Here is a 144,179-nt window from a genome sequence, read left to right as displayed (position 1 = left end):
AATGCTGCTGTTGGTGAAGATATGGTGTCATGTTAAGAAGAGGATCATCATATGGACTGACACAACAGTTAAAAGAGTAGGGAAAGAAAGTACAGATGTGTTCCTCAAAGGAAGAATTGAGCATTCCTGCCATACTGAACAGTGTCTAGATTTGCATTCATTTATGCAGGTGGAAAAGTGCAAGTATCTGAGCCCTGCTTGTCAATGAGAAGGCCTAAGCCTGACACAGCTGGAGAACTATCAAACAAATCTTCACTGTATGCTAAGGTTCCCTGAGAGAGCCAAAGGAAGGTCAGATATTGAGGCACCAGATCCAATCACCTGTTTCCAAATTGCCAGACAGCAGCACATGAGGGATTTTAATGTTTTTGTAGTCATAATATAATTTTTGAGACTCCAGATAATCATCCACCTTTAGCAGAAAAATCTGAGAGACTGATTCTTCATACTATAAGTAAATCTTGGCCATCTGCTTTGATATAAATCAAATCATGGCACAAAATCTTTTGAAAACAAGCCCAAATGGAGCTAATGATGATTTTATCTATCTATTTTATGGTAGATGCTATTGTGCTCAGAGGATTTGTATTCCCCATTTATCTGAGCTGGATTCTTTCCAGTTCAGTAGAAGTTATATGGAAAAGGGGTTGAGCAGGCTTAGCAGAGGAATGCAGGTTCTCACAGTACCAAAAATTTGGGACTGGAAATGTTCTGATTGCAGTTAAAGTGTGCTCATGGTGCACACTAAAGCTGCATAATGTTTACCTTTGGTTTTTGTGGAAGTCGAAAGTATTCTGGAGTTCAGGGAGCAATTACAAAAACCTGGGGAGGAGGGCAGGAGGGAGAATCACTGGGATATATTAAAGACGATGATATAGATATCTTATACCCCTCAAAAGATTGCAAATTGCAGCATGTGAAAAGTTGAGTATGTGGGAGACCTTAGAGGCCAGTTCCTTTTTTCATTGCTTTCCACCATGAGACAAGGCCTGGGGGGCTTAGATGGACCTTTGATCTGATGCAATACAACAGTTCTTGCTTACTTATGTTTTCATAAATATTGATTATTGCAAATATTACTAAACATTTTCATAAATGAAGCACAAGAGGCAAGGATACCTTCTAAAGCTTTCTGTTTCTCTCTTTTTTTTTTTTTCTTTAATTCAGGTTAGAAAAGAAGTTGGGGATGTTACTATTCTAATCAACAATGTTGGCATAATGATTGGGAAAAAGTTCTGTGAGCTTACGGATGAAGATTTTGAAAAGACCCTCAGAATCAACTTCTTTTCTCAAGTCTGGGTAAAGTTTTTGTGGGTTTTTTTACTCCTGAGTGACCAAAAGGTACAGACAAGTATTTCGGTGTGAAAACCACAATGGTGGCATTTACCTTAAAAACCCAGCTTGGAATAGGGATGTGAAGGACCTGGACTGGGAGAATATATGTTTTCATTATCATCCTGTGATTGGAGACAGTCTCCCCAGTATGTCTCAATAGTGTTAACATGAAACTGCCTGGGCACTCTGGTAAATTGAAGTTTGTGCAGCTGTATCAGGAAATCTGCCCTCCCTGTAACAGCTGTGGTTGAAGGGAGTGCTGATATGATGGCATGTGACTTCCCTGCTCCTGATGTTTCCTGGCATCTGAAGCCTTTGCCTAAGAGATTTGAAGTATTCAGGGAGACACAACCATGGTTAACTGGAAGACTAAGAAGTGTTACATTTAGAGTTGGACTCAATGATTTTAAAGGTCTCTTCCAGCCTAAATGATTGCGTGATTTTATGCTGCACATGTTGGTCTTCAGGCTGTGCTTTCATTCCTGGTCACCATCTGATTGAAGTACATAGAAAACTAATCTAGCTAGTAAGAATTTATTTTGCTTTTTTTTCTACCTCTGAAGGAATGTGCAGTTATTTGAGGTCTCAGTAGATTTAGTAGGGGTTATTTTTGTGAGAGAGTGTTACTATTGCTTCCTCTTTGCACTTTTTGTTTATATGCCTGAGTGAACAGCCTGCATCGGGGAAAAATAGAGCACTGCAACTCCTTTGTTAAAAGGCAGTTCTCAATGGAAAATCACTGAAGAATAGAAGTTCTCATAGTATTCCCTAGCCACACTACAGCATTCTTCCACACACTTGAGGAAAACAGACTGGGAGAGGTGTTCCCCCTGACAGGTCTGAAGAAACCCAGGGCAGGAGGATAGTGATGCACTAGGCACTCACATCTGGAGTGTAATAGGATTCCTCAGCTACTGAAAAAGAATTTTTACTGTTCTTGTCTCTTTTTCTTATCTCCCCCTTTGTAAAACACTAGTATTCTTCCCAGTTAGTATAACCCACAGTGGGGTCCTGGAGTGCTGGAATTGTCAGGCAGTTTGGCTTGTAACAAAAAGGGCCCACAGACAGCTGAACTCTCTTTAATGTGTTGACTTCTAGCTCCCTCTTGTGTACCAAACCTTTGGCAATAGACAAATTGTGAGGAACCAGGAAAGAAAAAAAAAATACAAACTTTGCTGTTTTTAATAACATGGTTTTAATGCTGTTAGATCTTCAGACAAAGGATTCTGTCTGAATGATCCTTCTTCATTCAAGGAAATATTGTCTCTCATTTAAAAATTGTGACAGAGATTAAATATCATTTGGGCTTCTTGTATGTTGAAGAACGATAAAGCAAGTCAGGTTGTATTGCCAAATTTTGGAATGAAACAATTTTGTTATGCTATTTATAAAGAGGATTTTTAAATAAATATATTTCTATCCTTTTAGACTTGCAAGGCCTTTCTTCCAGCCATGGTGGCCTGTAACCGTGGGCATCTGGTTAGCACATCCAGTGCAGCTGGATTAATGGGATTCTACAGGTTGTCAGGTAATTATTGTCAACTGCCATTACAAATCAGATCTACCCATTAACCACTTTTCTTGGACACCTCAAAAATGCTTGGCTTCAGCAGCCTGTACTGACAAGAACCCAAAGGTGACAGTGTGCCAGAGGGTGACAGTGTCCCTGAGAGGCACAGGGAGCTCCCTGCAGATTTTACTGTCTGGTTACAGACTCTCTTTTCTCTACATCAGAAGGACAATTCAGCTCATACACGTGCAGTGGGAGGGAGCCCTGTATACAGGTTGTCAAATGCTTTCTCATGACAGCTTTTTCTGCTTCCTGAGACACACAAGGGTTATAACTGGAGCTACACATTCAGTTGGAATATAGTTTTTCAAGTGCAGAAGGTATTTTGGCAGAATTTTTAATAAAATCGAATGAAGTGTGATTTAAGCTATTTAAAGCTCAGTATTCTCAGCTGTTTCCCTCAGAAGAGCAATCTGCTTGTCTAGCCTATTTCATCAGTCTGGGTCTGCTGCCCTGTCTCTCCTCAAGCCTCTCTTACATGTTGATTGTATCTCTGAGGTCACCTGTGAGAACTTGAACTTCAGTGTAATAAGGATTTCCTGTTTCTTCTGCTGATTGATGGTGTTACAGTAGTGTTTATTTGACACCTGTTACCTGGGGTTACCTTGATATATTATCAATATTTGGTATTGATAAGTCACATTCAGCCTTCATTATATACTGTAAGGCTTATGGGAGTGGGCCTTCCCAATCCATGCTTTATAACCTCTTACACCCTAGATATATATTTTTAGGCTGCATGGTTCCATCATTCACTAAGAGTGAACTCCTGAAGAGTAGCAAACTACTTCTGATGCCTATTGTCTTTGGAGTGTTTTAGCAAAATTTGGTTTCATTGTATCTAACAACTATTTTCACACACATTCGAAAAAGTTTTAGGAAATTACATGTAAGGCACTGTATTAAATTAGCTTCTAACAACTGGAAAACTGTAGAATAATTTGTGTGGGAAGCAATCTCTGAAGGTCCCTTGCTCCATATCCCCAGATTAAAACAGGCCCAGTTTTGATTATCTCCAAGGATGGTGTTCCATACATTCATCAGACAATAATTGTATCTGGAAATGTACAGAAAATGCTGAATAAGCTCATTTGCCTATATAGTGCACAGAAAAAAATAACCTCCTCTGAAAAGGATTCATTTTCTCCTTAGGCAACTGTGCATCATTCACGGGAAGAGCCATTAATCTCCAGAGTTAGGATCACCAATATGCTTTAAATACTAATTACAAGACTGCCAATGATAGAACTAAAAAATATTGTGGTTTAAATTGTATTACAAAGAATTCAGTTTTGTACATAGATTTTACTGTGCTTTTAAAATTTTGGATATTTTTTTTTTCTCCACTTTCTAGATTATTGTGCAAGTAAGAGTGCAGTCATTGGAATGATGGAAGCCATAAATTCAGAACTGTATCATGGAGGAAAACGTGGCATTAAAACCACAATCATTTGTCCTTATTTTATTAGTACTAAGTTAAGCAAAGGCTTCAAAAGCGCGTAAGTAAAGCTTAGATTTGTACTATTCCATATATAAAAAATAATTGCCACTCACCTGGTATATCATATTCAGTTTTTTGTTGATTGATCTGATTTTCAATTCAGTGTTTTTGCCCTATTGGCACAGAGAAGAGTCTTTTGACATAAAGAAATCCAAGTCTTGCATACAGTCAATAACAAGAACTGTGTAATAACCTCACAGTCAAGGAACAGTTGGGGATACTCAGCAGTATTTAAGGGTTAAGGGAACCTTATTTGTCAGGAGAGTGCTGATGTTCTCCACCCCAAGTAATTTTGACAGTATAATTACAGTTATGGCTGTCAGGATACCCATGACCTGTGCCCCACTGTCTGTCCTGTAATTAACTGTGCCCCACTGTCTGTACTGTAATTAACTGTGCCCCACTGTCTGTACTGGCAGGTGCTGTACCTCTGAGTGAGAACAGCTGTGGTGATGGTATCTGCTGGGTGGCCCTGGGGCTGCAGTGATGGGAGAGGCTGCAAGCACTGAATGAGCCATTGCAGGAGCGCAGTCCCAGTGATCTTGGGTTTTTCAGTGCTCTGCTCCTGCTTGCACCATTCATCACTGTGCAGCAGTGCATGTATGCAGAGCAGAGCCCTTCTCCTGGCTGGTGACAAACCTGGTCCTGGTCTATTTAGCTGTCACCTCAGCATTTACAGCAGAAAAGGACTGCTGGAGAGCAATGATGCATAGAACAGCACACAGTATGGCTAAGCTTGGAAGTTTCCAAAGCTGCCATCAGTGTGGGCATCAACTTCATTGTGGTCAGCTTACAAAAAAGTCATTCAATTCACAACATCATCAAAGTGTTTTCAATTCATTTTGATGATAGCTGGAACTAAAAGATTTGGAGATTCCTCTTCAAGACTACTTGAAGGGAAGGGAGAAAATGCATAAATTATCTCATTATGTATGTGTGTGTATTTATCTCAAAAGTAAAGTTTTATAATTCCATAACCCTTTTTTTCTTATTTTACAGAAAACCCTGTTTTCTTCCTGTTTATGATCCAGAGTATGCAGCCAGCAGGATTGTGAATGCAATTAAAAAGGAAAAATTTTACCTGATCATGCCTCCAGCTGTATACTTACTTGGTCTCAGAATGTAAGCATGTGATTTGTCTTTTAGCATTACCTTCTTTCCTTTGCCATATGTAAAAGCAGCAGGAAAGTTTAGTTGAAATAGTCCTTAAGTTAATATTCCTGCAGTAAATCCAGTTATATGTATCAAATTTTAAAGAAACATTGGGTTTGGTTTTTTAATAATCTAGATGAAAAACTAGGTGGACTAGATGAAAAACTCTGGCCTCTTCTGTCTCTAAGAAATATTTTAAGATGCAGTTGGGTATAGAAAGTTCAAAAATTTTCCTGAGATGGTACACTGGGAGCAATGCCTGGTCTAGCACTGTCTGCGACATTCCAGTCCCTGCCACCACTGCAGACTGGGATTTTGCAAAATGTCTTGGTCTGTCATTTGTTTTCCTGATTTATAACACTGAAGTGCCAAATGTGTTACTGCCAGATATTAAAAGTATTGAGCACATATAATGTTTTTTTTCATATCTTTATTTATAGAGTACCTTTTTCTAAAAAACAAGAAAAATAGACTAATTCAATGTTTGTCTCATCAGTTTCATTCCTAGAAAAATAGCGTTATTCCTCGAGTCTTACGTTAAGTTCCCTGAGAGCATGGAAGAAGCCTTCGGTCAGAAAAAAAAGGATTGAAACAAAAAGTATTCTGAAGACCTCAAGTGCCATCTAATTGAACATTTTCAGTAAAAAATCATTTTAAATCATATTCATTCCTTGACAAATAAATTACTTCTTTTATGCTATTTTACATTGGTTGGCATGCCATTGAATTCTTCATAACTGTCTTTTAAGTCTTTATTGGCAATTTTTTGAGAAACTTTTTAAAAATCACTAAAATTTAATATTAATTAGGTATTATATTGAGTGACCAAGTAACAACTTTGCATGGACTGTACTGTTTTCAGACTGAAACTTCAGTGAGGTATCCTGTTAGTGTGGAACACAATTCTGTTGTAAAGCATGGGATAATGAAGACAGGAGGAATACCTCATGTATTTTTGGAAATTACAATGAAATTCTCTTTGTATTTGAAGAGAAGTCACACACATGTTCTTCAACTGTCTTCAAATGAAATTACAACCTAAATGTCCTAAAGAACAAAAAATGACCCCAATAGCAGAAGTTTGAAGATTAGTTACACAAAATATATGCTAGTACTTAATTGATAAAAATCAATCCTCATGTAAATTTTCAGAAAATACTAAAATAAAATGCTCATAATTGGCTTAATTTAAAAACAAATCAACTACACAGAAAAATAGTGAATCTACAAAGCCTAGTTTATAAAACCCTAAGGAATTACAGAGAACATTTAACAGTCATCTACTGACCACGTTTGCCATCATAATTCAATTGTACTTAACTAAACCCATACTTACAAGCTCCCAGATATAGATAGTTATGAGAGTACACACGACTGAAAACCCTGTTTCCAAATTATGCATTCAATAAATTATTTCATGCACCAGTAGATATTACAGGGAAACTTTTCTCTGAGAGAAGGAAAAAGCTATCTGAAGTTTGGCTCTTTGGAAAGTAAGGTTTATTGATTTACATTGTTTAAAACTCTCTGGGTGATGAGTAATCAAATATTATTTTCTTCTTATTAATAAGACAGCAAAGTCTAAATTTCTTCCTGCAAATACCAATCATCTTCTCAATTGCAGGCAAATATGCTGAGTATTGGGACTCCCTTGTTCTGCATGAATGTTACAATTTGGCTCTAGATCTATGATCATTTTTAAATATGATTACAAGAGTCAATGTAAATTGACATGACATTATGTTTGTTACTATATTGTGGGCCTGAACATCTTAATCCATAATTGCTGGTGCTGCAGAGCTTAAGAACACGCTCATGAAGTGAGATAAATGTATTTAAGAATGATTTGTGAAACGAGACTCACACTTGAAGTAGTGTCACATGCTAGTGATATTAATATATGGTGGACTGTCCCTCATTTAAATGTTAAAGGTTTCAGGATGAAATATTTGCAGGCAAGGAACTCAGTGTAACGGTTCACTTTTCAGGATGCCTTTCTTGTTTTCACTTTTTTTAACTAAAATATATCAACCTTACCACATACATCTGCAGTTGTAAGTTCACCGACCATATAGGCAGGACATGCTTAGGTTAAGAACAGTGTAAAGGAAATAATACCCTATTTTCTAAACTATATTTCACCAGTTTTGCACAACCACCCTGCAAAACCTTATTCTGTATTGCTGCAACCTCAGCCAAGGGTGCTTTTGGCTCCATGTTCTTTTCAGGCTAATCTGCTTGTCTCAAGAAGGAATTTGTAAAGCTTATACTTTCTAAGTCTCACAGTGATCTACTAGATCTTCTTATCAATCCTAAAAATCAGGATTACTGATAACTCACTCTTTTCCATGAAAATACCAGGAAAATAGCTTCAGGGTTTGGGGCTGGTTGTTCCTGGTGGTGTTTGGCGGGGATTAGTTTCTCTGTCTTGTACAGAAATGTGATAGATCCAGTAATACAATTCTAAAACTGTAAGCCAAAGCCTTCCTATTAAAGCTCAGAAGATGCATTTGGATGTTCCCGTTTTTTAATAGAAAATTATCTTCATATTTTGAAATGTAGTGTGCCACTTAAGAAGTACCTCAGAGTTATCAACAACTCCTGAGAATCGTGTCCCATCTTTCTTTGAGGCTTTCATCTTATTTGTAATTCCTCCATGACAAAAACATTTTTACAGGAGAAATTCTGTTAATACAGAAGCTGCAAATGTGACTGGAATACAGTTTATCTTAATTTTTTCTCTTTTTTTCTCACTCCTTGTTCTCTGCAAAACTGATGAAGAAAGGCCTGTGTTGCTGTACCAATAGTGAGATAACCTATGATGTCAGTTTCTTGCTCTTCCTTTATGCCCACTGGTACAGGATAGCTCTTCAGAGCACATTTTTCATATAAAGGAAGTTGTAGTACTGAGTATCTTATGAAGAACATTAATCATATTCAAATTATAAGCATTTTGAGAAAGAAACATTTGAATTATTCTGGGTCACTTTATAATAAGGCAATGATATGTAACTTTGACTTCTCATTAATTTAATTTTTCTACATTACTTAGTACCTCTTTTACTTCAGAGTTCAATGTTTCCATCCAAACTCACTATGTGTTCCCTATAAGTCATTATTAGAGTTTTTCATAGATGCTCAAGTTCTTCATTTACATAACTAAGCATGTAAAAAAATCCCAGAGACACTGAGATGCAACTTGCAGCAAATCATAGCAACAACTGGACTTTCCCAGAAATTGATAGCCTTTTCTGCTTTATCACCTGAACTGGCATTGCTCCATTAAATTTGAAAACAGTCCCATTAAAATCTCTGTCTTTCTAATAGCCTGATCACCCTCTATTATTTTAGAAGGATGGTTATTATAGAAGACACTCTAAGAATACTCAAAGCTAATTTGAGGCTAGTTTCATACATTAAAATGAAAAATGTATTTCCAAATCCTGCAATATTTGAAGTCTTTTTCATTAGTAACTTGTATTTTCTCAGCCTGTCTCTGGAAAGATGTTTAGTTCACAGTTCCCACAGGTTATGGGACAACTGTAAAGGGATAGATTTGGAGCTGGAAGTCAGGAAATTCCCTTTTTCTCTGTCACTACCTTTGTCTTTCACCTTACTTGTACCCTGAGAAACACAAAAAATAGTGAAAGCTGCATGAACTATGTATAAGTGTACTGTCCCTGTCATTCAGAACTACCTGTCCTGGGAAAAGGAGGCTTCATGTTTATACTATTTTTCATGGTAACTAGAAAAGTAATTTCCATCTCTTTACTTTTAAACCTAGAGAAATGTTATTACTTTCTACATTGCCTCATGATTTTCAGTATTTCATATAATTTTATGAGGAAGAAAGATCTGAATCAATCCAGAGAGCACAGTTATTAACAGATCAAAATTCTACATTGTTTACTGTTACGGATTTTTCTAGTTTCTTTCTGCAATCTATATAATGCCTCTGTTCAACTTCAGATTCTTCAGGATGCTACAGACTGCTAATAAAGAATGTGCATAAATAAAGAATAAATAAATTAATTTAAAATAAAGTGTATTTTAAAAAATAATTAATACAACTCTAATTGCCTTCTACCATTGCACAGAACTGTTGCTGAAGCCAAATTAAAGGTCAGGTGGCCTTCCCCTTCATTAACTAATCTCAGCTGGCAGCAGTGCCTGAGGCAGCAGTGATTTAAAGAGTCACGAGGCATTTCTCTATGCTTTCATAAAGTCCACTCTTCTGCAGTGTTCATTGATCAAGTGCTGTGTGTTGGTGGAAGAGGCATTCTAGCAGTTGCTCTGTTGCTTCCTCCACTGCTTCTTTTTCAGAAATGTAGTTAACAAATGAAATATTAATAGTTACCATTTTTACCGTACAGTAGTTACCATTTTTGAGTGCATTTGCACACTTAAAGATAATTTATTTTGTGCAACTGAATGGGTTTGAGTAGAGCTGGCCTCAAGAGTGTTGCCTGTCTGCCTGAGATGATATGCTAGGAGGTAACAGGAAATAAAGAATTTGATACTCCTACAGAACAGAAAAAGAAGCCAGAGAGTGTGATAGTCCTGAAAAGATCTTTGAAAGCTACTCAGAGTGTGACAGCAAATAAATTAAACATAGGAAATCAGGCTAGACCTGATGTTTACTTTGTTGTCTAAAGCCCTTCATTTTCTATAGGTTGGATTTCCCTGGAAGCTGAAGGACTATCAGTGCCTCGACTGCTAAACTGGCAAATCTGAGAGTCCCCGCAGAAATTAAGAGAAGACCCGTGATTCTAACCATGTCTGAAAAAGCAGGAGATGAGAGACCACATTGTGCGACCATACAGGAATGGAAATTAGAAGGAAATTGTTTCTGTTCAATATTTAAGCCATGTTACATAGGACTCCTCTTGCCTTATACTCATCTGTTTACCACCTGGTAAGCTGGCAGTGTTTATTTAATATACATAATTCTTTAATGTATAACTTCATGGTAGCTGATTTCCTGTTTTGCAAAGGTTTTACAATGACTTTCTAATCAATTATTTCCTTCCATTTGCATTTTTACAATCTGCTTTCCAAGGAAGGAACATACTTCTACACAAAAGTCAGAAGCCACTGCAATAACTAAAGCAAGAATAAGAAAAATAAATGCCACTTCTTTTATATAAGGAACAACTTTGTTATAAACCAGCAGAGGCAACACACAGAATTCCTACATAAGGAACAACCTCCATAATTTGAGAATCATGGTACATATCACAATGGAAAACTTAAATTATTTCAACCACACATAATAGCACTGTTGGGATAAATTTTCGTCACGCGTGCTCTGCAAATGAAAGGTGTTTCATCTTGGAGATGGCATCATTTCTAGAGACATTGATGATGAAAACTAGTTTTAGTGGTTTATATTCTACCACATGCAAAATACCTTTAAAATAACTCCTTCAATACTATTGCAACACAGATGCATTGACATCCTCCTTAACATCATCTGATAAAATATCTGAAAGGGAAGTGCAGAAGGCTGCCATTAGAAGAATTTGATAATGCTACACTTGCAGCATTGTGTTGCTCTTGAATTATTCCTATTAACAGGAAATGTCAACTTTCTGGGAAAATATTTAAAAGAAGCATTTAACATTAGGTGGTACTGCATGCAAGAGGTTGTACATGTTTAATTCTTATGTGCACGAGCCTTCTTTTTGTCCTATGTTTCCAGCTTTTTGCTTCTGGTTTCTTTGCTTTCTTGTTAGAAAATTATCCTTAGTATTTTTCATGTGCACCTTTAAAATTGTCTCAGAGGCAGTTTAGTCACTGGTAATCTTCTTTGAAGCTTTTGTGTAACTCTTGTCATAGAATCACGAGATTGGAAAAGACCTTCAAGATCAAGTCCAACCTAGTTCTAACATCTCAACTAAGCCATGGCACTGAGTGCCACATCCAGTCTTCGTTTCAACATATCCAGGGATGGTGACTCCACCACCTCCCTGGGCAGACAATTCCAGTACTTTATCACTCTTTCCATAAAAAACTTTTTCCTAACATCCAACCCATATTTCCCTTGGTGCAGCTTCAGACTGTGTCCTCTCATTCTGTCAGTTCCTGCCTGGAGAAAGAGACCAACCCCCACCTGACTACACCCACCTTTCAGGGAGTTTCAGAGTGATGTCACCTCTGAGTTTCCTTTTCTCCAGGCTCAACTCCAGCTCCCCCAGTCATTCCTCACAGGGTTTGTGTTCCCAGCCCCTCACCAGCCTTGTTGCCTCTTCTGGATGCGCTCAAGTGTCTCAACGTCCTTCCCAAACTGAGGGCCCAGAACTGGACACAGCACTCAAGGTGTGGCCTCACCAGTGCCCAGTACAGGGAAAGAATGACCTCTCTGCTCCTGCTGGCCACACTACTCCTGATACGAGCCAGGGGCACAGAGCTGGCTCATGTTCAGTTGACTGTCAGCAGTACCCCCAGGTCCCTTTCTGCCTGGGCACTTGTGGCAGAGGCCTCAGGGAGACAAAGAGTTAACATGGTCCCACCCCAAACCCCTTGTGAAGGGCGGCCCAGGAGTTCTGATTGGGTTTGAGTCCCTCGGGGTTTCTCCCTTGGTGTGTTTCTAATGGTCCCTGACCCTGAACTCCACCCTCAAAGGTGGAGACCCTCAGGGGTTCTGTCCCTCAAAAACCCCTGCTGTGCCTCTGTTCGGAGCTCTCTGTTCTGGACCTGAGTTTGTTCCCATGCTGAATAAATGGTTTCATGAACGGGAGCCCGTCTCGTTGGTGTTTCATCTGGTCCCCAGAATCCTGCTGCTTCCCTGGACGAGATCCTGGGGTTGCGGATTGCAGCAGGCACTGTCCAGCCACACTGTCCCCAGCCTGTAACATTGCAGGGGGTTATTGTGGCCAAAATGTAGCCATTCCACTCAAGCTAAAACTGTTCCCAGAAGCCTAATAAATGTCTAGCTGACTGCTGGTCCACAGCTTAACTTTTCCCATCCTGAAAAAAGGAACCAAGTAAAGACTAGGTGACCCAGAAAAAGGAAAAGTGTGTACAAAGTTGGCTGTCACCATTCTTAGCACAAATGGGACAGGCTTGTGCTTGGAAGCAAGGACAATTTCTCTGAAAAATACTGCTTCACAATACTAAGAAAGGCAGAAAAGCCATCTTTCCCAGCAATAAAATTCTCTGACAGAACTAAAAATACAGAGGGAATTTTTTCTTTTTTTTTTTAACCAATCATTGTGAAACAGATTTGATTAATAAATTTTGAACGTACTTACAGCATTTTTCTAGATTTCCTCTTTTTTCCTCACAGAAAAACCACAGAATAAGCAATGCCAATGAAGTCTATTTGAATCTTTCCTAATTTTCACTTCTTAATAACATGATGGCATTTATTTTGCTTACACATTAACACTTTCCTTTTAATCACCAACTATCATATAATGTCCCTCCAGAGCCTAAACAGCACAATGACTGCTCCTGATGGTGTTAGTTTGAATTCAAAGTACATTCCATAGAATCACAGCACACTTTAAAGTGAAGATTGAACTGTCCAGCACTTGCTTATTTAAGCTAAAATGTATTTGCTTGCCTGAATGATCCTGCAGCAGTAAGTAAATGACCTGCCTCATTTAATTTGAGTTATCTGGAAGTGACGTGGCAGACCCAAGCTACTTATTTCACTGCCTGATTGCTTTCTGAGAGCAGCAATTTATTTTCACCAGCAGATGAGGAAGTTTGGATGGATTTCCTATCCTGACATGTCCACTTAATTGTCTAAAAATGGGGTAAAAGAACTTCAACATATATTCTTAGTGATATCAGCTCAAATATCCTTGGACATTTAATACGTATCACAAAACAGACAGGATGGATATAGCTGATTTATATCCAAGTTTAAACATATTAAAAATACTGTATATACAATAATTACATTTAATGCCAAAACATCACCATACTGTTGATATGTTGAATTATTCCTTCTTTCTTCACTTCATAGATTTGTAATTACTTATTACTAATAAACTTTTCCTGATTGGGCAGGCTGGAAATAATGGATTCTGAGTTGAGTGCAGCAGACAATTGAAACACCAGATGTCTTCCCTATGGCTATTGAATTAGCAATAGGTGTTCAAACTGGTATTTCAGGTAAAAAAAACTTCTGGTAAAATCTGGCTCACATCACTCATTCCCCATGGAGATCAGTGTGGTTTTTCACTTTAGAGGATATTATCCTCAAAAATGCTGCTGAGGTTAGGAATGAGTACTTCCCATTTCTAAAACAGCTTTGGTGAATGTGGTCTTGGCTAAAAGGTTTGCCTGCCCTTTCTTATTCACAGCTTCAGAAAGGAAACCATGTCCTGAAGTGCACTGATGTAGACTTTTTTTTTAATCTCTTTATTATCATGCAAATTTCCAGGGTGCCTTAAGATTTTATGTTAGTTAGAAATGTTAGTTTTCACTTATGAAAACTAAGCTGCTATAAACCAGAAAATTAAGGCCCTTGTACAGGTAAATAAGGTGGGCTTAATATGAAAGGACAACTAGGAAGAGTGAAGAGTTGATTTCCAGAGTACAGGTGGACTGTTTGGGAAACTCCAGAGAAACCTGTGCTGTCTGCTTTGCTCATTTCATATGTTTGTTACTGATCTGGAAGAGAGGATGAAGTAGCGAAATCTTTATATTAAGAACACTTGAATTATTTATTTCAAGTTTCACTTCTTCATTTGGCACCTTTGTGTCCCAGGCATCCCTAGAGCAGGTGTAATTGCTGGCTACCAGCTAAACTAAGGCAAACCTTGGTTTCACATTATCCCCAAATGAAAACTGGTCAACATCTTCAGGTCAGCTCACGGAAGGCATGACTCTGTGGGGATGGTGAAATGCACAATGGCAGTAATATAGGATAAAAGAGAAATCAAATTACCCATTATAAGTCTGAAAGAGAGTTACATGAGCAAGGGTGAAAGGTGCCATAGTCCCTGTGACCCTGGCACTTGAACATAGATGTAACTCAGTTTTACATACCAACAGGTACACTAAACTTCAGATAATATCTTGTCACGATGGCATTCCATCACACACATATAGACTCCTTTATGTTGGAAAAGATCTATGAGATCGTTGAGTCCAACTGTTAACCCAGCACTGCCAAGTCCACCATTAAACCATGTCCCCAAGGGCCACATGTACATGTCTTTAAATAACGCCAGGGATGGTGATTCTACCCCTTCTCTGGGATGCCTGATCCAGTGCTTGACTACTTATTCAGAGAAAATTTGTTTCTTAATATCCAGTCTAAACCTCCGCTGGTACAATTTGTGGCCCTCTTCCAAATTCCTCTTGTCCCTGGTTTATCTCCCCATACAGCACAGTTCCCACTGAATTTTCCTTCAGCTCATCAGCTGCTCCCGAAATCACGGAGGGCAGGAGAGACCACGGAGTCCTGCACGGAAATAAACCTGCCCTGAACCTTCTCCATCCTCCCCTTCCTTGCGGGGACGGAACGCCCCAGCCCGGGTGTCCGCCCATATCCCACTCCTCACCGGGCCGGCAGCGGATCGCAGGCGGCACCGGGCACCCCCTGGCATCCCCGGCACCCCCGGCACCCCCGGCACCCCCCGGCATCCCCCGGCATCCCCCGGCATCCCCCGGCACCCCCGGCACCCCCGGCACCCCCCGGCACCCCCGGCACCCCCGGCACCCCCCGGCATCCCTGGCAGCCCCCGGCACCCCCCAGTCCCCGCCTGCTGCTGGAGCCGACCTGCCCTGTGCGACTCAGCGCCCGGGCTGCCGCGCCAGCCCTCCCTGCTTTCAGCATCGGGGGTCGCTTTCTATTACCGTAATAATATTTATAATATTAATTATTAATAATTATTTCTATTACTCGTGGTATATTCATGGCTATTTAATTCTCTTCAGCTGGCATTTTCCACAGCAGGAATTTCACCTATTGATGAAACATCATATAAGCACTTCATTTTTAGTTAGTTAGTTAGTTAGTTAGTTAGTTAGTTAGTTAGTTTGTTTGTTTGTTTGTTTGGTTGGTTGGTTTTCTCCCCGAACATATAACTTTTAATACACATCAATTATTTGAGAAGAAGAGGAAAAACCTTCGAGGGTCACCAAACCACAGGTGCACAGCCCTGGGCGGCAGCACTGATGCCCTGGGGGAAGGAGAGGGCTCCCGTGAGAGCAGAGAGGGGCAGGCGGGACAAAGGCTCGGCTGCCGCGGTCGCCGCCCCGATAGGAACCCGATGGCGAGGGAGGAGCACCGGCAGCTCCGCCCTGCATCTCCAAGAGGCAATTTCACAGTCTTCACTTGCTCCTCGAATCCTGTCTGCAAAACTTGAAAGGCAGAAGGGTACTTGTGCTTAATTCTTTACCTTTTTCTAGATGGTGGCGATTTATATTTCCAGCTCACACTGGGGTGTGTGATTTACTGCGGGAGCATTCAGCATTCACCACTGCAGAAGACTGAGGGGTGAGTCCCTCTTTTCACTCCCTTCCTCTATCCCCGGCCTTCACAAACCCCAGAATGAGAAGTTCGCCTTTCAAGTCAATAGAATTATACATCAAGAAAGACACATGAAGGAAACAGGCTCACATAACACTGTTATAAAAGCGCAAGATCCTAAATCCAGCTGATGTTGCTGGACTGTACTGTGCCATATAAGCTTTGTGCCCTCTGAATAACAATATCTGTATATTGAAAGCAATATTCTGCCGTGAACATTTCAAAGTTAAGAGAAATTGTCATAATTTTGAACCCCAAATAGTTTTTTGCCTTTCCTTTATAGAACTGCCCCATGTTTGAGAAAATCCATATACACCTTCTAAAACATCTTGTCGTCATTCATATGCCAGGGGCACTTCTTTATGGTTTTTGACAACAGCATCTGTAATACCTTAATAATTGAAAGCCCGGAAATTAGAAAAGACAGGGCATTAGAGTGAAATTCATGCACCAAATTTTTATGGAAGTACAGCAAGGTATTTAAAAAGAGATGTGCCGAAGACTGCTGTATCAAAAGACTAGACATGAGACAAAGCCAAATTTGGTAACCAAATTTGGTAACATGAAATAACAGAAGCCAATGATGTTGCCCAATGTTTGTGGGGAAAGACAAGGATGAACACTGAAAAATGGCTAAGAGTTGGGAATAGAGAGCCATAGCTCCCAGCACATGGGGTATGCTAAGAATAGTGAAGATACAGTTATGAGCATGGAATAGCAATACTGTCCTCCAGGCCCTGATAAAGAGGCAAGTAAATCACTGGTCTAATTTTACAATAAAAAGTCATGTATTTGCAGGTTACTGAAGGAGACACTTGCCCTCATTCACATTCCAGTGAAGATTTCCTTTGGCATTACAAGGCCGAGATGTCATGGAATGATGTCCTTAATGGAGGTTTTTCACTTGCTGTAAACATGAGAACATCCAGGATGAAGAACAATGTCAAAAAAGAGTGATGTCCCTGTTACATAGGTCTGGCACTCAGGGAGACCTAGTCCTCCTTCTCATGAAGCAGATGAAGTTCCCTGTGGAGAACAGGTACTCAGCAAGTATCCTCAGAAACAGACAAAAAAAATTGTCCTTGTGCAGACAAACAGTGTAAAAAACTTTGTAAAACCCACAAGATCTCTCACTTGCTGGCTCTGCAAAACCTGCACATCATGTGGATATATTTTACTGGCACATCCAAACCAGAGTGACCATGCAGATAATCTATAGCTCTCTGAGGCACACACACCCACTGCATGGCTACACACACTTGGGATAAAATCTTCCTATGCTCCCAATATGCTTCTCTTTTGAAAAATAAATGTTTTCTCCCCATCAAGTTTAGATTTGGTTTGAACACCCCATAAAATAACATTGCAATTCTACATGCTTTTCCTGCAGTTTCCATTGGAAAGCACAAGTATTTCACAGTGTGTTATGGCTCCTGAAGTGCAACAGAGCACAAGAAAGAAAAAATTACTTTCCCAGAAATGCTGGCATCCCTTTTAGTTACCTAGACAGATTATATCCCAAAAAATGTTGATAAGGTTTGTCCCAGCAGTACAGCTCATCAGCCATAAGCTTCAGCTTTCAACACATTATATTTAATGAATTTGCTGAGAATTGTAACCAGAATTGCTGGCACATGAAAAGACCAAGGGAAAGAGACTTTGAGAAGGCAGGTAAGAAGTCTGAAGTACGGAGATTCTGAGCCCACTTTGTGCATGTGAGTGTGCGAATTAGGTCTGCCTTCCCAAAAAAGGGTCCATATCGCTGCAGGAAACTGCAGTCGCCTTCAGCTGGCCCGGATTAGGCATGCATTTACAGGCACAGAACCCTGAATATTTATACATATCATGAGTTAGTAAACATTTGAACAAGTCAGTTACTGTGGGAAAAAGTCCTATAAATTTCACCAGGCTCTGGAAGAAGTGTTATTTATTCATTGTTAAAATCTCACAATGTCTGCAGCTGTTCTTACAGATTTTATTGAGAGGTAACTCTGTGAGACTGGAGAATTGATACTGAAATAATTTGCTTTAAAATAAGAAAAGCCGAAAGAGAAACTTTATACTTTTTTTTTAATCCCTATTCCTTATTTTATCAGGTGCACATTTTCATTTTCTACTTAGACACAAGGTACACTCTAAGAAAGATCAGGCTTGAAGTTCAAGTGGAAAAACTCAAGCACATTATTACTTAAGCACTTCAGGATGTGTCTTTCCTCTTTATGATCTCTTTCTTCTCTTTGCCAAATATCGATTAGCAAATATCCATTACTACAAACCTGGTAAAACCGTGCAATAAAATAGACTGCCATGATCACTGTCATTTCAATCTGAGTCACAAAGAAAATGTGTTTTCAAATTTTATGCCTTAGATGAATTAAATTCCTATAGACACGCATGCTTCAGATATATTTTTCCAGTCCTATGCATGCATATATTTAGTCCAAGAATTTCCATTAGTCTAAAGCAGAATGCTCAGGTAAAATGCTCTCTGTAGGAGAAATCAACAATTCCCAGTTTCTGAAGCCTCTATTACTGATTGTTCTCTCAACTACAGAGGACAATTTAAGTAAGGGTCCCTCTTCATCTTCAGCCTGAGCAGGTCAGCCAAATCATGAAGAACAGTGTTAGAAATATAAATGCAAAATGGTATTCCCATAATAGTTAAAGTGTTGCAATAACTATATATAAACATAAATTTTGTGAATTTAATGGGGGCAGGGTTGTAGCTATAATGAGGTGTTTTCAGATATCATTATTGGGAGAAACATAGAATATTTTCAGGCTAACTAAAGCCTGAATATATTTCTCACTAGAAATGTCTCCTTAGTTTGGCATCTTCAAAACTCCAATGTGATGCTCACATTGTTCATTTACCTCATAATCTTTCACTAAATGAGATTACTCAGTTTATTGACGGCTTCTGTGATAAAAAAGAAATTATGAAAAAAATGGCTCTGAAGATCTAAAATGCCTGCAATTTATCAATTTCTATTACTGCATTTAGCCCGTTTTCTTGGCCATATGGGTTCTTCTACTTTTGTTGCCTCTTGAGCAACCTTGCAAATACAACATTAATAAAAAAAACCCAGAGACTTAAATAAATACCATGGGCCATGACTTAACCACATTCATTTTAGATTGATTTATTGGGGATGAGGAAGAAGAAGGTGACTTTTACAATATCTTGGGCTAAAAGGAAGTCTGTATTTGCCACCTCGCTTTTGCACCAAGGAAAATAACATTTCTTTCTAATTACTCTGCGATCTTCAACTGGCTAAATAATATCATTGTGCAGAAAAGGAAACTAGGCAGCCTTAAAATATTGCTACTAGTGAATAAAACTTCTTCTTTAGTCACTTGCAGAATTAATAAATTATATATGTTTAATCTTTCTTTAGGTCATATTTTCTGTATGACACTGAAGACTTTTCAGGATGTTTTCCTTAATATCTGTTTAAACAAAAAGATGCTGTGAAAATTTCTCTTTATTCTTTCACACATATAGTTCTGTTCATTATTTTTTAAAAAGCATGTAACACATTGAGTTTCAAAATAAATCTATCTAGACAATCATCTCTTTCTTATAAAGTGGTAAAAGAAAATAAGTTATTTTAGTATATATTTACACATTGCAGGTAAAGCAGGAAAGGAAGTACTTTCATACAAGATTACTTTTCATTAATATCTGCACAAACTCTATAAACTGCTTTATTCATCAGGAAATAATTGAGAATTTGATGTTTGCAATTTCTAACTTTCAACTTGGTGACATATGAGGCTGTGAAGAGCATTAGATAACTGCCTTCAAACAATAGGCCATGAAAATATTTGAGTACATACAAGATTATAATTAAAAAAGGAATTAATCAATTTTTTTTAAAGGAGCAGGTTTTTTATTATGGAGCAGGTCTAATTTCTTTCCTCTCTAAAGACTAGTTTTCTCAGTAGATTTAAGTAATAAATCAATTTTTTAAAAAATGCATCCTCAAAAATACCTTATTACCTTGAAGTTTCCTGGCCTTTTTGGCCATATTTTTTTTATTTTGGATGAGTATTCTAAAAATGTCTCTTTTTTTCTTAATTACTCGAAATTTCTTGAATTACACTATGGTACAAATAATCACAAAAATAATTCCTCGGATTATGGCATTCAGCTGCAAATACATTGTGTGCAGATATGTACAAGTTTAAGCACACAGTCAAATAACAAACACACTGAATTCACATTTAAATCCAGAGAATGATAATTCCTCTCACAGAGTATTCTGGATGCATAAAAGTAACTGAACAGAATCCCAATGCAAGGCACTGTTCACCCCAGAATAAAGAATCAGTGTCCCATATAACTTCTGAAATATATTGCAGTTTCTTGGTATTTTATTGATCTCTGAAAACAGTAGCAGTGGATGTCTGGAGAAAATGGTCTTTATAAAGGCAAAATCTTGTCTCTGTGAAGGGCAGCAGGCACCCTTTCAGCTGTACCAGCCTTTTGCTAACATGTCTCTTAGCTTCTCCATCCCAAATTTAGCCCCAGACCTGAAGAGGCTGGAAAGACAAGACAGCATGCAAACACAGGGGATTGGGTCACTATGGGATAGTAGCTCCAAGCACATCAGGTAACTGTGGGCTTCAAAATAATTCCTGCTGAGAAAGGACAAGAACATGCAAAGTATAAAAAAGATTCAGTGATGGCTTTGGAAGTTATGAGGAGTCTGAGCGAAAATAAGCTTTAATTAAGAGTGGGTAGACTTAAATATGTATATTTTTTTTAGAGAAAATGTGGTGTCATTTATAATTGGAGTTTTCATCAGCACTGTCTGCAGTGGCTAAAATTACCTATGACCTCTAGAAAAAGCATCCCTGTAGAAGTAAAGTTCATACTTATTAATGTATTATGGAAAATGAGACATGGAAATTAATTTACTCTCATGTCTTCCATGAAACTTTGACATGAACATCTACAGAGTTTCCAAGATGCTGGTTCCACTGCAAGTATTTCTTTTGAGTGCATATAACTCTATTTGTCACTAAAATGTCTTATAATTGAAGTGTTACATATTTTTAGGTTTCTGCTGAATTCTCAAGAGGTAGAAGACGAAGGAATGAGATGAATTCTCATTAAGGCAGAACACAAATACATGGGCATTACTTTCATTTAGTTTCATTGCTCTGTTAGTATTTGGGTTTGCACTTTCCTATCAGTATGATAATTGCTTTTTTAGCTTGTGTGTTTATGTGTTTGTTAAGTCAGCGTAAGAGCTCTTGTCATGGATAGGAAAGCTGTAAGCTTAACAGAATTTTGCAGCTGGCAGAGAGAGTAAAAGGTGGAATTCAGAGGGATATGAGACTGGGGCTGAGCACAGAGAACTCAGGGTGTTTTTGTAGGGTCTGGGCCTCAATCACCAAAACTTAAACAAGATAAAAATGCCAACTTTGCATGTCACATCACATGACAGTATTGCATATGTCCAAGTTACAGAACCAAAGGCATTTGAAGAAAAGGGTGTGCTTACTTCCTCAAAGATATTTACATGTTGCCCAAAAAAGCAGGTATCAAGGTTGCACAAAAAAAAAAAAAAAAGCTTACAACATGAGAACAAGGCTGTGAGCAATTTTCTGCTCAGTTTTGCAGGAGTTCTTTATGCCTCACTAATAGGACATTGGAAAGTCATTCCAAAATACATTAAGCAGCATGATTTCCTGCTTGCTGCATGCTGTTTGTTCTCTCCTCTTCTTCCCAAGGGAAGATGCTTGGGCAGTGAAGTCTCGTCTATTTGGTAGAGTTGGTTTGATTATAAACAATTATGTTGCCTCAGTGTTTTTACTAGAAGTCAAATAAATATGCCTTGAACTTTGAATGGAAGGTCAGGTTTGTGACTGTCCTTATATCCCAAGATACTGATTTCACTGTCTCAGAGTGGTCTCCAAGAACATTCTGTCTCTTAGACAGACAACTTTTATGACAGCATTTACCCCTACTGAGGTGGAGATAGGGAGCAAAGGGAATGGTCTGCATGGACAGATGAATGCAGTTGTCAACACTAAGCTCTAGACACTTTTTGGCCATTGTGGAAAAAGCTCACTGCTATGAGAAGAACCATCTTCTTGTGGAGAGAGATTGTAGACAGCTGAGGACAGGTCTGATGATACACTCAAAGTAAACAGAATGGCTGAGGGCTTTTTATTGTAGGTGAATTGTTCTAAGTGCTGAAAGCCTGGTGACCAAACACATCAGACTCTTGTAGACCAGCCAGGAAGCAAGTGAAGCATGAATAACTGAGTAACGTGTCATCGTCTGCCAGCATGGGACGGGGTCTTCTAGCCAATCAAAGCTTATAGAAAGCATTACTCATGGGTAATGCTAAGTCCAAACTTAGCACAATCAAGGAATGCAAAAGGACTTCTAAATTATAGATTCAGCTGATCAATTACAGATGTGGAACAACTAACTCCAAAGTAGACTACACTCTTCAGAACGGCTTTCCTCACATCATGATTCTTGCATGGGTTCAGTTTCACACAGATGTTTTTCATCCTTGGGCTAACTTTGTCCAACTACAGAGCCGACAAGGCAAAAACAGCAGCATGGTTGTATGCAGTAAGTAAAAGAGCAGTCTCATCTACCTTTTTCTAGTACTTGAGTTTGTCACCTGATGAGTTTCACTTGATGACAAAAAAGACCCAAGAGATTTCCTTGAACACCACTTGTGAGCAGCCTGATAATATCTAACAATTATTCATCAGTGCAAACCTGCAAAAAGGACTCAGACAACTAAATACGCTGTCCAGTATCCTTCCCTTTCAGAGGAAACAACTCATTTTCATGGCTGACCATCTCGAGTGCTGTGGATATGGAAAGGATATGAGGGGGTGTGAACATGCAGCTCTCTCTAAGTAGTCCTTTCTCTTCATGTCCGTGACATTTAGCCGCTCAAGTTCATTGGCCCTTCAGGTCAGCATCCAGACATGAAATCAAGTAACCCGACTTCTTCTGTGGAATAAGTACTTGCTTGCAGGAACTCACTGGGGGCTGAGATGTGATCCATGCCTTAGCTCTGTAATGCCTGACATTTCATTTTCTTTAGTTAATTCATCACAATGAAGTCTGAAGGTTTAGTATTTAAATACAATGAGTTTGTCAGTATTTCCTTTTCCTAATTCTTTTCTAGTCATGACAGTCCTTTACTTTCTTATTCCCATCACAGAACAAACTAGTGCTTGATCAAAACAGACTTTCTGTAGTATTGCTTTATATGTTCCACATCTTCACTTCAATGGAGTAGGAAAAAAAAAGTAATAGTATCTCTTTACTAATGGGTAGTTGCCTCTGCATAAGTACTTGGGAAATTTTTGATGGTAAAATATAACTTCCATCAGCAATATTTCTTGACTGAGGAAATTGTGAATGGTAGATATGCAACGTATAAATTGATGCAATTCTATCAGAAGATCATTAAAGCAGTGCAAACAAGCCAAGTTATATATTCCAGAAATATCCTTTTTTCTGCATGGTTTCAGGTGTCCATTTCCATTCATATCATTCACTGTATCTCTATCTATAGAATTAATTATCTGTTTTCTGCAAATGACTGACATAAGAAATACAGAATAAATGTAGAATTGAATATACTTTAGGAAAGCTACTGCATTTGTCTCACAGATCCATCTCTGAAGTAACCAAGAAGCCTACAGACAAGGGAGAAAAATTTAACGTAGTGTATACAGATTCAAAAAGACATTTGACAAGACTTAAAAATTACACTGACAAGGGCGAGCAGGAAAACCCCTTGTGCTATTGCAGCTGTTAAAAAAAAAAACAGGAATAAATGCCAACTGCCACAAACTGCATGGTGTTCTGATCCAAAGTGTTCATCATATCCGAAATGACCACAAAAAGGTGTGACTCAGAAGGAGACATGGTGTGCTGCTGATGCGGTTATTCAGCATCATGAGGCCTGAAAATGAACCACAGAAAAGCCTCAGGAGATTGAGTGACTAAGTACAAAAATACCAGAGGAAATCACTTTTATGTAAACAAGTGTAAAATGACACATGAAAACACAATCCTAACTTCTCAAACAAATCTAATTATGGCCCCAACTTGGCTATTACTAGAGAGTGAGATTTTATAGATATAATACAGGGTTACATAAAAATATCAACACAAACACCAGACACCACTGTTGAATAAAGGTTTTTTAATAAAAACTCAGGAAAATGCTATGAATTATTAGGAAATTAATACTGAGAAAGATAAAAAATGTCATTATGCCACTGGGTAAAATCAATTATGTGCATTATGAAAACCAAGACCATAACTGAAAGGGCACAGCAGAAATGAAAAGGTAGCGAGAAACCAAGCAAGGGTAATTTTGAACCACAAAGTGGCTTTCCTATAAGAAAAAGGTAAAGCAGATTAGGGTTAATAAACCTGGTGATTATACAGTTGAGAATATGAGAGGTCAAGAAATGAAGGGTGGCATGAAAACGGTGAATAGAGAATCTGTTTTAAAACATCTGGGAAACATCAAATGGTACTAGCAACAAAATCCAGTGTAGATATAAATGTGTAAATCATTACAGTTTCTTTTCATCAGAAGAACAGCTGCAAGCTCTTAAACAATCTTAGACACTAGATGAGCAGTTTTTACGGTACTTGAATTTACTAGCAACACTTCAATGTTTGCCACTGACTGAATCTTCTTTATGTCTAGTGAGACACCTGAGAAACCTCATTCTCTTATTTGACTCATCATAGATACATAAAATCTTTGACATTTTATGTTGCAACAAATAATAAGTAGGATGACTAGTCACTGAAGCCTACAAACCTAAATGTTCTTCTCAAAAATGTGTTGGCCTCAGTGAATGATCCCTGGCCTGTACTGTCCTCAAAACCATGACGATGCATTGTTTCGGGGAGGGCTGACTGATAAAGACAAAACCCACTAATAGTGCCACAGCACAGATAAACATGGGAGAGTGGTCAGGCTCTGATGCTATTTCCTTTACTAATACAGATGACAGACACTGATGGATGAAGAAGAAAACCAAGGATAAGATGAATCTTCTCACAGTCCCAAGGGAGCCAGGGAGGTCTGTGGAGACTGATCACTTCTTTCTTGTGACTCATGCGTCATTTGCTGCAGAACCTTTTTAAAAACTCACAGGACAGAGGCACTTTCTGTTCTTACTGAGCACACATTTGCAAATAACCTGGGATGAGGACTGCAGGGGCATCATAGATATTTCTGTTATAAATTTTTCCTGTATAGACATATATCGACAGCCAAAGAATGATAGCAGAGATTCTGTATAACCATTGTACAATCCAGAGCTGTGTGAATGATGTCACTGTGTTTGGAATAATTCCTAAATCACATGAAAAACACTCACGAGCTGTACTAAGCACAGTTGAACTTTGCCAGCTTTCATTTCAGGCAGGCAGAATTTTCTTCTTCATAAGATTTATCACAGAATCATAAGCACATCAACTGGAAGGTGTCCCTAGAGGTTTTTAACCCAACTTTCCACTCAGCACTACTCAGGGCTTTGTCTATTTGAAAACTGGAAAGAGATTTCTCCATCTCCCTGGACTCAGAAAATAAAGAAAATAAAGACGTTTTCTCTAGTGTCCATCCTGAACATCCCAGGCCAAGTCTTGTGGTTATTGCACCTTATCATTAGATGAGCAAAATAACTTCCCACAATTTGGCAATGCTCCTCCCAGTGTAGCCCACTATGTAATTGACGTTACTGTGCGCCAGAACACAGTCCTGGTCCAAATTTGACTCCTATTTGTCCCCTGTAACACCCAGGCAATTTGCAACAGGACTGCTACTCAACCTTTCAGTATTCCTTTGCTGATAGAGGAGCACGTCTTTGTGTCCATAAAAAACGACAGGTTGCTTTTTTCACCACATGTTCAAACAAAGAATAGGATCTAGCAGTAGTCTTCAACAGTGTCACTAAAACCAGAACCTCTGAATTTTATTTTCTTGAGAAAATATGATCAGTCATATGCTATTTTAGGCCACATGCACACATACACACCAGAGTACATGGCAAGATAGAATAACATGAGACATATTTAACAGTTTTATTTCTATTCTAGTATTCCTGTAAGAATTTTAAGATGGTTAATACAAAAATACACATTATTATAATGTGTGTTATAAATCAATTAGAATTTACTTAGGCATGGGATTCTTCTTCAAATTAAGAAAACAATACTTCAACCTCAACATTCATCTTTTAAATGCATAACCTGTTTTGGAATGAGTTTCTGTGGTTTATGCATGAAAGTTGGCCTAATAAATGCCAGTTTTATAAAAAAATATTTATGCCAATGGCATGAGGAAAAAAAACCAATTCTAATTAAATAAAAGTATTTTTGCTAAGCACATTTTGGGAAGTTTATATCAGGGAAAAGCTTTTGATTCCATCAACACTTTTTTTTTTTTTTTAAACTGCATATCTGAGCCAACACGTTACAGGTGAGATCAAAGACTACTAAGCAAAACAAAATCTTATTTCATGAAAAGGCTTCGTATTTGACATGCAAATGCTATATTTCAGGGCTGAAAATTATGTCTCAACTAAAACATGAATAATTTTGAGATACAATGAATCAAATGTAAACACTAAAAATAGAAGAATACTGCCATGAGTGGAGTTCTTACCCACAATAGTAATTCAAGACATTTGAGATGCAAACCTTCCTGCATAAGTGTTTGCATTACTTTTATTCAATACTAGTTGCAGTTTAAAGATGTAGTTTCCAAGTTTCTGAAGATTTTCCATGGAACATATTAATCCAGCTCTACTACTGTCTTTTTAAACAAATAATGAATTTACCACTTAAGTTGTGGGAAGTGGGATATTCCCAAACTGTACAAATTGCTAGTCTCCTCATGAGATATCAGATAGTTGTTCCCTGACATGACAATGTGTGCTTCACCTAATTCAGACAGACAAAAGCCACTCATTGATATTGTGAGTACATCTGATGATGCTGTATGAGGCTGTGACTGTATTATCACACTGATGATTAGTTCCAGAAAATACCAAGTAACACATTTGATGAAAGCTAGACCTGCTCTTTGCAGACCAGTCAAAGACCAGCATATTGTTTTCAGCAGGGAAGAAAACAGAATAAATTAAGTATATAATCCATTCACTAGGAACTGGAAACTTTTCTGAAGAAAAAATAGTGCACAAAAGATCAGCAACATACTGAAGCCAGGAAAAAAATTGAATACATCCCTGCCGTTCAGAAGCCAAGCTTACTGACCATAAATCTGCAGTGAAATGCCTGGAAAACCACACAGCAGACTTTTAGCCTTGACAGTGCTTTTCCCTGATTCTGATATTTCAGCATCAGCAAGCACAGGACACTGCTCTGATACTCTGGGTGGAAAATGGAGTCTCTATCATTTGTCCAGATAGTATGTGTTTTATTCAGACTTCTCTCCCCATCAATACAGTCATGTCTGTAACATTCCCGTGTTGTTGTATTTAAGTTGTGAAATAAGTTCTTGAGCGCTGTATTCTTAACTTCTATTTAGTTACAAAACAACCAGAAGCAGAAATCATAACAACTGGGGCCAAAACTGTCCAGTTTCTTACTGGAAAACCAGGTGGTCTCTTGCTCTGTTCTACTGGATGAAAAGCCCTCCTGCTGAATCAAGTTCTTCATGTCTGACTGACCAGAAAGAAAGAAAGAAAAATGGAAGAAAGACACAAGAAATTATCCCATTACAAATTGTTTCATTTTCTTTAACTTATTAGAGAGGAAAATAAAAAAATCAGAGCTTCCAAAATCTTCATGTTATGTATATTTTTCCTCTTTGGGTTTTTGTTTTGTTTTGTTTTGTTTTGTTTTGTTTTCATTCGGGTTTTTTTGATTGGTCTTCCCCTTCTCCCTCCCCCACCCCCCCCCCTTTTTTTTTTGTGTTGGGTTGTTTGTTTATTTTTTGTTTAAGAGCAAGATAGTTTTCCTGTTTTGTTTTGGACTCCTGCCAACCGAATCTGCAGTTTTTCTACCATTTGTTCTGCTAATTCAACAATATCCAGTAGGTGGCCTCAGTGTATAATCTATTTCTTTACTCTTCTTTCAGTGATTCTGTCTTGCTTTTTTCATTGCCACAGTTCTATCTTAGTTGGAATCTCCTGTGTTTATCCTTTATTTTCCTCGGGGATTAGAGAAACATATTCATATTATTTAGAATATTCTTTAGATAATATGAATACTCTCCAGGTCCAGACAAACATATGGGCTGAAAAGTACAGCAATCCTTAGTCTTCAGCCCTGGATCTTTCAAAGAACTATTGCTGAGTCTTGTAGTCCTCCCACATCTCCACCTTCAGAACATAACTGACTTCTGGGAATCAGTTAGCCCCCGACTATGAACAAGGGTATCACCAACATATCTCATCCTATGGAAATACCCTTTCAGATAAAGAGAGGTAAGTTCTTCTGATACAAAAAGTATGAAATGAATTCTTAACCTGACTGAACATCCTAATTATCTTATTTATTGCATTGAAGTATTTAAGACATATTGAAATTCATATATCTACCCATTATCACAAAATAGAAAATACTGAGCTCTGCGAGTTAGTGAGGTCACTTCCATAATATTCTACTTTGACAAGTTTCTGTATTCAGTCTGCCTTGTTAAACATCATGTAATACATCCTGCAGTCAAGACCAGTTGACATTTTCACTGTGACTTTCTACATTGAAAGATGTGCCCATGCCTTTGTGAAAAATATTTATCAATCAAGTATATTTATCTACAATGGAGTCCCCAAGTTTTCTGACCTGATTTTTGTTGATAATTGATGTGTAAACTCAGTCTTTGACAATTGCCAGTAAACTAATAAGACAGACAGTCTTACAGTTTCCCTACCATAATGAAGCCTGAAACCAATTTGGCGGGGATCAAGGAAATATGAAGCCTCCAAATATTTCTGGAATTGTCTCACCATAAACTTTTTCAAAAAGGCAGATTGAAATGTCCTATAATAGCATGTCAGCAGCAAGAAGGAGATATTTTTAGATTTTTTGTGTTAACAAGAGCTTCCTAAGGAGAAGTTGATGTCTAACATCACTTTCAGCTAAGCTTGTGAGCTTTGTTGCCCAACAAGCTGACTCCAGTACTGTCTTCACTTAAGGCTTCATTCATACAGGGCACTAAGGAAAATGTCTTTTCAGTAAAACAAATAACCAGATGATGAATGTAAGCAAGACTCCACTACATTTTCATTTAGAGGAGCAGTTTTAATTTTTTAGTTTTTATATGGTGACTTATTACAATCACTGAGAATATCCACGCAGACGTTTAGTGCAACTTAGCATATGTGCAGTAATTTATTTCATTTAACATTCCAAAGTATCCTAGTGCAGACAAGCCCTGAGAAAACAACATTAGCCAAAATGAAAACTTGGGTTTGCATTTGCTCCTTCCATAGCCTGCTCTGCTACCATGGAGACAGACAGCTCTGTCACATCTAGTAATCTCATCTTCAAAGAAACAAAAACATTCTTGGTGAAAGAGCCTGCAAAGCTGTATTATTGGCCCTAAAAGTGATCTTGCACCCTTCACTGAAATCCCACTTCATCACAAAAGAAAACACAACTATTCTCTGCCACCCTTGTTTTCTTCTCATCTCTTTCTCTCTGTTGTAATCAGATCTCCCATATTATTTCATGGGCAGCGCTACTAATGGGCCAGCACAACACCCTACATGACCCCAGCAACACCATCACAGCACCACTGTCCACTCTCTCATATCCCTTCCTAACCCTTCCAATTCTTCCCCATCAAGACAGAACCCTGCCACACCTTCAGTCAACCCTTGCATGTCCAGCTGAAGCTGTTTGGTTCACCCCCTTGATGTCTCCTGTCCATAGCTCAGTCTCTTCTCCATAGCTCCTGCTGGTTTGCCTGGGGACTAAGAGCACCCTGTTCAGACAGCACTGGAGGACTGGCCAAGCATTGGCTGCCCCTGAGCAGGCAAAGACTCAATTCTTCCTACATTTCTCTCAGCTCAACTCTCTTCTCTCCCACAACTCTTCACAAAAGGTATGGAAATGTAATATGCCATTCTGCCAAATGCTCCTGATGATATCACTGGCAGAGACATCTTGGTTAGTAATGTGTCATTGTGGTCAGAAACCAGGCTCATGAGATGAGAGTCCTGAGGTCTCAACATGTACTAAAAACCAAGTTTCACTGTGCTCCCTACAAACTTGACCTCCTCATTTCTTTGTCTATTCACAGAAATATGAAAGAGCCTATTAAAACTAATATTCAGAAAGGTGTTGGGATTTTAAGACAATGGTTGTACATTGACATACTGCTGTTTTTAGCACTGAAGAAATAATAGAGAAGGTCTTGTAGCTTTCAAGAATACACTGAAATAAAAAAATTAAAACTACCTTCAAGTGTTTGGGGATAATTGTAGTTTGGGGGTATATTCTGAATACCAAACCTAATTTTGAAGGAACTCCAAATATTTTTGAGGAGAGAAGTGACACACATGGAAGTTATTTTCATGTTAGCTGGAGAGACATCGAAGGAAATGCAAATTTAACCCTCAGACTGGGAAGGGCAAAACTGCAGCACATTCCACTTTCATGAGATTTAAATAAATCACTACAGACAAATAAAGCTCTTACAAGCAAATCACAGATCTCAGCTCTGCTCCTCCCAGAAGCTGCTGCCAGAAAATCTTGACCTCTTCTTTCTTTTATCCATGTGGTTATACATGATTTGGGTGACTATAGCAATCACAAGCTCTTTGTTAACATACCAGTGCTGTGCATAAACTACTGAGGAGTCAATGACCTGGGCTCATCTTCCACCCAAAACCTTGAGCTATTGTGATTAACATAGTGATTTAACAGCTGCAATGCATTCACTGTTTCAATCAGATCTCGGTATAAATTCACTAGGCTGAATATAAGAAGAGTCTCACCCTTTCCTTTTCAAAGAAAAATAATGAGGCTAATCACACCACTATAAAGAGGTGCCTCCTGGCACAGCAGATGCCTCAGGTAACCCAGAACTCCTGAACCCTAAATTAAACTGACATTTATGGTGTGTCCAGCCAGAGAAAATGTGAGATGAAAAGCACCAGCTTTTCACATACTTGCATTGCCACCTACAAGATTTTAACAGGAATTAAAGAGGGTGAGCTGGGAATGCTGTCTGGCATAAAGCTGGTGTCTTTGGGGGAAAAGTGAGCAGGTAAGTGGAAAAGAGAAGGATGTCCTCAATATGCTGCAGGAATTTGGCAGTTAAACCAATTTTTTTGTTTCTCTCATTGACCCTAACATATTTTAGCTATTTTGAGGTTTGAGCATTAGCCCTCTTCTCCTGTAGAGTGGTGTACAGAAAGACGAATGCTAAGAATAGGATCATACACCTGTTCTAGAATTGAGGTTTTGATACTGATTCCACCTCATTACTAAACCTAAGCACATGTCTATGAGACATATTAAACCAAGCATCCCACACAGCTGTGTACTCAAACTTTTAGTCTTGTGCCCAGAATTAACCCTGGTAAATTTTATAAACTGTTATTTTGTTCTCAGCCACACCAGTCCTTACACAAAGTTATCCCTTCATATGCCTACCATGGACCCCTACAACACATACAGACCCCTGTACATCAGCAGCCCTGACAAAACACAGAAATTCAACACTGATACATGGTATAAAACTTGGCTCTGGCCATTCTGAATAGATTGGAATCTTGGGAATCTCTTGTCTTCCTTTGATCATATAAATGGGGTGGATTGTAGAATCATAAAATAGGTTGGGTTGGAAGGGGCTTTTAAAAGTCACCTAGTCCAACTCCCCTGTAATAAGCAGGGACATCTTCAACTGGATCAGGTTCTTAGAGCCCCATTCTACCTGAATGTTTCCAGGGAGTGGACATCCACCACCCTGCTGCAGTGTTTCACTGTCCTCACTGTAAAAAATTTCTTCCTTTTATCTACTCTGAATGCACCCTCCTTCAGTTAAAAAGTTTTGCACCTCCTTCTATCATAACAGGCCCTGCTACAAAGTTTGTCCCAATCTATTTTACAAGTGCTATCAAAGTATTCAAAGTCTGCAGTAAGGTCTCCCTGGAACTTTCTCCAGGTTGAACAACTCCAACTCTTTCAGGCTTTCCTCATAGGAAAGGAATCCTTCTAATAAATTTTGTGATCATAGAGAGGGTCAAAGATAAGCTTTGTTTTAACTACTTTTACCCCCAGTGAGGACTAAATAAATCTCTAAAAAAACCTTGAAAAATTATTTAGCTGGATTACTGGTAAAAAATGAAAAATTTTCCTAGTTCCAGAAGAGAGCCTTCATCCTCCATCCTGTACTAAAGGATGAATCATCTAATGTCTAATTAACAGCTTTCTCAAACTATTCCACCTAATCTCCTAGTCCTTCAATTCAGCATCATCTAAAGATGGGGACAGCATCAGGCAACTCCAAGTGATTATCCCCTGTTCAATGAGAAAGAGCTAGTTACATTAGCATGTACCCTGATTCCACACTCTGGTTTTCAGGGATCAGAATGTTATTGAACTGCACATCCTAAAAGAGCATGAGACATTAGAAAACAATTTTGACAATGTGGTAACACATTTTTCTGCAGTGAAACCTGTAGGATTATTAAGCTAATGGCCAAGCTTTTTAAATCACAAGGTCAGCCACTTCTTCCTCACCCTTCTGTATGCAATCCTCTCTTGTGACAAGTGATTATCATGAAAAAAAAAAAAATTAAGACAGCTTATCTCTCATGAGTCTTTGATGCCGTGTTGACCCTGCTTTTCTGGTTTAAGAGCTTATGGATGGTGTTACAGTGAGCTGTAAACTTAGTCATAAGCCTAACAAGCTTGCATTTTACCCATGCAAATTATTTTGTAGAGTACAAACAATGTATATTTTCTTTCCATAAAAAGAAATATGATTATGATTATTTATGATTTAAAAGAGGTGAAACTGACATGGAATAGTGGAAAATAACATCCTGCAAAGATGGTGTTCATTTTAGTTTTGACATGCAACTGTACTTTTAAGTGTTGCAAAATAGACAAAGCAAAACCTGAACATAGACAAATTTGAGAACTTCATGAGGTAAACAAATCTATCTACTGATGATACAGAATCATCTTAACTGTATGAGGCAACATACTGATGGTTTAAAATCTCAGGTGGCCTTTTGACTTCTTCCCATAGTGAGCTCCAGCTCATTCTTCTTTTGAGCCTTCTGATCTCTGATGTCCATTCAACTCCAGATCTTTCAGGCCTTGAGAGATGGTCATCAACAATTGGAACTGTAGTGACACCAGGTAAGACCGAACACAGCAGGATGACAATTGTTCCTGCCCCATTCCACACGTGTGTAATTGGTCAAATATGAAAGTCCAGGACTTCCTATTATAGTTGTCTTATTTTTCTTGGTAATAAATCAAATTAAGGCATCATTTTACTATGTATCAAATATCTTGGTGTGTACCTTTTACTGTGGTTGCTACAGGTCCTAAACAAATGAAAGAATGCATCATTACATCTTCACAGGAGCTGGCAGGACACACAAGAAGAAATTCACAGGATACAGTGATAAAGAAGAAACAGGAGACACAAAATGAAGGTGGAAATTTGCTTCAAGGACTTTCTACAAAGAGACACCAGCAAAAAGAAGATTAGAACACAGAGAAAAATAATGGCTCCACTGGAAGGACTGATTAGTGTGATCATTAGATCTGAAAACCAGGCATCACTGGTTTGAACTCAAACTTTTGGCTCAACTTTTCAAGGAGTCGCATTCCCTCCATTGCATATGTTTTTTGCTTAAGATTTAATGGTCATAGTGATTTAGCAGTAATATTAAAATTAGACACAGAGGAAATTTCTCTGCATGAGCATAAATATACATACTTTAAAATTAGATTGTTTTGAGAATCATACTAACTTATTAAACCTGAAACCTCTGTGCTCCACCAACCTTTGTACACGCAGTAGTCCAGTAAATTCCAGATACATCTAATGGCCATCACCTCTTCAAACATCCACAAAAAAAGTTTTGTTTTTGTTTTTTGGTTTTTTTTTAAATATAGGGCCATCAGGAAATAATGTTGAGTATTATAAAATTTTCTATGGAGCGTGTTAAATAATTCAGAGTAAAAATTAGGAAGATTATGTAGTTTCAAAGTGGTTACTGTTCAATTTTCCACATGCAAAGCAAGTTTGCCAAACATGAAGGAGGCTTACAGGAGTAAGTATATGAAATAAACCCCAGTGGGTTTCATTTTCTGTTACACCTTACTACCATGATGGCAGACAAAGAAACACAGGTCTTTTCCTGTAAAAGAAACAAAACCAACCAACCACCAAAAAAAAAAAAAAAAAAAACCAAAAAAAAAAAACACAACAGCAAGCCGCTGAGTGAATTGTTCTTGAGCACTTTGCCTCCAAACCAAATTTCATTCACAATTCATTACATGCAGAAACAGTTCTATGGTAGTTAGATACAGCTAAAATACAGCTAGATACAATTAAAAACAGAACTAATGAAGAGGTAGGCAACAAACATAAGCAAATTGTGGAGACACACCTAAATATTTGAAAATCCAGCAAGATCTAGAAAGTATTCAAGTCAGACATTATTCGTATGGGTTTGCAAAGAGTTCTGCCTGTGGCCAAGGTACTCCCATAATTTCTTGTGAGAGAAACTTTGCACTTTACAGTAATCTTTTAGTAAGTTACAATGGGTAACCTAGTTCATGGTTGGCATTATTCAGGCCAGCACCTTCCCAGTGCCAAGGAGAAGAAGTCAAGGAGCACAGGTGCCAGTATAACACTGCTGCTCCCCACTAGCTCCAGTTCCGGCCCATGCAGCAGAAACTCTTATACTGCAGTCCTAACCTGTGTAAGCCTGGCTGGCAAAGCATGTTCCCGTGTGCTTCACTATCCCAGCTTTGACTAGTGTTGTTGCACTTTTGTGACAAGGCTTCTTATGTTGGTGTATGCATCAGAGCTTCTCCTGACCCTGCTTTCCAGACCTAACACAGAATTTAGAAAGAAACAGACTCCGTGGGTCATTAACAATGCATTGTCCATTCTTACACTCCTGATGCTTAAGAGGTTCTCTGGCTTTGCTATAGGGGAGACTGATCTGCTAGCAGCCTCTCATAATCTTCTACACATTTCTGTGTCCTGATAGCCAAGTGTCTGGGCAACCCCCTCTGTGGAAAGTCTCTCCTTAGATTTCTGAGGTCAATGGGGAATGACTGAAAGATAGATACTATTTTAATGTTGTAACTTGTAAGTAAAGGATTGATTTTTAAGATTTAACAAGATGAAATAAAAATAAAATTGAAGAGAATAGTTAAGGGTGGAAAGAATAAAACAGTGGTCAGCTGGCTGAGTAGGAAGTACTGTAGAGTTTTAGGAGTGCTGAAGTTAGCAATGCACAAAAAGAGTGGCAAGAAGAGCTAAGAATCTGGCTATAAAAAGGTGTGTGTGACATACATCCAACTGTCAAAGAGATGATGCTTGGGAGACTCGTGGGATTACGGCATGTAGTAAATATGGGATGGCTAAGATCTTCCTCAGTGGAACTAGATAGTATTCTCCTATAAGAGAGACTGTGATCTGTTTGTTATCCCAAATGAGTTGAGAGCACACCACCACCAAAGGAAAGGCCGTGGGGAAGACAGTGCAAGCCAGTAATTGTGGATGACTTGAGCTTTTAGCATCACACACATCCAAAAAATAAATTCCAGACCCGGTGACATGGAGAAGCAGATCTTGTTGGAACACGGCCTGTAACATTGAAACCTGGTACTACTAAAACATGAGCACAGGGTAGAAACCCGCTCGCATGTAAGCACCCAGGTGTGTTTCCCACCCAAGGAAACGTCGTCACACGGGCACACCTAAGCTCGAGGCCCAGAGAAAACATTTCGGGACCCAAGTTGTTGTATTAGGTATTGCTCTATCAGTCCCCGTTGCTCAAGTGCCACCATTGCGGCAACGGGGCCCATGGCCCTGAGGGATGGGGCCGAGCCGTGCACGCCGCCCGCCCGTTTGATCCGGCAGGTGCCATTTTGTGGCACCAGGGGCCCGCACCGCTCCCGCAGCCCCCGCGGAGCTTCCCCGCCGCCGCCCCCCGCCCCCCGCCCCGGGAGGCTGCGAGCGGGGGCACGGCGAGGACCCGCACTCCGCTCCCTGCCCTGGGAAGCTGCGAGCGGGGACCCGGCGGGGAACGGCATCCCACCCCTGCTGCCGCTGCGCCCGGGCCCCGCGGGCCGCCCCTCCCGCCGCCCCGGCCGGACTACATTTCCCGGCAGCGCGGGGCGGGGAGCGGCCGGGCCCAGCTGGGGCTGCTGGGAGCGCCGGTGCCTCGCCTCCTAGCTTTCCGGAGCGCCTGGAAGGGAAGGGAAAGGTTGTTTGAGGGTGGTTTTTAACTGTAGGTGCAAGCCGAAAGGGGAAAGCTCCGCAGCCTAAAAAAAGCATCACCGCTTCCTCAGTTGCCAGTGAGACCGGTAACGGCAGCGGCAGTCACGGGGAGCGGGGAGGGGGCTCCCGCCGCTTCCCAGGTGGTTCTACGGGGAGGGGTTCCTTCCTCTGGAGGGCTGTGGCACTTCAGACGTCTGGTTTTAAAATAATTTATTTAATTTATGGTTTCTATAATCACTTCGCAGACATCCTGGAGACCAACAGCTGTTGAGGGATCGTGAGGGCTCCGGGCTGGGATTGCTTGTGGGTGTTCGTTCCAAATGCAAAGTCAGGCTCTGTGAGGCTGTGGCTTCATACCATGCACACCTTGCTAGGAAAGACCAGGAATGTGAGGTTGGCATCTCGGCCATCTCTTTGGCCGTGCCTTCCTAACCAATGTTTTGTTTCCCAGTGTTATGCCAGATGTAAAAAGGCAGTCTATGAAGTTATACAAACATGCAAAACAAAACTGTACCCACCCGTATTTGGGAGTGCACACAAACAAATGCAGACAACGTGAAAATAAGAAGAGAATATTTAAAGCTCAGGTTTGGTTTTTAGTGGCTTCCAGTTGAAAACTGGTACCCGAGCTGGCCTATGCATTTTCTTTGCTCAGAAAGTTGATAGATCACTTTTTCTTCAAGAACTATGGGTGACGTGACAATTTAAAAAAAAAAATAAAATAAAAAAAATGGAGGTCTCTGTTGAACATGATGGAAAGCTTTTTTCCACCTTCCTTAATGAGCTTTCCTTCCTAATGTATTTTTCAATCTCGGTTTTCAGATGTCTACAAATTTTCCAGTGGAGCTACACGTCCCCCTATGGCAAATTTAAGCCCAGTGAGGTTTACATTTTTAGTTAGTTGTCATATGATCTGCAGATAAAACAATCCACGGATCACAGCTAAAATGCAACAGGTAGGCAGATGTACATTGTTTACCAATTCAGTGGTGCCTTCAATAATTAATAGTTCTTCTAATTGCACAATAAAAATATGATATGCCTATTCACTAATGCCTACAAGGGCAGGTGAGATGAAACCCCAAGACTTCAATTATAGGTACGTGACATAGTAACATGAACAAAACAAAAACGTGCACCTTACATACAAAAGGTCAAAAGGCATAAAAGCAACATTTCCATAATTATTCAGAAGCTGCTGTAATGTACAAGCATCTCCATTTATCTATCAGGAATATTAAATGCAAAATTGTTTTCTGTGGCTTAGGAAGTCCCTGACTGAATGTGTCCATATGCACTGAAAGAGCACATGTTTGCTTTCCCTGTTCTTACATTGTTTGCCTAAGTATGTGCTGCTGGCTGCATAAGGAGTAAAATACAAGGTTAAATAGATGTTTTGACTAACACAGTATGGCTGTTTTTCTGCAATGAACAGTGTCACTGCCAGTGCTGTGTAGCAATCAGTCATGTCATATTAGCTGTGTAATTTAGCCTTCTGAAATTATACAAGTCTTCCTTTAAACTGCTGCTCTGAGCAATAAGACCATTCTCCACAATCACTTTGCAAAGTGTCCAATACTTATTACATACATACATAAAAGTCTGAAATGGGACTTGTAGTAGGCAATCACTAAAAACACTGGATTTTAATACACTATTTCTAGAATGTATTCATTTTATAATCAACCTGGATAAAATAATTACAGTTTTCACCATGAAAATCAGTCTGCTTTCCAGGACTAAGGGTGTAGAGGGAAAGGGCAGTTTCTTTTCTTTCATTTACACCTTGAGGATGACTGTCAGTTGTTATCAACTCCTTGTTTATTGTGAGAAACTGAATAATCATTCAGTTCATCCACACCATTTCAGATGCTATATTCCTCTATCACACCTCTCAATTCTTCTAAGCTGTTGAAATGTCTCTTAGGCAAAAGCTATTGCACAGTGTGACAGCCTGTTCATCCTTTGGCATACTTTCCAAGTTGTTCTAGACCTTTTCTAAGATGGGAATAAAAGCACAGGGGAGTTAGTTTTCACTTAGCATGGAAGATGTGGGTCACAATGGATTCATCATGGTGTGATTATTGCTTTATAGGATTTATGTGGGTGAGGTGCCACACTTAGCAAGTGATGTCTTGGGGAAAAAAAGAAAACCACAAAATCAAAATCTCCCATAACTATTCAAAGTCAGCTGTGGAAAAAAGTTTAAATTTCTCCATTTCTAGTGTAAAATACAGTGAAAGATAAAGGACTACAAAAGAAGTGGTAAGTTTTTTCCTTAGGGTATGCTGAGAGTAGAGATCTCCTGGACAGATTTCCTTTCTTCACAAATTTCCTTGAGACTTTTTTGTCATACCACTTTGTGCTACTGTGGCATCACATGCATCAGCCTTTTGCCACCAATCAATATGATGCTCAGTTTAATCCATCAATAGTCAGCTACAGGCATTACAATCAGAGCTGAAATGGGATAACAGCGAATCTTAAAATTAGAATCTTACATATAATACTCAAAGATACAACAGTTTATTGTATGGAAAATGTATTAACAAATGCATTGGATGCATTTCAAACAAGTGAAGGCAAATGGATGTAATAAAGTCATCAAAGTGTAAATAGAGTAATAAAATACAACAAAATGTAGTACAACTTAAAAAAGGGTTGAGAAGTGTGAAAGAGCTGGACAGGATTTTTCCACCTGCTTTAGGATTTGAAATGTCTTTTTCCTTATACTCTCCAACTTTCTAACCTACAGTGTACAGCACAGGTCACTAGACTCCTAAGTAGTCAAGACTTCAAAGCCCTGAATACAAATAATTTCCCTAGTTTAGATCAGTATTTTACGTGATGAAAAGACCAGTTTGCACTGCCTGTTGTGTCACTTGTACCATGCAGCACAAGCATGTAGCACTGAGGCACATCTAGAACGACTGTGTAGAAATCAAGCCTGTACACTCTTAGCTTCTTTTGGGGAGTTGTTGAACTTAAATACTGGGTGGACTATTAAGTGGACCATAGAAATCCAGATTTGCAGATGAGGGAGAGTGACATTTAAGTTTGAATCAAACCTGGCAAAGCAGAGGTAATTTAATCTCTGGTTCCTCAGAAATAAGCTGGATCACTCCGAAGGTAGCAGTTTTGAGGCTTTTTTGAAGTAACCAGGGCAACACAGTGAAACCTTGTCCAAGCCAGTAAACTCCTGTAAATACTTCATGCTCAATGTTCATGAATTTATATATTCTCTGAGAAAATAGTTTCACCAAAATATTTATGTGTGGATTTCCTCAGTAGCTGAAGACCCTAATAACTTAGAAATTGTAGAGAAAAGGGCAAGTTAAAATGCAAAAGCAAAACAGTGCTGTGGTTTTACATGTAGCAGATTTGAGGAGTAATGTCATTGCAGCTGGCAGCTAAGTATGATATCACAAACATAAAAGCATAAAAATATCAGCCATTTTTCCTTTCATAGCATTTTTTTCCCCATTTGCAGGCCAACAATGCAGAGGAATGTATCAGCCTTTATTTTCTTCACAGACATTAGCAGCATTATCTCAACTTTTGAGAAATACACAGCAAGCCAAAATCAACCATCACAAGACATGCAAGTATATTCTGGCACTCACAAAGTTTTACTGAGGGACAAAGGGTACTTTCTGTCTTATGGAGAGGCACTTAAATGAGAAGAGGCAAAAATCCTGATACTGAATAATCACATCAGCTGATATCCTAAAAAGTATGGTGCAAAGCTGGAAACTCCCATCTCCTTTAGGCCTATAAAAAACCAAAGTAACAGAGGAGCAAAGGAGCAAATTTTTTATTTTCATGGTAGCTTACAGTGATGCTATTATGGAATGAAGCTGAGCACGTAGAGAATTAGTGGACACGTTCCAGAGTGCATTAGAATACACAAGAAACTCTGTACCTCGCTCTCCTCAGGCTGTTTAACATCTAAAACAAGACAAAAAGCAACAGAATTTGAAAAGACGGAAAAGTAGAGAAATGAAGGTTAAGTCTGACACAGAACCATTATTCATTTCCTCCTCCCCCTATCATTTATCTTCACTTCTAGCCCCTACCTGCATGTGAGGCTGCCCTGACTTTCCATCGGGGCACAGATCTGCATGCCCAAGTGAGATGTTCATGATTACCACACTTGGAGTCTTTCCATGGAGGTTTAAATTAGTTCTTTGGTTAGACCCTGCTGCTTTCATTCTGTGTTCTCCTCCTAGCGCTACCATTCCTGTTCTAGAATACACTTTTCAACCCAGTTTTCTTATATAGTCAATTAATAAATTAAAACCTTGCTAACTTTTCTTTCTGTTAACTGAATATCAGCCTTGCTTCCTCATTTCCCAGACCCCCAACCTTTTTTGCTAGTTTTGCTTCCCTGCTGTGTCTCTAATTTTTCCATGTCAGAAACCTTGCTTTATTCTTTATTAGGAAGTATTTTTTCCAAGTCCCAAATGGCAGGAAACTGCCTCACTGTCTTTACTGATCAACAAGAATTATTAATTACCTTTTTAAAAAAAAAAAAAAAAAAAAATCCATCCTGACAGCCTTTACATTGCAATGATATTTTAGCCCAGACTCCTCCAGTAACTATTCACAAATATTTTTGTTTTCATGAAGAAAGGAGAAAAATTATAGCGGCAGTCTCTGCAGCCGATTGTGCCAGACAACTGTTTATCTGTGTTCATTGTGATTCAAAGTTGCAGCTTATACATTGGCAAATAGAATCCTAGTGAGGGATCAGAAAACATACACTGCTAACAAAGCTGATTTGTAACAGGTCTTGGACACTTAATATTTGAGCATATGCTGTAACATTTCTGCATCACACTAGAATGCACCCTTTTTTATTCATTCATCTCGCTGTTCTGAATGAAGTGGGTTAACTCCGGAAGCACAGGGGAGCTCAGCCAATGCTTCCTGATTACCAGACTGATTTAACAGGCATTCCTGTATGGGTAAAGAACATAATTTCACACATACCCCTGTGTATAATACTATCTGTTGCCATGGTTAGAGGCAAGAGCACCCATACCACAGTCTTACGGCATGGGAACCCAAATTAAGTTAGTCTTGTTTTGCAAGCTTTCACTCCTCTTGCCACACTATCCCCTACACTGTGTGAACATACGATAAATTTCATCACAGAGCTGGCCCGTATCAACACATTTTCTTGTTCTGATGAGGTTCACTGCCGAAAATGCTTGGGGAATTAACAGCAATCTATCGGGTCCTGACATTGTAAATACATCTTAACAGGCAGTGAACTGAGTGGGACCTGAGCATCCAGTGGCTATATCATGGTGATACTTAGTGCTAGCATATTCCTCTTGCAGTGAGAATTTGTCCCTCTCCTAATTTAGGAACACCAAAGCTACTGGTTATATTTGCTCTGTAGTTCTTTGAACACTTTGAACAGATGTTAATGCAGCATATCTCACCCCCTCATCCTCACTAAACAGGACCTGGCACTTCTCCCAGATAAATGGACACCAGTGGGTAATAGTTTGTCACTATTACAAATAGTTTGTTACTTTTACACTTTTTTTTCCTGTATTTTCAAATCTGCTAATAAAGGGAACTAGAATTCCATAAACCTCCATTAGATGGTAGATGTCATTCAAAGGAAATGCACATAGTAAATGAAAGTTCAGAATGTCACTTAGTCTTCTGTGTTCAGGATGATAATCCTTCTTGACTGGAATTTTTGCCCCAGCTATTTTTCTTCTGCAGGAATTAAAAAGGAGAAGTCAATTTTGAGGAACTCTGGCTAAGTGGTGTTTGCCCTGTTTCCTTCAGAGGCAACACAGGAGATATTTGAGTTCTCTGATGAAGACATTAGGGTTTATATTAAGACTCACTGTTCTCTTAGAAGTTGCAATGTGTGACTAAGGACAAGTTTGTGTAGGCTGCAATGGCAGTGACATACCTACAATTGCTAAAGCAGCTGATACTGCCAATGAAAACTTACCATAGAATTAAAGAACACACTGAGTTGGAATGGACTAATCAGGATCAACAAGTCCAACTCTTGGCCCTGCACAGGACACTTCAAGAGGTCACACCGTGTACCTGAGAGCACTGCCCAAATGCTTCTTGAGCTTGCTGCTGTGACCCCTGGGGAGCCTGTTCCAGTGTTCAGCCACCGTCTGGGTGAAAAATCTTTTCCTGAGATCCATCCTAAAACTCTCCTGACTCACTCAGATTCATGCTGTTTCCTTGAATCCTGATGAGAGTGAAGAGATCAGTACCTGCCTCTCCACTTCCCTTCATGAAGATGTTGAAGAGCACACAATGAGGTCATTTTAGAATTCTACAGTAAGGATTCAAAGAAAGCAGAAAGATCAGACTATTTACAGGCATATTACACTATTCCACTTCAACAGCTGAGATATATAGGGGATAAATTATGCTTTACTATCAAAATATTTATTGCATTTTGAGTGTTCTGATAGAGAAAAAAGAAATGAGAGCTTTTAAGAGAATATGGCTCCAACAGCATGATAGGATATTCTTGGTTATTTTACTCTAAAGTAAAGATGACTGTGCTAATCACCATGCAATTGCATTTATCCAGCTTGGACCAACCTTAACTCTCTATTTGGTTTATTCATGCTTCTTGTGACATTTATAATCAAGATTAGCGGATGGTGAAGTCAGGTGAATGTAATAAAACATCTACCATAGATTCACATGAAGCATAAACAGCACTCCAGTGTGCTACTGGGTACACTGTTCCAGCTGAGGTGCCAATACCTACCCAACAACAGATGCCAAGTGTTTTCTTGAAGTTAAGGTAGGCCAAAATACAATACAGCCCTCAGTAAAAAAAGGCTACAGACTTCCAGACATACACTTACACAGCATAAGTACTACAGACAAGAAGTGTTAGGACTTAAAAAGTTCATCATACATGTTCTTATTACTTGAATGTTGGGTTCCTTTGAAGACATTCAGTGGGACATTACACAAAACAGTCCAACAACACCAATCTCAATTCTACGTTCCTGGAATTCTGACAATGTAGATGCTAAATGCAAAAAGAAGGGAACAGAGCCTGTGTGAAATTAAGTCACGGGCTTCTTATTCTGGCCTAAGAAAGCATGAGAAAGAATCCAAAGAGTCCTTGGTAAAGGACAACAATCTTTGCAGGTGGTGTTTAAGAAACAGACAAGGGGTGATGTTACACTTAACCAATGATGGTAGATGTGTTACTTTAATGACCAATGAGAGTTTTACCTCTCAGACTTTCTCGAACATGTCCATAAAACAAGATCAAGAATAATAAACTTTGCTCTCCTGTTCAACACACAAGACAGTCTGTGTCGTTCTTCTTGCCGTTCCCAATAGAACAACATGACAGCACTCAAAAATTAGTCCAAAAGTAACATGTGGCAAGAGGGAGGCATCCTCATCTGATACAGATTAGAGTAGTTAAATTTCTAGACTAGAATCAAAAACAATGATTCCACTTCTGTCTTCTCTGACATAAGACTGTGAAAGATGCTAATCTGACAGTCTTAAAAATTGTATCCCTACAAACTACTTTTAGTCTTTCATAATGTAGACTAGTAAAATGAAGCTATCTGGTGAAAAGTTGTTTCAGCAAGTTTTATTCAGCAAGTTTCTTACATGCCCAAAATGTTCATACAAGGTGGGGAAAGGGGATGTGTCTCCCACCTTCTAGCCTCCAACTCCAATCATTAGGTCACTCTCACTGTTAAATGCTATTAATTTCCAAGTATTAGTGCAAAGCACATATTTAAAATCTTTTTAAAATTAAATAAATGGGGTGGGTTTTTTTACACTTTTTTAAGTGACCCACTTTAAACAATACAATCCACAAAAAGAAAGCAGCAGCCAGTTTCACTGTTTGACTATCATTAGCCTCCTGAATGTACTGCTTTAATACAGTAATACTGGAAAGCAGGCATATTAATAATCATTATAATGATTTGCCAAGCGAATGTCTTCAGTCATATTTTTTCTGGTGGTACTAAGCACTCTCAGCATACAAACTTTCCTTTAAGTTGTGAATGCTCAGCAACTTCAGAGTTCTGCTGCCTAAGGATGAGCATATGGTTAAAAACAATGCTGCCCTAAGGGAACTATCTATATATAGCAGTAAATGAAGAGAAACCCCTTCCATGCAGCATAGCTTCACACAGGCCAGGTGACCTCTTTACATCAACCACGCCTTTAGGTGCAGGTCTCACCACGGAGTCACAACCACCTCATGTCTATAAATATTTTTAAACAAACAAAAACACACAAAACAAACAAACAAAAAACCAAAACAAAACAAAACAAAAAAACGCAACCCAAACAAACAACAGCAAAAACCCAGGGAAAGTGCGGGCGAGTTGAGGAGTTGTCCCGATGGCCTCCGCCCAAAAAACTGCTTCGTCCTTTGAGCTTTTGACCTTACTCCGGCCTCAGCGAAGAGCCCACGGAGCTAAGCGTCCTCACGGCCGCCCAGGGCCGCGGCTCTCCTTCCCGGGGAGGACCCGCAGCTCCGTGGCGTCCCGCTCCCCCCGCCCGGTTGAATCCCACCCCGGCGGCCGGCAGCCCCGGGCGGAGCGCGGACAGCTGCAGCCCCCAGCCCGGCGTTCTGCTGCTGCCGAGCGGACACCGGCCATACCCTCCCGTGCCGGGTCCTGCCGTGCCGGGTCCTGGCCTGCCGTGCCGGGTCCTGCCGTGCCGTGCCGTGGCGTCCCGCCCCCGGGCACCCGCTCAGCCCCGCGCCGGGGCGGGCTGCCTGATAAAGGCAGGGCTGCTCCGCTCCGCCCTGCTGTGCTCCCTGCTCCCTCCGTGCCCGCCCGCCCCAGAGCCGCTGCGCTGCGCCGCGCCGGGAGGCGGAGGTGCCCTGGCCGTCCTGCAGGCCGGCAGGCGAAGGTACCCCCGGTGCTGGGGCGCTGTGGGCCGCCGGGACGGGTCACGGTGTGCGGGAGCTCGGGAGGAGAATCGAGGGCCGCGGGCAGCCGGGAGCTGCGGGGCAGCGTCCTGGGAAGGCGGCCTGCAGGGGAGGTGGTGAGCCGGTCACTGCAGCTGAACGCTGCTTGTGGGGTTACTTAGGATGCTGATGGGGTCTGTAGGTGCTCTGTGCCAGGTGACAGTAAGGTTATCCAGCGTCCTCCGGGGGCTGAGGATTCTGCTGCTGCACTTGGGCAGCCTTGGTACAGGACTACTATATTTTTGTGGGATCGTAACTCTCCCGGTACAGTAAGAAAAATTCATCCTTGCCAAACCCTGCTCAGGTGATTGCGAGATCAACCTTTAGTCCTTCGACTAGCAAAGGTGATGTGCCAGTCAGCTGCCAGCCTCAATCCCTGTGATTCGTGAGCAGGGATGGTGGTCTTTAAGACCCTGTCAGGTCTGCAAGAGCCTGTCGGTGGTGAGTGTTGGAACACGTACTGACAAACCTTTGCTGGCCAAGTTATCTGCTCCTGAAATCTTTCTGATAAAACATTGTAGAACGTCTGATACTTCTCTACCCAATAAAAGCCCTCCACACTTAGGTCTGTGTGGACATAGGCATACTAAAAAACAATACAAGGCATGAGAAGTGATCTGAGATTTTATGTACCAAAGGCCCTTTGGTTAATTCACCTGTAAATATATATCCGTGCTCACTTTAGTTGAGAAGCGAAAATCGGCCAAGTGAGTGGCAAATTTGTCTGTATGGATATGTTTGATTACAGTAGCTGGTGTAATTATCAATACTAATGAATTGCGTGAGAATGGAGACCCAGTCAAGTCTGGGTTAGGGGAGAGATGTGTCTGTGGAGATTAAGCATCTCATTGAAGGATGCAGAGTTGGTCTTCTAACAGGAAGTCTCCTGTGGTCTGTATCTATAAACTCTGCTTTGTTAAATGGAAAGTCATACTTTTCTGAAAGATCTAATGTGCTTCTGACCTATACAAGCCTAATATATGAATATTTTACTTAAAGAATTACTGTCATAAATTTTAAACTGAATTTAGGTCAAATTGTGTATTGCCTCTGAAGGCAATTGCCTTGCTTGGTTTTCCATAGGGATTAACTTTAGCATCCTTATCTATGCCAGAGATACCAGTCCCCTTTCATGCAAATGGAGGGTTTTATGTTAAGTGCATTAAATTAGTGCAATAAAGTTAAATGCAGCAACTACATTTATTTTAAAGAATTGCTGTTTCTGTTTTTAGACTCAACAAAAAACTTGTGGTTGCAAAATCTTGCACTTTTTTTGTGTACAGGAAATTTAATAACATTTTTTCCTTTATAACTCCATTTTTGCTTAGAACCATAATAGCTCTATAGATAAGAGAACCTATTACAGGAAATGCCAATATTGGCTCAAGAAAAATGTGCCAGTGCTGTTTTGATATTTGTTTAATTTCTTACTGGTGTTACTGCCTCTGCACACATTTTGTCACATTTTAATGAGAATGAAGAATAGAAAGTACTCAATAGAAAGCATTCACCACATGACTTTTCCAGAAAGAACTTGTCTGCCTACCCACTATGTCTTTGGCAAATATTTTTTCGGTTATCAGAACAGTTTTAAGCTGTCCCAATGTTTCTGCCAGAAGACTTCCTGAAATATCTAGCTCTGCTCTAGCAGAGACCTGTTTCTTTTCAAGACTGGCCTAGTTTCCCATGTAGAAAACCTGAAACTCGTGGTGACACGTGTACGTTCACATGCTAAATTTCATGAACTTTGCTCAGAGTAGCAGGGATCTAAGTGACCTATCTCCTGGCACTTGTCAAACACGATTACCTATACACATAGATAGCAAAGTTAACTGAGAGATGTAATCAGTCTGGGCATGTAGTGCTAAAGGTTGAAGTGTAAGTGCCAGCATGCTCTTAGCTGAGAAAGGTGTTATTGCTTCATAATGTTGTTAGTCAAAGATTAAAACCTGTTTTGAACAAGGATGAATTTCTTGCACAGCTTTTGTACACTGGGAAATAAAATAACATTCCTCCAAGGATTTAAAAGCCTGCTTGGTGTCAGCATTACTGGAATGTGTGCAGATTGTGAGGTTAAGCACATACCTGAGATGGTATGATTCAAGCCTATGACATTTGCTTAATGCAGGGAGGTGAAGAGAAGAAACTCTACAGCTTTGCAGTGCATTCTTAAATGTGTTCAACTGCAAAAGCAGGCTCTCCTCAATAATGGTAGTACAGGTAGCTTAAAAGTCAGTAGTAACAGACAGTTATTTATCTAGTGTACTTTGTGGAGATTTATAAGCACATTATCTTCTGAAGCGCCTTCTGCTCATGGTTTTTCAGCACAATTGGGACTGTGACTAGTTTGCATATGATTTCATGGTGACAAGTAGTGCCTACAAAGTCGTAAAAGCAGAATTTTTCCTGACCTATAGGACTAGTTTGTGGGCACTAATGTGCTTTCATCAAACCATAAGTTTTGAGTTGTAATTGTCATGCATTTCTGTTTAAGATGCTCAATGGGTAGATTTTTTATTAGTAGTAGGGTGTATTTATTTTAGATTTTAGTCCACATTCTGTCAGACCAGAGAATGAAACCGATGACATGAGGGATGGGGAGTCTTTAAATCAGATGAGGGCAGGTGTTTCCACTGCTGCTGAATGGTAAATGAATTGTGTATTGCATCCTGGAGGAAAGTGGAAGCAGCCTGAAATGAGTCAGAAAAAGGACAAATAGATTAGCTATGCAGGTGTAAACCTATATATTTTTTTGAAGCAACACTCAAAAGCAGGCTATAGAAAATATTTAGAATGGATCTGAAAATGTTTTTGCAATGTTGATATTTGCATTTTCTCTATGGTTTACCCTATCTGGTAAATGTTTTGGGTTTTTTATCAGGTATCTGAAGAAATAGTCTGAAGATGAACTTCTTCCTGGAAACATTAAGATGCATTGTACTTTTTGTTTATTATTTACTGGAGTCACTGGTGTTCTTGGTTGTTCCTGGACGGAAGAAGAATGTTAGTGGTGAAATCGTATTAATTACAGGCGCAGGAAGTGGCATTGGAAGAATCTTGGCGATAAAGTTTGCCAGCCTTGGAGCCACAGTGGTCCTCTGGGATATTAATCAAGAGGGGCTCAACTGTGCAGTTAGACTGGCCAGAGAAAATGGAGCAGGAAGAGTACACTCTTACATCTGTGACTGTAGCAAAAGACAGGATATCTACAGAGTAGCTGACCAGGTAAAGTATCTTATTTGTGGCTTTGACATTATTCCAATATAAGTGCAAGCATGGGTGTAAGATGCATTATTAAGTTTTCCAGTGAATTCAAAGTAAGAGATTTAAGTTAATTGATCCTGAATGTATTTTGCTTCATATCTATTTCAGGAATTTTGTTTTTTAGGGTTGACTTGTGTATCTCTATTCCTTAAAAAACAGAAAGAGCCAGTTCTCTTTTTCAGTAGCTCATTTTAACTGGGTAGCTTCTCATTCATTCATTCAATTACTGAGCAGGCGCTTAATCATGAAGTGCGGAAAATCAATTTATTGAAGCTAAAGCAGTATTTCCAGTTCTGGCAGCCTTTTACCAAAAGACCACACATTGTAAAACAGATTAACTGCTTAGGCAATTTTCAAATAATTCCATTGCTGTGAAGAGATTTTTGCAGACTTACTTTATCTGAATTAATAAATGTATATTGATGTCTTAAATATTTCTTTCCTTCATTGCTGCAGAGCTTTGTAAACATAGCATGTTGTTAGTTAATTTGGACAGACTAGCAGTATTGCCGAAAGCTAAAATTGTTAAACAGTTTCAAGTGTAAAAACCCGCTCTCATTTGCTTAAAATTTGCTAAATTTAACTGTTGAACTAAGAGGTTTCCACAGTGAGTCTTGCTTGGGGATGACCACAGTGAGTCTTGCTTGGGGACGAATTTTTTTTTAAAAAGTTCAGCTGTCTTCAGGAACATCTGTTGGCTGAAACAATGTTTTGGTGATCTTTAAGAAGCTCTAGCCTTCTGTCTTTTTCTATCAGTGCAAAAACTACTATGACAAGCTTTCTGATATGTGAAGCTTGCACATGCATTGCAGCTCGTTAGAGGCTGGTGCTTTTGGTTTTGTATTCCAGTAATGCTGATCAGCCTTGGTCCCCTTCGCAGCTCTGTTACACCAGCTGAGCTGGACATCTGCTGTCCTTGCAGAGAAGCTGCACATCTCTCCACAGGCCTTGTAGCTTCCTGCTGAACTGGGAGGACTGGAGGAGGAGGAGTACTGTAGTTTGAAGAATACTGGAATGAAGCAGATTAAAATTAATATTTTGTTTTGAGGACTTGAATTGAGTCCTCATGGGCCCATGGAGAAAAGTAGTGCCTGAGCCATCCTGGCCAAATTTAAAAAAAAAGAGAACAGGGTGTAGATATGTGTGACAGTTCAGGATGATGCAAACAGAGCTAGGCAGGACAAAGAAGTTGTAGTAGGGTCCAGTTAATGGTCCCTCGCTTATAACCTTCTGTCAGCAGTTCAGCAACTGTCAGATTCACTAATAATCCTCATGCTGATGTACATAGAAGAAAACACCCTACTACCATTATTGCAGAAATGGCATGTCCTGCTGATGATGTTGAATCATACAATCTTACCAGTTACAAAAATACTTTAGTATTAGGTGGTGTTCAGTGCCTCTGTTTCCTTCATGCAGTGTAGTAGACTTTGGTTCTTAGTGTTCAGCATCAGCCTTTGCAAGATATGACAGCATGGTTCCAGGTCCTTTTTCCCCTTCTGGTGATTCAGCTTTATGCTTTAGACTTGGAGTTTTGCAAGACTATGGTGAACTAAACTCATGCTGGCAGCTCAGGATATGTTTGAAAACTTTGCTCACAACAAAGCAGTCTTAAAGTCAAAATGAAGTGTATGTGAATCTTTAGTATGTGCTTCATCAGCCACACAGAGACATCATGAAAAAGTTACTTTGGTGGGAAGAAAACCTAAAGGCTCTGCATGTATCAGGTCATTGTTTCTTTCCTGTACCAACAGGATGAGGGACAGCCTTTTCGCTATTAAAACCTATAGCTTAAAATTTATTTCTAATGTCCCTGTTCCAGAAGCATCCAACTTCTAAAGCTTAGTTAAAAAAAAATAGACAAGATTGGAGCAAGTTTAAGGAAGACGGGAAGTTAGAATAAAAGATAGACGATAAATTACTCTTTAATTCTTCACTGTTATACCCATTTCATTTTTCCCAGATAGCTCAGATCAATGACCTGTACTTCAAATTCTATATTAAATATTTTCATTCTCCTTTGGAGAGCTGAAACAATATCTTGCTATCTGCTGGCCTACAGTTGTTCTCTCAAATGAGTCTGTTCATGAATGTTCTCAGTCCAGAGCTAAAATGAAAACTGTATTTCATCTTACTGAATTGAATGTATAGGTATTATTTTTTAGGCAACTTAATTTCTGGGGTAGAGTGTACCAGATTCTAGTCCAGAATTGTTCTTTAGTTTTAAGATGTGTTAACTGTAACAAAATACTTGTTGTATTAGTTAAGCTTTCTACATTAAAGACTTATCTGGAATGTTTGAGCTCGGAAACAGAGGTGCTGAAACCAGCAGCTTGTGTGGAGCTGTTGGGCTCCACAAATCTGAAGAAAATCCATTTAAGAGCTCACCTTTAAAAAGGCATCAGGTGAGACTGTGCAAGCACCTGAGGTGTTTGGATGCATAACAAGCATAAGTTCAACTTATTTAAATGTGTAATATTTCTTTTGTTTTCATATATAATACTTGAAAAGAATGTTTTATGTTTATTGCACACTATCTTCACGCTTTTTGTTTTAGGTTAAAAAAGAAGTTGGTGATGTCAGCATCCTAATCAACAATGCTGGTATTGTAATTGGGAAGAGATTTCTTGATTCTCCAGATTCACTTCTAGAAAAAACCATGGAAGTGAACACAATGGCACACTTCTGGGTAATACCTGTATTTTGCATATACATACCTTTAAGACATACCTTTAACATGTTTTTAATGTTAATTTTGCCTTTTGGAATTAAGGAAAACATGGAAGGATATAGAGCTCTTTGGAAGTTCAGTCAGAAATTATCAAGAAGTCACTTACTTTGCTCTGGAGTCTGTAAAATCTTTAAAAATGGAAGAATGGATCCTTTGTGAATTTCTAGTGTAGGCAGGTGGAAGCAGTTCACATTTAGAAATTCTCTTAAGAACTAAAGTTTACCATCTGATAAATTCTGAGGCTAGTCGTATGTTACAGTCTCATTATTAATTGACAAGAAGCAGTCCCACCCTAATAATTGCTGCCCCTAGTAACAGAGAAGTGTTCAATTCTACGTCAGTTCTTCTGTTCCATTGGTGTGTCTGTTGTTCTGTGGCTGTGATAATTTCAATAAGAAACACCACATGTTCTGATAATCCTCTTAATACTAAGTTGAACTTTTATCCAGAATGAGTAACCTGGTGTGCTTTTTCTTCCTTTCAGTGAAGACAGGTCACCTATATGGTGTTTCTAGAATAAAGAATTGTAAAGAAAATATTCAATCATGTTTCAGTTTATTTAGAAATAAATTTAATCACAAAGATTTAATGAATTTAATAGAAGAATTTAATAGGAGGAAAACATGAAATTAAAATCTTTGCCATTTCACAAAATTTTCAGAGAACACTTAATTCTCATTTGAAAGAAACTTCATGACTAGCTTAAGCTCTATATTTAGCTTTCATCAAGTTACCATCTGTCTTGGGTAGTACTGGTGGGGTGGGAACTCCCCATTTAAATTATTGGAGGTTAGAATTCAAACAACAAGCTCCACATACATACACACACACATCCCTTCCATAATGGAAGGGGGAAAGCTTATTTAAACTGTTGGGAGAATTTCTTTAAAACCAGCAAACACCTTCAAAATGTTACGGCATGTAGCTTACTTAGTGAAATGTTACATTTCAACTCTGATTTACTTTGCAGACTTACAAAGCCTTCCTCCCAGCAATGATTGCCGCTAACCATGGACACTTGGTTAGCATAACAAGCTGTGCAGGACTGTGTGGAGGCAATCAGGTTTCAGGTAGTGTATTAAAGCTGATATTAATTGAGGTAGTTTCATTTTAAACTCTGCAGTCAATATCCATGGGGGAAAACAAAGCCAAACTGATTTCTTTGCAAAGCATTTTCCAGAAGCTTAGCAGTGCTGTGAAACAGGTTTTTCTGTCAAGGCAGAAGGATCTAGATGCCATATAGAACTTTGGATTCTAAGAACCTCAATGCTGTTAAAATTTATTTGTGGGTTTCTGATCAGGAAGAGGCTGCTTTAGATTTAGAGGAAGCTCAGAGGGCATTTCTGGAACATGTATACAAAGAGGAAGTATATGAAATAAGGTGACACAGCAGTAAAAGAAATCTAGCTCCAAGGGAATGATAATAAGTACAAACCAAGTTTCAAGTTAAAACCACATTAGAGAGTCTTGAAAATGTGAGTGTGAGGCCTAATAAGTGAGTGCATGGATTTAAAGAAAAAATGGTATGAAAAAATAATTTCATTTACCATTGTTCGTTAGAGAGTGGAAAAGTGATAGCAGGGATGTCATGAGAAACCCTCTGTCTGCCAGTCTAGAACAACTAGAACATCTAGTTGATTTAGTAGGGGAAAGAAAATTAACAAATCACATCAAAAGCAAATTTTAATCTAATCCTGAAAACCGTTCCTATTCTGATGTGAAGTTTAGTATTGGACAGTAAAGTTATTTGTAAATTTAAATATTTAACTGCAATTAATGTTTTATTTTACAGATTACTGTGCAAGTAAATTTGCAGCAATTGGTTTTGCAGAATCAATTGATATGGAGATGAGAGCTTTGAGAAAAACGGGTGTTAAAACCACAATTGTGTGCCCTTTCGCCATAAACACAGGAATGTTTGATGGTGTTAAATCCAAGTGAGTAAACTCCTGTGAGGTTTTTACGAAAGTTACAATTTTAGCATGTTATAAGCCCCTATTTCCTTTATGAAAATAACGAGCTGGGCTTTTTCCTGTTTGTGTTATTCTTACAGTTCAGATGGGTGTTATCAGTGCTGTCCAGTGACTGGACAACTTAAAAGGCCTAGGTACTTTACTGTTCATTTAAGCTAAAATGTGAAGCATAATTGGTGTCCTTTCCTCTGCAGAAGCCATATTTGTCCATTTGTCCAAAGCTCCATTTGTCCTCTCTGGTTTCTAAACCCCTATTCTCCTCCTGAAATTGACAGCAGAGCTTTGCTTAGCATGCACGTATAATGGCAGAGTTTAGAAGCCAAATAAAAGTCTGGTGTGTCTTAATATGAGGTCTCTGGTTTTGTCTTATGAGAGGTCATGCAGGGGGAAAATAACAATGTCCACTCACTCTAACATAATGAAGATTATGTTGTTTGTAGGACTTGTGGTATTTATTAATTTTTTTAGTTGAATGACTGTAAAATTGAGACTTTTTTTTGAATAAAACATGAATCAAAAGCAATTTGTATTATAGCTGTAAATATTTTCTTTTCCAGATGGCCTCGTCTGGCTCCTGTTCTGGATCCAGAGTATGTGGCTGAGAGGATAATCAGTGCTGTTCGGCAGAACCAAGAAGTATTGTTCATACCACGCATCATTTATGCTGCACATTTTTTGAAAAGGTAGGTTATGTTTCTTTTCCCCTCTCTTTCTGTCCAGGGATGCTTAAAGTACAAAAGAGGCTTCTACTTATTGGTGTGAATTTTCATTAAGCTATGCACATTTTTGAAAGGGTTTTTTTGTTTGTTTCTATGGGTTCAGTCTATCCTTGGGCCACAGAACAATGACAGAAATGTCTAACTGTGCCATGCTGACTCTGTTGGGTGCAGTTTTACTGGGGGTTATAGAGACTGGGCCTTCTTCTCCATTACTGCATGTCAGAGAATTATTAGTTGGAAAAGACCTCTAAGATCATTGAGTCCAACTGTAAACACATCTGGTGTCTTGCTCCAGCATTTGGGCACTTCTGACTTTGTTGCAAGCCAGGCTGGAATACTGATCTAACTAAAAATCAGGCTGCCAAATGAATGTAAAGGATATTTGGAGATGACCACTGGGTCTATATACAGCCTTTGCCAGTATTAGCCAGGTTAAACTAATTCTGTGATAAAAATGTACAACTCTTCTGATGTTTGTTTGTTCCTTTTTATCTTTTTCTTCCTTGTCCCTACCTTACAGCTTCCTACCAGTGAAAGCAACTGTTCTCCTGTTAGACTACATGGGAGCCTTTGATATGATGAATACCTTCAAAGGTCGACCAAAGAACGAGTGAAAAAGCACAAAATTCAGACACCAGCAGCTCTAAAGTGGATGTTGTTAAAGGTGGTGGTAGGAAAAGCTTGCTTCACTAGCAGCTGTGAACTTTGGGTGCCTCATTTCCCAACAGCAACAAGATTTTGAAGAGTTGCTTTTTAACTGCCAATCAACAGCTTTCATCTGAACTATTTTTTTTAGTGCAGTGAATTGTTTTCACCCCATTATGAAAATACATTAATTGAATTTAGTTGCTTTGGTTTATAATGCCTTAAATGTGATCCTGCATCACAAACCAATAATTGGCAACTTTGGGGGGAAGAAAAGACCGAGAAACCACAAATATTTAGCAAGTAGCCAGAAAAGCTTGGAGTGGATCTGACTTCTTGTTGCCATTCAGTGAACCATGAGGATGGGCTGTACTCCTGGTGCCATTACCATTCCCTGGTAAGAGAGAAATTCAAGAATTTCCTCAAACAACAGATTCAAATTCTTACAAATGAAAGTTTTGTGAGATAAAAATATGCACTGTGTTGGTAAAAAAAATAAAATTACACTTATTAACTTTGGAGGTGTGATCTCTCAACATACAGATGACAATGGATGTTGGGGCAGGGACAGGGAAAGATATGTAAATTAAGCATTTGTGTTGCTAGTCAAATTTGTGCCTAATTTATTTTAAAAGATAATACCATGACTGCAACTTTGTAACAGAAGTCTTTGTATCTTGTAAGTACAGTATTTTAAGAACTATTTTTAATTTTCATCTCCTAAGAAGAATAAACTTGTATTTATAAAGCATGAGACTTCCAGTCTAGGTGGGCTATTCAATGTCTTGTCAACAAGACAACAAACTACTATAAGAAAGGGTATTGTCTTGTATAATAGAGGTTTCTCTGGGGATTATTTCAGAAGGCAGTGGTGGTGACAGAGCTGAATGGTATTATTACAGCTGTCCTTTGAGTAACAGCATAGTGTTTAGCTTCTCTGAGTTGGGTGACAGGTTGCCTTGTGTCTACAGAGACTTGTTTTACTTTCCCTTTACTCTTAGGACTCAATTTATTTTGAGTATATGCCGAAGACGCATAGCCCTTTTTGACAATGGATGCTTAGAAAGCTACCTTGACTTTTTGTAATCCAAAGCAAGAAAAAGGAAGCTTATGTGTATGTCACTTCTGTACATGCCAAGTCCACTTCATGTCACAGTTCTCTGCTAGCAATTGGTACAGCAACTGAAACAGTATGGAGAAGAGGAGGACTTCTTTAATGGGGAGTCTTTTCCTTTAAATAATGGCCCAGAAACTACCTTCATTTCCCTTGTCTATACAAATAGTAAATAGCAATTAGCAGAGAAAGGTTTGCATAGCACTGTTTTACTACTGATGAGCAAGAAACACTGAGTAAAACAAGTATGTTAAAAATCACCTTACCTTTATGATGGATTCACGAGAGCTAGAATTCAGACTGATGAAGATGTTTGTTTCAATCTCCTTTCAGATCTTCAGCTTTTCTTCCTCAAAAGTTTTACTCATTTTACAGTACACCTCAGGAAACAGAAGTTAACCAAGTAAAAAAAAGATTCTCAATGTGCAGTCCATACACACATTGCACTGTTCACAAATTCTACCACTAATAACTACGTGGTGTATCTGTCTTCAGCCTCCTCACCTTTTTATACTAACAGAACATACTTTTCCCTCCTGGCTATGAAATACTAGATATGCAGAGTTCTAGAGCAAAGGGGAAAACTGAGCTATGCATATGATCACTAGAAGTATCAAACTCCAGCTCTAGTGAGAGCAAGTAGCTTTTCAGTTTTAGTATCTTTGTGAACACATTCTGCTGAAGAAAATTTTAAGCAGTGAGTCTGGCAGGGGGATGTGGGGATTCTCAGCAGGATCATGTTTGTCACAGACCTAGGAGGATTTTCTCATAATCTGTACCAGATAACTATATCTCCAAGGGATTTTACTACTTCATGGAATCAGTGGAAAGGACCTGTGCTCACTTAAGTTTTGTGTATCTCAAAGGTTGGAAACTCTACAATCTCCCTGGGTAACCTGTTTTAGTGTTTGTTCACACTCTTTTTAAAAACAAATAAATGAAAATTGTGTGTAAATTGAATGTACTTTTTTTCACATCCTTTCAGAGGATACCACTAAGAGTCTAAGTTTGTCTTTTACACCTTCCTTTTAGGTACTTATATACATTGGGGCTGAGCCTTTTTTCAAAACTAAGCAGTGCCAGAAATCTCAACCTCTCCTTGTATGGCAGGTGCTCCAGTGCCTTAATTCTCTCTGCAGCCTTTCACTGGACTCATTGAGTATATGCAAAAACTAGTTATGAGTCTATTCATATCTCTTAGAGACCAATTTCTGTACTAGACTGAGCATGCATAATATGTCATACAGAGCTTCACTAGAAAATCTCTGCTTGCTAGCTGTCCTAGTAGGAGTACACAATGGCTTTTATATAAATGTGCTGCTACCACATTGAATATTGTGGTCACTGGTAAATTACATCATGTGCCTGGAGGATAATAGCCCGTCCTGTGGTGGTTTTTATCTCCCCTATCTCCTATGATGGCATGACAGATGTGGAGTTGTGTCCTGGAGGTCAAACAGCACACATCCTTCCCCTGTGTTCTGGAGGTTGCATGGAGTGAGTGTTTGGATCTTCAATTGAGATATAAATGTCTTGAGATAAAAGGTGGCTTACTTCCAGCATAACAATGATCTTGACTTATTACTTTCCTGATGCCAAGAAAAGGTCTTTCCTTCTGCTCTCGGAAAGAAAACTCATGGAAGGATCACTGTGGCACCCAAACAAGAAGATAAAACTTGAAAAGGAAGAGTATTTCAGTTGTGACAGCATAATGTCTGAGTGCTGGATGGTATATCAGGCAGCTCCCACAAAAGAATTGTTGATTTCATGGCTCCTGCTTGAAATTTTAAATAGTCTCTCCCAAAAAATTGCTGTCCCAAATTTGACTGGGATGGCTGCATTGGCCTAATAATCATGGTTATGGTGATTCAAAGACAATCCGTGGTGTTTTATTGCCTGCTGTATTCCTTTTCTATGTGAAATCATATTCCTGTGGTAGCAGAAATATTGGTGTCTCCTAATGCTTCAAAACATAGAGAACATAGTGCCAAGAAAAATTAACATGATTAAATCCTCTGAACAGGACTGAGAAGAAAAACAAACAAAAAACCAGTAGCTGAGATACAAGCTCCATTATTATTTTAGGAATTTGGAATTCACACCCAGGAGCAATGTGAACCTGCTTGGAATCTGATGTTCATGGTGGTCTGCTTTCATTTTAGGAAGGAGCCAAGCAGGTACCTCTTTTTTGGTAACTTTCCTAGGGCAAGTTGATCTTCCAAAGACACTGGTGTGGACTGCATACTTTGCTAAGCAGCTGTTCAAAGCCATAGGCTTTGTGAAATAAGCATTTTAACAAAATAGCTTCTCTCACTGACTTTTTCTTTGCTGTGACAATCAAGAGAAATGGGTTTGGATCCACAGTTATCAGATATTCTAGAAAAATGCAGGATTACTGTCTCCCAGGTGACATTTAAAAATGCATTATCAATGCTTCAGTAGGTGAGAGAGCACTACAAGCAGGGTCTTTTGTCCACGCACTGTATGACAACTTTCTCTCTAGTCTCAGGTGTCTACAGCTTGATGATATTTTCTCTTTCAAAGAGAGAGGCCTCTTGGTGACCAAGCTCACAGCCTGAAGTTCTGTGAGAACTTCACAGATAGCCCATGGCCTACGGCTGAGGAAAATATAGCTCTGTCTAGGGAAGAGAGGTGGAAAAAATCACACCTTCTTTCTTTGCCCTTGGCAATATCACACTAGGGATATTGCGACAGAGATGTTCAAGACAAAGGTGTGACAAAGGCAGAAGTTCTATGCCAAGGTGCCTTGCGGTGTGGAATCTGCTGGGTAGTTGCTGCTCGATTATAACAAACCTGGTTTCTTGGTACAGCTGTGTTGAGAGATTTCACCCCTTATCCAAAGTCGTGCATAACTACAGCTAAGACATTAAAAGATTCTGCAGGGCTTGTAGTGGAGCAGTCTTCCACAGTCCCTGCCCAGGAGGGAGGGACCCTAAGACATATTGTTACACTTTTGCCTCTCCGTGTCTTGGGGTCCAGAGGCAGCAAACCCAGCTTTGGCACAGAGAGAAGAATCAACAGAGCCAGAGCACGAGCAGCAAGAGCAACACTGTCAGCACACCCAGCCAACAACAATTCAACAGGTTCTTGTTGAGCAAGTTTTGCCTCTTGGCACCATAAATTTCACATCTAGAAGGTGCCATGGTCTCAGCTATGGAACCTGGGTGATGATACCATCGCCCTGGGCAGGTATCTGCATCACCTCTATTAACTGTATTGCTGTAAAGGCAGAGTGCTCAGGGATTAATGCAAGGTGACACATGATAGCTGAGGAATCTGTTGAGCACATGGTCTTTAATGATTGTTCCCCAGAAATGGGAATTCTTGTTGGGAGGTTAACATGGAAGGTCTTCTCTATCTTAATTCTAGAAAACACACTTTGCATTATTTATTTTCTGTGTATTTCTGGCATGATAATGATTAAACCTGAAGCACACACAATGCACACTAACACAATGCACCATGCACAGCTAATAAAGTTACAAAACTGATTCGAATCATGCTACAGTTATTGCAGAATGTCCTACCTGTGTTTTGGAGAGCTTCTAACAAATTAAGAGAGAGCTGTCAGTTCCAAGTAATCACATCTGTCAAGGGTGGTATATCCAGAAGGAGCAAATATCACTAGAATAGCCAGGTGAGGGGCTGGTTTGAAGTGTTTCCTTCAGGAAGTATGTAATTTCTACCCTCTGGTATTTAGTCAGTCTTTAACAGATGATGGGAGTAATTGACAAGGTGCCTAGCTGAAATTTCTGTGTTCACATTTCCTAAAAAAAGGAATACCAAGTTAATTCAACCAAAAATAAAATAAAAATACTTGAAGCAGTTAGAGCCTGCTGTAGCAATTATCTCCACCAGCAGCAAGAGGCAGAAATCTGTTTCCAACCTTGCTTCTGAGCCAAGGACTTGGAAGACAGCTATGATACTAGTTTATTCAACCTTTATTTTTTCCACATTGACAATGAAATGTCTGACTGCCCTCTTTCATGCTTTTAGATTCAGATAATTTTATCTGCAATGACATTTATAACAGCATTTTAGGGATTGTGGATTGGTCCTTAGCACTCAGATAATTGAAAAAGTATCTTTGCTTTTAATTTGTGTGTGACTGTAATTCTGCCCATTTAAATGGGTCAGGTTTTCAGCTCCCATTCAAAGAGGAGAAAGCACTTAAAGAATCACTTCACATTTAAGAAATAATGTCCTGATATCTGCTTTTTCCTAGATTTGGAAAGAGGCAGCTACATTTATTGGAAAAGAACTGCAATATCCAAAGTGGAAAACCCCCTTAGAAAAAAAGACTGGAGAAGGGATAAAAAAAGTGAGGAACTTCAATTCACCTTTTCAAATGGGAGTCCACTAAATATGTGGAGAGAACAAGAAAAGAGGGAAGGGTGATATTGGTGATATTGTTGATGAGTAATTAGTTGGTATGTGGTCTCTTTGTGGGATGTACCAGAAAACTTTGTTTTGGTCCACAGGACTCTTGAAGGCTGGATCAGTTCTACTGTTCTAGAGAATTTCCTGACCTAAAATAGGGGTAGGTTTGCATTGTGTCTCATAAACCAGGTATTTTGCAAAAAGGATAAGCACTTTGGAAGAGTGGAATATAGGTGCAGAACTTAATATGTAACATAAACCAGGCAATTGGGGATACCAGTGTCATAAAGTCACCCCAGAACATTTCTATATAGACATATATACATATACATACATACATACATATATGTGTGTATATATATATATATATTCACATTTCAATTATACATATATGAAGTATAATGTTTAGATTTTGTTTAGATTCTGCATACACAGATGTATAAAGAGGCAGACAGGAAGGTTTCCAAGCCTATCCTCTTTTAAAAGTCTTTTCAACTAGTTTTTGCAATTTACTGTACTGTAGCAGGTTTGAGATGTACATCTGAAGCCAGGTAGTGACTTGTCTGTCAGATTAAATAATCTCTTATAGCAAGCATTGTATGGGGTAGCACCCTGACTGTTAGGAATCTAGACTAAGGAGACAGTAGTATGTTTGCAGCATTTATTTTTATTCAGCCAGTCACAAGCCGAGCCTTTTAAACATTATTTTTCAGAACATGGCACAGAAACAATGGATTTTTCACATCCACAGGAAGAGCTGCTGCATTATTTCCATCATGAAGGCCTGTCCTGTATTATTCTCTTGTATATATATGTTTTTGTGTTTTGTTATATTACAGCAGAAAAAGCCACAAAGACATACCAGGAATATCTATCCATGTTCTCCACCTGAGTTATAGATTGATTCATTTGGTTTCTTGTTCTTTTTCTTTTTGATAGTGTTGTCTTAAAATCCAGAATGTAGCAGTAGAAGTCCAAGGAGATCAAGAGAGCAAGCTAAGGGATAAGTTCACACCAATTCTTTTTCTGAGGGTTTTGAAGAAGACAGCAATAAATTATGTCTTTACAACCAAATACAAATTTTCTAAAAACTGTGTTGAAGCATGTGATCTTGCCCCTTTGAAATCCAGGAAATCACCCCAAGGAAATCTACAATGTCCATTCTAACATTCATGCATGCAAACCATTAGAGCTTCTGGTGTAGCTAATTAAGTTCAGGATTCATTAGGGCTTCACACCTTTGTATATAAACATTAAACCTGTTTTGGGAGACATTCTGCCACAGGACTGGTCTCCAGATTTTATACATCTACTAATATTTTTAAGGATATTTTCACATCAATAGAGGCATTAGTCTTTTAAACAGTATACCAAATATAATCTGAATAAAGAATTACTTGAGTTGAGAAAGGGACTTAGAAAATGTGGTAACTAAAATAGTCTTTTCCAGAGACTGGGGCCAAAGAGTGCTAAAAGATTGTGTTTGTTCCTAAATGGGAAAGTAAGTACCATTTTTCTTTCCCTACTATAAGCAGGCAAGAATTTTTTACTTTTTTTTTTGGTATGCATTGATAATATCTTCTAATTAGGGGCAGAATGGCCCTGCATCTTTCATCAAGCAAATAGTCAGGGCACTGCGTCAGTAGTGACTTAGTAGCACTTCAAGATTTCTGGAAATTCCTTGGCTTCCATCCTATTGCCACTCCCTAGCTGGACTGTAATGAGACTTGGATGGAAAATTTTAAGAACCTTTGTGTTTTGCTTGCATAGAGAAAGGACTGCTATAAATTGACCACTGTTACCTTGGATATTTTTAGAGATTAGCAAAATGGATTGATTGTAACTGGACTATAGTCTTTTAAAGTAATTGTCTCTTAACAAGAGTAATTGTCTTAGAAGAAAAAGATAAATACCTATAAACTTACACAGATGTTGTGCTTAACTTTAGCTTAACATAATGGTAAATAGCTTCAGTGGTATGGAAACTTTCTACACTAAAGTAGTTGATGGTTTGAAAAGAAATTGAGGTAGGAAGACAAAACAAAGGCAAATCACAGTCATACAATGCTGCTAATAATTATATTTAAGATTTGTGTATGCTGTCAAGCAACTAAACACACACATTTTAACAGTGGCTTTCCATTGAGGCTGGAACAGGATTAGAGTAGGCAGCACTTGGAGAGATGTGTGCACCCCTGCATTTACTTTTCTGCAGATATATGGACATTTGCATTCTGCATGAGGTGATGCCTTGGATCACTAGTTCTGTGTGTACCTCAAATAGCACCAAGTCCAATGTCTGCTATTCCAGACAATGGAATATTTTTTAATATTACTAATGTGGAATACTCATGGGAAAATACATGAAGGAATGCCTTTGAGTAAATCCCCTATCTGTTTTTCAAATAATATGCTTATCATAGGACTAGTTTGAAGGCTTATTGAGAGATTATATAAGCAAATCTGGCTTATGCATTGGGATTCTGCCACATCCTTGGATTTTTCCCCACAAAAAAAAAAAGTTAATAATATCAATAATTTCTATTCTAAAAATACGAACTGATAAAAATAGACTTTGTTTACCTTGGTCTTGCCAGGTGATGAACCCTCTGGCTTTGCCACAATGAGAAGTTACACAGATATGAAACTTTAAATAATTATTTTTGGCTGTTTTCTCCACCCTACATGACAGGGAATTTAACCACCATTGTGCAACCATTGGTTTGCAGAAGGGTTTTGGCTCAGAAGATGCTGACAAAGACGATGGTAAGAAATACCTGTTGGGAAAGGGTGACCTGGATAACCAGCTGAACAGGAGCCATGACACTGTTCTCCACATGCTGATTCTTCCTTAGGGCCACAAGAGAGGCTTGGGGATGATCTCCTCACAATGTCTGCTCATCAGCAGGGGAAGTTGGTGCTATGTTGCTGAGAGCAGGCAGATGGTATATACACCATGACTATACGCGGTACACTGCTACTACCTATACAGGCTGGGGCAGAGTGGCTGGAGGAAACCAACCTGGAGGTGCTGGGCAACAGCGTCATGAGCCAGCTGTGCCCAGGTGGCCAAGATGCCAGTGGCATCCTGGCCTGTATCAGCATTAGTGTGGCCAGCAGGAGCAGGGCAGGGATTGTGCCCCTGTACCCAGCACTGGTGGGGCCACACCTTGAGTCCTGTGTTCAGCCCCTTAGATCAGGAGGGGCATTTTGGTTCTGGAGCATTTCCAGAGAAGAGCAACAAAGCTGGTGAAGGGTTTGGAGCACAAGTCTGATGAGGAGTGGCTGAGGGAGCTGAGGTTGTTTAGCCTGAAGAAAAGGAGGCTCAGGTGGGGCCTTATCACTCTCTGCAACGCCCTGAAAAGAACAAGATGGGCCGTTGGCCTCTTCTTCCAGGTAACAAATAACTGAATTAAAGCACACAGCCTTAAGCTGTGCCAGGGGAGGTTCAGGCTGAACATCAGGAGGAACTTTTTCATATTTGTTAAGCATTGTAATGGAAATGTAATGGAATTGTATTGCCCAGGGAGGTCGTGGAGTCACCATTCCTGGCAGTGTTTAAGGAAAGATCAGAAGTGACAGTGCCATGTTCTAATTGATGTGTTGGTGTTTGGTCATAGGTTGGACTCAATAACCCCAGAAGTCTTTTCCAAGCTAAATGATTCTGTGATTTTTTGACTCTTAAGGTGACAATACCAACCCTGAATAAAATAGTGAAAAAGGTGCATTGATCACATAAGCTAAAAATTATTGTAGTAAACTAACATTGTTTTTTATCTCTTGAACAGTCTTTGTTTGTAAAAGACATTTAGACTTGCCACATAGTGACAATAAGTTTCAGATATTTCTCTCCCTAGCTGCTGGCTGGACATGTAGGGATGTAGAGCCTGGCAAAGTTTTCCATGTGGTTTTCAGTTTTCCTTCTGTCTTTCTCCATCACCACCAATCCAGAAAACAGTAATTTGAACTAACAAGATTTCAGAAAGATTTTCTAGACATCATATATTTTTCTAGAACAATCACTCTGATTGGAATATTCCCTTACTTTGTAAGTCACCAACAGGAAAATAGCAAAATATCCCTTACAAGCATTTCTCCAGTTACATTGTCCATGAGCCATTCACCAAGTGGTTTTCTCTTAAAGACAACTTTTGAGCAATTCCTGTGAAAAGCTCTGTTATGAATAAGCAGTTGCACAAGGAAGTTTTTTAGCAAGCATTTTTGAAATCACAGTAGTATCTGTGCAACCTCTAATAGCAGCAAATCAAGATGTGTAAGCATGAAAGTTCTCCCAGATGCAGAAGACTATTCTTTTTCCAGTCTGCCTTGATAGTTCACTGCTGCTTGAGAAATTGCAGCCAAACCAGCACTTTCAGCACTTCAGCAGGTGATTCACCAGCAGCTGAGTCACCCCTGTCCAAAGCTAGCACATGCAAAACCCAAGGAGGGGTGGGCACTGGACAAGGGAAGCACAACAAACCTTCCTCCACTAATTCACGCCATCTGGGAATGACAGTCCGTAGACCTGCAGCTATGTTTGCAAAACATTATTTACAATTTTTACTATGAAGTCCATAGGGAAGGAGACTTAATTTATTTAACAGTTCATCATCATTGCACAAACGGTTGTTCTGGGTTTAGCTTCAGAAAACAGGAAGCAATACTCATGATTAGTTAGTCAGACCTTTTTTGCAGGCTTTTGTTGTTAAACAATTATATGGGAAAATTGGAATTGAACCCACTGACCTGCAACTGGAATCTTTTGGTGTTAGAGGTCTCTCTGGTGAGCCACAGAGGATGTGAGCTGTTGCAGCCTTGACTCATCACTTTGTGGTAACCCAGGCTTACATGGGAGGTCACTAGCCCTCCCATGTCTGTAAGTGAACAGAAGAGCGGCAATCATAAATGGTTATCTGTAAGCAGATGCTGCTTTGTGCCTGAGGCTCACATGTCCCAGTGCTTGCACAATCACTTTGTTTAGGAGTGAAATTATGTAAGACCATCACCACCCACAGGGGAGCTGTTCCCTTTAAGCTGCTTTGGTAGCAAATGTGAGCAGTCCAGTGAAGAACCCAGCGAGTGTAAAAACCGGTGGAAGCTGAAGATGAGCTGTCCCTAGGCAACAGGACAAGGTAAAGGGAGCAGGGTCTCCTCATTTGACAGTGGTGAGCTGTTAGCTCAGCCCTTCAATTTATCTCACCTTACAATGTTTTGTCTACTAATCATAGGCACCACTTTAAAAAAATAAAAATGAAAAACCAAAAAAAACCCACAACAAACACAACCTAGTAACAATTAGTTGCTTTCCGTGTTCTGAAAAGAACAATTAAAACACCAAACTTGGCAACATAAAGGTATACAGTTGGTTATTCATTAATAACCACACAGTGCAGAAAAAACAAATTCACAGACTGTGTAATGCTTTAGAACACTTGGCTATAGTCAAAATAAGTCTCAATTAATCACTTTCATCTGAGTTTCCACAGAGAAGGAGCATCTACTGCATTTCCACCCTGACCATGCAACGTGGATTGAAAACAATTTCTGCCATCAAGGGTAGAGATGAATAAAGTAGACACACTTATCTTCTTGAAGGCAAACTTTGGGTTTACCTCAGGACAAGAAAACTGGACTAGAATTAGGCTCCAGCTTCCCAAAAAAGCTGTTTCTCTAAGGGAACATGAGTAGAGGCAAAATATTTCCATATCTTCTTTTTTTGCACCAACTTCTCCAGATGGGAGGAAGGACTTGAATTTAACATGTGGTGCAACTTCTTGAGGAACGTGGATGGAGATGTAACAGCATGAGGAATGTGATAAAAACAGTTAAAGCTCAGAATTTAAGATGTATCAAGTGGTTTGGCATTTCCATACCACGAGTATAGCCTGAGACATACCTAGAGGGCCAACAGAGCTCTAGGCCAACTTCCCCTAGAGGAAAGAAATGTTGCTTAAAATGACAGATTTCCATTCTGAAAAAGCTTGTCTGAAACTCATGATGTCTGGGCATGGGTCTATGACTACAAGAGTCCTGTGGAGATGCCACAGGTCTACAACAAATAAGGCACAGGCTGTGCTGTGTTCCATCCATGTGCTCCAATAGAACATATAATCACCAGTAACTGATGCTCCAGACTTGGCCATCTGCTGAGTGGGGAACTTCGATACTGCAGGTGCATACGTATTTCTAAAAGTTATTCAAAAGAGTAATGTGTCTATGGCCTAGGTCTCTATTTTGTTAAAAATCCAGATTTCACATTGGCACTAAAATTCCTCTCCTAGAGGAAATTTTTAAAATATATTTTTAAAATGTATTTTTATTTTATTTCATACTAAAACAAGTCTGGAAATACCCTCTAATACTATTTTTTCCATTCTCTTTCTGCTTGCTTGAATTATCCTCACAAACGATATTTAGCTTAGTAACATTCAAATATTTTAAACCGGTTTCAAAGACAGGAAAAATTACATTTGTAGATTTGTAGTTTTGAGAGCTAAAATGTGATGGCTTCAGAAGAGGGCAAACATGCACATGATTACAGACATGCAGCAAAGACTGATCTGTAAATGCTTACTCAGATTTAGGCTGGTTTTCTCTCAGGTTTGGCTTTTTTTTAAAAGAAGGGTTTTTGTTGTGAGGTTCTTTTTGTGTCTTTTTAGTGGAATGAGGCCTAGAAGTTTGAACCATTAAATTATTAGTATAGGTACAAAGTACCTGTCTAGATAATCGGGTTAGAGATGGCCTATTTGAAAATGCCATTAGCTGCCATCACTTGCGTGTTTTTTGTTTGTTTCAGCCCAGCTGGTAGAATATGGTCTTTGTGAAGAATTTAGAAGTTCTTTTTGTGCCTGTGGTAAATTAAATCTTAGCTGTCCTCCACAGCAGGGAAGGATTCAAGGCAGATGCATAAGAAGCACTGAGCTACTACCAAACTTTTTTTTTTTTTTCTACCAAGAATTAGGGATTTTTAGTACCTGAGGAAGAAAGGTAGCAGTAATATGATCTGCATAAACACATTTCCTTAAGAAATGTATAGGAGGAAAACTTTGTTTATATTACCCTTATGTGTAGTACAGGAACTCTTTATTAGGTCCTGCTGCTTCTGGGAAAGTATCATTCTCTCTGTGTCAAACAGAGCTTACTAGATGACCAGAATGACAATTCCATACCTTATTATGAAGGCAGATCCTTATGGCTTTTCTCAGAGTAAGGCATCCAAAAGCCCTGTGTTTCATCACCCACAATACCACTCTATTACTGCTACACTTACTATATTATCCAGCATATGCTGACTACTGTTTTGTTAGGTAGGGTCTCTCACGATGTTACATGAAATAATCTGGCAAACCAATATTAGATGTCACTATTTCAGCTACTGGAATAGGGGGTTGAGGTGGGAAAGGCTATGACCTTCATTTTGTTTCTTTGAGTAAGTCATTTTAAGGTCATTTGGATAAATACTGTGGGAGTCAGCACTATCTGTGAACTACCTGACAGGCTACCTGTTAGGCAAAATTCAAAGCACATGATCCCTAATCCAAGATCCACTGTGAAGAAAAGCATATCCCAAATACCACACGCATCTTCCAGTACAGAAAAAGATATAGGGAGGCAACTTCTGACAAAAAAATTTCTTCTTCCTGCAATCATATCTCTTGGGAAAAATCACAATTATAAAACATGGCAACCTTCTGTGGTACTTGGGGATAGAGAATTTGCTGACCAGAGATGTTGAAATCTGTATTGAATATGGACTTTTGAAAGAACTCTTCATATGCCAACACATGCACTATCCACAAAAGGGTTTATGCATGTGAATGTAATACATTGAATAGCTGCCCTTGTTAGAAACCCCAGAAATTACTGTGAGATTGGAAGCAGAGTCCTAGGATGCCTTCTGGTATTCTGACAATTCCCTACATCAGCCTCTCTCTGGTGCTTATCACTGATGAAATTAAAGCAGCAAACAGGCAACCAAACAGCTCAGCTTTATTTGGGTTTCATGTCAAGTGATTTCTTTGGGATCAGTTGTGGATGAGGATCTCTGTGAGTAGCATCTCTGCAGCAAGCACCGCTGTACTCCCAGCAGAACCACCCTCTTCCAGCAGAAAACCTCCCAATGCCACTGTGCCTTTCCCTCACAAACATTGCCTAAACCAGAGAGCTTTGTAAGCACCAAATTATACTGCACTAATAAACAAAAATTTCTGGCTAAGTACCTGATTTGGCTCCATCTAGTTTGATGAAAAGATATTTATTAAATCAATTTCCTTACCTAAGATTTGCTGAGTCTTTTCCTACAATGCCACATGTCAAATGCCCTTCTAAAGGCTTGTGCAAGAACATCTGTGAACCTTCTGTGTCAGACACATCTCATCAACAGTATTAATCCCTTACTTAACAGCAAATGTTTTTTCTCTTAGGTTAGTGCAGAATCTAGCAATGTGAAAGCTGAACTGGAAATAAATCACAAGGACAAAATTGCCCAAAGAATGGTTTTCTACAAGTAAACAGCAATTCTAGACCCAAGAAATGACATGAACAAAAACAAGTTAATCAATTAACATTTTATGTTAGCAAATTGCTCTGATTTTAGAGACAGTGTCAGCTTCTTGGGGCTTTACAGTAGCAATAACCAGCAACAAATGACCTCACCAGCACAATCAAAAATGACCAGCCTGCATTTCCAGACCTGTACAAAAATGGACCAATCTGTACCCGTTTGGGTCAGAGAATGAGATTTCCTTGACTCGAGGAGCAGCTGCCTGCTTGCTAACATCCAGCTTTATAGCAGCTTTTCTGGCAGGCTGATCTGCAGCTGCCAAACTGGAGGAGGAAGAAATACTGATGCTTTCTACCAACTCCTGACTGGTAGAAAACCACAGAAAACCAAAGCATTTTGTGAATTCTTCTTGTCTCACAGCAATGCCAAAAGAACTGAAATGTTATTTAGCATTGCAATGGATTCTCAAGGTTTTGAAAACTAAAGGGCAGAAACCTCAAAACTGCTTTTGGTGCAGATGAAGGTAAAGACGTACCAGTGAGCCTTTTCAGTGGGTTTCTGCTCCTCATACATGTATGCTGGCAGCACCTAATTGCAGTGTGATCCATTCTATGACAAAATAGATGGGCACACTCTAAAGACTATTTACACTGCCTAGCTGAAGGTGCTAGGACACATGGTTCCATCTAGGTTCTAGCTGCTTGCCACCTCATAAAGCACAGCAGAGAAAAAAGTCCAGGAAATTCCTAGCTTCCTAACACAGCTGATGAGGGAGCCAACTAGGGAAGACACCATAGCTGTTTGTGAACAGAAAAGGACTGTTGGAAACCATCTGGGGCATGAAATCATTAAATGAGTTTTTGATTCTCAGAGAATGGAGCAGGTGGAAGGATAGAAGATGTGTCCAGAATTTGGCAGAACTGCCACATTGGACACTTGGGTGTACAGACTTTGGGCTGTTTAGAAGGCTGGCTGATAGGACTGCTTTGGAAACAAGTCCAGGAAGGCTAGACATTCTTCAAGAAGGGTCTAGAGCACAAGTTTTATGAGAAGCAGCTAAGGGAACTGGGGTTGTTTAGCCTGGGGAAAAGGAGGCTCAGTGGGGCATCTCATTGGTCTCTGCAACAGCCTGAAAGCAGATTGCAATGAGGTGAGAGTCAGTTTGGGTAAGAGGAAAAGGCCTCATTTGCCAGGGGAGCTTTAGATTGGAGACTAGGAAAATTTTCTTCACCAAAAGGGTGGGCAACCATCGGAAGAGGCTGCTCAGGGGTGGGGTGGAGTCACCATTCCTGGAGCTATTGGAAAGCTGTGTAGACACGGTGCTCAGGGACAGGGTTTGGTGGTGGACTGGATAATGCCAGGGTAACAGACTCAACTGACAGCTCTGAGTTTAAGAATCACAGCCCTTGTGTGCTCACAGCTTTGAATAGCTAAGCCCTTTTTCAAGCAAAGAAAGCCTCTTCTGACTTGTGAGAGCAGCTGTGACTTCACCATTTGCTTCCTGTATTTTGCTGCTTACTCAGACACCCTACATTGTCCCTTCTAGCCCAGGAACACAAGCGCGGCTGCAGCTCCAGAGAGGTGCTCAGAGGTCCAGCTGGGCTGGAGAGCAACGGTCGTTCCCTTTTCCCTTTGTTATTTGGCAGCTGGATACACACCCCAGGGTAGAGGTCAGTATTAGCATGGATGCTGGGAATCACTCAGAGGCACCTGCTGGAGGGAGGAAGAAGGGAGGAAGAAGGGACATGGAATGGCAGTTGTTGAAGGGAATGACTGTAAAGATACCCATCCAAGCAACACCTCACAGAAAAATAAATTTCCTTCTGGTCACCTATACCCAAGCAGACTTCACAGTCAATCCCCAAGGCTGATGAAATATTGTTTCCATAAACCCCAGCAGAGCTGAGGTAAGAACAAGCAGTCTGTCAGCACCAAAGTGCAAAGTAGAACATGAAGCACCAGAAACTTCTGGGATCAAAGTTTCTGTCATACACAGGCTTTTGACGGCTAACCAACACAACAGCCAACAGGTGTAGAACCCTCAAGGCCTGTTCATTTTCCACCTGAGAGTCAAAGGGGTTTTTCCAACATCTTCAACAGTCACTTTTAACTTAAGAACCACTTTAGTTTGCCTGTCACATAGATGGATACCAAAACACAGCATTTCTTAGATTATCAGTAACATCCATTCAAAACCATTCACGTTTAGGAAAAATAGAGCCAGAAAGTACTTAAAAACTGATATTGCAGGATCTGGCAAATTCATAGTGTACCCTCTACCTAAGGATTTGTCCTGTTAGCTTCATTTCACCCTTTTGAAACTTATGGATTGAAGCAAGCACTGTATGACTGACATATTCCTATGCAGCAACTTCATTCAATTCCACTATTGAATAAAAATAGGAGAAAGTCACCCTCTACTTGTAATATGCAACCACATTCACTGATCACTTCAACAACTGCAACTCTGCATGCAATACTGCTCAGGGATCCACATTTCAGGGAAACAAAAATTCGAGATCCAAGTGTTACACAGCAACAAAATACTACCAGCAGGCTATTTCCATAAAAACACTGCAAAATCCTTTTTGCCAAAGCAATTGTAATCTTTTACCATCAACTAAAAATGTTTAGATTCTTGCAAGTCAGGCTTGAGCTGATGGCCCCTATTTCTGCTAGTGTAAATTTGTCTTAGAGCTGTGAATTGCTTGTAGAAGTGAGGTATTGACTGAATCTAATATCTTGAGCATAATCTTGTCATTACACATCACCTCGCTATAATTGTTTTCCACTTTGAGAGACACTAGCTCAATTTTGTTCTATGCAGAATTCTGTTGTGTTCTGCCAGTCACTTGCTATCAGGATGTGTTCGCAGTGCATTGCAGTTTATTGAAGTAGAATAGGTAAAGATGTAGCTCAAGGATAGTGGGACTTTTAAGAGGAAGTAATAATTGAGGATTTTCAGAACCATTCTTCCAAAAAAGGATTCTGAGACAGTCATCAAGGTAGAAACCTAAAGGATAGAGAAAAATTACTTATTCACAATCTGATGGTTTGATTTACTACATATGGTATCATATATGTCATAAAACAATTAAGTCTAAATGATTCACTGCATTTAGTTATATAAATGCAGTACTTCCCTTTTCTTCATATCAAATAGGCTGCAACAAAAAATAAAACATTCTGAACTAGTCTGCTTGTTTTACTTTCCTACTACTTTGATACTTACAGAACTACTTCTTCCAGTTGCCTCAGATTCTTCCAAGGAAACAAAAGCCTGCAACAGTGTACTGTTTTTCTACACAATAATTACTTATTTTATGGCTATTTTGGAAGACCATCTTTAAAGATGTAGATACTCTTAACATGAGTTAAGGGCTGTCTCCAAATGCATTAGAGCAGCATAACACTTTGTACTCTAAATTCATCTTATCTGTTCTGCAAAAGTTCCACCAAAAGCTCACCTATGCACATGTTCTTGATCACTTGAGTGCTGAAGTTGTATTACAAGACCATAAAGGAGACTTGAAGCAGCAGCAGATTCAACTACCTGCCTTTAAAAACTTTACCTAAATCCTAAGAAATTTTCAGGGCTCTAGAGCTGGAAAACTTAGACCCAATGATCCTCGTGGGTCCCTTCCAAATCAGCATACTCTTCAATTCTGTGAAACTCCTTTGAACATCTTCAAAGCAAAGACTCATCCCAATTGTGGCAGTAGAAAACTGAGCCAGACAAGGCCTTGCACTGTAGGTAACAGAATGAGATGGCAAAAACATTTAGGTGGGAAATGGGATATTCACCTAGACCTGGAAGAAAACCTACAGCTGCTGCTCAGTGCCTAGTTGTGATCAAATAACAGTGAAAAAAAAAATCTATCAAGGACCATATTCTAAGGCTTCTGAGGCTGCACAGAAGTCTCCTATTTCCCAGCAATGATTTAGACTCCTGTCCTCCTTTTCTGTTTAGAGTGTAGAGACAGGACCAATCTTTCCTTTCTATTGGATGAATTCTGCTACCTCTGTGGGAAGACACCAAAAAAGCTTCAAAGAGCCAGTAGTGGGTGGAGTGCTTCTGTTTTCAGTCTGTTGTACAACAGCACCATCCAGCTGTCAAACAAAAAAATTATCAAACCTTAATGCCACTATACAGACTTAGTCCTTGTATCACAAGCAAAATGAGTAATTACACATATTAAAAAAAAAACTACACATATTAAAAAACAAAACACAACCCTCAGGTCCCCTCCCTGCTTCTTAACTAATTATTGTCCACTGTGTTATGCTTTCTGAGTATGTATACAAGAGTGTGCTTTAGGGAAATTAAGAATTCAGCCCAGATTTTTTTTGTCCAGTAAGAGTGGCAGGATGTCCAGTGAAGCGCGGAATGTAAGCTCTCAGGTATGAGGAAAAGACTATTATCTTTGGCTCACAACCAAATATAGTTAATCACACTACAAAAACTAATGGAAAAATCTCAACTTGTAAGAGCCTATGATTTAGCTATCACACTCTACCACTTGAGCTTCAGTAGTGAAAGCAAGAACCTCAACCTCAAGTGAGGGATAAAAATAATAAAATCGCATACTCAAGTAACAGATCACTCTTGAGAGACATTACAACACGAGGAAGAAAACTCCATGCTCTCCCATGATTTTTCATAAACCTGTGTTATTTAACAGTAAGGCATATGCAATGGAAATAAATGGCATTCCCTACAACAGATAACTGATTACCTGAATTAAATCTACTAAAGGTCACTGCCTAAATTGCTCTCCGTTCTACACTAAACTAATTTTTGTTCTAACATCCACAGGGAGCTACCACATGCACCCGTTGATGATTGGAAGTCTGATGTTAGACTACTGTTCCTGCATTACACACACCTTAGCGCATCCTGTGATCCCATATTATTGCATTGATACCTGAACGCAGTAATGCATCTCCTTTTCTGATTTTTTGAAGACCAGTACTAGTTCTTTACAAACAGTTAAAGCAACACAGGGTACCTATCAATGGCGAAAGATAGGCCAGTCATCCTTCAAAAGAAAACAATGCTAGCAGAAGCTTCTTATATAAATATTGTCAAGAAAAAACCCCAACTTTTAAGTGCAACAGTTAACCTAAGAGAAAGAGCATTTCTACATGCAAAGGGAAGGTGAAAGGAAGTCCCAGGATAAATGAGATAACTTTAAGGAACTTGAGCTTATGCAAAGAAGAATCGGCATAACCACATCAAGAACAAGATGATGTTTTTCTGGCATATATTTAAAATACACTGTAGATTTAAACATAAGCCCAGAATTTAAGAGCACAGCAGCAGAAAAACAGCAAGCACTAGAATTGTAGCTAAAACCGTAGGAGCAAAGAACACATCCAAAGATACAGCAGAGGTGGCAAAAGACAAACCTGTGCCAAGTAGGAGAGAAGGTGCCCTTAGACAAGCAAGGCAGCAAAGCCAGAAGAGTCTGAAGAGACACAGTCCTAAAGAAGAGGACAATAGCTCCCCAAAATCTGCAGATGAACAAGAACATCAAAGTGAGGTATGGTTAATGAGGAAGTATTATGGCTAAGTTTAATGAAAGCAAGTTCTCTCACTATGAGAGAGCAGAGAACATGCAAGCTTCAAAAGGAGCTGTACTAGAAAGTCACTGCAAGACTACATCATTAGATCAGAGACAGAACAAAGGTACTGGAAAAAAAACTGCAGTGAGAAGAGACCAAAATGTTAAAATTAGTCAAAAAAGAACTGGTGTCAAATGGAAAAAAAAAAAAAGAGGAAAGACTGGTATGTGGGAAGGTATTAAAAGGTGACAAGGATGTGGCAGAAAAGAACATGCCCTTGAATCTAGAATGAAAATATCTTCAGCTCCACACACAGGGAAACAAAAACAAACAACCAAAACCAAACAACCAGCCAAAGACAACAACAAACAAACAAATGAAACAACTACAAAAAGAAGAAAATGTCAAAGTTTGTATTTTAAACAAAGAGAAAGTAATTTAAAATAAAGAATATTATGATCTTGATGGAAGAAAGTACATTTTCCTTGCCAGGAACTGACGAGAACTTGTGACATGCTTGAAGGCTGCACAGCTTTGCTTGGAGAATTACATACTCAAAGGCATAGAGTTACACTCTCATTCCAACAGAGAGGGTAGGATAAATTAATTTCAAAACTCAGATGTAGATGGAGAACAGAAAGGAGGAGCTAAAGCAGATTTTCTGGAGTAACCAGACAGTGGAAAGAAACAAGACAAGCCAGACAGGAGAAACAGAAAGCCATGAAGTCTTTCCAACAGTCTAAATAGAGAGACAACACTTTTACACCATCCTTCATGAGGTCAGCCAGAGTTCTGCCAAGTTGATCCCAGTAAGAACTAAAGGATTTCACATGGAACCTGAGCTCATGACAGTAGTTTTTCTGTTTTATCACAGGATACAAGCTTTTAAGCCAGGACACCAGAAGGCAAAAAACACTGTTTCCACTAGACAGCAACCTGTTTACATTTATTAGGTCAATTTAGCTAAAGAATCAACCTTATTTAAGGTTAGAGTACCTGTTTAAATTGAGCTTTGTAATCTGGTATGAGTAAGCATTTCCAAACCCCAGGTTTCAGCTGTCCAGAGTCTTAGATAGATGTACTATAGTTAAACCTGCCATGTCACTCAGAGGATCTGTTTACATGTCTGCAAGTCCCCCCTGCCTGCCCACCACCAAAGTATCTATTTACTATCCACAGAAATTACTATTCAGCTCAGACCTCAGCAGTTCAGTTTTATCTTCACCAGTCTCCCTAACCTTCTAACAAGCAAAACTTGCAGATCTGATTAACTGCAAGCTTCTGCTATCACTGACAAGTACAGCAGCAGACCTAATGATAAGCTTGCTGGATTTAGGATTTTAGTTTAGGAACAGCCTTATTTTAACTGGGGATACAGAATACAACACAAGTGAAAACAGTGATAAAATCACACATGATCAATCCATACTACTGAGCAGAACAGCCGAGTGCAAGAAATATGTTGCACGTACCAGCTTCTCAATGGCCTCCAGTTTTAGAACTTAGAACCACACTGCAATGCTCACCAATCCCATCTTTTCAAACAGACTTTCTGCATGTCCCATTAATTTTAGATTTATAATTTAACAGCAAGGTAGTTTCTACTTCCAAAAGTTTCTACAGAAGTTGCACTATTACCCATATCTTACAATAAAAAGAGGCCAGGTTCCTATGATGGGAAGTATGAACAGCCCAGGAAATTCTATCCTAGAAAGCTCACACATTTCAAAACTTAAGATCTTATTTTAATCCAAGATATATGGCAACTGTAAAACCCAGTTCATAAAATGATAACTAGCTGCTGCTAAGTCTTCTTATGTAGTGACAACAGTCAATGAATTCAGGTTTCTAGTTAGTAGAGCTTCCCCATTGAGTCCAAGATTTTCTTTCTTTCTTCTGCTGGGGGCATCTCAGGTTTCACACCACTTCTCTTCCTTTGCATCATAATTTCATGCTGAAAATAGAACAAAGAGACCATGAGAACAGATTTCACAGAACCTCTGCTCCCGAGCTCTAAACAAACAAGGTTCTTTAACAGAAAGATGCTTTATATATCAAGACCTAGGTACTCTAAGCCTGATTAGCTGATAGCTAAACATACTACTAGTTAGTTCAAGACACCTGATAGCTTACCTTGCTGCTTCAGAATACAGTGCAATCAGTATTCCCATTACTGTGTAGTGTGGCAGACTAATGCACCATCATCTGTAAATAGTTTTTTTTGGAATTTGCATAAGTATTTAAAGGCTAAGCTAAAACCTCTTTACTACAATGATATAAGGAAAGGAAACAGCAGAAAACAGTTTAACAGCACATAGTTCCTTATGATACTCCTCTACCACCAAATAAGCTTTATATTAGGTTAAGGTAAACACAATCCAAACCAGTGGGAGACCACATAACCTTACCTTTCCTCATAACTTTTTCACCGCATCTGTTTAAAAGAGAACCTATTACTAGAAATATGTGACTCAAGTTCAGAGGAAAACATCAGGTACTGCAAGAACACTGACTCACAATATAAGAGAGTAAACTCAGAACAATCAAGTGAAGTACTTTGATGTGCATGTGCTTAAGTCTTCCAGCAATGCATACTGACACTACCTAGGCTGGTAAGTTACTGTAAAAACATCATTAGCCAATAGTGAAGGGTTCAGAAAGCAGCATGTCAGAACTAATACACATAAAGCAAAGCAAGGAGTAAAATTTAGGAAGTTTCCCATGCTTACCCAGAATTTTCTGCAGTTTTTGTACTTCAAAAAATAATCAGTACACAGATCCTTGTTATAGTTGTTGTCATTCATACATTTTGTAGTGGCATCTGTTTCCTTTAATAGGGGAAAATATACTTCAGAGCTGAGGGAAGTTACTGTGCTCAATGTTTAAACATTTTAACAGGTCCCAGAATACCTATAAAGATAGGATTGAGCTCCTCAGAAAGAGCACTATCAAAGAGAGCAAAGGAACACCTACTACAAAGGATCATCAGTACCCAAGCAGTGATTTCATTTGGAGATAACAGAGAATAGTACTCTTCAGACAGTAAGTACAGAGTCCACAGAATAGTTGTTTACAATGATGCTTGGTATAACTAACAAAAGACTTTTAAAAAATAACCAAGCTTGTCTAACCAGGATTTCAGGCTCTGGTTTTAGGGACAGAAAATTTAAGAGACTGCTATCAGTTGAATTACTCCTCCTTATGGGGAATTACTTGCTATTTCATGCTTATTATAGTGGATGATTTTCGGCCCTTCCCATCTTCAGACTCTTAAGAAACTTTTAATGCAAAGTGTGCTATCCACAAAACAGCCCTCCAGAAAGTACATTACTTAACATTGAAATGTACAGACAGAAATCCCAATTTGATCTTCTTACCGCTATACATGGATTTATATCGTGATCTCTAAGCTTTTTCGCATGCCTGGACATTCTAGACAGACACTCGTACCTTGGTTAGAAAGGGAAAATAAACAGGTTAAGCATCTACTTTTAACAGTAACTCAGGATTAAGTCTGAATTTCAGGATGCTATAAAAGCCTTCTAGTAACCCACAGTTTGGTTATCTTTTTTAAAAAACAAACCAAAGAAAACCCCAACTTCTTTTGCAAAGCGTTATTTCAAAAGCAGTAACAGCAAGACAACATTGGCAAGCTTAGTCCATCACCAAGACTGCTCACTCCCTGATGAATTCCTGCAGAGAAAGGAGCCACTGCAGCAGCTCTCTCACTGGTCTGTGTACCATGGAGGAAGTGACCATGTGTAGGAGAAACAGCTCCATAGAAGCTGTTCACAGCCAACACACTGTAGACACTTCAATTAATAGTGTGTGGGAGGAATGTACAAGTAAACTTTTCCAGATTTGTTCCTACTCCTTAGCTAGATCACATCTGCATCTTCACTGAGCTTTCCCAGGTATGACAAGTGCCCAACTATCTCCTGTGTTACTGTATCAAACATTTAACAGAAAAAGAACTGGTTTCACCGCAAGGTGGGACCAGACCCACTTACACTGTGTATGACAGCTTGATTCACATTTTTTACCATTTAGTAGTTTGACGCTGACTTTAGGAACTGTAAGCTTGAGAGACACAGAGTTCAGTGCCAAGAATCTGCACTGATCCAAGATGATGACATCAAGATGAACAACAGACCCTCGTTCCCTTTACAGCTTCCTATCCATTGCCTCCGGCACACACAGGGCGATACAGGTACGTGCTCCAAACAAATACTATACCTAACAAAAAATAAATTAATGTTGACCAGATGACTGCTTGCATCAATGCAATCAGAAACATAGGACAGAGGGAGAAAATTAAAGTACTGCTAATGAAGTACACAGCTTAATCTTGTTTTTTACTTTTTCAAAAAACATTGATGCTAATTCTTAATTAAGACCTATTTCTGTGCACATTAGGGAAGGATAAGTGCAAGTCTGCAGTAAAAAGCCCGTTTTGCTTGATACCAGATTTAAAATTAAAAAAAAAAAATCAAACACTGCTCTTTGTAGCTCATAGAAGACCATGCATGGGGTTTCTTCTTTGAGTAAGAGTAAACTATCCCCAGCAAACAAGCCTTAGGTTTAACAAGCTGTGTATGTATACTTTCCTGGTGCTTGAAGTACTCTTTGCTTTCCATATGATCATCTTCTGCAAAGGGGCCTTTTAATGAACAGCATAGGCGGGGGCAGAAATGCTTTCACTTTCCTTTGAGAACTATCCAGTGCTTAAGTTAATTTCACAAGCTAAGCAAATGTTCTTTTTTGGTGGGTGGAAGTGCTTTTTTGATCAGGCACTTCCAACTCAAATGGAAACATAAGCAGGTATACTAGCATCATCACAGACTTCAAGAACGGAGGAGGGAAGGGAGAAGTACGAAGCAAAAGCAGCATACCACAATGCCTCACCTAACTCACCACAACAGATACAAGATTTTTGTATGTTTGTATGTGTCTGTGTTATAACTCTGCATTTAATTGATATTATCCCCTAAGCAGACATGCCTCAAGGTGTACAGTGTTAGTCTGACTTCAGACTTACCCTCTGAAAGAAAACTTTTGAGTCATAGGACATGCCATCATAATCACACTGTTCTTTATACAAACCGCACTTGACACTTTCAGTTTGATTACACTACCAGAGTCTACAACCTTGCCTAGTCTATGGAACAATGCACACAATCCATTAAGCACCTACTTAACAAATAAGCAGTTCAGGTCCTAATGAAGATGCACAGCTCAGAGCACGCAAATTCTTAAACATTCTTAGCACTACCCAAAAGGTCTGATAGCTCCTGCGCGTGTTCCTCTCTCCCCCTCTCCGAAGTACTTCAGACTTGAAACACTATCAGCTGGAAGGGCAGGCGGGTCACGCCGAAATGCCGCTGTGTGACCGAATGAGCAGTTGGGCAGGAAGCGAGCTTCCTCCTCCTCCCAGGTTTTGCACATGTACGGGCTTCCCTTCCTGCTTTCAGATTACAGGTCGGAGCCCAACCACAACCGAAGGCTTGTCTATTCCACAGTTCTTAATTATGCTTTAACACATTAACAGTTGTAAACTGTACCACAGAGAACCAGGGCTGTTGCTGGCACTCTTTAACCCTAGGGCTTTTTCAGTTCATAAACCATCAGGGCACTTTTTCTACAGGCTCCCGCCCATTGAAAAGCGCTTGGCCTGCTTTAAATGCACACATATAGCTACAAATGCGCTAAATATGCTGCACTATAGACCAGCTCATTAAAACTTTGAGCCCTGGAGCCAAGGCCGTACTAAAAATCCTGCCGCTTTTTGGGCTGTTACGGCGGCGCAGGCGGGAGGAGGCAGCCGGCGGGCCCTGAAGCTCAGCACCGCGGAGCTGCCGCCTTGCCCGACTCAGCTCCCCGGGAGGGCCGGGGGCCGTCCAGGTGCGGAGGCGAGGCCGGCAGCCTCCGCCCGGTCCCTGCCTTCCGCCGGCGGCGGAGCGGCCGGAGGTGCCCGGGGACCCCTTTCCCCACCGCGGGTCGTTCCCCGCGGCCGCTCCCGCCGCCTCCCCTCGGCACCACCTGCCGCCAGGGAGCGGTGCCCGGGCCGCGCCGCCGCCGGGCCCGAGCGGGGCTGCCCCGGCCCGCGGCCGGCGAAGGTCGAGCGAGACTTCCCTCCACCGGCCGGGAAGGGGAAGCGGCGGGCGGGCACAGCGCGGGTCGCCGCCGGCGGCACTCACCTCCGTCCCCGGCCGTGTCCGCGGGAGCCCGGGGCGGGAGGGGGGCAGCCCGTCTCCAATTCGAAAGACGTCAGCGACTCGGGCAGAGCCCTTAAGTACGGGCGCAGCCTACCCCGCTCACGGCCCCGCGGCTCCCCCCGGCCCCGCGCCGCCGCCGCCCACGCCCCGGCAGCTCTGAGTGGCACGGCCGGGCCGCCAATGGCGGCGGCGCCGCGCCCGCCCCGGCCGTGAGCGGCGCCTCCTTCCACCAACGGGGCGGGCGGCGCGGTCCGCAGGCGCCGGCGGCGGGGCGCGGCCGCGGCCCTGACTGACTGGGGGAGGCGTCCAACCCGCGGTGCGTGTGGGCGGCGGGCGGTGTGGGCGCGGCGTGTGCGGCAGGCTGGGCTGCACCGCAGCGCATACACTACAATGGCTGCTGGAAAGACGGGAAAGCAAACAATTTCCAGGCCCGCCGCGTCCAGCCCGAAATATGGGGAAAAAATTACAGAAAAATCGGAGAACACTGTAAAGGGTGGAAACGGGGCGCAGAGGGGATGCTGAGGCTCCCGCGGTGAGTCTGCTGCGGGTTTGGGGGGCAGGCGCCGGGGTTTAGCAGGGAAATATCAGGGTTATTTAAATTATGAAGGGGGAGGAGGAGAAGGAGGGGGGAGAGGAGAGAGGAGCAGCGAGCAGTGAGGAAAAGTTTGTGTTAACCATCCCTCCCTTCCATCCCTCTCCCCCCCATCTCCCGCAGCCCCCCGCCGCCCCGCGTCGGACCCCCCCGGGGGGAAAAGCAGGGGAGGGGAGGCGAGTCGAGCGGTGCCCCCCCCCCACCCCCCTTCCCCTCCCTTGGAGGGAGAAAGAGATGATTTTCAGAAAAACCTCTCTCAGGAGTTTCCTCCACTCCTCCCCTCCCTCCCCGCGGCGCTCTGTTGGTTCGCGAGGAGCGGGCGAGGCGGCGGGGCTGCCCGGGGGACGGCAGGAGGGCGCGGGGTGCCCGCCGCCGACCCCCGCGGCGGGCCGGGCGCGGGGCAGGGGCAGGGGCAGGAGCGGCGCGGCCGCCCCCTCCCCTCCTCGTCTCTCCGGAGCCTGTGCTGTGAATGCAGTGACAGCGGCGAGAGCGGCGAGAGAGGGAGCGGAAGACATTAGAGACCGCGGTGCCGAAAAATGAGGGAAAAAATTAATATAAATTCGCCCACCGCCTCAAACCGGACAAATTTCGCACAGAAATTTCCCCCGTGGACCCGACTACCCGTGGGGTGTCCCCCGGTCCTGGCGGCTGCGTCTTTGGGGGGATCCGGAGTGACTTTGGGGCACTCGACCCCCCTTTCCCGTCGTTTTTTGGACAAAAGTTTTTTTTTTCGTAATAAAGAAACGAATTTGCCTGCTCTCCTCCTCCGAGTAGCTCAGGAGCTTTTCCCTTCCCCATCGGTGTGTGTTTAGAGAAAAGTGTGAACCCAAGTAAGTGCTGAGTCGTGTTGCATTGGGGAGGGGGGTTTGCTAACTGAAAGCAGGAGAGATCCGGAGAGAGAGAGAGAGAGAGCAGGGACAGCTTGTTGTCAGTATCATAAACAACCAAAATGGAGGGAGAACTGAGGCATATAACAAAATAAAAATCAGAAAAAAATGCCAAAAAATACCTAAAAATCGGGGCTGCTCCCCCTTTTCTTCCTCAAGGTAACAGAATAAAACCCGTGTCTTCCCGAGACCGTTTTAAGGTTTCAGGGAGCAAGGAGTTAATATTTATTATTTTTTTTCTGTTGATGAATTCTTTGGAAAGGCAAAAGCCTCTTATAACTCGCCACCGACAATGAGAAAATGTGAAAATCCCTTTCAGGACAGAGAGGTAGGGGGAGATGATGGTGCAGAAAGTGTATAACTTGGGGGTAATGCGGAGTGATCCTAGATAAGATAAATGCTGTATGTGGTGCTTTATAACGTCCTTTTTTAATGCTTTTTTTGGTGTGTGTGTGTGTTTGGGGGATTTGGGGAGATGGGGGCTCCTTTCTTTTCCTCTGTCTTTTTCTTTCCCCTTTTTTTTTTTTTTTTTTTTTTTTTCGGACCGGAATGTAATGCTTTTGTAGTGTCACTTTCCTGATCTAATTAGGATGTGTGAGGCAAAGAGTAAACCTTTCCGGTTTATAAAGTGCGTTTTCGTTGCCTTTGAATTTCAAGTTTTCTTGGTGGCTCACTCCTCTATTTAAACTGGATTCCTCAGAGTGGTGTGGGGTTGAGCTAATGCTCCATAGGGAGAGCAGAGAGGGCTCTGGGGCAGGGCACCTCTTCTGCGGGTGGTTGCTGATTTCCCTGGCACGTTCAGTTCACCTGTTTGTCTCCTACAAAGAATGTATTCTGCAGTCTCCTCGTTTTATTTATATGAAATAATGATGCCTCATCTCTCCTCACATTGAAGTTAATGCGAAAGTGCTGCTGATGTTGGTTCCACGTGGGATCAGGGACATAGCAGGGCATTTTAAAGAGACAGCTTCTCTTTTCCTAGGGTTATCATCACCTCTGCAGCACCTCTGCCTCTAGCAGAGGGGTGGTTCGTTGTTTTTTTTTTTTAATGGACAGGTATCAAATCGGCCCTAGTCTGATAAATTAAGGAAGGATAACAGGGGGAAATGTGCAGAATCGTTGGGATCAAAGCAATTCTTTTGTGTGTAGCAGGTCTTCAGGGGAGTTTTCTTGGTGTGTTAATTAAAATGCCGTGTTTTGGAGAGTGTTTTTTGGAATGCATGTTGCAGAAATGAAATAGTCTCAGGTTGTTTAATATTAAGATCTAGTGCTGTTCGGCTAGCTGTGAATTCTGTGGGAGGAGATGAATTCCCTGTGTGTAGGGCAATTTCACAGACATTTTGTGAAAGTTGTGAAGTGTGTTATTTTTACTTTGAATACTTTCAGTTTTATTTGGAACACTTGAGTTTGTTCAAAAGTTTATTCTATACCTAAATCTCCTAAACCATCCCCAAAGGTTTTGAAAATAGTGAAAAATAACTGTAGGTTTTAATTGGCCAAAGTAGAGGCTCTTTGCAAGTACACCTTAGCTGTGTAGTTATAACATCACTTGGAAGAATTGCCTCTGGCTTTATATGCGGAAAGAAAAGCTATCCTAACCGTGGTCTAGTGTCATGTATATGTGTGCATGTTTGTATGCATGCATGCTTTTAGCATGGGTTCTGGCTGGTACTGTTTTTTTCCTTAATTTTTAGCTTGTAAATGTTTAACTGTGATGATGTGAAATGCTTTGCTTGTCCCTATTGTCTCCTATGTATTTTAATTTTATTTTTGAATATCCTATTTAAAAAAATTAGCATCGCCTCTTAACATGGCAATTTGATACCTTTATGAGGAGTTGCAATGTTTCCTTTACACTTGCTTTGTTTTTGGAGTCTTTGTATTTAGTTCTAGATTGAAAATTTAATACAGGTATGTGGTTCTTGAGAGGGAAGATGGGGTACTGAATCTGGAGGGAGACTATTGCAGCACATGTGTTCTATGTATTTGTGGAAGTTGAGTGTGAGTTGTGATAGCCCTCTGTGTTGAATAGCATGTGCTTGCAAATGATCTGTACCCTTTCTGCAAGTGTGACCAAAGAAACTTGTTGCCTAGGATAGCCTTTGTGGTTAAAGATTTGGGAAGAAATCTCGAAGTTTTCCAGTGACTCACAGATGTGAAAATTAAATCGCATTAACTACTCTTAGGGTAGAAAACAGGGTCATTGAGGAAGAAAGATTAATCATTTTGTATAAAGGAATGGTATTGAATGTTTTTCCAAAACTGCCTTTTATGGTTTAGAGATCTCTTTTATAGTTAGTAAGAATTCAGACTTAAAAGTTCCTTTCTGAATATTTCTAAAATTGATCTGTTATTTTTATTGACTGAAGTAACATTACCCTGGAATGCATAGAAATTTGATAAATTAATAGCAGTTCACCATATGTTGGTAGTTTTAATGTGCCAGGGTAGATAGACAGATGGTAGTAGATGTGCAGAACTAACTTAAATAAACTAGTTAAAGGTACTGAGAACTGTTCAAATGCTGTGTCTGTGACCATCAGTATGAAGTGCTTAACACATCACTACATTTTTACCTAATTTGGAGCTTTTTATTCATTAATATTTAAATGCTGAAAATAGGTATAGACACTGGTAATAACAATGTGAAAGAAGCAAAGCTGTGGAGTATCTTTCTTGACTTACAGCTATGTATTACAAAGTAAATTCGGTGCATCCAACCATAGTAAAAAATTCAGGATTTAGGGTGGAGAAAGAGGAAAGGGTGTTCTCTCAGAATTTGATACTCTTCTAAACTGGAATTAATTTTAAGGTATAATCCAAATGGAGATAATAATAGCAGAAAAAAATGTTGTTTAGGATTATTTTTTTACAAACTTACTTTTTTGTAGAAAACAGAATTCATCTTACAGTGGTGAAGTGTTCTTTTTAATAAAAACACAAAGTAACTTTCAAAGTTTCCTTAGTTCTGAGAGTTAAGATAATCTTCTGTATTATGTATTGGTCTGATTCCATACATGATATAGTTTGATTTATTCAAGATTTTCTAAAATTAAAACACCAGAGGAAACAAATACTATGGGCTGTTGTTGATAAAGTTATCCTACTTTTTTTAGGTAAACTGGAGAGGTGTAAATGTATTAAATTCTTCTTAGAGACTTACCAACCCCATTCAATAATGTTTAAAAATTAATAACTGCAGTATTCTACAACAGTAAAGGAAATACAGGAATCTAAAGTGACATGCTTCAGCTTTCCTTGAATGCTTAGCTCAAATGTGTCTCATGGTGTGTACTTTTAATTTAGTAATTATCCTGAAAAATTAGTTTTCAATGTAGGACTTTAGAGATTTAAATTAAGAAAGCTTTAAAAAGTTTGTGTAATTCCAAAAGGCACAGTGTACAAAGTGCAGCCACTTTTAATGGTTGTCCATCTCTGCAGCTGGTTAGTCAAAATGGTGCCCTAAAGTCTCCTCCTTTCAGGGTATTGCATATGTTTTAAAATTAATGGGTTAAAGAGGGTACTACTCATGTTCTAAATAAACTACTGTTTGTAACTGTTCAAGGTTATTTTGTAAAATAGATGTTTTTACTTCAGAGTCTAAACCATAATTTTTTAAAATTTTCTTTCTGTTACCCCTTATGTTGTTAAAACCAGATTTTGTGAACAAATACTTATTGGTAGGGTTCTTGAACAAATTTATATGCTTGCCAAACAGAAATATTCTGGAAAACATTAAATCTATTGAAGTAATTAGACCATTCTCAAATCAGTATAGACTTAAAAGTAGCTAGTAATGACCACCACTGAAGTGACAGAGAACTTGCTTTCAAGGAGTTACTCTCCAAATATCTGCTACTAGTAAGGATTTAGCTTGCAGAGCTTTTGAAAGAAATGTGCAGTATTTATCCACTGAACTGCTAAGCATCTTTAACTAATTACCAAATGTTTAGGTAGCCTTAAAAAACTATTTAAAAATAATTCAAATATTAGAACAAAGTAACATTTGTATTGATCAAATATAAAATGTTTAAGTTTCTGAAGCATAGGGGTGGTTTTTTTGCAGTTATCTGGGCATTTTGATAATAGACAATTGTGTATTTTTCCTCTAATTAAAAAAAAAATACGTCTAGAATTTAATTCAATTTATATTGATTTTTAAATTGTGTGATCTTGTAACTTGACTGTAAAACATTGATTAACTCTCAGAGTAATCACTTACACAGATGCTGCTTTTTTTTTTTAGTTGTCAAGGAATATAGTGAACATTTATCTGAAATTGCATAGATTTCAGTTACTAATGCATTTTAAATAAACAGTTGTGCACCAAATATCAAATGCAAAAGATCCTAATTGTATGCAAGTTCAGAAAACCTAATATTAAACAGAACTGGTCACCATTACTGCAGTTTCAGTTTTATTTTTATTCAGTTTGTGTTGTTAAAGTGTATCTATCTACATCTCTATCAGTCTTCACCTGTTATTGTCTCATCCTAGGACAAACAGCAGAAATTTGTAGAAGTAGCGGGAGTTTTTTGACTTTTGAAAAGATACAGCATGCTTTTAAGGGTAGTTGTGTGCTAGCAGTTTTAAAGGATGGGGCCTTCTCATAGGATCTAATAAAATTTGTAATATTTAAATGGATCTTGCATGTCTAGCAAACGGTTACTGTAGGATCATGGCGTTAAAATTAACCACCATTTATGTCAGGGGTTTGAGATGACTGTATAAGTACATACTTGACAGAGAAGAGTAGGAAAGGATATATAGTTATTCTCATGTTGAAGGAATAAATCAGTTTCTATTATAGCCTTCTCTGTAACCTTTTTCTCTCCCCTTCCTGGTTCATTGTCCAGAGTGTAGAGATACCTTGTCAAATACATTAAAATACATGGCCAGAGTGATGGGCTATTCTATTCATGACCAACCCTGGTGGTTTTTATAGACTTACGGGGGGGCACAAAGAAAATAAAATGTGGCCCAATGGGTATTTGTTTAGAGGAAAGGAAAGAGAGAAAAAAAAAAACCCCACAGGTCTGAACTATTATAAAACCAAAAAGCGAGATTAAAAAAAAACGAATGCAGACAAGTGTGGCTATAATGCATACAACAAAGTATGTAACTCAAAACTCTGAAGTAAAATAGCTCAAATCAGATTTGAGAAAGTCAAGTGGGAGTCAGGAAAGTAAAACCTAAGAATTGCCATCAGATGCAATTAAGAAATAACTATGTAAAGAAACTTTGAAAAATGCAAAAAGTGTCTGTTACAGTAAACTGAATTGCTATAATCTTCTTTTGCACTTAATGTGCTAAATTCCTCTCTCAAGGAAAATATCCCTAGAAATCAGATTAGAAAGTGTTTAAAGGGAATTATTTGTCAAAGTTGTTTTTTCATTTAGGTTAGGATAACTAATAATAATCTCTTCCATATTGCTGTAATAATACTTTATTTGATACAATTTAGCCATACAGATTGCATGAAGATTTACTTATGTATTGTGCAGGTAATTTACCAGTAGCCTGACACTGTATCTGTAACCCTAAAAGCTTTTCTTTATGGTTGTGAGTCACATCAGATCTGGCAGTCTGCAAGTGTAAAGTATTTCTTATGAAATAAGATGTAGATTGCTGATTTTGCCTTATGCACTTTTACTGTGAATTGCCAAATAACCAAAAAGGAAGGAGGGTGTCAGAAAACTTAGCTTCCCTCTTCATGTATTATGTACTTGAGTCCTACGGGGTATCAGATTTGCTAGTGCACGAGTTTTCTAAAAAAACCCTGCAGATCATCTGATTCTGAATTAATGAGATCTCACTATACAACGTGTTTGAGCAGCAGAAAGACCCTGTGTACGCAAATCAGATTTTACTGTCTCTAGTGCTTGTCACTTCTAATAAAACTGTTTACTGTGTGGTGTATGTATTTATCATGAATGTTACATTTATATGTGGGATAGATACAGACATGCCCGTGTGTTAAGGAGACATTTAGGGACAGCATCATGTCTTTTGAATCAATTGTGGTATAGGAATATTTTTTTAAAAGAAATCTTTTTGAAGGAAAGGCAGAAAGAGAGATTCTGGCAGCTTGCTATTAAATTTCAATCAAGCCAGTATAGTTAGTAATAAAACATTTACAAGTTTGTAAATGTTAAGTTTCTTCAAACTCTTACTGTCACGTGTGGAATTTTCATTTATACTATTTTGCATTTACTGCAGCTGCCTACATGCAAGGCTTAGTAATACTGCATTTATCACATGCAAGTATAGATAAAATATAAATATATAAAAGTAGAAATTGCCTGCAGCTATTCTTGTATTTTCATAAGATGATACACTGCAAAGGTGTAAATTTATGGTGCTAGCTATCTGCTATCAGTTACTGGTGCTCTTCACAAATACTTTAAGAAGAGTATTAAAGTAAAATAAAACAAATATAAAATAGTGTCAGTTTTGTGTTCTGTTTAAAAGCTGAACACAATGTGTTCAAACTTACTTTGTTCACTGGAAGCCTCTGTGGTCAATATATACATAATTGGTTTCACCTAGGACACTAGGAAAGACTGAGCGACCTAGCTTAGGGAAGAGCTTAGACATAAATGCCAATTATTTAAATCTTTAGGCTTTTTTTTAATCTGTGATTTGAAGTTTTCTTTTATTCTTTTGAATACTAAGATTGTGCTCGGTTTGAACCACTCCTAATTATGCTCCAGCACAAACATATCGCTTATGGCTATATTTTAATCAGTTTCAGAAAAAGTAATAAAAATATTATTGCATCTGTCAAAGGATGGTGTTGCTACATGCTATTTTAAATGGTGTTTAAGTACAGTTATAAGCATACCAGTACAATGAAATCAGCTCTATTCCTAAACAACAAAGTTACATTATTTTTTACTTAAAAAGTTAACTAAGAATCCTAATATGTTAATTATCCTAATTATTCAGGCTGGTTTTAGTATGTGTTGAAATTGCTTTAAAAACTGTATGTGAAATATTTATATCAAATTTGTTTAATTTCTCATTACTTGTAAAATGTAATGTTTTCCCAGTTATAATTTTAAAGGTTTTTTTGTATTAGCTGCCTGAGTGTATCCTTTTCTTTTGGGTACACTCTTTTCTGAACCCTTTCAGAAAAGCATTTATTTAACTTGTTTAAAACTCTTTTGTTCTCTCAGAATCAATTTATGTCCCTTTAAGTTTAGGTATTGATAATTTTTGTACTACAAAAGTTGTCCCAAGGAATACTGTGAAATTAACTTGAGCTGGTGATGCTACAAGTAGAAAAATTGAGTGCAGAGTTGCACAGGAAACTTTATCATGATGGTGTTTGGGTGATGGGAATAGTCCCTAACTGCATGAATATTAAACTAATCTATAAGGAAAAGATGTCAGGTCTTCTAGCATTAGTCAAATACATGCTATCACTGTTTCTCATAAGAAATACTCAAATGCACTCCTAGAATTAATTGCTGTAGAAGGCAAACAGAAATCTAGATTATACTTTCAGAAATGTTAAACTGTGAAATAAATTTCTTGGTAAAAAAAAAAAAAAAATTGTTTTAGAGGTCTCCCCTGTAGTATACTATTTCACCCTTGAAAACTTGGCCACTTCAGAATATTTGAGAACAAGTAAGTTAAGTCTGTCTTGAAAAATACATTTCAGTTTCTAGTATAGTTTTTATCTATGCATCACATAAAACAAACTTCTTGCTCTTCATTATACTTAAATATTTGTACTGAAAGGAGGGTGCATTTAAGCATTTTTAACTGCATTGATTGCTTGTCTGTTTGATTGGAGTAGCAAGATACTTTAGTTTGGGCAGGTTGAATATGTGTTATTATTTTCAGTTTTTCTGTAGTTTGACTAATAAAACAACTGAACATAAAAAGAGACTGGATCTTCAGTCCTCAAGTGAGAAGACAGGTGTGGTCAAAAAGGTGCTCTGGTGACTTAAATCACTGCCCCCCAGTTCTCTCAAAATATATAAATCATAGGAATTTGTGATACCAATCGCATAGTTATGTTGCAGCCTTGAAACTGATAATACATTCAGTTATCTTGAAATGAGCTCCATAATTCTTCATTAGCAGATTAAATTTCCTAAAGGTTTTGTCTGAATAAGAACTTGAGTATTGTGCTGCTTGTTCCATTTTTCATTAGGAACCAAGCAATAAAGTCTCTCCTGAGCAAAGCCTTGAAGATTTAATAGATACTCTAAATGTCCCCTATTCATGTCATAGTTTCAGGTGTTAAACTCTGGTTGAAGGTCAAATAATCCCTTCTGTTAAGCATCTGAATTTCATTATAAAGAAGGTACTTTGGTATTTGGAGGTAGTTTTAGCATGAAAGTTTCATGTAGGCAGCTTAACAAAAAAAAGCTAAAAGGCAGAAATTAGCTGTCAGGTTGCAAGTGCTTTGTAACTGTTCTGTGAAGTATACTTAAATCCCATGTCTTGCTTTGGGATTGTAAGACTCCTAGTTTGAAGAAGAGCTTAACTAATTTGTTAATTCTTCTTTCCCAAGTACATATAAAATTTGCCACCATTTTGGCTGACAACAGCCTCTTGAGAGGGACTTTTTATAAGGGTGTGTAGTGATAAGACAAGGAGAAAAACTGCCAGAAGGTAGGTTTGGATTTGACATTAGGAGGAAATTCTTTACTGTGAGGGTGGTGAGGCACCACAACAGGTTGCCAAGAGAAGGTCTGGGTGTCCCATCCCTGGAAGTGTTCCAGGCCAGATTTGGTGGGTTTTTGAGTAACCTGTTCCAGTGAAAGGTGTCCCTGCCCATGGAACTGGATGATCTTTAAGGTACCTTGCAACTCAAACCATTTTACAGTTCTATAATATTTAGTTACAAACTTTTGTAACTTAGGCCTTTGTAGGAAGGTTATGAGGTCTCCTGGACAGAGATAATACTGCCTTTGTGAAATAATTTATAAATTAACTGTTACTTAGCAACTTTGTAATTCTATGATGTGATTTTGTGTTGGACATACATCTGAGAGAGAATGTAGTTAAAATTATTTCACTCCCAGTGCATGGCAGAGTTCTGACCCAACGAGCATGTGTTATGTCTTCTTGCTTTGAGTATTTTTAGACTGGTTATGTGTGGGTGAAAAAATTAATCCTTAAACCTCTACTTTTTGCATTTGTCACTTGTTTAGGAAGTTTGTTTCTTGATTTTTTTTTTTTAGTATGTTGCAGTGGCTGGCAAAGCTTCTGAATGATCTGAACTATAGAATTTCTAAGTGGAAGAGGGAGATGTTTGTCCCTATCTGATCTTGATCAGATTATTTGAAAAGTTCCTTTTCTTTTCAGCAGCCTTTGCTATAAATGAAAACAAATTAAATTGAACAAACAGTTACTAAAAATGCATGGCCCAGATTCCTCTTGCAAAGCTTATTAGAATCTAGTTGGATGCTAACAATTCCTTTCACTGTGGACCTTTGAGGTACGAAGCCTCTGTTTCATGCTTTCCAAATACCACCGCCTCCATCCATCAAATTCTAGGTAGGTCATTAGTAAATGCATAGTGGTAACTGTATGGTCTGTAATGCCAACATAATAAACCCATCTCAGAGTGAGAGATCTGTGTTAAAAATGAAGTGCTTCTTGGGGAGCAAGTGGTATTTCCCTATGACTTTTTTTTTTTTTTTTTTAATATTGTAACATGCATTTGAGATTGTTTCAGGTGGTACTCAGTGAAAGGCATGGTCTTTCAGGTTGACAAGAAGCAAGCTGTTCAGAGTTTTTCTAGTAAGTTAAAACCAGTATTTTTGTAGCTTCATTCAGAAGCTGGTGGTCATTGAGGGTACATCATGGAACAGTAGAGTCATGTGCTTCTCGGCAGGGGATGCTGCTTAATGATGGAACCACAGTGTCCTGAATGTGGAAGGAGCAGACTGGCAGTAAAGGATTGGTTGCTTTCTAAAGTGTGAACAAGAAACTGCTTAATTCTGGCTTTAAAAAAATATATCATTTATTTGGAATAAGATGCTTCCTTTACTCACTGGCATTTTAATTTTTTCCCTGCAGTTTCAGAAACAGACGCTTTAGGATGATTTTACAAGCCTGTCAATTTGAAAGGGTGATTAATGTAACCACAAATGAAGTTAAAATGGTCAAAAAATATTAAACTGTCTTGAAAGCAAAGAAAAATAACTACTGTACTAATCTGGTGATATTTTTCAGTGAAGTAAATTACACTTATGTGTCATGAGAGATTCATTTAGCAATAGCTTGGATCCCTCAATAAGAGAATATTGGGATATTAATATACTTGTTAATATAATACATAATGTATATTATTTAGAAGAATGTAGTTTTTGATAACAAAAGCATCATAACTCGATCAAAGAAAAAAATTGCATTATGTCTCCATTCATCCATAACCTAGATATTCCTAGGTATTCAGAACCTTCCATGATGGTTTCTGGAAGCTGTACAAACACAAAGCTCTTCTGCTACATTCAGATAGTGAATGATAAAGTGCTTTCTAAGGTTAGCGAGTGTTGGCTTGGGGGGGTTTGAATTCAGAATTAAAAGCGATACGTAGAAAAGTGATACTGTGCTGACACAGTAGCACAAAGTATTTTAGTCCAGTGTTGAAAGTACATATTATAAAACCTGTATGTGGGTGTTACATGGCTCTGGAGTTGACTTTCTAGAAATATGGAAATTACCTAGGAAAAAAAGTATTTTGTTTTGTTAGAACTACGGATTCTCTGTGGTGGATTTGCCTTTAATTGAATTCTGCTCTGTGATTTTTTTTTTCTTATTATTATTATTTGCACAAAATTGTGCTCATGCTTTTTCCTCCAAAAAAATACAAACAGTATTGTATTCCTGCTGTGATTTTTATGCATAACTCTCTGACTCAGCAGATCAAAAGTTATGTTTACTGGAAAACAGAATTAACATTTTGTAATTTTTTTTTAAGAACACTTAAGAATAGCTGTGTCAAAAGAGATTATATTTTTAACATGCTAATCCGCTAAGCCATCATACATCACTCTGTAGGCAATGTTTTTATTCTAAGCAGCTACCTCTTACAAGAGCCCATCTGAGAGATATCAGGATATCAGGATAGCCCAGAAATATACCCATGAATTCTGAAGGGGAAAAATGTCCTCAATATATAGAATGCATAATACCTTCATTATCAAATTGCAGATTTTTTTTTTCCAAGAATTGTTAGCATGTTCTGGCCTCCTCTAAGGAGTTCTGGCTATTGGGGGAAAATTGATGATTAAAACTGGCATATGCAAATTTTTTTTGCAGTGGGAGGGGAAAGTAATTCCTAGTTTTGATGGAGAATATTATTTTCTGATAACCAAATACTACTTGAAAAGAATACTGCAATGATTAGGGAAAAGATAAAAGCGTATGAATTTATGCCAGCTGGATTGGAAAGTCTGAGATTCATCTGTTTCAATTGCTAATCTTGCCCCATGTTTCTCTGCCACTTTGTTTTCTGAAGTTGTCTTTTCAATGTTTGTAATTGTATACTGTTGCTGAGTAAAGAGTCACACAGACGTGGGAAACAGCAGTACTGACTTGGCAGAAAACGCTGTAAAGTGCAAAAAATGCAACAGGAAAACAGAGTTCTGTCTTTTCTTTTGACTTCAGAAATCTTAAATGTTGCTTCTAAGAATAGTAGATATATGTATGGTAACCTGAAATTTACCTATATGTTGACTAGCTCTATGTACACCAGTGACTAGAATTAAGGTAATAAATAGCAATACAAGGAATTTGTTTGTATTTAGTTGAATTGCTGTGCAAAATTTGCTGAAACAGCATAGAAGTAACCATTTTCATTTATTTTTAAAATGCAAATTCAGAATGGTACAACGCTAGTGGAAAGTTTAGTTAGTTGTTACTATGTTATACTCTATTCTGGCTAGTTATGGAGGTCTATTTAATGTTATCTGACAGATTAGAACATTTAACTCGAAAATGTGCTACTGCCTGACTGGCAAGTTGGGACATTGCCTACTGCGATTTCCTACTGGCAAGAAGTCTGTTTTAAGGCAAGCTTGGCCATACTTGAAACTAACAGAGTTAGCTAAGGTTTGATACGCTGCTTTCTTCTTTAGGCCCGTTGAAACGTCTTTTGGAATCTGTGCCAGTGTGTTTTTGGACTGTAGAATGTGCAGTGTGTGTAGAATGACTGTAGAATGTAGAGGTGTGTTTCAAACAATGTAAGACACCTCAGGTTTGGTGGCATTAACCTTGTACCTTGAAGTGATTCTGTGGGGTTTTTGTTACCCTGGTAGTCAGTAAACACGGATGGCCAGATCACAGTACGTTGTGGCTTTGATCACATCCCTGTATAACTATCTGCAAAGAACTGTGCTGTAATGAGACACGGGGAGAATATGGAAAGAAGGAATTATGTGATAAAGAGAAAAATGAAACATCATCAGGCCTACACTGCCGATGTAGCAATAGTCCAAAGAACTGTCTCCTCACTGTGCTTTCCCGTAAGGCACTGCACCAAACAGCATGAGATAGTACTTCCTACATAACACTTTGGGATTATGTCAGTAAATAAAGTATTTCCCACAAGGAGTTGTATGTATTAGTAGACCAAGGTGCTGCATGGAAGCAACTATGCCAGTCTTTATGTAAATTGTTTTTAAATAGACTGTTTAATATGGTGGTGTTCCAAACAGTCATGGTTTAAAATACTGATAAGGAGGGAATTGTTGTGAAGTGTTTTGTTCCAAAGCTGTATACAGAATCGTCCTGGCAGACAGAGTTCTTCATTCTTCCAGGGCTGGATTTTCACTGGACAATTAGATGAAGTTACTTACATTTGAACTGATTGCTGCAGTTAGCCCAACAGGCGTGAGAGCGATCACACTAAAAATTGGTACACAAATCACTTTGTAGAGCTGGGTTAGTAAAAAATATTTTCTTTGACTCACTGATGTAAATATAAAAAACCTAAAAACAAATACCTAGAACGTTTTGTATGTAGTTAGGATAGGGTATTACTCAATTTACATGTATGACCAGTGCAGAAACAGAGAATGTCTCTAAATTCAGCAAGTGGTGTGTGTTGCTCTAAAGGCAGCAAGTGACTCATGTGACTGTCTTAGCAGCTGGGCAGCAAGATTAGAGAGCTACTATGTACACATTCTCTTACTGAGGGGTCCAAACTATTGCTAAATGAAGTTGTATTACTGCCAGAAAGTGAAGAACAGGCATAAGAAAATATAATAAAGAAGTATGTCATCAGGTTAGTGCAGTAGTTATTTCAGACAGTTGTTAAAGTGAAGGAAAAAAAAAAAACCCACATGCAACTTTTCCAGGATTCATATTTAAAAGATGTTTGTCCTTTTTTCAGACTCTAACTTCATATGAGATTACATGTGAAGTGTCCCTTTCAGTTTAGAGGTTTAGAAAAGTCATCTTGAAATGGCTGTTTCTGACACTGCAAGGAAAAAAAATGAGAATATTAGTGAGTGAAGAATCTTATTCCAAAGAACTCATTTATTTGTGAAAGTGCTAAAAATATGCTTGTATCATGAAGTATTTTGATTTGAACTGAAATTGGCAAAGTGTGTACTTCTTGGTCACTTGCTAATTTGAAGACTTACTCATGATGTTATTCCTCATGTATTTCCTAATTGTAAGTATTTGTGAAGTTTGTTCCAAATTGTCTTTAAGTTTTCCTGGCGTGCCAGTATGGATTAGTGGAATATGTATTCTTTTTATTTTTTCTTATGTTTCCCTAATCTAATTTTGGAGGTTTTTTTGCTGAGATACTTTCTTTACTTAAGAGAATTGCTAAACATTTTTGAATGCTTTGCTCTTTATACATAATATGTTTACAGTTACACATTGGATTTCAACTATAATTTATGAATTTAAACTGAAAAGTGTCACCCTGTCAAATATATCTTCAGGATTAACCCTCGGGAGAACCCCTTTGAGTCTTGAGGACTGTAGGACATACGCTTGACTGTTGCAATCAAGTAAATTGATACAGAAATCAAGAAGATGTAAATATGAAGCTCCTTAGTGCTATTTTTAGTGTCAACTTTCCGACCATAATTAAGTTTTAAAGTTAAGAATGTATTTACCAAAGAGGAGCTTTTATATTTAAAAAGCCAAATCAGACAAGAAGTCGAGCTCATGATAAGTTCCTTGTAGTAAAAGAGGACCAGAAGAATGTGTGTTCCTAGTTATCATCACTGTGTCCCAGTGTCCTTCCTCAACAAGGTTAAACTGTTTGTTTGTTATTTTGCTTCAGGTTTTCCAGATTTCTGCTTTCTCAATTTTTCTGTCTAGCAATGACTGCTTTCTCATCTTGTTACTCTTTCCTGTTTATTATCCTGTTATTTCTGCAGCTTTCCTCAGCAATTGTTTTCAGTTATATCTCTAAGAAAAGATGGAGAGAGCATGAAATACTATTGCCCAGAGTAGTCAGTCCATATGAAAATTACCTTCTCCAGGTGGACCATCATTTTAATAATACTTCCAAACATCTTCATCTGACCTTTTTATTTTTGTGCATTTGGATTTCTTCATAATCAAGTCTCCTATTGTTTAGCATTTTGAAATCTTTGATTTGTAGGAAAAGTTCAGTTTGGGTTTTGTTTTGATTCATTCATTCTGAATGTTTCATTACTGCTTTTTTAATGTACCACTTTTCTGTACCAGATTTCTTTTCTGTTCTGCTTTCATTTTTCACTCCCAAGGTGCTCGTCAGTTGCAAAAGGAAGATGTTTCTGCTCTGCTTAGTCTGACGGTGGTCTGTGACATAGGATCACTAGGAAAGGGGAATGTTTGTGTATTGACAAGTAGTTTACAGATACAGCACTACTCGATTGTGACTGAGGATATACATACCTGCAGAATACAGCGATCCTCTGACTACTTGAATGCTTCAGTGGGTTCTTGCGTGCTGTTCTTAAAACATTCCTTATGATGAACCATCTGAAATAACCATCTGCCAGCGGGGTTTCAGCTCCTGGGTCTTGTTGCCCTGTGTTGTGTGCCATATCAGCTTCTCAGGCTTGGACTTCCTACCCCAGCCCCAGTTTCCCCACCACCCCTCCCCAGGGAAGAACTCTGCCATACTACAGTTTTGTTGAGCTGTTATCCTTTCTTCTGCAGTGTGCTTTGTTTTGTTAGAGCACCTTTGCACAGCTGATAGAATTATATAAAATAAACAGCTGCCCTGAGAGGATTTTTGCATGAACTTGGACTCTGTCTTGTTTGTTTGTGCCTTTAAGAATTACACCCAAAATTTCTTAGCCACAAGTTTGTGCTGCTCCACTGAACTAAACAGAAAGTATATTCTCATGGATTCTAAGGAGGAAAATTCTTAATCTATCTATAACCAAAAATATAGTATTGTTTTTAATAAATTTGGTATTCAAATTTCCAAGGAGAAACAGCTGAACAAGATCAGACAAAAATATCTTGTATTTGTATGAGATTGCCTCTTGTAAGTAGTCATGCTTTAAGAAAGGAATAGGAAAGATTGTTTCTTGATATAGTCCTCCCCTTCTTGCTCTGTCATGCCATTCCATTCTTAGGATTGGGAATTATCCTGGTGTTTGCTTCTTAGGGCTGTTAGAAAATCATGGACATTTTGAAGGAAGTTGAGATGCTGTTTCTGATGCTGTTTGTATCCTTCCGGTGAGAGTTTGCCAATGTCAGCTTGTGGTAGTGTGTGCCACCTGCCCAATATGCTTTTCTTTGGCAGGAAGGCCTACAAATAATGGTTTTGGGGAACTTGGTAGTCCTTTTTCCTTTTTTTTTTTTTCAGAAAGCCTCAACCTGTGCTCTCTGACAGCATTTCTTCAGGCTAGAGTTGCAGTCTCACCTCTTCCCTGGCACTGGGAAGGGGGGGCTGGCAAGTTGTCTATAAGCTGTAAGATGATCAGAAGTGACTCTTCAGATTCAGATATGATTGTGGTATTTGATTCTCTTAAGAGTTGACGAGCTTCCTGGTGAGGAGAGAGAATTTTAGTAGCTACCTTTAGAAAGATAGAAGATTTTGGTGTTGAAGAGCAAGCCTTCTGGGGCAAGCTGAAAAGTAAAGCATAGGAAGATTTGGAGCCTAGATAACTAAACATTCTTCTTTCAAGTAAAGAAACACTCTTCTCCAGTAACTATAGATACTGTGGTCTTTCACAGGAGAGCAGTGGACAGGAAGAATATTTGTTTCCAAGCACCGGTGACCGGAGAAGAATAAATAGAACTAAAGGAGACTTTAGGAGTTGTGTTGCTTTGTTAATGTCTTAAAAAAAAAAAAAAATAGCATCCATTTTTAGGATTCAGTGTACTAGAGGCTGAAAAAGAAAACACAGCAGGCATCTGTCCTTTCCCTGACGAGCTAACAGTGTTGCTTGAAAGAGGAGAACCGAGACATGTGGAAAGGAAAGGGAAAAAAGCAGTTAGAGTATTTGCAGTTTCATGTGTGCACACTGTTTAATTTTGTGTGTTAATTTAACAACATGGCACAACAGTGGTTCACAAAGCCAAATTATGTTCCTCTCAGTCATCACCATGGGCACTCCTATGCTATCCTGTTTTTCAGGCCGTGGATCATTGAAGGCAAATACCCAGTGGGATGCTGGTTCTCAGAGCCATATGTATCCCACAGATGGGAATTCACAAGGCAGTTTTCTGGCTGGAAACTTATGCATGGATCTTGACAATGGAACATATTTATACAGAGTTCTGGTATGCTCTCTAGCACGTTTGATGTTTTGCTTCAGGCTTTGGATACTTTGAGAAAACCTGCCCTACAGCCAGAGTCCCTGCCCTGGTGAAATGTCGAGCTGCCTGTATGTTGTTTCTGACTCTTGTGATTGAGAGACACCTCTTGCCTAACCTGCATCATGATACTTATATTGTAAAGCACCTTGATTCCAAAGGAGGAGAGCCTGCAGTGCATGCAGAGGATAAAATGCAGTGAGAATAAAGTAAATTACACTTGACGGTTCTTTTTCTTTAGTTGTTTGTTTAAGAATCAAATTTCTGTGGAATTTTTGGAAAAACCTGTTCTGAGATTACTAGGCAGAGTTTTTCAAAACCATTGTCTTCATAATCTGTTTAGAATGCAGCTTTCACTGCCTTTCACTTCAGCTTCAGGCACTAAGTATTTCTGCAAATCACTCCTTGTAGACACATGCCAAGGACTGGGAAAATTAATGACCTTCTCTGTAGCATTGAGTTTAAATGACACAGAGATCTCTAGCAGAATCTGAGACCTCTAGGACAGCATTCAATTATCTGACTCAAAACATTGATTTCTGAGTTGCTAATGGGATTGTGGAATAAGTAATTAAAAAAACTGGCTGAATTTGGGTAGAGTTCACAGAAATGACAGCTACACCACTATCCCTGTCTAATTTCAAGTTTCCATCTCAAAGGAAGGTGTTCAAAGGAAAAGAAAAAGTAGGAAAAGTGTGCCAGATTTTTTTGACACAAACACAACTTTTTTTTTCTATTAACCTTTATGTTTTTAAACGCACTGTTTTGAATGAATAAAAGCTGAAGAAACAAAGCAGGGAAGCAGACACTAATATGTAAAATTTCAGCCCAAACAATGGCAGTTTGGCAGAGTTGTAGGTTGGCTTAAATAGAGGAGTCTATCATATAATGGCAAGTGTTTGGCAGCATGATGAAATGTGATCCACACTCATTCTGCAAATAGTCAAATATACTGGATTTGAGTTCACATTTGTACTTACTGACAGCAGCATTGGTTCTTGTGTAAATTAAGAGGAATTATCCTGCTTTGAAATCAAGGGTGGCTAGAGAACTGTTACAGCAGGGCTTTGCAGCCTGATCAAGGCCTGAGATGACAGTACTTCTATTTAACCTGATAAATGCTGATCAAATTTTATGCTTGCATTTTATTTAGTAAGAATAATTGTACTTGTGTGCATTTTAAAACCTAGTGTTCAGTTTCTGGTACTGGCAAAACCAAAATTGTCATGAAAAGTTAGAGGAGATGCTATGATACTCCCAGAGTATTCTCTTGATCTTCAATAATCCCCTTGTCAAAAGCTTCCCAGCTAAACATGATCAGTTTGTATTTACTAAACTTTACTGGACTTTTTCTATAACTTTTTCATGTGACTTCTTGAGCTTTTGTGTCTAAAAAGTGTCTAAACATGCTGTTGCAAGGAGTTAAGCTGCAGAAATGTTTGAAAAGCAGGTGCATTGCCTTCTCAAACCTGTGGCTTTTAATTTAATTTCATATCTCCAGCCCTTTCACTGGAAGAGCTGCCAGTCTATTCAGCTTGCTATCTCTCTCCAGCCACTTCAGTTGAGGTGTACTTGCATGCTATTCATTTGCATCTCCCTTTTCTGAGTGTGTAGTGATTTCTTCAGAAACTCCACTTGCTTCTTGGAGCTGGACGTCCTTTTCTAAGTTATGTTGCTTCTTCACCGATATGTTTAGTTGTTCATGTGTCTTCCTACCTACACCCCAGTTGTTCATTGAAGTTCATGCTTTCTTGCCTGGTGTAGATATCAAGCTTACTGTAGTACTTCACTGGATATTGGGAATTAATTCTAAGGAAGGAAATCAAACAGGCAGCAATCTGTGGTGTATGTCTCCTCTACAGTACAAGAGCTATGTAACATGGCAAAGATACAAGACAAGATGATGAATGAAAAAATTAGTGAAACAGTTTCCATGCAAGGCAGGCCTAAGTTAGCTTAGACTTTTCAGCTCTGTAAGAGCCTACAAAAGGGAGAGTACTAAAAATTTAGATTTCATATCACAGACAGAATCATAAAGGAACCATGAGTGATACTGATGCGATAAAGCATGAGCAAAATCATTAGCTAAGAGGAAAGGGAAATAGTGAGAAATGGGCTCAGAACCAGCTAATAGAAAGCTGTTGTTAATAAAATGTGAAATTAAGCTGTGGCACTCCTTGCCATGGGATGTTGTCAGTACAAAAGATTACATGGGCATGAGAGAGGGCTGCCAAAATAGTGGAAAAGGGGGGTATTAAATCTGTCTAGATAAGATGTCTATTTAATCCCTAAGTCCCTAAATCACAAGTGGTGTTACTTCCCCAAAATACTGCACACTTGTCTTCCTCGTGATCTACTGTTGGCTTTTCCTGGAGCAAGGCTGCTGGGCTGATGGACTTTTGCTCTGGCCTGCAAGGACCATCGTTGTGTTGCAATGAGTATTCAGGGATCCCGAACCGGAACAAATCACCCAGAACTGGAACAAATCACCCTGGCTAAGCCAGATGCCTCGCTGTCACAGAAACCATGTCTGTCTCTGTGAACCTATACAGAGCCACTTGCAAACTAGTGAAGTTTTTTCCATGTAAACTTAAAGCCAGTGTTTTGTTGTCTAGAAAGCCTTTTAATTTCCAGCCTAAACTTATTTTGATAAGCTTACACTTACACTTCTTTGTTCCAGACATCTCTTTTGTTTACTTATTAAGAACTTCAGTCTTCTTTTTTTTTCCTGTGGTAAGATATTTTTTGCACTATCCCAGATAAATTTTTGTGACTATATAGTATCAGATTTATACATGGTGTTCCCAGCAAGATCTTGGTAGTCTGCTATAGTAGCATCTTTATGTCCCTCCCTGTACTGAAAATACGGCTGCTTTTTTTGAGTCATTATATTTTATTTCTTCTGAACCAGCTCTCTTTAGTGACTTTTACTAGCTGCTTATAGGAGGGTTATCCACAAATTTTTTCCTTCTCTACTACTTCCAACTAACAGTTCATCACTTCTCAGCAGAAACCACTGTCTCTAGGAGCTTTACTCTGTTCTTTGTTGATCCTTTTCATTCTGTTTCTGTCCTTAAGATTCGTTACCATTTTTCTTGTGTGTTGTTTCAGTCTGCACTATACTTCTGCTACCTCCTAGTTTTGTATTTTCTGCATATTTTTGTAATGCTCTCTTAAAGGCATAAAAAAATTCTAAACGAAAGTGTTAAATCAAAAAAGACTAAAGACCAGTCTTGGCAGAAGTCCATAACTAACATCCTTCCACCTTTTTCTGAAAGAAATCAGTTGTCATCTCCTCTTGATCGACTGCTTTTCCTGTCTATACTATTCTTAAACTAACTCCTCTTTCTCAGCTCAACAAATTACTGCTCAGGTGGTAGTGTAGGAGATTCCTTATTGAGTGAGACTAGAAGTATTGTACTTCTTTTGTATAAAAACTATTTGTAATATTGAAGAAAAGCAGGGTGTTTGACATGGTTCAGCTTTTAAAAATCATGTGACATTTTGTTTGATTTTTTCCTCACCTACATGTTTTCATTCTTTCATTGAAAATGTGCTCCAAGCAAGAGGCCATGCTATCATCATTAGTTGTATGTCCAGATAACTTTACTTCACCTTTCTCAATATTGAAATGAGGCAAAATTATTCACTTGGATTTAATGTTGTTGTGAGACTGTTCCATCTCATCACAGCCTTGCTTCCTGTTAAATCAGAAGATAGTATTTCAGTATGAAAGATAAGATGTTATAAGGGTGGTAGATGCTTTTTTTAAAAATTCACATTTCAGAAGGCCCTGTGTTGGTCTCTGTAGTTGATAGCAATCTATGGTGCAGAGGGCTGTAAACTTCTACATTATTTTCACTCTGGTAGGAGTAGTGAGTTCAAACAGTTGCCCACAGCTCTCTCTGTTGTGATTGTAGATTGTCAGATCACACTGAGTTTATTCAAGGAGATCTATGCCCTGCCAATAATAAGATGGACTTGGTCTTTTAGCACCTTTTGTCACCCCTAATAAGGTGAGAGCATCTCAGGATGCCGTGATACTGCGTTAGTCTTCTGTGCTCAATCTGTTCTGTCGGGTTGGGTCTGCAAGACAGAGCTGGTGCCAAATCCCTATGTTCAGCAGGGTGCTGAAGTTGCTGCCATTCCTGACTGAATGGCAACCGAGTACAGCTAGGACCATGCGATCACAGGAGTCTATGCATGCTCTTGGGGCTAGAGATGTGGGAATACCCAACTGCTCATCCCTGTTCATGAGGTGGCTCTTCTCTGCCTCCTCTTGTGCTGGCACAAAACCACACCAAAGACTTAGACTGCATGGAAATGGTTGGAATTCTTTCTGTAGGGTTAATTTGACTGTTTTAGCTCTCTACGGTTAACTTGAATGTTTTAGGTCTCTGGCCTGGCACAGAGTGTGGAAAGGAAAGGAAAAAGAAAGGAAAGGGAAAGGGAAGGAGGAAGAAGCACTGAACTGTTTCAGTGTGGAGGCATGCTGAAAATAACTAAGTTCTGGGCAGACTAACAGAGTGCTGACGTGTGCTGTCTTCAGCGTGACAGCTGGACAGATGTGTCCATCTCCAATCCCAAAGCATTAGCCAAGACTCTGTGCCAGAGCTGTTACCCCTGCCTCTGAGCTGCTCATGGATGAAAAGCTGAAAAGCTCAGCTGCTTTTGCTGCATGGTCTGGCTTCCAGCAAGGAGGTGGCTTGTGTCAGGCCAGCTTGGCATGTTGGCTGGGCATGGTTGCCTCTGCCTATGGTTGACCCAGTAAACAAAGTGCTTGTTTAGCTGGAGGTAGCTGCTTTGCTTTTGGGATTGGATCCAGAGATGAGAAGGTAGCTGCTGAAGTTGCTTGCCAAGGCAGCTATCAAATCTGATGACAGATCAGGCCTTGAGGTTAACTAACAGCAATTATCTTTACCGTAGCTATATCTATTCTGAGTGATTTTTCAGGGGTTTGTTTTGTGTTGAGTTTTGTTTTGTTTTGAAAAGTTGATGCCTCACAGTGCTGGTTTGTGTGTAATTCAAGGGAAATATCAGCCCTCCTCTTGGCAAGTACAGCCTTTTGGGTACAAACCTCAAAGTTGTGGTGACAGGTAGGGTGGAAATGAGAAATTAAAATGTAAACGTCTGATACATTCTTTTATTTTCATTTGGGAAAGGCTCTTCCAAAAGCACCCCCCTGCTTTGGTAAGAAAGCAAGTGATTTCAGGAAGAAACATGTTGAAATCATCAGGCCATCCATTGTACCTGTTTTGGCAGTGAATTTTTTATCTTAGCCATTCATTTGCATAACCCTAGCTCTTTTTGACTGTTTTGTACCCTTTTCTTTAGCAGATGTTTCCCCCCAGAACTAGTCATGGTGTCAGCTTGTGCAAGGTGGCAGGACTGGGTGAGTTTGGGGAAAGGATGGAAGTACAGGTCATAAATAAGTGTATTGTGTGTGGTTGATGATATGTAGCAAGTGTGGTTTAGTAAGATGAGCTTACTAAATTTAGTGAGATGAGCTTCCAGCTCTTTTTGCAGAAGAGGATGCACACCTTCCTTTACTCTGGCACATTTCTGTGAGATGATAGGAGGCAGGAAAGAAATGTAATTTCTACAGCCAAGTTTCTATGTGTTACTTTTTCAAGTGTTCTTACTGATAGAAGGCTTGGGTGGGTGCTCTGCCAGACTGTATTACCCAGCATTAGCTGGTCATGAATCCATGCTTCGTGTCATGACATTGCTTTTTTTCTTGAAGGCTGCTCATCTGGGCAGTTACAAACACTGATGGAATGATCATGAGTCTCCACATCTCCCTTTTCGCCCTCTGGTACTCAGATTTCAGTAAGTAGGGCATTTGCAGTTTGAAATTTGTAATTGTAACATTATCTGTCAGAAGTGAAGGAAAAAAACCCTGCTAAAATAAGTAGCGTAGAACACACTAGATCTGCTTCAGATAAAGCTGACCATTATCCTGTGCTATTAAACCAAGCGTTCTAAAGGATTAGTAGATACTAAGAGATTGGTTAATTGTAAGAAGTAAGGCTGCCAGTGAAATCTTTATTTGAGATTCCAAACGCAAAGATCTCTTATTAAAATTTATCCAGTTGTTTAGCTTTTCTTAACAGAGGGTTCATAGGTCACAGAAACAAGTGCAGTATGAAATTTCATACTCAATAGTCACCTGCTTTTAAAGAAAAATAGTCATATTCCATCATTTCAGAAGACAACAGTTACTGCTTTTTGCTGCCAACATATGTTCCTGTGTGTTTACATTTGTGTGTATTGTAAACTGTTTTGATTCTTGTTATTTTTATTTTTAGCAGTAGAAGCCCTTACAGCCTCCAAAGTATTTAACTGGCTTTCTTTCTAGCCACTTTTTCCTAAGAAAAGGTGACCATACCAGTGATGTGAAAAATTCTGCCTGCAACATTGCCTTGCAATTCATTAACACTGCTGCTTTGCCTCTGCTTGGCTTCATTTCACTTTTTAGGCTCCCTTCTCCTCTTCACAGGAATCCCTGTTTGGGGGATTTATTTTACCAACTTGTCATCTGCCACATAAAGGGACAGGCGAAGGGAAAAGAGGGCTTTCTTATTATAACTGTTTCATTAAGAGAGCCTTGTTATTCCTAATCCACTATAATTTGTCTCAGTTTCCTCTTCCTTAATCTCATTTTGCTCCTATTTCTGAACCTTCTCACCTTCGTGCTGGTGACACCTCCCTCCCTGATCTTTGGGTTTGGACGAAACTGGGAGGTGTGGTTAGATGCCAGAAGCGCTCAGTTATTACTTACACAAGGAAACTTCATCCTGTCTGACAAGCATACTATTCGTAGCCTTGAGGGATATACCTGCAGGGCACTGAGTTTCCACTCAGAATTTAAGTAGATTAGATTATGTATACATATTTGTTGTGACTTGGCGGGTATCCCAGTGCCCAAGGTCTTAAAACATATACTTTGCTATACTCGAGGCAAGCTCAGCTGCATGTTTCAAGAGATGCTCTGGGGAGATGGGAGGCTGCTGTTTGGAGTCCACAAAGGTGTTATCCTCTCTAGATCTGGTACAACACAGGAATTCTGACTACTGTTCTGTCTAGTCCTGTATTTTTTCTTGATATTAGGTGCTATCAGATGCCTCAAGGGGTGGAATTACTGTAAGATACAGAGAAGATCCTCTCTTATTTAACTCTCTGCTGATTTGTATTTTGTCCTGGAAATAGAGGGTTGCTATTATTTTTTCCTGAAGCCCTCTTGAAATCATATTATAATTTTGGATGATCTAGTTATCTATGTAAATCTTGTCTGTCTAACTGTATGTTGCCTTCTGGCATTTTATCTCACAGGCTAATACTTTGCTGTTAAAAAACAAGTTGTGCTGTTTATTCTTTTAAAATTTGCTATGCTGTGGCTTTATTGAGTGTCTCTGTCATAAGAACAGATGAAACCTGTTATTCTGAATCTGAACAAGTTACTTCATTGCCAATAATTTCAACAGTTTTATCTTGTTATCTTGTTAAAAACAAACAAACAACAACAACAAAAAAAACCCAAAGACACAAACATAAAAATGCAGCCCCAAAATTCAGGTGCTGCAGATGTGCTGGAGGCAACTGTGAAGTTAAAACAGATGTATTTTATGAAATTCTGTTTGGTATGGCACTTCTCCTTAAAAGGACCAATGACCAATTGTTTTGATTATTTAGAAGGAAAAAATTCCATGAGAACTGTTACTGAAAATGACTAACTTGGCATTTGTGATCTGTCGCTCTCTTACAACATTTGATGCAATACTGAATTTAAGATAGCTGAAATGTCCAGTTAGCTGCTCAGTGCTTCAGCTGCTCCTATGTGACCTATTTATTTCATTTTCTTGTAAATTGCTAATGATATCTATAAATAAATACTCCTCCTTTTTGTAGTGCTGTCTTCTTTATATCCAAACCTTTGTAAATAAAGCACAGTCTGTGCATTTGATAGAAATCTGCAAGACTCATTTTGCGATGCACAGTGACCTACAGGCTTTGGCATCAAGGAGCTGAAGTGATTCCTTGGATTTTGCCACCAGAGCAGGGAAGCCTTGGAAGGGGGAATGTGGCTCTGCAGCTGCTCATGAGTGGTGAAGGCTCTGAAAGAGCACAGTGGTTAAGGCTGCACTTTAGAAACTAGGGATGGATGGGTCTTGTTGCAAGAGGAGGGAAGACTTGACAGAGAGGTGGGCTGGATTTGGTGAGTAGTTTTATTTCTTTCTTAAGCAAGGACTGGAGGTTGATAGAAATGAGTAAGCTGGTATGCCTCAGATATGAGCTGCTTTTCTCAACACTGCAGAGGGGGATGTGAGAGAGATGGGACCAGGACTTAGCAGATTCGAAATGTACATATCCATCTGACCCATTCCTTTGGTGTCCTAGTGGCTTATGGAAGATTTTTGAGTACAGTAATTACAAATCCATTTGTGTTATCTATTAGAGTAATACCTTAAAGGTAGAGGATGAGGATTAACCCATTGTGGGGATTTATTTTTTTTTCCTACATTATGATAATTCTTCCTATATGCTGAAAAAAGATTTTTCTCTAACAAACAGAAACTACATGCAAAATTTACTGCATTTTCTGTTTTTCTGTTTTCCTTTTGTAAGTATGGAAACATAGGATTCACTTAAGCAGACAATAGGTAAGATTATCCCTTTCTGAACTTTAAAATGGATGAAGTGAGAAAGAATTTCTAGGCTGATGGTTACTGAGACATAATTAACAAATTCAATTCACTATGGCTTAGTCCACAGTAGGATGTTACATTGAACACAGTGCAGTTCCTCTTACAGCATCATGTGTCCATGCTGAACTGCATTCTCAATGTTGCATCACAAAGGACTACATACTGTAGTAAATGCTTGTTGTGGTGAGCTGGGCTCTACTCAAGGTTTCTTTGGGTTGATTGCTTACAATGCACTGGAATTTTATTTCTTCTCACCTGGCTCACTACCCATGTCCTGCTTTACTCCAGGATCATTCTGAGTAGAGGTAGATGCTCCATACATGTTGGCAGGTAGGCAAGAGTGCTGTTTTTTGTGATAGAGGTTGTAGGAAAGTTGGTTATAATAATTGATTAGTTTTAAAGAGTCTGCCAAGGCTCTCTGATGGAGCCTACTCAGATATGAATCGTTACGGGATGGACAGGTACAGGTCACTGCCCACATAAATGAAAGAAAGAAAACACACCTGGAGCTGGCCTTGGGAATGAATCAGCACAAGGGACCACAAAGGATATAGCAGAAGACAAAGAAACTCAACAGGATTCTTGATCAGTGCCCTCATACATGCTCAGGGCTGTGGTTTTGCAAGTGACATTGCCACCAAATCCAGGAGTGAATTATTTTTCTTCTCTCAGATGGTGCACAGTGCCACAACAGAGGCCTGAGGTAAATGGGTTTTAAAAAAAAAACCAAAAAAGGGCAAAAAAAAAGTCTGTAGCTTCACCTATACTGTAGTGTCCTCCTGGCCTGGGTCTGCTGCAAAGCCCTGTGTCTCCTCAGCTGGGAGCAATATCCAAGAAACAGCTACAGGATCCTGTGGAGGCTGGAGGAGGAAACTGATCCGGTAAGTATTGCATGCCCAATTGCACAATAACTTCACAGGAGGGTTTAAACTACTTTTTCTGGAGCATCACTCCATCATTCAGGTAGCAGCCTTTCCCTTGCCATTTAACTTAGCCATTCTCAAACTTAATGTCAGACTCCTGTTTTATTTCCTTTCTGTGAACTCCTCATCCACACTCACTGACCACCTCTAAACTTCTGCACTCCAGCTACTGTCCCTCCATCCTTTCATTTCTCTTACTCTCTCACCTAGAGGATCAGCCTTGTTGGTATCCCCTACCCCTCTCCCTAATCTTTGCTCAGCTAGCTTTACCAGTCCAGCTGTACGGAAGGACTTCTCAGAAACTTTACTGTGTCAGCTCCCTGATACTTGCCATGTCTTCTCTTTCCCTTTGTTCTCTGTGCTCTGTGTAAAAGACCTGTTTCATGAGGAATAGCATCAAGTTATCTTAGCTGCCCAGATCAGTTGTCCTCACTGTCCAAATCTTTGCAACTCTGTCCCATACCTACCTTGCCTTACTTGGAAAGCCTGGAGATCTCCAGAACGATCGTGTTGACCCTGCTCTTGCTGTTGTCACCATGGAGCTCACTGCCTTCTCCCTGCCTTGCGGGCCCTGAGGCTGTGGGGAAGGCAGGAAGCAGCCCAGCACAGTTAGGCACAGCAAGGAGCTGCCTGTCCCAGCTGAGCTGAAGCCATGGCATGGCTCATCTCCATGCTCCCTGGAGCTCTGCTCCTTGTGTTGAATGCAAGGGGAGATAGTTTGAAGCCTGGAGGGAGCCACGTGTTGGGGTTGTGCACAGACATAGAGAATGGATGGAGATGTATGGGACTGCTTCCTCCTGCTGCTGCCTGCACCCCTGCCTGTGTGACATCCTTCAGCTTAGCAAGCGTTGGTTTGCCTTCCTCCCAGTCAGTGACTCTCACAACTGTGCTGCTGACTCACGTTTTGTAGTTTGTCCAGTACCTGACTCCACAATTGCAAGAGCTCTTGATCACACTTTTTGATGGTTTTGCATTCTTTTTTCTTCACTCTTGTTCCCCTCAGTGAAATGTCATTTTCTCATCAGTCTTACTTTAAAGCTTTAATGATATATTACTTTGCTGTGCCAAGTCCCAGACATGATTCACACTTTTCTGCCTCCTTTCTCTACTGATTTGATCTCTCATTTCCTCCTCGCTAATCACAGCTTTGGTTATGCTGCCCCCCTGCTCCAGACCTTAGTCATGCTCAGTGTTTATTCATCCTAGAACAGTCTCAAATACAAAGCTGTGCTGTTGCAGAGTTTCATTACTGTACTCAATCTTCACTCAGGGTAAGTGAAGAAAAGAATTTTGAGCTGTGTTGCTGTTCTAAATCTTCTGTGTAGTAGAATGAGCTAGTGTAGATCTAAAAGCTGCAACAGAAATTACTTACCTTAGTAAGTATATTTTACAGTAATTTTCAGGAGCCATAAAAAGAGTAAAAATAGTGTGTAACAGGGAGGTTTCACACAAAAAGTGCAAGTAAAGGAGGTGTCAGGTTGTTGGTTTTGGGGTTTTTTTGTTCCCCTCTAAGGAAATGCTCTTCTGACACTCTTGGATGAAGCTTATTGATAGGTAACCTTGCAGTGCATTATCACAGTTTGCCTATTGTCTTTATAAATGAGGTCATTAAATGTCCCAGGAATTTGTTAGGGAGTGCTGTCCTTCAGCATAAGGACAGCTAGTTTCCCATGTATGCAGTTAAATATGTAATGCGTATTAGTTTTTTCTTTAAAAACCAAACAAACAAAAAACCAACAAGCAACCAAATGCAGAATCCTTTATACTCAAATTCCCTATCCAACAGTATCTGACCATTTCAAGTTTTGAAACAATAGCAACCATTTTAGCCCATTACATATGTCTCAGAAAAACCTACAACGGCATATGTAGTATGTGGAAGTAATTTGGAAAGCATCTTGCAGTTTTGAAGGGCTCACGGTGAAAAGAGAAACTGGGAGAAAAGAATCTAAATGTGATCATAAGGGAAGAAACTAGTTAGCAGTATTAAAATAGACTTTGTAATGAGTGGGGTGACTAGTAACATCTTTATTTTTTCTGATTTCTCTTAGCACATAAAAAAGCTGAAGCCTATATGAAGAGGGGAATTAGTAGCTAAAAGATAACCATCAGATTTCAGAAGATAAACAAAAGGTGGATCTGAACCTTGAAATTGTCAGCTCAGCAAAGGCAGAGTGGTCAAAGGAGGGTTTCCTGGAGAACCCCCAGAAGATTGTGATGGATTATGCGTTTCTGGAAGGGGACAAGAAACAGGCAGTAGAAAGGTGCTAAACCTAAACAGTTCTAACAAAACACTGGTCAAGCATTTTATCTCCAACACCCTGCAAAACACAGGAGATATTTCAGATTGAGACCATTACATCAGTTGAGCTGAAGTTTTTCCTGACTATTCTAATTCTTGTGTGTACCATATAGAGGAGCACTGTGCAAGACTTGCTTTGTTTGTAAGGTCATTATTTTTCACTGAAGAAAATTCACCGCTAAATCAGTAAATAAATCCATTTGTCTAAACACTTGTCTCAAAAATTAATTGAACCCACAACTATTGCAAAATTCATCTCTTTACAACTTTTTAAAAATAAAATTAAACTAAACATGCCTTTTTGATTGCAAACTTTTTGCTAGCCTAGAGCTGCTTTCCCACAGCGTGAAAGGAGCTTCAGCATCTTGTTGGAGAGCACTTTAGAAGAAGACCTTCTCTGGGATTCACAAATCATCTCTATTTCATGTTTCCATCTGCCCTCCAGGATTTTTTCCCATAACGTGCATGAAACATTGATGCATACCATACAGTCATAAGACTATTTTTATTCCATCTTTTTTTGTCACCATCTTCCTTCCACCTTTCTGGAAGCCTGCCCTACTAGCAGTTTGCAGCTGTTCAAGGCAAAGTCTTGCATGTGTTTTTCTCACATCACTTAATGTAGGCTTGAAATCGAGGAAGCAGAATCTCCTGAGTTGCTTAAAAAAAAAAAGAGGAGAGCTTATAAGGGGCCTGGTATTTTAGACTGTGAGAATAAAATCTAAGTTTCAGGACATCTGGGTCTTTCATTGTAGATCACCCAGTGTTGGTGAATGTTTACTGTGGTAAACTGTGTCCAGCAAGACTGAGAAAGTCTTAAGCCAATGTGTTTGGAGGTGGAGCTGGGACAGAGTCAGGCAACATGTATGCATTTCACAACCTGCTTTTGTGACAGCAGGGAACCCTATCTCTGTCTCTTGACATGACATGGAGAAACCTTGTGCTACTGTCAGCCTTCCTGACTTGGTTGTCCTGCCAATAACAAGATGATTACCTTGTGATTTAATGGTAAAGTTGTTTGGTGACCATGTTACGACATTTCACCAGCGTGACAGGAGCTCCAAAAATGGTTTTCTATTGGTGCAGCTCCAGGACAAAATCTGCGTGGACTTTCTAACAGATTCTGGCTTTGCTGCCTGAAGCTGATCCGGTTGTTTTTGCTGGTCACCTGAATTCTGAATATTGTAATCCAGGTGGCTATTCTGGATACTAACTGCCTGCCTTATCTCCCACTGCAATATTCAGTTGTGTAGTTCTAAATTATGCATGACTGCTTTTTGTCGTTCACTAATCTGGCATCAAATCTCAGAATTCTTATGCATTGAGGTGTGCATCCCAAATTGCATTGCACAGTATCAAAGTGCTCTGCAGCAGAATACTTAAAAATGGGACATGGGAACAAATGCAGAGCAATGTACTTATCTCGTTCACAAGGATGCTCTCGTAGTAACAGGGCTTGTGGGGGCTCTGAGAAGTCAGTCTAGTCAGAGTAAGTTGTTTAGGTGTGAGTTAACAGCATTGCACAAAGCTGTACATGAACAGTGTCAGAAATACATTTGGTTTCTGTGGTCTGTGCTGTGCAGCTTCAGAAAGGCTCACTGGTTACAGCTTTGAAGAGGGATTTTCTTTGGTATTGCCTTAAGTATTCTGAATTTTCAGTTAACCTTCCCTAAGGCATTTGTGTTTTAGTTCATAAGGTCATTGATACCATCATCCAGCTTCACAGTTGTAGCGGTAGTAACAAATGCAATCATGATTAAATGTAACATGTTCTATTTATTGTAAAGCAACAGTAATCTATGAAGTATTTTCTTTTCAGATAGAACAGCAGTTCCTTGATTGTAGGTTGTTGTGAAAGTGACTGCTTGGAAATTGGTCAGTCTTTCTTACTTGTTGCCTTTCTTTGAGGGCTGGGATAAGAGGCAGGGGAAACATGGCAACTAGGATCATCAGCATTTTAGTTGGAACAGCTCTCGTAAATAATATGGTTAAAAAAATACAAAGTTACAAAAAAGCAGTGCTAAGCCCTGTCACATCTTTTGCCCCCAGGCAGTGTTGTTCAGGCAGTATGAATCAGGGCAGGAGTGGGCTTCTGCTGTAGGCTTTGCTCTACTGCATGGTTGCCACCTATACCCAGGATGTGGTGTTATATAGTGGGGAAACCATCCTGTCTCTCAGTCACTTTATATCTGTCCTGCATGAGTTGTCTTTTTTTTTCCAAAACTTCCCAGCCATCTAGTGCAGCATCATGGGGGAAATGAGCTCCTGTGAAAGGCCTTGTCCTAGCACAGTCCTTGCAGTTACGATGAGGTATTGAGATTTTTTTCAGCCACCAGCTTGGCCCTCTTATTTGAGGTTGTGTTAACTAGCAGGACTAGAGCACCAGAAACCCTTTTACTTGAATGATAGCTGAAACGGTTAAAAACATCTTCAGTTATGATTTGTTGGGTGACTGTCTCAAAAAGCAAAACTTGTAACACCTATGCAATCTATTTGTGCTCCACAACCTAATTACATTGTCTAAATGGTACATGCTCAAGTATTCAGGTTCAGAAAAATCTTCTGAAATGCAAGTATGGAAAATCATGGTTTCAGGGGTAGTCTGGGCCATGCAGGCCTGTTCCAGGCAAATCTGAAATCTGTATTTGGTTGGTAGATGCTGTAATAAAGCATAGAATTGGTGGCCAACTGCATAGGAGTGATAACTTGAGAAGAGTCAAAAAAGCATTTGTGAGGAAGTCCTGTCTTGGGGAATTGGAGTTCTTGGGAGGCATCAGCAAGAAGTAAAGATGTTCTTATTCAAAAATCAAAGTGACCTTTATCAAAAGGACCTTTTAAGGAAACTAAGATGCTCTAAGAGGGGAGGTCTTTGCACAAGTAAGTGACAGTTTAAGAGGTCAGTCAAAGGGTAGAAGTAGAAGGTCAGTTCTCAGTTAAGGGAGGGTCCCAGTTAAGTTCCACAGATATCTGTGGAACGTGTTCATGAATGGTATCAGTAAGAGGATGAACAGTTGGGTAAGCAACTTTGCTGTGAAGAACGATGGAAGGACATTAAAGCACTGAGGACTATGCAACAAAATGGGTGATAAGATTCAGTGTACATAAATTATGATGATAACTAAAGGATAACTAGGCAGAACAATCACTGTGATATATTAGATTGACTTTGAGCTGAGTATTACCATTGAGGAGTAAGATTTGGGAATTGTGATTGGTGATCCTGCGAGATCATGAACTCATTGGTCACCAAAACACAATCCAAATATTAAAAATGTACAGAATAAATTTTGAGAATGTCATTACAAGGGTGTATGTTCGAGTTGCTTTCAAGTCCTGCGTGTATTTCTGGAGCCTTCAAAGGTTTATTAGAACTGGAAAAAGCTTAGAGAAGGTCAGTAAGGATGATGAGCTACATGGAGTGGCTTCCATTAAAGAACATTTTTGTAAATTGGGACTTTGGTCTGGGAAAGGAATTAATTCAGGGCAATGTTGTGGACATCTGCAGAAGGAAGATGAAGACTAAGCACTGCCTTTCAAAACAAAAGCATGCACAGTTAGGAGGGAAGGCAGATTCAGAGCCTATAAAAAGAAGAGGTTCTTCATGAAATCACCAGTGGAGAGACTTGTGGGATGACTTGTCAAACATATGTTGCAGATATTGTAAAAAATGATATGGTTTCCAGGAGAATCATGGACTATTGCTTGGAAGGGTGATGTGCTCAAAGTTGCTAAACAGAAGCTAGGTATGGTTCAGAAATTCCCTGACATCAAAGGAGTGAGTGGTCTGAAGAGAATCAGAGAAATAACCACACAGAGAAATATCTGTGACCTGTTCTGTACTACTTAGCTACTACTGAAGATAGAATACTGGCCTAGATGTCGCACTAAACTTGCCTGCACACCCACGCTCATTCTAAGGTGTCTTGTGACAAAGGAAAATACTTTTCCTTAAAAATATCAAATTAGTTCCTGACCATATTAGTGTTTAATCTCATGCATCTTTAGGTTGTGTGTTTGTGCTTGCACGTGCATCTACAGGATTTGCTTTTGCATTTTATTATAAAAATAGCATGGGCCTGTATGCAGATTAAATAGTAATCAAAGTTTATTTTCACAAAAGCATCATCACTTCACAAATGGGTGCAGATTATTCTTGCGGAGGAGGGGTGGTGGTGTGATTCCAAAATGCATGAAGACACTTCCACAGGTTTTAAAAATTCTACCATTAATTACACTAACAGTGTTATTTGTATCACAGTCTCTCCAAACTTTTTAGAAAAACATCTATGCTGTGCCATAGAAATTCTTAAAAATCCATAAAACCACAATCATGAGATGTGTTAGCTCTAGGCAGCTCTTTTTTCCTTTTATTTAGTATATAACCAGGAATCCTTTGGAACATTTAGTAACCAAAACTGAGCTCTCAAAACTGAAAGTGGACCTAAGTGATCTGAAACACGGAAAGCCCACAAAGAGATGCTGGATGGTATTGTGATTTTTTTTTTTCTTTAAATTACAGACTATTAGGTCATGCTAAAATAAACATTAGTAACTTCATGTTCTACTTTTCCAGAAACATAAGGAGGAAAAAAGGGCAAGCATGATAGAATTTTTCTTCTATATTCTGAAAAAAAAGTCGTGTAATCCTCTTTCTAGTGTAGTATTTTATAAGAATGGGTTACTTTCTAAAATTAAAAAGCTGGTTGTCTAAATTTCTAAATAGTACAGCTCTCAGAATTGCATAGAATTATGACCATAAAAAAAAACGTATTAAACTCAATAGTCATATCTATATAAGTATCTATTTTTGTATGATGGCTTCTGTCCCACAGGAATCTAGTGGGTTTTTTCCTCCAAGTGCTTGCTTTTTTAATTAATAAAATATATGTATATTTAACAGATGTTTACTGCTGAAATCTGTGTATTTACTGCCCACAAGAAAAGAAATGTATAATAATTGTAGTGCATTTATTTCCATTGCTACCCAAATTTCAGACTGGTGTGAAGGGATTGGGATTTTTTTCTGTTCACCCACCTGCAGTTTCTGTAGGTTTGTGGTGCAAAAAAAAAAACAAAACAGCAAAGCCTTAAATAAAATCTAGTATTGATGAATCTTGTCTTTTTCTATCTTCTATACTCTATTTTTTGTAGCATAATCATCATTCTGTACACAGTAGATATTAGTAATGTGCTGTTACTAGCAGCAGACTACAATGGTTGCCTGGTTTTAGTTTCAGTGGTTATGTTATTTCATTGTATTCTAGATGTTAGGCTGCTTCCCTGAGGGTTGAGCTCTTATGTGTTATTATCTCTAAGTCATTCTTATGTTTATATCAAAGATTGCTGGAGAGATATTACCACTGTTTTTCCCACATCATTCCACCTCCCTGCAGCAGCTTTCGCAGGCAGTTCTCCTGCTGCATGCCTGGATTTGGGGATTTGGTTGTGTCTTCCTGCAGCCTGTGCATGCTCTTGCTGCTGTCCTACCATGCTCCCTCAGCCACCCCTCTACACTGTAGGCTAGAGCTTGAATCCTTGGAGCAGGATTTCCCTGAATTGGGCTGTGTGCTATAAGCAGGTGCTGAATTTCAAGATAAGATAAATACATCCTTGTGTATGTTTTTTAAAAACCCACACCACAAAACTATCTGTTCTTTTGTGATGGTTTTGCATATGTGTGCATGCTTCCTTTACATGAAGCACCACTGTACCATAGGGCCAGTGCCTACATCTTTGAATGGTTATTTGCGGTAACTGTTGTCTGAAAATGCAGAAGGCCAAGTGGCATCACCCACCTCTCAATGCCATCTTGTCCCACTGGAGCCTTGGTGTTGGACTCCTTTATCTTTTCACGTCTGTCTGTCGGCTTATGAGAGGAAAGGAGCTGTAAAACCCTGGCTGATTCCCAGCTGCTCTCAAGTGGGGTACCAACCAGCTCTCCCCTCTTGCTGCCTGCCGTACAGAAGGCCAAAGTGCCAGAGACAGGGCTCTGGGGGCCAAGATCTGCCCCTCCTGCCATTTGGCAGTGCCTTATTTTTAGACAATTGTGCCAGGTGTCTACATGTTGCTCAGATCTCTTCCAAATTACACCAAAAAACAGACAGAAAATTAAATTTCACTTTGTGAAAGTGCAGGTGCAATCTCTTCTGGCCTAGTCAGACTTTCAAGCAGAAACTCACTTTCTGGTTGTCTCACCCTAGCAATACCCAGCCTCCTTTCTCTCCTCCAGCATCAATGCCTCAGCTTGAGTTTCCAGATGTAGAACCACAGAGAGACTTCTGTTGCCTCTTTCCTCCTCCACCCCTATTCAGCCAAGAACAAATGGGGGAGGATCAGCATCTTCCTACAAAGGCCAGGATTCTCTTTCTAAATATGGGCAAAGGTGAGCAGGCTCCCTCAGCTGTCTATTAAAAAATGACATGCTGTTCAAATAAATGCAGATAAAATGGCCTGCCAAGCACAGGCAGGGATGTAGACCCCTGAATCAGTCAGAGGACTTGATTTTAATTCAAGTTGGAGAAAGGCACCTCTAAAGTCATCAATTCAACATCTTTGCATGGATTTTTCTTACCTGCTTGACTGTTTTCATTGGTGGGATCAGCTCCTCCATCTGAGATCCTGTCTTATGGAAAGTTAATTCTCTGAAAGCCACAGGTGGGAAGCTGGATCTTCTGCTGCCTGCAGCTACTCTGAGGTGAAGCTTCTGTCTGCTGCAAAAAAATGTAGTGTTTTTCTACAGAGCCAGTCAGACCTCCTACTCTCTCTCTGAGGCCCTTACAAGTGTGCAGTAGGCACGTTGGTCCTTGTTGTTCCAGGAGGGGTGTCTGAGCCTTGCAGGGCTGCAGGTCCCAGCATGCTGTCCTGGAGCAGTGCAGGCACTTTGCCTCTTCTGCCCTCAGCCCCTTCCAACCAACAACTATATCAGCAGGAGGATTAAATCTGCTCCCCCACAAAATGGAACTGCCTAGCGAGAGGCTTGTGTGTAAGCCCACAGCACAGGGAAAGCCAGAGAAGGCTACATGGTGCTCCTTCTTTGGTTGCCTTAATGTGGGGTTAGATTCCTTCATCTTCAGGAGCTCTGGCAACATTTGTGCCATTTTAAGAGCCCCAGCTGAAGGGGGTGATGTTTGTAGTTGAAGTCATAGAATGGTTTGGGTTGGAAGGGATTTTAGATCATCTAGTACTAGCCCTCATGCCGTGGGCAGGGACACCTTCCACTAGACCAGGTTGCTCAAAGCTCTATCCAACCTGTCCCCTTGAACACTTCCAGGGACAGGGCATCCACAGTTTCTCTGGGCAACCTGGTCCAGTGACTGCCTCGCAACAAACGGAGATGCTGTCTGACAGTCATTTTGGCTCCTCCGAGCCACACTGAGTGGCTACATCAGTTGTCTCTTGCTGATGATTTCACCAACTCAGCTCCCCCAGCTATCCCTAGGTGTTCCTACAGAGCAGATTTTATTTGTCAGTACTTTTTAGTCAGGTGACTGTTTTTCAGTGCTTTTTAGACTATTAGTCATCTGGTACAGACAAAAGGAAAAATAATTACAAGTAATGGTGGCTCTTCAGGGTACATGGGTAATGGAGGCACCAAAAGTCACCTATTGTCCTTTACTCTGAATGGGCCTTTTCTGTTTGCAAACCTGAGGGAGGTTGTACTGGGGTGTCCTGAGATTAGTTTGTTCCCCTGAGGAGCAGCAACTCCTTGCTTCCTCGGGTTGTGCTTGTTCATCCTCTTTCTTCGTCAGCAAGGATGCCAGTCGGTGTTTCAGCTTTCCAAACCTCACACCACAATTCCAGCTAGGCCATCAACTCTTGCCCATGTATTTCTCTCCCATGCCCCTCCTCCCTTTCATCAACCACAGCAAACCTTGCCAGCTCAAGTCACATCAGCACCCAAACCCCGGAGATGGGAGCACAGGTTTGGGAGCATCAGGGGAGAGGGAGGTTGCCACTTGCCAAAGCAGCGCGTTGGTGGCAGAGGTGCGTGCAAGTGGATTTGTGCCACAGTGTGAGTGAAGAGCAGAGCTGGGAGCTGCCACTGCTGCTGGCCATGCTAGGTGGGGCACTGGTGAGCCTGGCACTGCTGGGGAGTCCTTTGCCTTGTGCAGAGCTGGGAGGGTTCACAGGCACAGCCTGGATGGACATAGCTGACTTCAGAGGACTTGGTCCTGTCCGTGTGAGTACGTGCTCACCTGGGATCTGTGCAGACAGCACTTCTTAAAGAATCACAGTTTCCGTAGGGTAAGTAACCGCTTTCCATTTTGTTTCCTTAAAGAAATATTTGAAACCCATGATGATTCTAATGCTATTAACTCCTTACTGAGTTCTGCTGCTATTACGATTCTAATATTTCTAGGGCCCTTCCTTTGGTTTAAAACGGATTGATTTCACGAATTGAAGCTACATTTGCTGTTTTTGTATAAAAGACAGAATGACAAATACTGTGTTCTCATTATTGCTCTTTTATTTTGGAATAAAATAACCATGAAACTGCCATTTTCTTTTACTGTGCTTGAACCCTTTTATGTATGAAATACAAGTTAGGAGGAGGATTATTGGTTATATTTCTGTATTGTCTTCATTATCCTTTTAGCTGAGATATCAAATGTTTTAAAAGATTTTCAAGTGTATTTTATCAGATTTTTAAATAGGAGCTGTGAATTTGGAAAAAAAAACAGTGATACTCTTTAATATTAAAAAGGAATACATTATTTTATATTTATATTTTATATTATTTATCTTCCACATAAGGGTTTCAGAGCACTGTTTTTGGTTGAAATTCAAATATTATTTAACCTGGAATTATCAGGGTGTTTGGAGACTTAGCAGAATTAGTGCTTCACAAATTCTGGAAGATCTGATAAATTGTAAGAATTCTAAGAATTCTGACAAATTAGAGAAGTCATGTTTTGTTACTAGTACCCAAGTGGGTTTTGGGCACATGCATGTGACAATGCATTTTGCAGTGTGATGCTTCTCTGGGTGATGTGGAGAATAGTTTGAACTTTGTTATTCATTAAAAATTCTTCCTACCTCATCTAGATGAAAAGCTTAATAACACTACAACTATAAGCAGTTACAAGGAGAACGGTACATCTTTGACCAGTATTATGCCTCAGATATTTTCTAACACCAAAAGCTTCTGAGAAAGTTGGTCTAGAAATCAGCATTACGGACAACTTTTGTCTTCTGTGCATAAGGAAAAGACTTTTATCCAATAACATGCCTATTGTTGAAAAATACAGGAACTATTTTATCTTTTCACTTAATCCTGTCAAATGGAGTAGATGTTTTCATTATTCATACAAACATAGCCCCTTTTGTGTGTACATTCTTGAGCTCTTTACATAATAACGACCCTGTAGAAATTGTGATCTACCAATTGTAGGTGTAGCATTGCCCTCACTTGGATCTACTGCATTGTGATTTTTCTGTATTCATAAGGTAATGAATGAATGAGAGTACCTGACTGTCCTCCTTCATTCTTCTCAGCATTTTAGCTACTTCTCGTGTTTATCTTATTTATTTACTTGTTCCAGTTGCTTCATTTTCCCCTGATTCCATAGTCCTTCCCTGTCTCTGAGGGCATCTACTTTTTGCTAGAGTGACTTTAGATGTGTGGTGAGCAAACAGGAAATAGTCTGTAAATGTGAATAGTGAAGGAACTAAGTCCATGAGGACTTAGTCCATTACATCTATGTGTCTGTCTTAAATACTGTCTACTTAACAATAGTAGTACATTAATAGAAACATCTGGGGAATGAAACTCTTCCTTTGTGATAGTGGAAGATGTTGAGGTGAGCATTGCAGGGGAACTGATTTATGAGGGTCTTGCTGGGAGAGGAGGTAGGGAGTCACCAGCATTTTCTCCCTTAAACAAGGTGATTGGGGACCCCAAAAAGTGGAGGTGAGGGTTGTGCTTATTAGTTGGAAACAGAATTTTTACTTTGAGTAGTGGAGCTGTTTCTGCCTCCTGCCTCTATGTACTAAGCCCCACATAAATGTTTCTCAACCCTCAGAGAGCTTCAATTGGTTGCTCCGAAGCACTTCTGACATTAATAGGTGTTTAGGGACACCTGTTTGCTCACATTTGTGCTCACCGACAGAGAATGCTGGGGCTGTGCAGAGCTGAACTTGGTATCAAAAGGAAGAATGATTTCTGGAATGAATGGGAAGCCAGAAAGGAAAATGTTTTGTGTGGGGGGAAATGTTACATTACTTCAGGGCTCCTGCCAAACAGCTTCAGCCTGCTGTGGGGTATGAGCTCTGTATAGGGCTTTGCCCTTACACATCTGGAAGAATTGGACAGGATAAACCTCCCCATTACAATGAGGCACTGAACATGTTTTCTGTGTATACCTGTGTCATCCAGGAGGCCTTCTAGCAAGAAAAGGAAGACCTGCTGCAAATTTACAAAAGGATGATGGCAGGGAAAAGGGAGATATAAGGGAAATTCCAAAAAGGCCCTCTCAGTTTGCTCAGGCATACCTAGACTTGCCCTCTTCTGGGATTTACCTGTAGCACGTTCATCATTAAGAGGTTTTATTATTTTTTTAAAATTAATTTTATTTTCCTTTGCAGGTCACCTTTTAAGCTGCTATTTCCTGTATAATTAAGCAGAATGAAGGCATTAGGTTCTAGTAAAGTTGGGCCTAATCCAGAATCTTCTCTTATTCAGTCCTTTCTGAGTAAGAAACTCAAGTCTGGGCCCAGCATTTCACATATTTCGCTGTTACATCTAAATTATTTGTGGTCTGTGGATTTTAATTTTTTTTTTAACTTTACAAAAACTCCTTTGCTTTTGTCTAATTTTATCTCTTTATGTGTCACTGTCCAGCATAGCATTAGTTGAAATTATGTAAGTATACTGCAGATTGAAGTGCATAATCGCTACTGATAATGCAAGAATGATTCCTACAGTTTATAATTAACAGTATATAATGTTCTGTGCATGGGTTGGATCTGTCCCTTTTAACTTTTCCTTTCCGATTCTTTCCAATCCCTGGTCTTGCCGCATCAGAGCCTTTATGAATGCACTGGTTTCGCTGGAGTCTAGTCCATTGTTCCTTTTGTTTTTCAGACCAGTAAAAATGGGAAGTACTGGATTCTGGTTTCCTCCAAGAAGAGTCAGCGGAACTGGTTAAGACCAAAATCTGAGGACTTTAGTGGGCAAACATCAGGTGTGCATTGAACAGAGGCTGATTTAATCCTGCTTTAAGTATATGCTTCTTTAAAAATAGTATTATATATAAGCTTTTGTGTAATGTGTTTGTTATATTTGATACTGCATATAATCATTCATCCTGCAGTTGTGAAAGCACCAGTAAGAATGTGGATTTTAAGTGATAATATGTTAAGACACAAAAAGGCAATATTACTCATAAAATTCTTTCAGCTGGTCTTTGGAAAATTTAATATTTGAGGATCAGTGGTTTTTTAAAGTTTTATCTCCATTGCTCAGTCTATATATCCACACCCAAAAAAAAAGGAAAAAAAGTGGTTATTTGCTATTCAGAGATCAATACTGACGTTCTTAATTGCCTCATCTATTGAGAAGTGATACTGAGATAATAGTGCATACATGTTTTTAAATAAAAGGCTGTCATTGTCAAAGGTTGGATCCACACTATATTTGTTCTAATGATGCATTTTTAAGGACACTTAAACACAGTTCAAAGTCAGCTTAATTAGTTTTGATTGTAGAGGAAACAAAACCCAAATTCTTTGTCCCTGTGAATGTTCTGACTGGTACAGCAGCTAGGTTACCTGAAGTTTTGGGGAAGATAACAGTAATGTTATATTGGCCTGAATTTAGGATGGTCTCCAGCCTGAGATATGATCTTTGCATTGCGGAGTGAGAAACTGTCAGATGTTAATTTGTTAAGCTTAATACGCTGTTTCACAGCAAAGGCTGCTTCTGACATCACATCAGATTCTGCAGAGCACCCTTCTGCATGGCCTCATATGCTGCATCACCCCAGCTTGATGCATGTTCAGTTCCTTCCCACCCACACCAGTGTTACCAGCTAACCCCTATGTTCATGTCCTTAGATATTCCCAATGCCTGTGCCGCACTCCCTGAGTCTCCCTAGCCCTACACCCCCATCCTGGGTCTGGCTGCTCTCCCTCTCTGTGGTGGCTCATCCTCCTTCCCACTATCTTTCCTGCTGTCCCTGCTTCTCTTGTCACTGTCTGGGCACAGAGTCCACTTGCTGCTGAGCTCTGGACCCAGCATGGCTGAAGTAGTGCCACTCTCATGCAGCAGGCTGTGGAGGCTGTTCCCTTGCCTTTTCTGCTAATCCTGTCTGCCCTGTCTCGGGCTAGGTACGGATTTGGCTGGGGGGCCAGAAGGGCTGAATGCCTTGTACCCTGTTGGGGCTGTAAGTGTGCCCTGGCCATGCAGTGCAGGCTGTGACTGCTGTGCTCTCAGCTCTTGTGGGTCTCATGCAGGTGGCTGTGTGGTATAAAAGTACCCTGTGCAAGTGTAGGTCAGGTTGGATTTTTTTTCTCCCCCCTGAACTTCATTTGTCAGGAAAGATCAGACTAAAACAAAATTTCATTCTACATTCAGGCCAATATGCATTGAAGACCAGTGTGTTCATTAACAGAAGATCAAAATTAATTTTATTACTGGATTGTGATTAAAGCCTATATTAAAAAAAATACCTTTCAATCCACAGATATATCACAACTTTGATGTGAATCAGTCTCTCCTTTTGGTAACATTGGTGGCTTCATTGAAGTCTTTGGAACTGGTCTTCATTTACTTTTTATTGAAAAAAAATTACTGCTCCTAGGTCTCCAAACAACTGTTTCTTATGAAATAGAATTAACAAACTAGATTGTTGATTATGAGACAGAAAATAAAATTAAGCTGATACTTTGAAGTCCTGTGCATTTTCCCACTCATGGAACTGATGTCTCCAGGCTTCTTCCCACGAGTGAGAATGAGTTTGAGACAAATCTGAAATCATGACAGACCTTAAAGACATGCCTTTTCTCTCACTAGGTATCTTTAAAAGAAGTTAGTGTTTTCTTATAAAATTTAAGGGAATAAGGTGGTCTTGCAAAACTGCTTGTTTAAAGGAGGTAGCATAGTTTAACCTGTCATTCAAGGACTTCAGGGTTGAAAGGAAGCAGATTTCCATCTTGGTGTGCCAGTACTTCTCCCCTCCTCTAAAGACAAGGGAAAATGGGGAGGAGGGAGGAAAAGGCTTAGACAAAGACATACTCTGTATACACATTTTAAATGAAGGTCTCAGTCTTGGGATTTCTTAAAATGCAAATATTAAAGAGGCACTTCCCTTTCCTCTCCCTGCTTCTACTGTCCTGCCAGGCATTGAGGAAAACACAGGCTTTCCTTCCTTCTCGCTTTCTTCCAGGACCGTGCTGGGGCACTTGCAAGGAGTGTGTAGTTTTCCCGCCAGCACACCTGGGCACTGCTCTCCACTCTTTTCTGGAGCAGTTGGCTCCCTCCCTCAGCAGGGGTGAGAGGACAGCTAAAGCTGGAGCTCCCTCCCAGCTACTCCCTCACTGCCAGCAGGGAAGAGCCCGGTTTGTTTTCCTGGGAGGTGGCTTTGGGCTGGAGCAGCTGCAGCCTGGTGGTGCCTGCCCGGCTCCAGCTGCCCAGCTCCACCTGTCCCAGCAGCTGTGGCTTCCCCGGCCCTGCTGCCGGGGCTGTGGCGCTGCCCGGCCGCCGAGCCCTGGCCCGGCCGCTGCCCGGCCCCGGTGCCGCCCGGCCCGGCCGCCTCTTGCGCAGCTGCACGGCAGAGACCGGAGGGGATAGCAGCTGCCAAACACGACTCCGGGGCTGGGGGTGGGTGGTGGCACTTTCAAGGGAGAAAAGCTAAATTTTGGGGCTTTCCAGCCCTCTCAAATGCTTGCACTGAGTGCTGTCCTGCTGTCCTTGTCCCCGCTGCTGCAGACCTCACGCTCCACCCTTCCCACTGTGGGTAGCACAGGGTTTTGGTATCTATAGTAGCAGTTGTGCTCCGAGGATGAAGCGAAGCTGTCAGCAACCCCTGACAAAGATGAGCTGTTGAGTGCCCTGTGATGGCAGGTGCTCAGTTGCCACTATATGATACCAGATGACAAATTGAAAGCTTCTCACCCACAAGTCAGACACAAGTCACATCATGCACCTCCGGACAATGAAAGCCTCCGGTTTAGTTCACATTTTGCTATGCTACAGGGCAGGACTTGGAGCCTCCATCCTGAGCTAGCCTGAGTCTGAATGCTTACAGCCTTCAAGTCTTACAGGATAGCATGAGGAGGCTGGGGGTCTCCAGAACTGGGCTGATAAAACCCTGATCTGTCTAATCCAGCCCTAATCTGTGGGGCTTCTGTCGCTCATAGATCAAGTCTATTAGCAGAGGGTGAGTTTACAGGAGAATTTCACCTGGTGTTAGGCATCATTGTCAGTGCATGCATTTTGCTAGAGTAGATGTGTAGATGTGCAGTAATCACGGGGAAGGAGGTACATCTGAAAGGGAACATGAGCTTTGCCCTCCCTAGTGCCAGCATGGGTACTGCTGCGTTTCCTGCAGGTTTTCAAACATTTTGAGGCTTACAGACTTCGATAGTTGTGTGTGTGTGTGTGTGTGTGTGTGTGTGTGTGTGTGTGTGTGAGGATGTCTGTGCAAACACCACAGGCGCGGCTGTAATTGCTTTGAAATCAGAAACTGCCAAAAGGTGCCTGCGTAGGTAGGCTCTTTGCCTTATGCCTCCCTTAATCTGACAGAAACTTTGCTGTTCTCCATCAGTGCTTGAGGGGAAGGTTTTGAGGTGTGATTTCAGGGCATATGTGGATCTGTTCATCCTGAGCAATGCATTTTAAGAGTTGCAGCGAATAGTGTAAAGAAACCTGTAGGTATTACATTAGACCAGCTGAACCTAACTTTATTTTTAAGTTTTATTCAGAAGCATCACATAGCAAGTAAACTTCAAAATCTAAGTTTAGTTACAAACTAGTTGTTTCTTATTTTTTTTTTCCAGTCCCCTTTTGCTTTCTTTTACGACCACATGAAACTTGAGAAGCCATCTAAAGCTAAATCATTTAGTGGAGTTGGGCAATTCCCAAGTGTCCAACAAGAAGGCCTGGTTTAGGCTGCGATGGCCACTGTCATTCCTGGTGATTTGTCAGAAGTAAGAGATACCCAGAAAGTCCCTTCAGGGAAACGTAAGCGTGGTGAAACCAAACCAAGAAAAAACTTTCCTTGCCAACTGTGTGACAAGGCCTTTAACAGTGTTGAGAAATTAAAGGTTCACTCATACTCTCACACAGGAGAGAGGCCCTACAAGTGCACACAACAAGACTGCACCAAGGCCTTTGTTTCTAAGTACAAATTACTAAGGTATTAAACTCTATTTATCTTTCAGATTATATTATCTATTTTATGTTGGCCGTGTTAAGCCGTGTAAAAGTATATATTTCTGTACGCCTTCAGCTGATTGCAGAGAGGATGTGTTAATTAAAGTAGCCATTGGATTGTTTCTAGAATTCTAAATTACCTAAGTTTGAAAGCTAATGTCTTTGATTTTGTTTCTTAATTTGTTTTCTGCTTTTGTTTTCTGTTTGTTTGTTTTTGTTTTGTTTTGTTTTGTTTTTAATGAGCGTAGAATTTTCATTTGTATAAGGAATTGTCACAAGAAAAAGAGTATGGACTGAAAGTTCTTTGGCTATGGACTTTTACATGAGTACTTTCATACTTGCCCATATACCCCTGTTACAGTAGCTAAAACCCACCAAAACTAAAGTGTCAATTTAAGAGAAATGGCTCGCGTTTTGCTATATTTAAATTTGTCAAACTGTCTTTGTAGTGTCAAGCTTTCAGTTAAAAGGTTCTGTTGCAAAACAGCCCTTAGTGTAGTATTTAGCTGCCATTAAAAAATGAGCACGTGTGTTTTTTGATCAAAATAATTACTTACAGAATATATCTGTGTTTAAAGGCATATGGCTACTCATTCTCCTGAGAAAACCCACAAGTGTAATTATTGTGAGAAAATGTTTCACCGAAAAGATCACCTAAAGAATCACCTACATACACACAATCCCAACAAAGAGGCCTTTAAGTGTGAAGAATGTGGAAAGAACTACAATACCAAGCTTGGGTTCAAACGTCACCTGGCTTTGCATGCTGCAACAAGTGGTGACCTCACCTGTAAGGTATGTTTGCAGACTTTTGAAAGCACAGGAGTGCTGCTGGAGCACCTAAAAACTCATGCAGGCAAGTCATCGGGTGGAGTGAAGGAGAAAAAGCACCAGTGTGAACACTGTGATCGTCGGTTCTACACCCGAAAGGATGTCCGCAGACACATGGTAGTGCACACTGGAAGAAAGGACTTCCTCTGTCAGTACTGTGCACAGAGATTTGGGCGGAAGGATCACCTCACGCGCCACATGAAGAAAAGTCACAACCAAGAACTTTTGAAGGTCAAAACAGAGCCAATGGACCTTCTAGATCCCTTTACCTGCAATGTTTCTGTGCCTATTAAGGATGAGCTGCTTCCAGTGATGTCTTTACCTTCCAGTGAACTGACATCAAAGCCATTTACAAACACTTTGCAATTAAATCTCTACAACACTCAGATTCAGTCCATGCAGAGTTCTGCATCTGCACACCAAATGGTTGCCACATCGTTACCATTGGGAATGCCTTGTCCAATAGATATGGAGTCTGTCCACCCTTCTCACCAGCTATCGTTGAAATATCCGCTCGGTACTACCTCATACGCAATTTCTATGCCTGAAAAAGAACAGCCATTGAAAGGGGAAATTGAAAGTTACTTAATGGAGTTGCAAAGTGGTATGCCTTCTTCATCCCAGGATTCTCAAGCATCTTCATCAAAACTAGGGCTGGATCCACAAGTAGGTCCACTAGATGATGGGTCTGGGGAAGTTTCCCTTTCCAAGGGCTCCGTTCCTATTAGCGAACCTCTAAACGCCCCATCATTGGACTTTTCTCAGCTGTTCAACTTCATACCTGTAAATGGCCCTCCTTATAATCCTTCTGTTTCAGTGGGGAACCTCGGGATGAGTTATACGCAAGAGGAGGCACATTCTTCTATGACTCAACTTCCACCACAAACCCAGGATCCACAAGATCCTAGCAATAGTATAGGTCTTGGGTCTCTGCACTCATTGTCAGCAGCTTTCACAAGCAGTCTAAGCACAACCACCACCCTACCACGATTTCATCAAGCTTTCCAATAGGATGTACAAAGCTGGCTTGTTAACTGTCTATTTGTAGAAATGCCTTAGGTGACCATTTTTAACTTAGTGCCTACTATCAGACATTATAAATTCTCTGCTTTTGTACAGTACCAATCTCATGAAGCCAGTAAGAAATTTAAATTAACTTTTTTTAAGTGTTTTGAAAGTGTTTATTCTCAGCTGTGTTTACTTTGGTTTGTTGTTTTTTTTTTTAAACAGTCTCATTGTATTGTTTTCATTTTCACTGCCAATTTACACATTTAAAATGTTCAGTAGAAAGTCATCCCAAGCAAACTCACAACACTCATCCCGTTTTTAAAACTTTTTCAACCATACCAGCTATTCTGTTTTATTGATGTCAGTGGCAGAACTGCCACTTTTAACTTTTAATATATTTTACTATTTGCAAATAATCCATTTAAAATATGTATTACAAGGATTCCTGAGATTTGGGAAAAAAATTCTCCAGTCTGTTTCCAAACAAGTCCTCTTCCCAAATGGTGACACATTTGACCTGTTCTACAATGACAAATCTAAATTTTTAAAATAAATATAGAATTCAGATTTTTCTGAAAACTTGTGTGTGTATATATAGAAGTCCATATATACACATGTACATATATATAGCATTTTGACTTGTATTGAAGTCATTATAAAAGTTGTTAAGAATTTTGCCATTTTCTGGCTTAAATTTTGGTGGCCTGTTATGGATAACAGAAGAAAAAAAATTGTATAATTCTCTAAAATTAGGGCTGAACAGAATTTCGACAGAGAATCTCTGCTTGCCTAAATGACATGTTTCAAGTTGAATTTGAAACTGTGTTGTTCTGCTTTCGTGACTCTGGTATAGGGAAACAGGCAAAATTAATGGCTGATCTTGAAATATAAGTGTTGTAATGTAGTAATGCAGAATATTTTGTCGCAGTTTTTTGTTTTAATTCTTAACTTGCTGTTTTTTTCTCTTTAGTAGCATAGAAAGAGTACTGCATAGGAACCTTCCAGTAGTGTTTTCACATTTGTAGGCGTCAGTCTTCTCCCCGCTGCCACCGCCAAAGGGTGGATCAAGTCCAGCCAGAAAGTGTGTACCTATTTTCAGTTCAAAACTAGTGTGCAGTCAGAAAGTGAATGTAAATTTGCAACTACCAGTTTGTTTTTGTTTTGTTTTGTTTTGTTTTTATTGGAGTGATCTTTTCAATTGTGTTACATGGTGTGTTATGTCCTCCTAAGCAACAAGTTAGATGTTAATCACACTTTCTACACCTGGGTACTTGGTTAGGGACTTTTTGCCCATTGCCAAGATTTAAAGACAGGACTCTTAGGAGTGAAGTAAAAGCATATTGCTTACACCACTTTTACCTAATGCAATATATTCTATTCCCCAACCCCTAATAACCAAAAGAGGAAAAAAAAAACCCCTAAAAAAACAACCAACCCTGTGATGCATAAAAGCAAACTAGATTTGCTGTAATTCAACAATAACATTATTTTCCTTGTCATTTTTGTACAAGGAATTAAAAAATGGATATTGAGTACATTAGTATCTCTCAAAAAATAATGAGGATTCATATAAGGTTTTAAGTGGTTAAACTAAATATACTTCACAGAAACAAAAGTTGCTCCCATTTAAGGAGCTCATGCTCCGGATGTTTTATCAGTAGCTCCTACTGGTTTTTTTTAATGCTAGGAGCAATATGCAGGTGTAGTTTTACTATTTTATACATATGTGTATTTAAATTTTATTACTGAAAAAATAACATTTTTATAAATGTGTTTGTGTTCCAAAGGCATTAAAATAAGGATGTATTAATAAGGAAAATACCTTTTGAAATTCTGCAAACTACTCCTAGATTTTGGGTTTAGGAGCATGTTATCGCAAAGTGGGCATTTAGCTCTGCTTCACGACTGCTTCCTCTGGTTTCTGTGAAACAGATTGCTCGCTTACTTACATCTTTAGTTGAATGATTTGTTCAATATTGCTTTTTTTCCATTCACCTTTCTAAAGGAAAGAAAAACACAGATGAACAGAGCACAAGCTGAATGCAGCCGAATGTAACTCTAGTTTATATGAACGACCGTAACGCATCTAAGAAAAACTTGGGTTTATTCTCAATCCTTTTAATCTGAGATGAAGATAAATGGACTTAATTCCTCCAGTGGGTTATGTCCCCCGTGGAGCTGAGCATCTGCAACTCTCCCTGCAGCAGAGGAAAGCTGTGTGTGCTTGGCATCCTGCAGCTGGCCCAGCAGTGTGGCCAGGCAGCACTGCCCTCCCTGGGCAGCCTCTGGCACACAAATATCCAGTCTGGAGCCACTTTGTTATCGGCCCCAGCTGCCAAAGGACTTCATAAAAAACAAAACCCACAGACACCTTGCCAACACCCATTTCTTAGTGCGTAGCCAGAACCCTTACTACTTTGTTCGTGCCTTAGCTTCCTGAAAAGGGATTGACATTTCACTTGGAGTTAGATGTACATTTCACTTGAGAAATAGAGACCTCAGACAAGATATTGAACCTCATTCAGTCAGGGTTTCAGTGGGTGGCTGCACCCAGAGTGTTTGCAGCTGAACTGGGATGTAGGGTAAGGTGGAAGCAGACTGACCCTTTAAGCAATACCAATACCACCAGAGTGCTTTTGAGCATCACTTAGGCAGAGCCAATATTGGCCACTAGTAAACCATCAGTTTTTAAACCCCGTTTTCTTGATTTCCCTTGGATTCTTGGTGGGAGGGGGGAGGGCTGGCTGATCATGCACCACTCTTTGTGCAACTTCTAAACTTCTAGTAAGGTTGTTTTGTTGTTGGTTTGTTTTTTTGTTTTTTTTTTTTAAATATATATATTTTTGTGTACTTGTTGCTTGTGCTTTATTTAGTAGTAAATTGTGGAATAGAGTGATTTATTGTTAATTTGGCAGTAGCGGTTTTTAAAAACCATATACTGACTGAAACATGAGCCAGAGCTGATTGCTTTATTAAGCTAATAATGAATGTTAAGAGTACATATTTTCAGGATCATTTGCCTAGTGAGCTAAACTTGTATTATAGGCCAATATTTTTTAAAATAAAGCTTGGTCAACCTCTATGTTACACATATTACAAGATATAGCACTTTCAAAAAAGAAAACCTAAACCTTTTAAGAAAATTTCTTACAGGTTATGCTTTTTATTATAAAACCTTTTATTATAATTTGTTTCAAGTGCCATTAGATTACATATATGTAGGCCTTTGGTATAATGCTTTGTGTACAAAATGGTAGACATTGTAATTTTAAACAGGTACATTTTTACAGTGTTTTCTTATCAATTTGCTATATTGCACAGAACCAGTGTGTCTTTCTTAAGGGTTTTACAATGGTTTTTACTAGGTTTACATGTTTCAAACTACACTGTCTTCTACTGCCATTTTGAATACCAGTCAGAAACAATTAGGAGTTTGTCCTCACCGTTTGCAAACTGTGTCTTCTGGAGTTCTTGATGGTAAACTTTGTCAAAAATATTTAACATGCAGTATTTGATACAGATTTTTTTTAATCACATCCTATCATCGCTATGCTGCTGTCTGAAGTTAACTTTGGGCCTGATCCTGCATCCATAAATGTTGAGGGGATCCTGCATCCTTTGTTATGTCTGTCTCATACACTGGTTTAGCAGCATCTCCTGTATTCTTCTCAGTCTATAGATAAGCCTCTGAAATATATGTACTTATCTGGTATGTAGTAAACCATTATAGGCTTAGCTGCCCGTCCTGCTTCCCCCAGTGTACAGTTTAAACCACAGCTTACTTAGCATCATGCTCAACTTACAAGTAATGCCACAGTAGTTCAAAATGTGTTTGGGTAGTCCCAAAGCTTTTATGCAATAAGGGTGTCTTACTTTTGTTGGAAGGCAGTGTCTTTTGATAACAGTTATCTAGCCCTGGAAGTGACACAGAACTATTGCTAATCATATGTAAACACTTTTCAGTATAAGCTTCAGTGGTACAGTTGAACCAGAGTGAATGTTTATCTCCTCAGAAACACTCCTGCAATATTGTTATATTGGATCATGCTGCTAATGTAACTTGGGATACAACTCCTCTCATGGTGCTACAAACCTCCCTGTCTCATTCAGATGTATTTTTACCCATAGAAAAAAAAGGACTATACTAGACCTATAGTTGTATGATATATTTTTATACTGTGACTGAATTTGTCATTAATGAACTTTGTGCAACACCACAATGTATTCATATGCACTTGCAAAAGTAAAATTTTGGACATGCAAATTTAAACGCTGACAAGCCCAGCTCTTGTTCACAAAAATAGGTGACTGCTAGTTAATGTTAAATGTGGGCTTTTTATATGGTGTGGAGTGAAGAACATACTATATGTTACTAAAAGCCTTAGACAAAAACTAGGAAGAGTATATTGGTGAATGATGTCACACCCAAACCTGACTCGGATTGCTGATTTTTAGCTACTAGAAAAATTGTTTGGACTTGTATGCTAAAATGTTTTTAATGATAAAAGTTTTGAGTCAAAAAAAAAAAAAAAAAGAGAAAAAAAAAAAAGAACACAGAAAACCCTGCATTCCAGACTGAATTTGTATATGTTTCTTGCATTTAAAATTTGCTATCCTGTGATATGGGAAATTGAGTTGCTTTTCATGTATATGTACTTTAAAATGTATTCACAAACTACTGTTGTATTTGTATAAAATATAGACAAAAAGATTGCATATATATTTTTGTGTATAAGCTCTGTAAAATAGCAATCACGTTATGAAGCTGCAGCAGAACTTCATTTTAAACATTCACATCCAAAGAAACAGACTATTTATTGTCCACATACCCTGATTATAAAATATACCTTGCTGCTATTAAACAATAGTGCTGCAGCTTCTTGTGGCCTACAGTGTTATGTTTGCTGTACAAAAATATGTGAACTCCACAAAATATATCAATAAAATTACAGAATGGTTTTAGTTAATGAATAACTTATGCCTGGCATTTCAATAGATAATCTTGATTTGCGTGTTTGGGATTACAAGAAGTAATTACAGAGTACGTCCAGTTTTGCTGGGTGTAGTTTGCAAAGGCATAATTGTCTTTATAATTTATGACTGGTAAAATGTCAGTTTTTCAGAAAATCTTAAAGCATAAATATCTGCATTTCATGATTTCGCCAAGGAACAAATGGGATGATGCTACTGTGTCTGTGACAAGACAGATCTGAACTGAAGGAAGCAATTGAGTTTGCCATCAAATTGCATTTTTGAAACACTGTGAGACACTGGAAGGTAAGTATGGGGAATCCATAGTGGGACCATTACTTTGGGACACATAGTGAGTGATTCCCCATCATTTCAGGTTCATGCAGGTCTCATACATCATTTGTTGTAGTTTGCAGGATAAACTTGAAGGGTGTGGCATGTACTAGACACAGTATTTGGGATGTTTCAGGGGAAACTCAGTTGCTTTGATCCCATAGAAGTCCATCTGGCTGTGGCACTGACTTCTGAGGAAGCCAGGCTAGTGCTGGGGGAAGAGGTGCCTGGCAGCCAGACAAAGCAGCCTGCACACTGCTGCAGAAAGTTACCTCTGCCCATTCCACGCAGGTGTTCCCTAGCATAGACTGTTTGCCAGAAAAGTAAAAGAGTGGCATTTCACATTTCATTGCCTTTTAGAACATATTTTGTTAACATCTTTAGCACTGTCTATGTTTCCCTGCTTTTGAGTTCCACTCTTTTCCAAATCTTGGCTTTTTAGGTTCCTTGCTGTAATCCAGTTGGAGAGAAATGACTGTTAGAGAGTTGTTGGCTTTTGCCTTCGCCACATCTTTCCTTTCTTGTGATTCTTACCCCATTCCTCTGAGCTGACTTACCACTTCTGTGCCACAGGTGTCTAACTTGTTTGAGAGGGTTGGCCTTGTTATATCGAGAGTCAAAAGCTCAACACATGCTCTATGATACAAAATACCCTGCAAAACAATTTATAACCACCCACAAGCACATACCCCAGACGCAACCCCTCAAGAGAAAACCACCCCATTCACTGTGTTGCTGTCCTAGCTGGTCTCACCCACTGTTAGTGATTTAATACGTCCTCCTTCTAAGCAGATAGCCTCTAGCCTCTGCAGTAACTGGAATGGGATTGCACAGATGACATCTGTTGTGTTACACAGAGATCTCTTGATGCAATCCCTCCAGAATTTCCTTGTTAAATTCAGAGCCACAGATGTCTTCCCTTCTCTCTCTCCTGTAACTGCCTCTTTCCAAAATTTGCAGAAGTACAGAAAAGCGGTTCTGTAGTATCCTTTATGCCTGGTCTCATTGTCCTCCAGGAGTGGAACAGGAAGGCTATTCTGGTTTTCCCCTTCTCTTTCCCTCATTCTTTACACCTTTTCCTTTCCACATACAAGTATGCCCTAGGATAAAAAGTGACAGAGAAATTCAGAACTGATGCAGAGCTACTGCTGGATGAGCAAGAGCTGAGCAGGTACATGCTGTTGGTTTCCCTGCTTTGCAAATCAAAACATTCTATATAATCGGATAGAAATTAAGTTTTCCAAAGTGGCAGCTGCTGTTCACACAGCAAGGATTGGCGATCACAAACAGGCAGCAAGTGGGACAGCAAGATAAACTCTGCTACAAAATTTAGTCTGTACTTAATAGTTTGAGAAGTATATTGGAAGATTAACTGGTGCTTATCAGTGTGAGCTGGGGCCTTCAGCAAATTAACAGCAACACTGTATTTCTGTTTTGAACAACACTGGAGATAATGGTGTTGAAAACGACAGACCCTAGCAGTAGTGTGAAGTTTCAAGTTCCTGCTCATGTGCTGTATCCCAGGTAATTCAGTATGAACTTTCTTTACTCCTAATAAAGGTGTACCAGCTTGCCTGGTATTTTTATTTTTCAGTCATTTTATTTATTTATTTATTGTAATGGTCTGCATGTCCTCAAGTAATGAACATTTTCAGAGAAATAAGTATTTGTAAAAAATGTAATGAACAATTCTCTTCTTCATTGTCATTGTCATCACTCAGCCTTGTTTCATTTGGGGATATTTGTACCACAAGATCACCCGCTACAAAGCTAGTTTGCCTCAGAGAGGACTGAAGAGACATCAGCTGTCAGCTGAGCACTCTGAAAACAGGCCTATGGTAATGGCTGCTGTGGCTGAGCTGGAAATCATTTGAATTGATCCCTTGATAGTTTGCTCATGGGGCTGATTCTCACTGTTGCACTGAACTGCCACGTACAAAGAAGAATGGCTTTCATATGCTGGGTTTCTGCTTAATGTGTTAAGTAGTGCAGAAAACCTGAGGAGTCACAGTTTCTAAAAATCAGTACGTTGCTTAAACTCTGTTGCATATTAGTGTGCACATGTATGTATGCATGCATGTATGCATGGGAAAGTAATCCAAGCTGCAAAAGTTGATAAATTTGTTTTGGTTTTTTTTCATTTTGGTTTCCTCCAAAATGTTTAAGTCTAAAGTGTTCGTGTTTCACAAGTTTGAAGTGAATCATATTCTTTGTTAAGGTATCCCCAAGTTAACAAAGTGTGTGGTTTCCCAGGCAAGCTGGAAGAGCTTCTTCCAATTACTTGATTAATCTATGAGAAACAGCAGTTTATCTAAAGGGTGCACAGACTCCAGTGAGGAAGGTGTTTGTCAGTTGTCCTTGTGTAGTCCTAGATACAATTTCAGCAGAGAAGTTCTGCATGCTGTTCCTCTCAAATTAGGCTCAACTCTGGCTTACTAGCTTTTGTGTTATATTGAAAATAAAAATAAAATTCAGGCTTTGTATGGTTTGGAGGCATGCTATAAGTGAGCAACATCTGAGCCGTAACATAAGACTATCAAATATCAAACATTCATGACAAATAAACACAGACTGAAGTCCCAAGCTTTCTGAAGTCTCACCTGAAAATAGTCTCCTTTTATTTTGTCAGTGTTAGACTCCTTATACCCAGGAAGTATTACAGGGTTGCCCCATAGTTTATATGTTCTGTTCAGCTTAGGCTGAATTCAGCAGTATTTTTACAAGAAGCTTCTGCATACTCACTGAAAGCCTTGAAATAACGTACTTGAATCGTATGACCCATTTTAATGTTGGGCTTAAAACCCTTCAGTTTAAGGCAACCTCTGTGAATTTGCTGTGCCCCACCAGAGTACCCAGGCCACCACTTCAGAGCCACCAAATTTAGCTGATTGTCTTACCCCTTCCCCTCTACATCTATCCAAAGAGGCAATGCTTGCAGGAAGCCACCACATTTGCTATGGCAATGTATTTAACATACGTCACAAAGCTGGGCATGATCTGTGTTACTGGGATTGTGCAAGCTGCTGGGAGAGACTCACCCCTTTAAACATCAGTCTGGGCATCAGCATTAAATCCATGTACCGGGCAAAGCAGCAGCCTCCCAGCACTAGACTTAGCACTAACATTACCCCCCCTTCCCCAAGTCCTTGTGATTATTTTTTTCTCATTGAGCATTGAAGCTGACCTAAAGCTGCAGGTCTTAAATTCCACCACTATATTTGGCATCTCCCTGTGACCCATCAAAGTCAGCTTTGCTCCAGGGGCAAGACTGCAAAACCAGTCTTGGACAGTTTGGCTGAAAATACTGCATAAGGTGCCTGCCATGTGACAGCACTCAACCTGCCAGGATAGGTATCTGTCTTTGCATGGCCGGAAAATACTGCTGTAGGTGAGAGCCTGTAGTTTGCATTTCATTGTCTTTATCCCTAAGTTTGGATTCTTTTAGCTTGTCACAAGGAGCTGTTTTGAAATTGTGGTATTAATCTACAGCAGCAGGTCTCAGATTGTTGTGCCTGGTGCACCTTGGTCACTGAGACCCCTGGAAATTAGCTGTGAAACCTCACCTGCCTTTCCAGTGGCTGCAGCTAAAACCTCAATGTGTTCAGGTAAGGAGAGCCTTTGCTTCGTGCTCTGGAACACATGGAGTAACCTTAGCGTGAAGGGAGAAGAGCATCAAACAGCTGTTTGGCAATGTGTGTTTGAAACTTGATCTTATTATTTATAAACTAGGGTTTAACCTTTTAAAATGTTTATTATTATGATGTCTCAGCAGTAAAACAGCATCACAGTTCTTGCAGATGTATTTTTTCCTTGCATTTGGGTTTACCTCTCACTGCTTTAATGAAAACTTGCTTGTACTTGTGGCTCCAAGGTGTCATTTTTCTCACCAAAACAGCCAAACTCTGAAACATGAACTGGATTCTTTTCTGGCTTGTTCTTGTAGCAAAAAAAAAAAAAAAAAAAAAAAAGAAAAAGTGGTTAATCAGTGGCCTGTCTCCAGAGCAAGCCTCTGTAGGGACTGGCTCCAGACAATGCTATCACTTAACACCTGTGCAATTGATGATATCAGAATTCCTTTCAGGCAACTCTGAATATCATTTGAGGTCTGTGAGGTGGGACTGGGAGCAACGCTTGGACTATGGAACTCTGTGCATGAGGAGAATGTATATTCATCGTCAAATCCTAAGCTGAGATCAGAGGGATTAACTTAAAGGAGAAAAAAGAAAACTCTTGGTTTCAAACAGAGAAGAAAACCTCTCAGAAGTCACTAAGCCACAGGCTATGGAACTGTCTTGCTTTGAGTAGGACTGTAATTTAAGTACTATAGAGCTACATTTGGCTGCTTTAGCAAGGTTACAAAGTAACCTAATAGAAACACAGTGCTACCTCTGTGTTGTAAGGCAGTTCTTAGAAGCCTCTGGATAGCCAAGCCTTCAAGGGATTGTTACATGGTACAACCACCAAATGTACAAAGAAATAAAGTAATTATTGAGGACAAATATATAATCATACACTCCTAAACTCTCTGAAGTCAGGTCCGATCCCCAGCCCTGTCCTTCTCCTGTTTTCGACAATCACTATGAACCACGAGAGCGATGCACCTTGATGAAAACAAAACTGGTGCTTGGTACGTGCTCTGTGTTGTGCTATGTGCTGTATCCATGCCAGCCCTTTAAGGCCTTTGGTATTGGAGCTGACTTCTGTCCAGTGACTAAAGAAACAGCAGTTGTAACTAAGAGCAATGGCCAACAAAGAGTTTCTGTATTCCTGATATGCAAATTAAATATGAATGGGGGAACCGAGTGAGATTCTGTATTCTTTTTCATCCAGAAGCACAGACTAGGTTGGGCAGCTGGTACGGCACTGAATGCGCAGGTACGTTTTGCTTGCAAGAAATACAACACACAAGCTTGGAACAAACCCATTGCTGCTGTGGTTTATTGTAGTTTATTGTAGTTTATTGTGACATATTGCACAGGACACAGACTGTGTTTCCCTCCTGTCACTTGTAAAAGTTCCTATTGCATTCTGTACTGATGACTTCTGGCTCCTACAGCTTCCTTTTCCCTGATGGAAAAGGCAGTGCAATGGGAACTGTGTGGTTGGAGGCTGCTGAGGGCTGCCCTGGGGAAGGGTGGCTGGGAAGGAAGGGGCAGCGTGTCCCCAGCAACCCTGCTTACCTCTGCAGTGGCTCCCCAGCCTCATCTGTGCTAATGCCAGAGCTAAACAGGGCTTAGCACAGACATCCTACAGCAGTTGTGGCCCCAGGGAAGCCCCTGGGCCAAATTACCAATAGCTTACAGGAAAATAATGTTCATTAAGAATAAAAGCCTGCTTGCATTTAAATCGGATTTAATTGTGTTCGCATTGAAAGACTCTGGATGTTCCCTTGCTTTGATCCTCAGCCGTAAGATTGAGGCAGAGCAGTAAATTACATTGAGGCATTTTACATCCCAAAGAATGCCCCTCTTCCTGTTCAGAAGTTCAGTGTATTCCCCAAGAACAATACAACAATGTCTACCGTGGCAGGGCAAACCAGAAAGATTTCTGACAGAAAAGGGTAACAAGAAAATTACCTGAAATGGTAACAAAAGGACAACTGACAGATGAGGACATGGAGTTTGGAAATAAAAATATGGGAGGTCTGATATATCCTTTTGAATGTGATTTCAATCAAGGAAATTTGGAAACAGCCCTAATCATGTCTATTTTATGAACACAGATTTTTCTTTCTGTTTTATAGCATTCACAAACATCAGATAGGCTGCTACAATTGTCAGCTTAACAGGTCTATGCTCCGTCTTTTCATCCACACATCCTTCTACCTGTGCCTCCCCACACCCAACTTTCCCTTTGAACTTCACTGCCACCATAACTTGGTGAAAACAGGCTTGGAGAATTCAGAGCAGAAATGTCTTTCTGCAGCTTTTATATGCTGTATGGCACGGAAGTCTGCTGAAGAATTGGAGCCCTACTAGCAGAAAACGGGCATAAAAGTATTTTCTCTCTCTGAGAGAGTAGCTTCATTCACTTTCTGCAGCTTTTCATCTCCATCACAGCTCAGCTGCCTGGAAGATATTCTCTGCAAAGATTGGAAAGACTTCTACATACAAGCTTAACATGGTAGTGCTGCTCAAGAGAGGAAAGTTAATACCTGTTGTTTCCATGGCTGATTTCACTGCATATTTAAAACTACACTAAAGATCCTCTCGTCCTCTCCCACCCCCAAAACATCCCTGTGTGACTGATGATGAGCCAGAGAGACGTCCCGAAGCAGGGCTAGCAGCAGGGTGTTACTTGGCTACCCCACACTGTGCAAGGGAAAGCTCACGGGGCATGGGTCCTGATGGGTCCTGGGATCTCTGCACTGCCAGAAGCCCTTCTGGGAGGGGCCAGGGAAGAGGAGCCTTGTGTTGTCAGGCAGTCCCATCTGCAGGAACTGTCCCTCCCGCAGCCCTTGCGAGGTCTCTTAGCATCCCTTAGGCTCTCTCTTGTTAACAAGTCCTATTAGCACCTGTTTATCTAGATCTTCCCCAGCCTGTCTGTTTCACAGTGACAGAGGATAACCCAAATTCTCCATTCCCGTTCATCTGTGGTCCAAGTTTGCTTCCCTGTGAATTGCTGCGGCAAATTTATCCTGATTGCCCTGAATCTCAGTACTGGAAAGATCTCCATCACTGATTCATTGAGAAGTGATGTCTTGAAACCCTCTGGTCGAGCTGATTGGGAGTTCAGGGAGGGTCAGATAACTTTGTGACAAGAGGTTTGTGTGTTAAGGTGAACAACTGAACCCATTTCAAAGTGAAGAACACTCCAGTTCTACTCGCACATGGTCTGGGTGAAAACCTTGAAACTCCCCCTCAGCAGCCTGTGCTGCATTTTACTCATCCAGAGGGAAAAAAACACAACAAAAATGAAAAGAAAACACCAGGAAACCCCTGCAGGAAGTGCCTGCAGAATCGGTGCTGCCCAGAGATAAACCCTGGAGAAGGTGGCGCTGTCAGTTTGAAGCCCCATGGCAGAATCTGTACTGAAAAAATCTGACATCTAGACGAAGAGTGAGGAGGTAGGAAATGGCTTCCAAGTTCTCCAAGATATTTGTCAACATGTACAGAAAGATAGCGGAATATCCAAAAATCCTTAACTGTATAGGTCCCATGAGGGTGCTCTGCTATCCAGCAGGTACCAAACACTGTGACAGTTAGCATGAGCACTGCAAATATGTGAGAGGGTCAAAATTCAAAAAAGCCCTTTAAAAACCACATGGACCACTAACAGAAAATTATGTTTCTTTGATTTCTGCCAGAACAGCCCTATAAATTCAGCAATAATTTTTCTAAGAAGGATCCAGAAACACACACCTGTAGTACTGCATAGGGTGTGACAGGAAGATGACCAAATATTTATGTGCAATTCTAGTTACTGTATCCAAAGAGTGATACAGAACAATAATTTGTCTTTATGCTGCAGTTAAGGTTGTGGTCCTATATGGGCAAAGCTGAGCACCCAAACCAGTGCCCCAGTCATGTTTAAGTGGTAGGTTCTTATAAACACACTTTTATATCTACACCTGCCATAGTTTCATCAAACTTTAGCAGTCGCCACTTCAGCTGCTTCCACTGGCAAAGACTTTGAGCTATTTAATGCACCTGATGCTGATCATTCCTGCCTGGAGCCATGGTGTAATGCATTCACCAGTCACTGCTTTATTTACTCCTGGGGCATTTTGCTAGAGGCATTCAATGGGTAGAAGATATTTATTTTTCTTTTGAGATTAGAAATTACGTGAAATACTTATGAGTTAATTTTTTAGCTTTAAATCTGTTTGCCTTGACTTCTTAGAGATTTGCTTCAGGGCTGGAGAAGAATGTTTCCAGGTGAATCTGATTTGGTTCTGACAGTTGTGACAGATGCAGTTCATTTGGGGGAGGGAGGGAAAACGGTGAAGGGAGGATAAAAGGCTTTGGAAGCCAGTGAGAGTCCTTTCTGTCAGGGAAGCTTTCTACTCTTCTGTCTTAGTAGCTGCCTGTTGTTTTCTCCTTCATATTATGCCATCACCTGTTCCTCTTAATTGTTTTCTTTCTTTTGAGTATTCCCCCTCTGCAAATTTGCGCCCCTGCAGCAGCCCTTTAGTTATCCCTGGCAAAGACAGCAAAAGCTTTTTGGGGGGAGCTTCTTCAGCCAGGACTCGTCGCTTGCCTCCACGCCTGTCCTGGTACTCCATTGACTGGGACCAGCTCTGCCTCCTGCAGCCCTTAGGATCTGGGGGCTTTGGCTCTGTCTACAAAGCCACCTACCATGGTGCAACGGTGGCTGTGAAGCAGGTGAAGAAGAGCAGCAAAAACCGGCTGGCATCACGGCAGAGCTTCTGGGCTGAGCTGAACGTGGCCCAGCTCCAGCACGATAATGTGGTACGTGTGGTGGCTGCCAGCACGTGTGCCCCAGCCAGCGAGAACAGCCTGGGCACCATCATCATGGAGTATGTGGGTAACATCACTCTGCACCATGTGATTTATGGCACGGGGGATGCATGGAGAGAGGCGGAGGATGATGAAGGAGGATGCGGAAGGAAGGCCCTGGGCATGGAAGAGACCGTGTGCTATTCTTGTGACATCATGACAGGCTTAGCCTTTCTGCACTCACAGGACATTGTGCACTTGGACCTGAAGCCCGCAAACATTTTCATCACCGAGCAGGGAGCGTGCAAGATCGGAGACTTTGGGTGCTCCCAGAAACTGGAGAAGGGCTTGTCCCAGAGCACCCATGTTTGCCAGCAAGGGGGCACGTACACGCACCGTGCCCCTGAGCTCCTCAAGGGGGAGAGGGTCACTGCCAAAGCAGACATCTACTCGTTTGCCATCACCCTCTGGCAGATTGTCATGCGGGAGCAGCCGTACCTGGGAGAGCGGCAGTACGTGCTCTATGCCGTGGTCGCCTACAACCTGCGCCCCTCGCTGGCTGCCGAGGTGTTCCAGCAGTCCCCGGTGGGACAGACACTGCAGAGCATCATCAGCTGCTGCTGGAAGGCCAATGCAGAGGAGCGTCTGAGTGCAGACCAGCTGCTTCCCAGCCTCAGGGCCCTCAAGCAGAGCCAATAGGAAAACTCAGGACTCTTTGTATTACTTTTGTCGACTTTTCTTTCCCTCCACCCTTCCTCTAAATGTAATTAATTTAGCCCCTGTGTGATCTAAAGGCTTTGTTGCTGTTTTTTAATACTTGAAAAAGAAAGAATCCAAACTGTTCTGATATAAGAAAATTAAAAATAAAGAGACTTAATGATACTGTGGGGTTTTACTCTGGAAGGGGATAGAGGCAAAGATGAAGATGTTGGCAGACATAACTTTTTTCTAGTTTATGAGTTATGTGCTGCCTTACTCACTGTGATGTGCAGAAAAGTGGTTGGTTGTAAGTGAAGTACAAATAAGGGTCTTCTTTTGGAAGGCTCTTTATATATAATACCTTGTGATATTTTTAAAATGTCAAATATGAGTAGTTCTCGACACCAGCCGGGGTAGTGCATTTGAGCTTTTCTTCTTCATTTACCAAGGAATGAGTATGTATCACAAATCAATGAACGCAGAAAGATAGATACAGAGTGTCAGTGGTCTATTTATTGTTCCTTGATGTACTTAATTTCAGTAAGTATGCTGCTTCTGATATGGAAAATGTGAACTACTCACATAGTCCTTGAAATAAAGAACCTTTTTGTCAGTCTAAGGCTACTAAGATTAAGAAAGTGCATTAACAAGCTGTCCTTTTTGTAAGACTTCCCTGCTGTCAGGTGTGTTAGTAGCAACTTGCTAGTTGGAACAGTGTAAATTCTGATGTATTATAAGAACATTTTGTGCAGAGTAGTTTTTAAAAAAGGGGGGAAAAAAGAATGGTAAAGGGAGGATTATTTGTGCTTCATAATGCATGGCTCAGTGTTGGACTGAAAGCACTGAAAAGGAGGTTTGCTTACAGTAGTAATAATGTTCCTCTGCTGGTGCTCAAAGCATACACTATTGAACTATCCTCTGTACTGCTTATGTCTTATCTGCTATCTTTCCTAATCTGGTTGTAGTGTGTCTGGGAAAGGAAGTGCTGTAGGCAATGCTGAAGACAAAAAGCTCTGATCCCTGACTTATCAGAACTGATAATTATACATCTGAACCCTTATCTGGAGCTGCCTGCTATAGCTGATATTGCCATTCTGCTCAAAGCCTCTACTTCTTTTTAAGACAGGAGAAAGAGTGATGTTTCAGTCAAATTGTTTTTCTTCTTTACCCTTCCTCCCCCTTGCTTCCATTCTGGAAAAAAAGAATCCCAAAGGAATTGAGCCAGTTTCCTGATTTCTGACACACATCTGTTCTTAGCCCCGTGAAATCCTGGAAATGAGCAACTATGTGAATTTGAGATGATTCTGTAGGTCTTTATGGTATTTGGGTTGGTAATTGAAATTAATGGTTTATAAAGCATATCTAAGCTTAACTATTTCTTGGTTTTCTGTCCCCCTGAAGTGGAAATAGAAAATGCTGGCTGGAATAAAAAACACTGAAGTAAATTCTGGAAAAAGTTTCCTGTGTTTCTCTGTCAAAATAATTATGCTGTGGAACCAGAACTTTTTTTTTTTGAGTGTTGTATAACTTATTTAATAAAAAAGTACATTCATAGATGTTATCATAATAAGTCAGTTACCTCTTGAAATGATTAGCTGAGGGCATGCAAGATAAAATTTTAGATAAAGCCATTGATGTACCTCACCTTAACATGAAGCCTTAAATAAAAATATTTCTGCAGCTTTCAAAAGAATAAAAAATGGAATTAATTTTTTTTACTAGTTCCTTAATGATGTGTTGTATTTATTTTGCCAGTCTAGGAAGCTTGTTGCTTATACTGCTAGAAAACTGATT

General features: G+C 39.8%; 5 protein-coding genes across 9 annotated transcripts in view; 4 read left to right on the top strand and 1 right to left on the bottom strand.

Annotated features, from left to right (window-relative positions):
• LOC131575981 (epidermal retinol dehydrogenase 2-like) overlaps positions 1 to 8,053 on the top strand; it is an 11,568-nt gene extending 3,515 nt beyond the window's left edge. For both annotated transcript variants that reach the window (XM_058832163.1, XM_058832164.1), the window contains exons 3-7: positions 1,168 to 1,299; positions 2,764 to 2,863; positions 4,260 to 4,404; positions 5,406 to 5,528; positions 6,055 to 8,053. In XM_058832163.1, coding sequence (XP_058688146.1) covers positions 1,168 to 1,299; positions 2,764 to 2,863; positions 4,260 to 4,404; positions 5,406 to 5,528; positions 6,055 to 6,148 — 594 coding nt within the window. In that variant the 3' untranslated portion in view covers positions 6,149 to 8,053. The remainder of the gene's footprint in view (positions 1 to 1,167; positions 1,300 to 2,763; positions 2,864 to 4,259; positions 4,405 to 5,405; positions 5,529 to 6,054) is intronic.
• Positions 8,054 to 45,290: 37,237 nt separating this feature from the next.
• On the top strand, positions 45,291 to 56,880 carry LOC131576243 (epidermal retinol dehydrogenase 2-like). The gene is made up of 7 exons (XM_058832731.1): positions 45,291 to 45,428; positions 48,368 to 48,711; positions 51,308 to 51,439; positions 52,452 to 52,551; positions 53,274 to 53,418; positions 54,012 to 54,137; positions 54,694 to 56,880. Exons 2-7 carry the CDS (start codon positions 48,391 to 48,393, stop codon positions 54,785 to 54,787), a joined length of 918 nt encoding a protein of 305 aa, XP_058688714.1. The 5' UTR covers positions 45,291 to 45,428; positions 48,368 to 48,390; the 3' UTR covers positions 54,788 to 56,880.
• Positions 56,881 to 75,314: 18,434 nt separating this feature from the next.
• Positions 75,315 to 80,838, bottom strand: CHCHD7 (coiled-coil-helix-coiled-coil-helix domain containing 7). Of its 2 annotated transcripts, none has more exons than XM_058832733.1 (4): positions 80,599 to 80,838; positions 77,779 to 77,851; positions 77,131 to 77,229; positions 75,315 to 76,355 (listed from the first exon to the last, which is right to left on the bottom strand). In XM_058832733.1, the coding sequence occupies exons 2-4, from the start codon at positions 77,830 to 77,832 to the stop codon at positions 76,254 to 76,256; spliced, it is 255 nt and encodes an 84-aa protein (XP_058688716.1). In that variant the 5' UTR covers positions 77,833 to 77,851; positions 80,599 to 80,838; the 3' UTR covers positions 75,315 to 76,253. The 2 variants fall into 2 exon arrangements, with proteins under 2 accessions (XP_058688716.1, XP_058688715.1); XM_058832732.1 differs by lacking the exon at positions 80,599 to 80,838 and adding an exon at positions 79,674 to 79,876.
• A 176-nt stretch (positions 80,839 to 81,014) lies between these two features.
• PLAG1 (PLAG1 zinc finger) lies at positions 81,015 to 133,215 on the top strand. Of its 2 annotated transcripts, XM_058832727.1 has the most exons (4): positions 81,015 to 81,148; positions 121,855 to 121,954; positions 125,769 to 126,127; positions 126,723 to 133,215. In XM_058832727.1, exons 3-4 carry the CDS (start codon positions 125,886 to 125,888, stop codon positions 127,984 to 127,986), a joined length of 1,506 nt encoding a protein of 501 aa, XP_058688710.1. In that variant the 5' UTR covers positions 81,015 to 81,148; positions 121,855 to 121,954; positions 125,769 to 125,885; the 3' UTR covers positions 127,987 to 133,215. The 2 variants fall into 2 exon arrangements, with proteins under 2 accessions (XP_058688710.1, XP_058688711.1); XM_058832728.1 differs by lacking the exon at positions 125,769 to 126,127.
• Positions 133,216 to 133,392: 177 nt separating this feature from the next.
• On the top strand, positions 133,393 to 143,811 carry MOS (MOS proto-oncogene, serine/threonine kinase). Of its 2 annotated transcripts, XM_058832730.1 has the most exons (3): positions 133,393 to 134,811; positions 138,118 to 138,162; positions 141,410 to 143,811. In XM_058832730.1, the coding sequence occupies exons 2-3, from the start codon at positions 138,155 to 138,157 to the stop codon at positions 142,383 to 142,385; spliced, it is 984 nt and encodes a 327-aa protein (XP_058688713.1). In that variant the 5' UTR covers positions 133,393 to 134,811; positions 138,118 to 138,154; the 3' UTR covers positions 142,386 to 143,811. The 2 variants fall into 2 exon arrangements, with proteins under 2 accessions (XP_058688713.1, XP_058688712.1); XM_058832729.1 differs by lacking the exons at positions 133,393 to 134,811; positions 138,118 to 138,162 and having other exon boundaries at positions 141,336 to 143,811.
• Positions 143,812 to 144,179: the final 368 nt, after the last annotated feature.

Source organism: Poecile atricapillus, chromosome 2 (assembly GCF_030490865.1).
Source record: "Poecile atricapillus isolate bPoeAtr1 chromosome 2, bPoeAtr1.hap1, whole genome shotgun sequence".
Lineage (NCBI taxonomy): Eukaryota > Metazoa > Chordata > Aves > Passeriformes > Paridae > Poecile > Poecile atricapillus.
The sequence above is the reverse complement of the archived record's forward strand: the minus strand, read 5'-3'. Positions and strand labels throughout refer to the sequence as shown.

Coding starts and splice junctions, on each gene's coding strand:
- LOC131576243 (XM_058832731.1), top strand. CDS start 48,391: ATGAACTTCTTCCTGGAAACATTAAGATGCATTGTACTTTTTGTTTAT. Junction 48,712..51,307: donor TCTACAGAGTAGCTGACCAG/GTAAAGTATCTT, acceptor TTTTTGTTTTAG/GTTAAAAAAGAAGTTGGTGA. Junction 54,138..54,693: donor GCTGCACATTTTTTGAAAAG/GTAGGTTATGTT, acceptor CCTACCTTACAG/CTTCCTACCAGTGAAAGCAA.
- MOS (XM_058832729.1), top strand. CDS start 141,336: ATGCCATCACCTGTTCCTCTTAATTGTTTTCTTTCTTTTGAGTATTCC.
- CHCHD7 (XM_058832732.1), bottom strand. CDS start 79,846: ATGTGCAAAACCTGGGAGGAGGAGGAAGCTCGCTTCCTGCCCAACTGC. Junction 77,852..79,673: donor GGAGCTATCAGACCTTTTGG/GTAGTGCTAAGA, acceptor TTTCTAACCAAG/GTACGAGTGTCTGTCTAGAA. Junction 76,356..77,130: donor AAAACTGCAGAAAATTCTGG/GTAAGCATGGGA, acceptor TTCTATTTTCAG/CATGAAATTATGATGCAAAG.
- PLAG1 (XM_058832727.1), top strand. CDS start 125,886: ATGGCCACTGTCATTCCTGGTGATTTGTCAGAAGTAAGAGATACCCAG. Junction 126,128..126,722: donor TCTAAGTACAAATTACTAAG/GTATTAAACTCT, acceptor CTGTGTTTAAAG/GCATATGGCTACTCATTCTC.